Genomic DNA, 144179 nt, shown 5'->3' with positions numbered 1-144179 from the left:
ACAGAGGCAATATCAGGGCTCTGAACAGGACTTACAAAGCCTTGACTTTTCATTTCGACTTCCCACATAACACCGGCAGCAATCAGAAAACCACATCTGCCCAAATCATGTTGTGAAAGACAAATTTCATCATGTTTTTAGATTACCTCTGATGGCTGGCAGTAACTTTAGCTCTCCCCATTTCAGACGACTGGGCTTTTTGAAGGAAATCTGACTCTGGGAACTCTGTTAGGATGCATGAGTGGTGTGATGGGAGAACAGTATGTGCATAAACACTCAGAAGGAGCAGAGGATAAAACAGCCCAGTGATAACAGAGGAAGCTCAGCCGCCGTCTCGCTCACTCACGCTGCATTTCTGTCTTTATTGCTACAAGTAATGGAGACAGGCGGATAAGTTTGCACTGATGGATTCCAAATTAGATGGAGAAAGATTTTTTTAAATGGACGTTAACAGCATATTGGTAACATTAACAGGCCCGTCTGCTTCAATGGAGCCTCCGTCGCCCTTTGACTAATGGCTTTCATATTGAAAGTTTCACAAAACAGTTGGGAGGACACTCTTTGGGTTTGTTTTATCAATCAAGTGAAATATTTATAGTGCGGATGTGATTCTGCTAGAAATGAATCCAGGTTACTGACAAAGAAATATATCACAGAGGACTTGTCAACAGAGCAACCTTGAAAAGTTATAGTAAAATAATGGGAATTGGTTATTTTAAATCCATATAAAATATAGCCTAAAGGACAACTTTTATAAATGTAACAGTCCTTAATGCTATAGTTCACCAAAAAAAAAAAAATAACACTGTCATCATTTACTCACCTTTAAGTCATTTCAAACTTGTCTTTTCTGTGAAAACAAAAGGTAAGATTATTGCTATGAATCTGTACCTTGGATGTATTACTTAATTTGTTGCATATTTTTTTCACACATTTCTTTCACAGACGCTGCAACTGTAGAAGTCGTGATGAATCAAAGGCAGCTAATTGGCGTTTTGCCTCGCCCAGCGCAATTGTCTCATTTCCTGTCAGGCTGATGAATGATTGGATGATTGATTCGCCAGCGTGATGCGGCACACGGACATGCGGCTGATTAGACACAAGAGAGATCACGCTATACGGCAGCAGGGGCCGATCTTTAAGAAACGCGGCACCTGAAGATTGTAATCAGAGACGATGGCTCTCACACAGCGTCCCGCGTGTCGCTGCCACCAATCAGATTCTTGTCAGGGCAGATTTATTAAATCAGAATGTCCTTAAATACTTCTGATTGAAAATGAAGGGGAAGAAAATAAAATCTGATCATCAGTGATATTTTAGGGATTTTTTTACAGTGATGATCATCAAATTTAGAGTTATGTTTTTTTTTTTAAGGCCTCTCTTGCTGCTTGCTGCTTTATTTGATCAAAAATACAGTAAAAAAAAGTAAAATTGTAAAATATTATTACAATTTAAAATATCTTTGAACATATTTTAAAATGTAACTTCTTCTTGTGATGCAAAGCTGAATTTTCAGCATCATTACTCCAGTCTTCAGCGCCATATGATGCTTCAGAAATCATTTTAATCATTCTGATTTCCTCCTCAATTATTATCGGTGCTTATTTATTATTATTATTTAACCATTTTTTATCATCAATTTTTAAAACCGTTCTTACTGCTTAATATTTTTGTGGAAACTTATCTTTTTTTCAGGATTCTTTGATGAACAGAAAGTTCCAAATAACAGCATTTATTTCAATTGGCTTTATATACAGTATATATTATAAATGTGCTTACTGCCACTTTTGATCAATTTAATGCATCCTTGTTGATTAAAAGCATTAATTTCTTAAAAAACTTTTACTCAAAAATACACTGTATTTTTTTACCTTATTTTTTAATCAAATAAATGCAACCTTTGTGAGCATAGGACATATTAAAAGTTTAAAAAACATAAAAAAATAATTCCACATTTTTAATTAATAATATAAGATATTTTGACCGTTAAATCACATTTTACATTGACATAGTTCTCATTAAATTTAAGCACATTTTTACCCCAATTATCATTCTCCTTATATTCACAATGAATGAATAAATAAAATAAATGAACATGTTTTGTCACTTTCACTCTTAGACTTATTTTGTCTGTTTTCTAGCTTCATGCGCTGTCCTTTACAACAGTCTGGCAGGCTGCCATCGTAACTGGATTGTCACAGTATTGTCACAGAGGATGAAGAGGGTTGAAATAACACAAACAAACAAACCAACCGACGCACCAGCAAAATGTACAATGAGCAATCAATGGCTTGAGAATGAGCATGTAATATGAATTAAAACCTCTCTGCTTGGATTAATCCAGCATTCTGCACAAGAGAACAAGGGAAACATAGTACAGTCCCAACTGGAAAAGCAGATTAAACAGACTTTAAACAGAAACTGAAGTGGTTTGCAAAAAACAGCAAAAAAAAAAGCAAGAGAGGGAAAAAAATAGTGGGAAGAATATCCACAAGCGGACAACACAGAAATGCATGATGGGAAAAGTGAGAAATGGTGGTCCGTTGTGATTTCTGACTCACACTTGAACATACAAGACGTGACAGAACGAGAAGCTCGTTGAGTTAATTGAGTGAGGCCTTCTATAACTCCCAACACACACACACACACACACTTAAATCCCGCCAGACTGAGTTTGACATGGAAAGTATAAGCACGTCAAGTCCTGTGAAGCATGACTGACACTAGGAATCACACACACACTTCATGTCTCCATATCTCATCAAGCATTATTAAAAGCAAAACCATCCATTCAGTCTCTTAAATGAATGGACGACTAAAAGAGAAAACAAAAACAACAGTTACATCACAGAGAAACAAATGAGAAGATAAAACACACATGGAAGGGCCTGAGCTTCAACCTCTGCTGGAATTACTGGATATAAAATGTTATGGCCAATATGCATTAGAGGCACAATTCCCAAGTTTTATTTTTTTTTGCTGAGAACAATTAGATTTTAATTTTTTTTTATACTGATATTAACTATTATTTGACATAATATTAGCCTAGCATAAGAAGCTCAATCTGACTGGTCAAACCTCGGAGGTCCTGACCTTCTGGACTGTATAAATTCATACAATATTCAATTATTTTGTCAAAAAAACATTTTTATAGAATTTTTTTATTTATTTATTTAATTATATATAATCTATTCATTTTATAGTTTAATGATTATTGCTTGAAAATTACTAAAATACACAAGGAGAATTACACTTTATTTAAAAGACTGTATTTTAAATGACTGTATTTAAAACAGTATTTATATCCCAAATTATACTGCGTGTTTGTGTCTGTGTCTGTGTGTGTGTGTGTGAGTGTGTGTGTGTGTGTGTGTGTATGTGTGATTTATCAGTGCTGGATGTATTTATTTATTTAATGTTTTTTTTTTTTTTTTTTTTTTTTTTTTTATATCTACATAATTTATATTTAAACCTGTATTTATGTCCCAAATTCTGGTAAGAGGGAACTGCAAACACTGTAAACCCCATTGAATATTAGTATTCAATATAAATTTACCAATACATACATACAAGAAAACCCAACACATACACTATATATGTCATATACTAAACTAAACCCACACCATTAGACCTCCTGAGGTTGAGTGAAGGTTAAGCTTCCTGGAGCAGGACATATTTTGTGTATTTTGTGTGCTTTACCTCCTAATGATAGCCTGGACCAACTACTGACCAGACTAGACATGTTTCGTTTCAAAACACCACTACTAGCAATTTTCCAGCAGGGCTGTATTTATATTTTGAAGCTAGTTTGGATTCCTTTTGTTTAGAACCAGGTATTATTCAGTGTCATGTCAAAATCAAAACACCACAGACACTAGGACACAGAGAGAGAGAGAGACAGAAAAGCAGCATAATCACACCACTTAACACAGTTATGGGAAGAAAGCAAAAAAAATCCATCTTGAGATACGAGTGGTTTAGAAGTCGTTTTGAAATATGTATTCCACCTGCAAAGAAGGCTTTTGAATTAAACAGGGCTGGATTGGAGGAGAAGCAATGCTGGATGCAAACGCTCCTGATGTATATTTCATGAGAGTACAGTGAGTGCTGGTTTGTATATCGGCAGTGTTCAGATAAGATAATGCTCACTGACTCCATGTGCCATAGTACTTCTGTCATCTGCCAAAAGTCTGCGAAATACAAGGCTGCTTTTGTAGGAGAACAGGGCAAGATAAGGGCAAAAGAGTGTTTTTAATTAAATATATTCTAGGTTGGGTGACCTGCTGTGGATGACAAAATGTCAAAAGTCATCTCAAGTGCTCCAACAATCAACAACCTCATTCATAAAAGATTTCTGAGAAATCACTAGCGATAATATTAAAAACACACTACATACATTCAAAAGTTTGTCTTGAAAATTAACTCAAATAAATTGTTCTCTCGAAACCTTTCCCAAAAAAGTTGGTGAACTGAAAGTTACCTTACCACATACAGTAGAAATTTTACAGTAATAATATTTACAGTAAAAGGACATATAGACATATGACATATAATTTAATTTAAATATTGATAAATTAGTGTCAAATACTGACGTCAACTCGATTTTCATTCTCAGCCAAAATGCAACATCTGTCCGACGTCATGTCCAGTGTCAAACTGATGTTACACTGACGTCCTGTGCATGGTGGGAAATGTGGGAAAATCTTCTGCAGTATCAACTTGACCTTCAGCCTCTAAAAAAGTACAGAAAAGTGTGTACCAGTGGTGTTTAAGGTGCCAGCTCGCATTCAGATGTGACTCCATTCTGTTTCACATGGAACATATGTCACGATATTGAAGTGAAAGCGGATTGCGACTGAATTTCATGTTGACTTTAACATCAGGATAGTTTAAAGCACACATTTTAAGGCACATTGCTTTTCTTGATGGGTGATAAAAGAGATGCAGTAAAAATCATGAAGTCGTAGTCCCGTAAAATCACGAGTGTGTTAATGGGATTTCACTTACACACACACACACAGACAGAAATCTACAGTGTTTTACAGCCAGACAGCACTGAAACAAGCACTGGCGGTCTTCCTCTCTTGTTAAAGTCAGGGAGACGTCTTACTGTCTGACCACTAACCACCAGGCCAGTATAAACTAAACACTGATAACCCTCATAAACACTTCCACACGACTCAGTGAATTAACCGCAGTGTTTATAAAGATCAATACTATCACCTCACGTGACCAGGCAAAGCTGCTAAAGTACGCTAACCAGCTACTGTTCAGTTGTGAAGTCTGGCAGAAGTTAGCAAGATGGCTATCATCACTCATAGCAGCTGGAACGGTTGGCTTACATCTTAGCTACATGGGAATTTTTCAAATTCTGGAAAGCATCTTCTTGTTTCTGCTGTTTTGGACCTGACCACTCTGGCGCTAAAGTCTGGAGCAAGACTCCATCACTATCCTGCCAAGACATGATCAAAGCTTCTGCTAGTGACAAAAGCTCTGACTGATTGTCCTTTGTTTCTTTTGCGCTCTGTCATGACCTAACGACGCTCCATCTCGGATACACATGAAAACTCAGTGTCAGAGAGTTACTGGAATTGACAGTCCCTCGCCTCAGGGAGATGCTGGCGATGCTATAACTGCTATAAGTGACGGTCCCGTTGAAGTATTGTGCTGTGTAAGGCCTGTTACTGCCACGACCTCAACCACCATTCGCTGAAAGGTTGCTGCTTCATAAGTGCCAAATTCCCTTAGAGGATCAGAGGGCAAATGAAAGAGGTGAATAGCACATTAAACTGCCTGCTCTAATAAAAAAACTGAAGGAGCAATAGAACATCTCGACTTTATTTGCCCCTCTATCCAACCCTCTCACACAACTTAAAGCCCTCATTTCTGACCGAGTATCTTCTGCAGCTGAACTGAGTATACAAACTTGATAACACATATCAGCTTATATATATATATATATATATATATATATATATATCATTCAGTAAGAAATGTTTCTTCAGTAGCAAATCAGCATATTAGAATGATTTCTGAAGGATCATGTGACACTGAAGACTGGAGTAATGATGCTGAAAAATCAGCTTTCATCACAGGAATAAATTACATTTTAAAATATATGCACACAGAAAACAATCACAATGTTATTGTATTTTTGATCAACCGCAGCAGAGTATAGTGGCAGCATATTGTGCTGATCCAGGCCCACAACAAGCTACCTCTCTCTGAGCTTGTACAAGCAGTCGACCTCCTTCTGAGCTTTTTATAGCTGTATCAAGGGGTGCAGAAGAGGAGCAAAGGTTTGTCATCTTCAACTTTCTGACGGTGCAATTTTTTGACGATGTATATTTCCTGTCTACAGTAGTAACAGACAGCTTTTTTCTTGTGCATCACACATTGGATTTACAGAACCTCTTCTGACACTACTGGGAGCATTTGACTCCCAAAAGTCATCCCTTGTTCTACACCAAATCCTAAAGGAATAGTTCACCCAAAAATGAAAATTCACTGAACATTTACTCACTCTCAGGCCATCCAAGATGTAGATGAGTTTGTTTCTTCATGGGAACAGATTTAGACAAATTCAGCATTCTGTCACTTACTCACCAATGGATCCTCTGCAGTGAATAGGTGCCATCAGAGTGAGAGTCCAAACAGCTGATAATAACATCACAATAATCCACAAGTAATCCACACCAGTCCAGGCCATCAATTGATGCCTTGAGAAACAAAAAGTTGCATGTTTGTAAAAAAACAAATCCATCATTATGATGCTTTTAACTTCAAACGCTTGCTTCCAGCTAAAATACAAGTGTTTTCTCCATAATATTGCTTTCTGTATAGTGAAAAAGTAATTTCACCTGAATCAGGAGAGAAATATGCACAGATCAAGCATTGTTTACAAATATGTGGGCGGATTTTGATGTGAGAGGACAACAGGAGATGGACTTTATTTTGGATTATGAACTTTTGGCAAGAAGTGACAGTCTGAAGTTAAAAACGCCTTCATGATGGATTTGTTTTTTTTACAAACACACAGCTTTTAGATTCATAAAATGTTAACTGATGGACTGGAGTGGCGAGGATTACTTGTGGATTATTGTGATGTTTTTATCAGCTGTTTTGGACTCTGACGGCACCCATTCACTGCAGAGGATCCATTGGAGAGCAAGTGATATAATGCTAAATTTCTCCAAAAATGTTCCAAAAAGAACCAAATTAGTGATATTGTGATTATGTATTACGTCTCAAACCATTTTTGCCATTCATAAAGATATATCATACCAATCATCTATTTAGAGCTGAGATCAATGTAGTGTGTCTACACCATTCATTGAAAGTCATCTGCTTGCCTTTCTAAAAGAATACATGTTTTTCTTAGCATAAATGAAGAATATTATCTTCTTTCTCCTTTTCATCTTAGCTTTTCATCCTAAATCATTTTAAAGACACCATCATCATTTTCCATATACGTGTTCAGGAACAGAGAGACTCATTACCATGTTCTTTTCTTCCTCTGAGTTTGGTTTTGTTCCTCACGGTGTGTTGACATCTCCTGCAACATACTTTGCCTGCAAAACATCAGTAGAGTCTTTGTAAGACCTGGCAACCAATTTAGTTCCCTGTCACTCAAATATTATAAGCATACTTTGGTTTATATGCCTGTAATATGACGTGTAATATGACAGTCACCTGTAGCTCGATTTTCCTGTCACACTATGATCACATGAACATTTCTTCCTCTTTTCCACCTTCTCTTTATGCATTTCTGTTTTATAATCTCACAGGCACCTTGTGCTGCAGCTAAAGCAACCGTGATTGGCACAAAATATCCCTTTTATAATTTATGATCTGTTCAGTCATCGTTTTAAACACTGCGCCATACTGCGCAGAGAAATTTTAAAAAAGCAGACAGGAAAAGAGCAAGGAAGTACAGTACACAACACTGCCAGCATATGGAGAACAAAGAAAACTAGATTTACAAAATGATGCTACATGCTGTGGGTGATGTCAAAAAGACTGATATCCTGCTGAAAAAAAAAAAATCCAGCTTAAAGTGCTCTGCTGGTTTTAGCAGGTTAAAGCAGGTCTAGCTGGTCTCCTGGTCTTGTTAAACTTGTGTTTAGCTGGTTTGCCAATCTGACTGTCCAAAAACACCCTAAAACCAGCAAACAGATCAGTCTAACGTGCTTGACTAGTCTGGGGCAGAAGAGTTTAGACTGGTTTTCAGCATGAAATATTATCATATTAATAATAGTGAAAACCAGTTTAAACCAGTGTGTATATATATATATATATATATATATATATATATATATAGTGGTACAATAAATCAATCATATTCATGTAACAATAAAATAAAATAAAATAAAATAAAATAAAATAAAATAAAATAAAATAAAATAAAATAAAATAAAATAAAATAAAATAAAATACAAATATTGGATGGAAAACCTAAATTTATTTCAGTTTCTGGTAAAAGCTGATGCACTAAAATTAATAAATTGTAACTAATTTAATTAAATAAAATAATTATTTGTTACATATATCACAATTTATAAATAAGAAAATACTAATAATAGTACAGCAACATTATAAAAACTAAAAACAAAATCAGAATGTTATTAACTATAAACTAATTAATAATACTAATAAATAAAAAATAACATTATAATAAATTATATATAAATAATAATATGAATTAAATAATCATATAAAACACTGCTTTACATGCACAAGAGCTGTAGTCTCTTGAATGTCCAGTCTGAAGTTCCTCTACACGCTTCTCATCAACAAATCTTATGGTTTGAGATATCAATCATGTCTGCAGCACAAATTAATTTAATATTTAGTGTTCAGGGTTTGTTCGAATCCCAAACCCTGAGTATGAGCAACAGTGGCGCTCGCTCAGGCAAAAGCAATTTCCCTCAACTATAAGTACTCAGAACAGCCTTTTTCCAGGTTGCTGTTGAGATTGTTTATTAGGCTATATTTATTTCATGAGGGTAAATAGTGATTTCTGTTCAGTGTCACTGCATGTATATGGGAAACGTCGCAGCCATGCAAACAAGATTTCCTCAGGTTTACATGTGTAGCATAGAGATCCACTGGGATCCAGGTCCGTGCTGCAGGGTTTGACGTGTGGAGCGTGTGTTCCTCGTGTCAGGACTCGAGGGTGCACTTCCTCACTGTAATAGGCTCTAGGACTATCTTGGACTATGTCATGCCTACCTTACACTGCGGCCAGTGGCTCCCAGCAGAATATATTATTAGAGGTATCCATCACAGACTGCAGTCATTCTACCGCACTGCCTGTATAAATGAGTGAATCTCCTGAAGAAATGTCCAGGTCAAAATAAGCTATTATATTTCATATTAAAGAACATCTTAAAGGGCCCATAAACTAGTAATTGGAATTTTGTGTCCAGTTTAGTCCATGTCCGTTAGCTTTTAACAACATGTACCATCCAAAATTCTGGTTTCAAAAATAAATGCATATTATTTGTCATAAATTTGTTATTATTACATATCATATTTAATAATAAATATATGATTTATATCATCTACTATAAATATTAATAGTGTTATTTTATTGTCATTGAGATATTTAATGGTATTAATTTTGATTGGTTTTTATTTTTCTGTTTTAATTTTAATTTGTCAAAGTTTTTGTATTTTTTATAGTGTGTTTTTGTCATCTTTTGTTTTGTTTTTATGTTTATATATTTATTTATTTATTTATCATAATTTTTTCTTTTATATATATTTCTTACTTTTATTTCAGTTTTAGTTTTAGTTATTTAGTACATCTGATTAAAGTAATTAAAATGATAAATGTTGCAACCAGCTGTCCTAAATAACTTAAACATATATATATATGTTAACAACCCAATTTAATTTAACAACCCAAATGTTTTTTTTAGTTAACTATAACGCATTATTTATAAAATAAATAATTAATTAATTAAAAATATATTAAGAACATTTAATAACAATAACAAAATAATTATAATTGAAATGCTAAAATTATAATAATAATAATTGAACAATTCATGACATTAGTATACAATTACAATATAATTATAATACAAATTTTATAATTATATTATTAATTATATTATTTTATTATAATGAAATTATATATTGAGCTTATTTTCTTTACTGAGACTCACACAAATGCAAATGGTGAAAAGTCAAAAAACGAAAGTCAAAAGAAGTAGTCAAACTTTTAAACAATGGTAAGCAAAATGACAGAACGCTTGTGTTTTGTGAGATTAATAGATGTCTCGTGTTCTCTTCATTAGTCCCCTTAGCTGTTTTCCACCCTATTCCTCTTTCTTTCAGCATGTCAGCTTTATTATTTGTATCTATTGTTTGCTGCCAGTGTAATTCCTCTTTCTGTCTTTCGGTTTCACTGGCTTCCACCTAGACTAAAATCTTGTGCCTTGTCGCTCAGTAAATTGGGCTAAATAGCTAATATCTCCCATCTATTCTTTGGTGATCCTCCTCTCTTTCACCATCTTTTCCTCCCTCTGTGCACCTGGTGGTTTCGCAGTAGTTGCTGTGGCTTTATCCAGCACCTCTCATTTATCACTTCAGCTCTCCTGCCTCTTTTCTCTCATCCCCTCTGCACACATTTATCTTCCCTTTTTACAGGGCTTCTCCTTTAACACAATCCATCAGCTCTCAGGACGTCTTTTTACGTAACATTCACGACCCCCGTTCCACGACGAGGGGCCGCGTGTACGTCATTAAGCATCTGTGAGCGTGTACATGTCGTGTTTTTCATAATCTCCAGCGGAGCGGCGATAGGTTCAATGCTTAACTATTACGTGCACCTGCAGCTGGGGAAAAAACACCAGTCACTCCTCTAATGCTGTGCTTTTCTCCCCGATTTTATGTATTTCCATGGACAATTAAAGCTAATTCCAGATTAAGTATGTTTCTCTTCTGATTTGGCTATGATTTAAGGAGAATTAAGAGACGTGAAATTAGAAAAACTAGATTTGTATTTGCATTTGCTGAAAGAAAACAGTAGCATTTTAAAGGAAGCAAGAGTGTTAAAGGTTCAAAGTTCAGGTTTAAGAATTTATGCAGCATCAGAGTTCCCCATTTTCCATTGCAGAATTGAACACGTTATATTACATAAGATAACAATTATATCTATAATTATAGAACATTATATAATATTATATATTCTTCATATAATCTGCATAGATAATATTATATAAGTTTATTATATTATATAGTTTTGTATTGTTATGATTTGTGTATTAATTGTGTATCTGTATAACGTCTGCATAATAATTCTAGTAAATAATAATCAAAATAAATATATAATAATACTTTTTTGTTTCAAATTTATTTTATTTTATTTATTTATTTTTTGTGTCTTTTGTATATGGGTGGATCTCTGGCTCTGCTGTAAATAGTTATAAATATAAAATGTTTAATAAATATAAAAATATAATACATAAAATATACTATTAAAATTACATTACATACTGTATGCTCATTGACATGCTCATATACATTACATACTGTATGCTCATGATGCTTGTCATCATCAATGGAAAATGAAAAAAGCGTAAAATAAATAATGAATGAATGAATGAATGGGGGGGGGCAAGGGAGGTAATATTTATAACAATTACACAAACAGATAAAAGAAAAAGAACCAATCACAATTTAGTATGCAAATATCATGATGCCATCATCACTGTTGGTTACGCTGTCATACTATCATACTAACAAATCTTTCTTTCTAAACTTACCTATATGACCATTAAGTCTATACATTAAGTAGTTCAGACTAAATTGCAAAAGTGTAATTGAAATGGTTTAGAATGAACTCAAACCAGACTGTTGAGAAATTAATAAAAATACACTATAAAAATGAACAATGCAAGCTACAAAAGTTTGCTCTTGAACTCTCTCTCTCCTTTCAGAGATCCCAACCTGTGATGGGCTACTCTCCCATGATGCATTGCAGTCAACGGTGCAGACCCCTGGACCACGGTGCAGCACTGACACCTGGAGGAGAGGTACTACGTCAAAAAAACTCTTTCTCCCTCCCTCTCTCTCTCTCCCAAAAGGACAAGTGCACAGTGTGATCCAGGGCACAGTGGGTCGCCTTTCTTCCTAATTAATATGCGCAACAAGGATGAGCTGGCAGAATCCAATCAACACTGAAAGAGAGCAAAGAGTGAGAGGGAATGTAAAAGCACACATGCACACAAATACATACAATCACTTACATGCACAAACCAAATTGATTTTCTCAGGAAGATCTCTGCAAGTCAGCCATTAACTGTGCATATGCATATATGTAAATGTGATTGGAGGCATGATTGTATCTTACTGCACGCTGCATCACTGCGCTTCTCACTAGACTAGAATGTTAATGTTGTCATGGTTACCTCTGTGAGTGACAGATCTCGTAGCCCCTCCCCGGTGAGGTGACACTCTAGGTGTCTTCAAGACCTCTGTAGACCTCTGAAGTCTGTCTGTCTGTCTGTGGCAGACTTATACATTTCATGGCAAGCAAGTATTAGGTGAAGCGTGCAGTTTGTGAAAAGTTAAAGCACTTTCTCTTTCTAAAGTCTGGAAAAAAATGGATTTTCTCTGATTAAAATGTTGGCTGGACAAAAATTATCCAACTATGGTGGCATAATATTTATAATACACTCAATTGCAATTGGTCATTAATTTAATTTAAACATTAAAAAAAAGGACATTTTTTAAAAATAAAAATTTAAACAAAAATAAAACTAATTAGAATTAAAATGAAAAAAAAAATACTACCTGAATCTACAAACCCAATGATCAATGCATTTAAAAAGGAAAAATGCTAAACTGTGAGTTTAGGGGAAGTGTACAGTTTTTTGTTTGTTTTTTACTGTATTTTCTCTTTCTAAAGGCTGGAAAAAATCTAGAAAAATCTCTCCTTAATTAAAATGTTGGCTGGCCAAAATTTAACCAACTGTAGTCACAGCATAATTGCAACTGTGTGTTATTTAATTTAATTTAATGTAAATATAAATATAAATGCAAATGTAAATATAATTTAATTTAACTTAAATAAAATAAATACTTACTAAATCTACTTACCCAATGATAGTTGCATTTAAACAGCAAAGATGCTGCATTGATTGTTGATATGTTTGCAAAGCTGAAACAAAAGAAGTTGCATGCAGAGTTTGAGTGATTACCTTCACGCAAAACCTAAGATTACCTAAAACTCTTTTTCTGCCTTGCAAGTGCTTCTATTTCCCTCAGAAAATGCAAATCTAGCATTGCACTTCCATAGTAAGGAAGCAAATTCAATATTATTATGAACACTGTCATTCTGGTCCTACTGAGTGGGCTGTATGCTGCGTCCTTCACATAAAGGCATTGATCTGCTGCCGCAAGGTTACGGGTGTATAGATTTTACCAGTGGTTTACAGTACAGCTCTGGACAACTGGGACGGCCCAAAAACTGAACTTGTAAACAATTCACATAAAAATCAAGTGGGTTTACAGCACATACACCAGCATTAATTTACACAGCAGGTACCCTGTTTAATTAAGCAATAAATGTATCTTGCATATATCAGTTCAGCATTTTACAAGGCAGTGCAACAGGTTTGGCAAGCATGTAGATTGATCTGTTACACACAGAAAAGGTACACAGCAATGAAAAAGACTCCTTGGGGGATGGAAAATTAACACACTTTGTTCAATAATCGTTTACCGTGGAGCACAGAATGGTCCTGACCTTTGCTTACATGCACTGTCGACTTCTGCTCAGGTGGATGAGCCATATATATAACATTCACAACAGATGCATGCAGGGAGAGTCTGTCAGATGCCTAAATGACTCAAGATGAAAAGAATGATTGCTTCCAAAGCGAGAAACTCATGTAAATCATTCAATACTGAAAATATTACAAGCTCTTTTTAAAAAAATAGTACTGTTTTACCCAATATTTGTATCATGAAAAAACCCTGCAGCTTTAGCATCACAATATGCTTAGCAGCTTTGCTGTATAGACAGAGAAAGAGAGAGGGAGAGGGAAGTGTAGGTGTGGATGTTCTGTAATTGCATGCATAAATCAGGGTGGAGCTCTTTCAGTTGGCTTAATTCAATAATTCAATGTTTAGATCTCTTAATTTCATTCCGTGCCAAAGGATTGAGAACAGCCGGGTGTCAAATGTCCAGTAAAATGCGATGTGTTTGATCGATTGATTACTTTATGAGGAGCCAAGGGATGGGATGGGGGTTGCATAATCCTAGTTGGTGTCTGCATAATGCCAAAAGAAACAGAGAGTTTAGTCAATTGCCACATACAAACTGTTAAGTTTTAGGAATGAAAACCACATTTAAATACGGTAGTGAATCCCCAAAATTATCCTATTGTGTGTGTATGGAATAGAACTCACTCTTAAAATTGCGTTGACTGGCACCATGGTAAACATAACTACGTTCTGGTGACTCATTGGTTTGGAATTTGCTATATTTGCAATCAAATACACATTAGGTTCAGCAATTTTAATTAAACCACTGTCAACAGAACTGTTGTTTCTGGAAGTCTACTTCATAAAGTGTGCTCTTGAAGAGCTGCCATGTCCACTTATTATAAGCAACGCTTTTTAAGCATCTTTAGGCTTATAAACCTATCCAGCTTATGGAGTGCTAATATAGTAGGCAGGTGCATGTCGCTATATTTTGGTATGAGGCTTATTTCTAAGATAAAATGTTTTTGATTATGGGCTTGTGCTTATTTGTTGGTTTTTATAGCAAGATCTGGCAACACAAAAAGATTTACCTCTTTCCCTGTAAATTTTTTTGTTTGCTTTTTTTTTGCACAGCACATGCAGAAGAAAACAATGTACATTTTGACTCATTAGTGTTGCCAGATCTTGCTATAAAAACCAGAAAATAAGAACAAGTCCATAATCAGGTTATATCAAAATGCTATCTTGGAAATAAGCCACATACCAAAATACAGCAACTAGCACCTGCCTACTTTATAAACTGAATCGCTTTATTAGCCGAGCCCAACCCCAAAGATGCTTAACAAATGTCGCTTATAATAAGTGTACATGGCAACATGTCAAGAGTGCTCTCTTCAAAGCAACCTTCCAAATATAAAGAAAACATGACAGCTCTGTCAATGGTGGATTAGTTAAAAGCACCAAACATAATGAGTCTTTGGTCACTGTAATATTACTTCACTCAAAAATAGAAGATGCCAAATGTGCAAAAACATCGCTATGGTTACAACAGTCTCAGTCATTGCAGTTTCTAGAGTGAATTCTGTTCCGTACACACACAAAACTGCAATCTCGGGCATTTGCTCCTGTATTTAAATGCAGTTGTCACTCCTGAACAACCTGATAATTCTGTGAGATCAGGTTGCTCCTGAAACGTTGCAGTGTGTATTTGGCCTGTGTGTATAGAACAGTAAAGCACTAAAAGGTGAAATGACAACCAAATTAAGCTGCAGTGCGTACATGGCCAATACCTAATAGCTTGAAGAAATGTAAACCTGTCACTTATTTGGTGACGTTATTGTCAACCCTCATATTCTGTCGAAATTCAGTGTAATATCTGGGGCGGCCAATACCACAATGCTCTATGTTTAAAAATAATACTAGTAATTTTGAAAACTGACATTCATTTTTCCTTGTTTATATGATATATAATCCCAATCAAAATTGTTGGTATCTAGTATAATAACACTGCTTATGTTCGAGGTCAGTTCGACCCAAGAAAAACATTGAAAACACAATAAAGCAAACTAAATAAGCTAACAACCGAGAGACTGAGCTTTTGAAAATGTCAAATGCTTTTATACCTGAGGCCTCTGAGACCTGAAACTGACATGTTTCACTGAGGAATGTCTAATGCATCTTATCAAGGAATTTAGTTTTTAGGGGAAAAAAAGATCAAGAAAAATCATGAAGCATCATGTTTAAATGTTAAGTATGTTTTCTGAGCTAGCAAAAGGGCCTTGGGGTCTCTCAGTCTCCACCGAGAACTCGAGGTTAAGATGGTTGAGTGGGAATAAAAATGACAATGAATGAAAAACTGAAATAAATGATTAGAAATACAGAGAGACAGCATGTAATAGAAAGTAAATGTTTGTCTCGGTAGAGTTCTCCCAAAACTCATTAAAATTTATCAAGCACCTACAACCCACCAGTTACAGGGTTAGTACTGTAAACTAAAACTACAGTAATTATTTTATCTTCAATATAAAACTAAAACTGAAAACAGTCTATGAAAAATTTAACAAAAAGTCATTCTCACTTTACTTTGATTTGTAAGTGCATTTGAAAAATCTAAAATGTTGCTTGACTTTGATTTAAATCACTAAGCAAATATTCTGTTGATTTTTAACATATTCTTTAATTATAATTAAGGAGACAAAAACTGAAACTATAACACATACAAAATTAAATAAAAGTGTGTCCATGAACTGAAATTGCAACAATTAACATCTATTTCTCATACTGAAACTAAATATTAATATAAGCCTGAAAGATAACACTTAATTAAAATTGCAAAACTGTAATAGCATTGCCTCTTACACGGTGAGATGAGGAGAGGCAATTATTATGGAGGACTGTCATAGATTTGAGGCTATGCAGAGCACAGATTCTCAAGGTCTTTATTCTGCAGTCATCAGCAGTCTTTCACTTGCGCTCTGTGAGCGTAGCATCGTTACCTTTAGGATAGGTCATTCATAATTCTCTCTGCCACAAACCAGAAGCTAGATTAGCATGACCATCACCTCCATAGCACAGTAATGGGGAAATTCATTGATCAAGTCACTGTTGTACGACTGCTGTCAGCCTGTACTGTATGTCTATGAAATCTGTGGCATATACGGTTAGTATGTTACCTGTCTAACGGACTACTAAAGAAATAGTTCACCAAAATGTGGATTATTGTGTTGTTTTTATCAGCTGTTTAGACTCTTATTCTGACGGCACCCATTCACTGCAGAGGATCCACTGGTGAGTGATGGAATGCAAAATAAAGGAACAAGCTCATCTACATCTTGGACAGTCTAAGAGAGAGGAAATTTCAGCAAACGTTCTTTTTTGGGTGAACTATTCCTTTAATCCAATTCATTTTGTTTTTCAAGCTACTGTAAATGTCCACATGTGTTTTACTCTTTTAAATAGATGGGGGTAAAAAAAAAATTAATCTGTAAATGCAGGTGAATAATTAGTCAAATAATTAATATTAAAAACATGGTGAAATTACAATTACATCTATATGTCTGTATGAATAAAATAACAAAAAAAAAAAACATAATGGGAAAAAAGTTCATGAACAAATTCATGAACAAACTGATTATTTTCAACCTGTTAAATCGGTTCGCAAATCTCAACAAAACTCACGAATTGGAATGATTCGATTGCAGCTGTTCCCATTCAGTCGGTTCACTCGGTACAGCACATGACTATGGGATATTGCGCTCTTGCGCCATCTGCTGAAGACACCTCTAATCACGCATGAAAGGCCAATTACGCATGACGATGTGGGCGGGTCTACCTGCCTTATTCCCCTTATTGCTGTAAGGTTAGCAGTTTTGACTTCTGTTTTTATATTGCTTATCAACTGTATACATTTTTATATTGTTTAGACAGATATGCCAGATATGAATGTTTATTCATAACTATACTGAAAATAAGTGAATATTGTTAGCTAATGCCTTGTGGTACCATCACAGAGAGGCTCAAAATCTCTCTCCAGAACATTCTCGTTCACCATTCCTGGCTGGTGGAATAATCTTCCCACCCCTATCCGGAACGCCGGATCCCTGGCAATCTTCAAGCAACAACTGAAAACTCATCTCTTTCACCAGTACTTGACTTCATCCTAAACTCAAAAAAAAAAACTCTTTCCCTCTATCTTTCTCTCCGCTTACTAGCTTGTACTTATTTGAACAATGACTGAGACTTGGTGTTACGAGCACTTCCTCTGTCTGATTGCCTCTTCAAGATTAATCGCTTTTTGTATTCCCCAATTGTAAGTCGCTTTGGATAAAAGCGTCTGCCAAATGACTAAATGTAAATGTAATGCTAACTGTCTAGCTAACAAGCTAGCTGGTGCTAACTCGAGAACATTTTTAGATATAATGTACAAATATTTTTTTCAACCACCTAGATAGATTACATCTGAGGGAAACAGAAAGGTTGTGATGTTCAGAACATGGTAATTATAAAAGTAGGAAGTGATGCCCTCTGAAGGCATTTGGCCAGGGGTGTTTTAACACCACAGACGAGGTTTATGAAGAAAAAAAATCTTTATGAAAATATTATATTTTCCAAATCCTAGGTATTTTGAGCAGTAGCATTATAAAAATATGTGCTAATATAAAATTAAATTAAGTAGTCTATAAAATTGCTAAATACATCTAATAAATGTACTTTTTTACTTAAGTACATAAAAAATCGAGTACTTTTGTATTTTCACTAGAGTAAAATTGAAAAAGCTGTACTTTTACTTTTACTGGAGTAATATTTTATAATACGTATCTTTACTTTTACTCAAGTACTTGATTTGTGTACTTCGTCCAACACTACTAAAATGTCCTTTTGTGCTCAGTTTTGGAGCGAGTAGATGATGACAGAATTTTCATTTCTGGGTGAACTGTCCCTTTAAGGAGGAACATGGCACTTTTTCCAGTTTATAAAACCATTATTGCTGCATTAAGTGCTTTTTCCTTTTCTTAACATGATTTTTCTCCATCTCGCTCTCTTTCTCTCCCTCATTTGCTTACCCTCTTTTTGGCTCACTTTGATGAAGCCTCATCAAGGCTGAAAACGATTCGTCTTTCTAAATTAAATTAAGCACACTTCAGCATGCACACTTCATACGAGACGTGCCCTTTTCCCGACAGCATGCGTCTGAGAAAGAACACAGTTAACAAGAGAGAGTTTTAAGTGCTATGCATCTATGGGGCATAGATCATGTGAACGCTGCCGTTTCCTGTGCTCACACAGGCATGTGTGTATTAATGGGTTGAATTTAGACACCCGGCAGAAAGGGCACACACGTAACCGCATATCTTCTCTGGCCTAAGTGAAAGATCCATCAGATGCACAATGGATTTCTCACCGTCTCTGCCCTTTCTGTGTTCGAGAGGATGGAAGAGGCGAGAGATGGATGGAGGAAGAATAATGATAAAGTAGAGATGAACTTGAGGAGGAAGCTCTTGAAACATGCTGGAGGATAATGTGTCTGGGTGAATCTCACAAAAACACGTCCAGCTCATACTTCACCCCGAAGTCAAAGAAAAGAAAGGTTTGCTTTGAGTTTTGTGACATTATTTTAAAGAATATTAAGCATATCTGATCACCCTAAGTTTGCAAACGGTAATAAAAATAGGCCCTTACTCACAATACTCACAAATGAAAACCATTTACTCACAATTTTTTCATTCTTAACAGATATGATTACAAATAATATCCAGAACTGTCAAGCTCTAAAGATGACAAATAAGTTCCATAAAAAGCTCTTTTTTGGGTGTACGACCAGGTCATGTTTTTGACAGGTTTCCAGAGGGAAAAAAGCATGCGCGCACATACACACACCTTGTCCTTTTTCAGAGCTGTGCGGTCAGAGAGAAGTGTAGGAGCTCTTGGAGAGAGAGACTTTGGGTAAGAAGGTAATACAAAGAGACTGCAACATCCATCATACTCAGGTGAGCAGCTAGTGAGATGGAGATAGAGGGAAGAAGAAGAGACTAGAATAAAGCCACAAAAGCCCAGCAGGACCCTCAGCTCACACGCTTCTCAAATACCCATGCTTTTATCTTTTCAGTTCAGTTACGGAGCTTATCATGTGAGACTCGTTTCCATGGCTCCATTTTTTACTGTCATTCCATCGACAGTCTATGGCTTCCTTCTGCTTCTCTCTGGGGCTCGGAGGACATGTGTTCATCATGTTGTCCTGTGGCACAGAAACCTCCTCTCAAGACCCAGGGGCCTAAAGATGAGAAAACAGATGACAATAACACAAAACCAATTCCTACTTTTTTTTTTTTTTTTTTTTTACTTCTGCTTTGGTGGTCTGGAGAGATTTCTGCCTGTGGACGACATTTAGTTTGATGGGTCTCAGAGCAGATGACTAGAATTTCGGCTTGAATGTGAACCAACCAAGAAAACTCAAACCTCAACAGTCCGCAATGTTGTTCAAGTATAACTTGCTTTTTGAACACAAACAGCTCCAGCTACACTTTACAGCTCCACATTTGCATAATTAATAGCATTTGTAGTTTCCATAAGCTTTCATGATCTTAGACCAGACGGTGTTGGAAGGTCTGCTGAAAAATTGAGAGAAATGAAAAAATATTTGCATACTGAAATTTTGCATAAGCATGTTTTTGGGGGTGTCAAACGTATTAACTTGCATATTTAAACTACTTTGAAATGATAGTTATTGTGAAAGCACATCACAAATAAATTTAAGTTAAAGGCAGGGTAAGCGATTTTTCAAAAACGTTTTAGAAAACTGAGTCAGGGCCGAATACCAAAACAAACTTGTAGCCAATCAGCAGAAAGGGGCGTGTCTACTCATGATATAAAGGAGAGAGCGTTTAGTGAACAGCCGAGCCAAGCAATCGAGCGACAGAAAGATAGAGATGGCGGATAAAAAACAAAAGAGGAAAACATCTGCGGAACGATAAGGCAAGAAGTAGGACCTGTGTAAATATCGGATTGGATCAGCTTTCCAGCGCTGGAGAGAACTCAAGGAGCGGCAGGCCTGCAATCGGACGGCGAGGTTGCTTTGTGTCTTCCCGATAGGTGACTTACACCGTGTTTACACCGGACTCAGCACACCGCAACAGCTAAAGTCTGCCTACACTGGACGCATGTATTTCAGGCGAGAATGTAGTTGTTTAAAACTAAAATCTGTGGTTTATTTATAAAAAATAATTTCCTATTTGAAAATGTGCTTTGTCTATTTCGGAGCCGTGAGCTCCACGCGATCACCGGGCACTCAGTGCTCATGTATCCCGAAGAGAGGAGCATAACCTCGGCTAGTCCTTCTGACATTTTCCGCTGGCTCTGATTTCTCTGTAGAGGTTACACAAAAGATATAATTCGTTTTGGGTAAATCTAACAGGTTTAACAGGTTTGAGTTGGTCTTTATTCTATCGTTCTATTAATATGTTAAAATGAAAATGAAAACGGGCAATGTTTAATATAATATTTCGTTTCATTGTAATGTATGTACGTTCCCTGAACTACATTTCTGAGGCTATTAATATGTTTAAATGAAAACGAAAAGAGGCAGTGGTGTTTGATATATTTAGTCTGTAAATGCAGTGAGGAAGATTGCAGCAGCCGAGGCGAGCTGAAGCTGTTCTTTGCAGAATTGCTGGACTTCCGTCGTTCCGTCCGTGGGAGTTCACACTCCCGAGTCTAACTCGTCCGAACTACCGAGGATGCAAGTCCGAAAATTGCGTACTTGATATTGAGAATCGTGAAAGAAAGTTCCTGGAACATATTTTTCAGGTAATTTCGGTGGAAAAGCAGCTTATGTTTCACAGAACTAATTGTTGCCTGGGTTGCTTCGGCTACGTATATGTGGGGTGAATCTATGAAAATAGGGGCAAGGCACTTTGGGGTAGGGTTTAATGTTAAACTGCTTTAATGTTTCAGGAATGGGGTCCCTTGCAAATATTTCCATGGTAGCAAAAAAAAAGGAAAACAAACAAAAAAAATGATTAAAAAAAAACCACTGGCTTAAAGACAAACAAGTAAAGCAAACAGACAACATTACAAAGGCGCTCAACAACACTGAATCTCTATTTTCGACAGAATCACCGCCTTGAATCCCAACTGTGACATGTGACCTTCCTGTGTGATGTGGCCACAACATGCGAGTCTCTCTCCTCATTGGTAATGACACGCTTGTGCTGATCCTATTAGCTCCAGCAGTAAATCAATTTGAGTGTGAATCCGGGGAGAGAACAGGACCCGAGTGAAGGGGAGGACGCCAGCGTGCATGTTTATGTGGTTGTGGATGCAGATAAGACAGCGGGCAGCGTATCAAACTGTGTGAAGAGGCTGAGAGCTCAATGTGTCTGGAAGGTGAATGCAACTCACCCTCTCTGGCAGAGCGAATTACCTCCGCCACATGTGTCCAATGAGTACGTGAGGTGTGGAGCACTTCTGGCTCGTGGACCCATTGCTCAGAGGTCGCATGTTCATACCTCAGGACATGTAATGGAGTTCTAGCTTATGAAGAACTTATCAGACCTGGAAAAATAAGAATACAAATTAGTTTATGCAAGCAAAAGTCACCTTGATGATGTAAAAATGCTGTGATTGGTTGTCATAGTGCTGCTGAAAAATACACACCTGAACTTAACACAAATTTGTTAATGTTCAACCCCAACTCACGTGGATCAGGTTGCTTATTAGTGATTCTCTAAAAACAGTGATTATTAAAGGAATATTTTACTTCAATCACTGTAATGCTATGTGTCACCTCATTGTTCATAAACGCTTCTTAGTTGGTTGATAATATGTTCTGAATGGTTTTAAACGTTGCTGTGAACTAATTATGGGTATACATATATATATATAAACACTGATTTATATATTATTATAGTATTTATTTTCTTTTAAATTTTAGTTTTAGAAATCACATTGTGCTTGTCATTTTATTAGTTTAATTCATACTTCAACTAAAATTAATTACTGCTAATGTGTGTGTGTCTCACACACACACACACACACACACAGAGGAAATTAAGCATCTGAGAAGTAGAAGGTTCAAGCAAAAGTCTACATTTAATCTCTATTTAATTTCATTACCAGATAAAATATTTACTTGAGCTATTAAATAGATCTTAGTTGTGTTTTTCTTTCTTTGGCTCTCAATGAACTCAAAACACCTTGACGATGCCCATAGAAATACGCATCTATTTCTATCATTCCGTCTTTATTTTCCCCAAAGGAGCAGCACTTTATAACCTTAAACGATCAATGCACTTGTCTTTTAAACATCAAAATAACTCCTCTATTTCTTTCTGTCTCTCTCCTGAAATCTCACTGCTACTTATTTCATAATTTCTTTCTGTTTTACTCCTGTTCTCAGCTGTGGTCCCCTTGTGTCACATAAACATCTTTCCTCTGACGCCACTGGAGCTCATTTCACCCCTGACCGCGAGCAGATACTTTCATATGAGTTTTGCCACTCTTTCCTTCTGTCTGAAGTTCCCCATAACCGCTCACTGTTGTGTCATACACGGGAGGCACATTTAGCCAGCTTGAGCGGGAGTCCACCACAGTACCTGACTGGTTGTTAGGGAATGTAATGAGAAATGCCAGCGTTCACCAGGAAGATGGAGTGCGGCAGCTTGTGTCTGTGAGGTTGGTCTGTTACGACCCAGTTTATGGCTGATGGCAGCTTAGTCACTCCACCACAGAGGGGCTTCCTGGCGCTACCGTACACATTTATTACACTCACACCATTACAAAATAAGAGAAACAGAACACTGCACTATGTCCATGATGCATCACTTCTCTGGTCTTTTAAATACACAGGTCAACATGAAACTGCATTCGCAACCCATTTTATTCTATAATGTGATGTACTTCATAATGAAACATGTACGATTGTTGATTGCATCCACTGATTGGACAATCAATTGGATCTTGAAAAGTAGGTGTTCCAATGTGAGTGAGATGTTTGGATGTGAAAGGGTTGAAAAAAAGACAGATTGGTGTAGTCGGCCAAAGAAGAAAAATTGTTTCAGAGGCATATCAAGTTTTTACATTTTAATGAAAAATTACTAAGACAAACATTTTTCTTTGGAATGTGCTGTTGATTAATTTAAATTTGATGTAAATATGGTCATTTTTAATTCCATGTTGACTTGTCTATATATATACTGTATCTATCTATATATATATATATATATATATATATATATATATATATATATATATATGTGTGTGTGTGTGTGTGTGTGTATGTATATATGTATATGTATATATATGCCACAAATTCCGTTAAAAAAAAAATGGGGGTGTACAAAAGAAAGAAAGAAAAGAAAAGAGTTTAAAACATATGCATCTAAATATATTTGTTGCCTTTGAGATTAATGTTTTGTCAGATCTTCTGTTATTAAAACACAGCCGTATTGAGCTCCATCGCCAATAAGACAGAAAGTAAAATCCATGGAGACAGCATTAAACCTTCAGTTCCAGCAGGCCACGTTCAATTACAGAAAGTCCTTCAAACCAGACAGGGAGTGTACAGAGAACAAGAACAAGGGGATTATGGCAAGACACAATGACATTAAAGGTCAAAAAACCATTGGGTGGGCAAAGAAAGAGAGACACAGAGAGTGAGACCATGTGTGACTTTAAGAGTGAACCATATCTATCTATAAGGAGAAGACCTACAATAACATATACGTCCAGGGGTTTGGGAGTAACTAACTAAAAGTATAGCAACACTAACTTGAAGTCAACATGCGATCGACCCTATTTACCTATACAGTGGTGGACAAAATGATTAGAACACTAGTATTTTCACCAGCTACAGATGTTTAAGTATAAGTTACGTCAGTTTTGCTGTAGTGTGTCTGTAGGAAATATGAGTTTGCATTTCCAAACTTTCATTTTGCCATTAATTGTAATAATCCAGAGAGCTTTTTGTTTGCACAAGGAGTTTGACAACAGCCAGATCTGATCTGATCATCATCCAGTCTGTCTGGAATCACATGAAGAAACAGAACAAACTGAGACAGACGAACTGTGAAGAACTGTGGCAACGTCTCCAAGATACTTCAAGAAGCCCTGCAAAGCTACAGTACTGTTAAAAGTTTAAGGCACTTGTGTAAAAATGCTGTAAATGAGGATGCTGTCAAAAATAATGTCAAATAGATTTTCTTTATCAATTAACGTCTATTAACTAAATTAAATTAACATTTGGCGTGCCCATCCTTTGTGTTTAAAGCAGCTTTTGCCACAGTTTTTAGTAAGTGTTTTGTCTATCTATCTATCTATCTATCTATCTATCTATCTATCTATCTATCTATCTATCTATCTATCTATCTATCTATCTATCTATCTATCTATCATATGAGTTTCATATACCATTTTATGTTATATTTATGCCTGTGTTGGAAACAAATTTGTGTGCTAAAGTTTTGATGCCGTCACCCAAACTGAAATCCTTACTGTTTTGGTGCCACATACACGCTGCTCTGAAGTCATGTATACAGCTGTATTCAATTCAAAGACATTTCACTTCCAAACAGCTTCAATGTGTTTAACTCAGTTTGTAGTCTCAGTTTCAAAGTAGCTTCCTCAATACTGTTCATCTCAGATAACAGGACTTTCTGACACACACACACCCACAGACACACAGAAGTACATGCCATCAATGCTCCATCTGCGTCATTCCCTTGCAGCAAAACCGAGACTCGCTTGTTCTCTCATTCTGTCTTTTTAAAGTCTCTTTTTACCGAGTGGCCTTTGGAGGTGGCAAAAACCCATTTGTTTAGGATCTAATCTATTTTGCCGCTCGCGGAAAACAAAGGAATCATTAGAAGACTTTTCCAAACGCAGAAGCATTTGTTTCCCAAGCATTCTGTAATTCGATTCAACTCCTCAAATAGAGCATGTAATTCATTTAGGGGAAAACATTGTCCAATTGCAATGGTAAGCCGGTGTGGCGGCGCTTTTGCGTAAACAGAGAGGAAACGGCAGCTTCGCCCGGATCACAGTATTCTCTAATCCGCTCTCACTCATCCACGCAGGATAATTACCAGGCTGAAAGGGACTTCTCTTGACGTTATTTTAAATAATGAGCCACACAATGGCTCAGGGAGAAGCTTTTCTTCGGAGAAACAGCCTAGATATGCCTGCTGAGGTTTCATAAGCAGTCTTCCGCCTCCAGATGAGAACACAGCAGCATGTCTGATCACTGAGAGCTATTACATGAGGAATCAGGCTTTACTACTCTTCAGAATGAGCTCGTGTGTGGGAGGATGTGTTACCAGCACCGTAAACACACTCTGGCCCTTTAATACCCTTAAAGGTGTACTATGATTGTAAGTCCAGCATCGCTGCTATTAATGCTCATATTTGGGGTTATGGATTTGAGCAAACACTTAACCTTCAGCGCTTGCTTCATGCATTAGCTCAGTTTACGGTTTAGATGCAATATTAATACTGAGTTCAACTGATGCATGTTTACAGATACACTACCGCTTTCTATTCATTAAAGAATCCAGAAGAATAAAATATGGTTTCAACAAAATGTTAAGCAGCACAACGGTTTTCACCACTGATATTAATCAGAAATGTTTCTTGAGCAGCAAATCAGCACATTACAATGATTTCTGAAGGATCATGTGACACTGAAGACTGGAGTAATGATGCTGAAAATTCAGCTTTGCATCACAGGAATGCATTTTGGAAAACAGTTAAAGTTGTAATAATATTTCACAATACAAACGCAGCCTTCATTGAAAAAAATCAATCAATCTTACTTAGAAATTGCAAGAAAATTTCACAGATAACTACAAGTAACACTGAATTAAACATGAGATTTTGAAGCAGACTGAAATGGTATTTTCTTGTAATTCGTACTCTAATAATATGCTTTATTTTCAAGTTTTTTGAAAAATCTTGATTTTACAGTGATGGTGAGAAACAGTCCTCATAAGCATTAAAAAAAAGAAATACTTAAAATAAAATTAAAAATGGGGCATTATTATGAAATTGGACCAATAGAAATGGGCAGCAATATAAACATATTTTAAACAAACAAACAAATAAATCAATAAATAAATGTTAATGTATGAATCCAGCAGGTAAAATAATGGAATGTAGTACACCTGCACCTTAAATTTTGTTATATTTATTTACTTTTTTCTTTACGCTGTCTTTACCTTAATGTTTCAATCAGGTGCACAACAGCTGTCAGTTTTTTTATTCATTTTCTATTTGTTATTATGATATGTAACCATAACTGTTTTTATTATTATTATTAAAAAATGGTTCAATAAAAAAGGGTTACACTTTATTTCGATAGTCCACTTTAGACATTCTACTAACTATAAGTAACTTTGTAACTGCCTGTCAACTACATGTCAACTAATTCTCGTTAATTTTCAACTACATGTCTACTAACTCTCAGTAGGGTAGGTTTAGGGTTAGTAGAATAAGTTGACATATACTTGCAAAGTTTCTCATAGTCAGTATGTTATGTTGTGGACCCTTCAAAATAAAGTGTTAGAAGATATTAAGCAGACAGTCTAATACTCTAATGACTGCTAGTTGACATGTAGTTGCAAAGTTACTTACTGTTAGTAAAATGTCTAAAGTGGACTATCGAAATGAAGTGTTATCAAAAAAAGTTGTTGTACCAACCCCAAACTTGAACACTAGACTATATATCAGCTATTTTGCATTTTGATTGTGTCTTATCCAATCAGAATTCAGAGTCCGAACTGTCCGTTTCACGTTTTTAATCTTTAAAAGAAGCCTCAAGCAATCAGCGGCAAACTAAGATGCATGTAGCCGAGAAAAGCACCTCGCAAATTAAATCGGCCTAAGAGGGCCGAACTCTGGAGACACAAGGGCCCAGGCAGGGCGGTGCATCTGGTGCCTGGCTACTATCATTCCTGCAATTACAACACATGCAACACGGCCCAGAGCAACTAATCCACCCTTAATCTGCATCTCACCCCTTGGGAAGAGACAGCTGCCGTTATCAGACTGATACTCGTCTCTCCAGACGCTAAAAACAACTTCAAAAGGACACGCACGTAATAAACTTGCTCTTGCTCTAATACTGACTGTCCCAAAGTGTTCATCCTTCAAAGAGATGATTACGGAGGATTCCTGTTCTGTCATGCTTTACTTGAAGCCTGAATGTGCATTAAAAAGGTATTGATGATGCTTTTCAATAAGCATTATATCTTGGACGCATTATATATTACACAGATATTTGCAACCTGACAGATATAATAAATCATGCTGCTTTAGTCAGTTAAATTCAGATAAAAGGGGGGGATGACATCCTGTACACATCATTATTCTACAGTAGATATATTATTATTTTTTATTACATTTTTAAATGCTCATTTTTTATTTTATAGCAAAATACTAATACTAGTTTTTATTTTAAATATTTAATAATAATAATAATAATAATAAGTATTATTATTATTGTTGTTGTTGTTCTTTTACAATACTTAAATGCTTTTTTCATTTTATAGTAAAATTATATATTTTTTTATTTTTTTATTATAACCTTTATTTAACCAAGACATAGATTATTATTTTAATATTTATTTAATAGTAGTAATAATAATAATAACAATTGTTATTATTAAAAGACATTGTTAAATAAAAAGTATTATGGTGTCCACAAAAATATTAGGCAACTGTTTTCAACATTGATCATAAGAAATGTCCCTTCACCAAAACTCAGCTTTGCCATCACATAAATTAATTTTTAAATATATTTAAATAGAAAACAGTTATTTAAAATTGTAATAATATTTCACAATATTACTGTTTTTGCTGTACTTTTGATCAAATAAATAAAGTCGTGGTAGCATATGACAATTCTTCTAATGTTTTTCTTTTTTTTTGTAGCATAATCATAAAATTACCTCAAATAAAAGGAAGTGATGACATCCTGTACATCCTGTACCCATTTCATTTACTTCATGTACAGCTTGTAAAGGTGCATTTAGATGGTCTGCCTCAAAAGAGAGCCGGTTCTGGTCAGAGAGGAACAGTGGAAGTTTCGTTAGACTTTAATCCCTCTGAATCTGAGCACAGCTGCACAGAGCACTCACTCGCAGTCAGAGGAGCTGTAAGCATGACATCCTTCCACGTCTTAACACCATGTTCTGTGTTCCCTTCATTTCTGCTCCTTTGGTTTCTTGTATTACACATGACAATAAAGACGTGGATTTCTGGAGGAAAGAAAAATCACAAAGGAGATCTCAATCTTTTCTCTGAGATAGCAATGGGATTCAACAAAAAGCACATTGAAACTTTCTTTCCCTTATGAAAAGAGCGTGTCTCAAACTGTGCATTTTACCAATATTTGTGATCTCAGTATAAACTCAAACATCCACTCAAATTGTCTCATTTGTGACTGTGTGAGGAAAATAGCATAAGAAACATCCCAAATGAAGTTTGGGCTACAAATATGCCAGCATCTCATAATTAAACATTTGCAATTATTACATAATGACCCTAGCTAGTAAATAGGGCTGCACAATTAATTGATATAAAACAATTGCTCTGTGTTCTTTTACACGTGCATTTTTTGTGTTTCTAGCATCTCAGAGCGACTCTGTTCACAGAAAATGCTACTCCACACAAACTCATCTTCACATTTTCCCAAACTTGTAATGAAACAGCTGTTGAGAAGAGAAGCTTCAAAGCCTCCCTGCAGTTTTCTGCCAGCTGTTTTAATGTTTGAAAATGAAGAAATCAAGACATTTGCGTTGTAATTTCACAGTTGTACTGTAAAACAAAATTATTATTATTATGCAAGCAAAAATGTTATTAAACAATACAGTAAAACATTACAGTAAAATTTTACAACGGAATCTTATTATTATTAAATTTCTTCAATATTTTTATTTGTATTTTACTCTATATAAATACTACAATAGCATTGTTTTAATACTATTTTAAATACTGTAAACTATTTAAATGCTACTTCAAATTCAAATTTTTAATAGTTTTACCACAAATTTGTTTTAAAAAAAATATTTACCAGTAGTAGTCGTACTAGTGCTGCTACTACTACTACTACTAATAATAATAACAATAACATATTTCAATGTAATAATACATTTCTTAAATTATTATTTTTTCCATTTTATAGCAAAATACTATAATAGTATTTTTTATATTTTTAGTAATAATTGTAAATTATATATAAATATAATAAATAGAAAATAACAAATGTTTAAAGCTGTATGTAGGATTTTCACTCCACTAAAGCATAAAAATACCATAATATGTTTGCAGATATTTAAGAAACATGCTAAATTAACATACTTGTTTATCTGAAAAACAATGCTACAGTCAGTTATTCTCCTTTGAAAATGTGCATTCCAGCCCGGAATGTCTGTGTTTGTTATGGTTTGTGAAACCTGCCCACTGGCAGTTTACCCAATTGTATTTCGGCACCCCGGGTTGCCAGTTGGCGGAAAACACAGCGTTTTTAATTTCATTCATTGTCATGTGCTCTCGTTTCTGTTGGTGTCGGTAATCTGGCAACCTGCATGTGTGTCAAGTCTGAGGAGGTGAAAAAACCATACTGCAATACCTAGTTCAACTGCTAGGTGTCAATCCTACATACAGCACCTTTAACAGCTAATTTCTCAAATTATCTGCATAAGTGTCCATCTGCATATACAATAATATTCAGTATGGAGCAGAAGCTGTGAGAAACTGTGAGAATAATTAGTGAGACGAGGTTTGAATTTGACCCCAAAAAAACTTTCACAAAGTGCCTGTTGAACTCAAGCTCGCAGGTGGTCTGAAACCCAGTGTACTTTGTTCTTCTTTCTGTACCGCTACCATGCGAGACTCTCTAATTTGCCTGTAATGCCACAAGACCTCTTTGTGTGTTGCTTCTTTGCAGTATGGATCCCACGGTGAGTCGATTCTAAGAATTCTGGGTAAAACCACGGAGCCTCAGAGATTACAAAGAGCACACACCGAGTGAGGCGAACAGGAGCGAAAGAAAATCAGCAGAACTCTAGTTAACAAGCTTGTTCTCCATTAGGAAATTAGAGGGAATTTATTTTCTTCTCCTCGGATCCCATCGGGGGATCACGGCCCTCGCCGCTCGCGGTCCTGTCTCGCTCATTGTTTTCAAACTCTCTCCATTCTCCTTTCAGCTTCCTCTGTCATTTCCACTCTCTCCGAGGCACTTTATTAATGAATTGGAAGATTGTTATTTCTGATACGCACATCCACCTTGAGACAAAAGGGGGAATAAGAACGAGAGCTCTAGCGAAATAAAGCGGCTTCATTTGCATCAGCAGACCTGAGATACATTCAGTGGGAGCTGAAGTCTAAGTTTGACTGACATGATACCGCAGGCAAAACCGAGGGAAAAAGCCCCCCGTTCCCTGTGCTTAGAAACACTTGTCATGTGTGCTTATACACACAGGTGTGGATTCACAGGTGGGGATTTTTTAAATTAACACTGAAAATAATTTACTATGAGACCCGGGTAAATGAGGTTTTGAGTGCTTTTGGTTTCCTGTTAGAGAACTCAGGTGATGCTGAACTTTTAATTTGAATTTAATTAGAAGAGTGTTAAAGGAATATGTTGCTGGTTACCACGTGAATGAATTTGTGCCTCCTAAAAAAAGCGAGACACTTACACTGGAAGTGCAAAGGGGCCAATTTGTAAACACCAGAAATAGTTAATGCAAAAATGTTAATTCTCTTAACATTTACTCGCATTGATGTTGTTCAAAACCATTCGACTTTCTTTTAAAGAACTCTGGGAACACTGAAGCTATTTGATTTTCATTGCATGTACAACAATAAAATAATGACAACAACATCAACAATATTAATAAAGACATTTTCCACAGAAGAAAGAAATACAGGTTTCGAAGGACATGAGTAAAGTAAATGATCATGATATTTATTTCTGGATGAACTACCCCTTTAAAATACTCTCTTGTTTCACTAGTAGGCTATATCCACAAAATGTAAAAAATATTTGCTTGTTAATGAGATGAGAAATAAAAAATTCAGTTTTACCTTTTCTGAGTAGTTATATCCAATTTAACAAATTTGTTGCCATAACAACGGAAAAATATGAACACTAAAACAACAGTAAAATAATGATCTAAACATCATTACAGCTGTTTAACAGAAGAATTCATTTTTAATAACCCTGATTTTTTTTTTTTCATTTTTCATAAAAACAAGGGGCATTTTTTTGTTAGTTTCTCTCTCTCTCTCCTTTTTTTTTGGTAATTACACGCAATTGCTGCCATATGGTCTTGTATTGAACCCAGAATATTCCTTTAATTGTGGACAATTGCAATGTGTCTGAAATTAATAAACAAATTAAATGAATAATCACCCCAATTTAGTAATTTACTCAGCTTAACATCTGCAAATATATATATATGTGTGTGTGTGTGTGTGTGTGTGTGTGTGTGTGTGTGTGTGTGTGTGTGTGTGTTTATGTATGTATTATATACATACAGTGCCCTGCACTAATATTGGCACCCTTGGTAAATATGAGCAAAGGCAGCTGTGATAAATAAATCTTCTTGATCTTTCATTCAAAATATTCACAAAATTCTAACCTTTCATTAAAGTAAAACAATTGAAAGTGGAGGGAAAATCACTATGAAATAAATGTTTATCTTCAATGCATGTTGGCCACAATTACTGGCACCCCTAGAAATTCTTATGAGTAAAATATCACTGAAGTATATTGCCATTCATATTTACATATTTATCTCTTGTCAGGTTTTCTCCAAACTCATCAGGCGTTATAGGAGAAAACTCAGAGCTGTTATCTTGGCGAAAGGACGTTGCAATAATCGGGTGCCAATACCTGTGGCCAACATGAACTAGAGAAAAACATTTATTTCATAATCAGACTTTCCCCCCATTTTCGTTTTACTTAAATAACCGGTTGTGAATAAACAGATGCAGATTTACTTTCACAGCCACCTCTACTATTTACCAAGGGTGTCAATATTAGAGGGCACTGTATACATATTATACATGCATACAAAACTCAACTGATGTATGATAACCATTGTGTTTTGCACCAGAAGTCATACTGAACAGAAAAAAAAAATCATAATTTCAAATTAAGTAAATCAATCAAATGTGTTATTGCAATCGAAAACATAATATAATTTATCATAAATCCAATCCACCGTATAATTCAATGAATGTATTAGATTAATACATTGATTAATTAATCCTTAACAAAGTGAAAATTAATGGAAAGTGTCAATTGCAGCCTTAAATTAAGATCTGCTCATGTTGCACCATTTGTCTTTAAGCATTTTTAGTATTGCGCATTATAATTTAGTGTTGCGCATTATAATTTAGTATCGCGCATTATAATTATCACACACGATTCTGTTAATCTTAGGAATGCAATGGCCAATCAGAGACATTCAGATGAGTCATCGCTGAACCTCAGTTTTGTTGAGTGCACACACTCCCTGACTGAATTTCAGACCCTCGTGAATTCTCTCATAAACAACAATGTGCATGCACGTACAATGTACGTATGTAAGAGACTCATTTCACAGTGTAGACAGCTTCAGAAATTATAACAATACTTCTGTTTTTTTTAGAGTGCTTAAACTTGTGATGGATCAAATTAAGTAGTTATGCTTCCATCCAAAGATGCAAATTTACTTGTGTGCAAACGTATATCGCATAAAACATTTGCGAATAAAGCACCGTTTCCATCCGATGAGTCACAGAGAACAAAATCGTTACTTCATGATAAACTGGCACTAAATACAAATAAGAAAAACAGAAGAAGCCACTGAATATAATAATTTTCATATCTGATAAATTACTTGAGTCTCAGAGCGAGCAAATGAAACGAGATGATTATACAAAAATACTTTGATGACAGACTTGCATTTGATGCTCGGGCATTTCAGAAAGACCAAAAAAACATTTCAGATGCTGTGCAATGAGATTTTTTTAGAATTTATGCACATCTTGGCATTTCCATCCATTAAAACAGGTGGATGTACACATACCTAGTCATAAAGTATCTCACTTTCTGTTTGAATAACCGTGGAAATGAAATGTTATAATGATCCATTTCTAGGGCTGCCCTCCACTAAGGATTATTCTTGTCAACTAGTAATCGTTCATTAGTCGACTAATCGCATGTTTATTAATAAACCATTTAAATCATTATAATGAGCCTTTAATTGCCTACATACCCTAATAAGCGCTCAAGTAGGCTACAAGCATAAAGCCCCGCCTGTATGCATGTTTCATACGGATTACATAATCTGAGAATTTGTTTTCCATTTGAATTGGTTTATTTGAAAGTAGACATTTCACTCTATATAGATGTATTTTTAATATCTGTAAGGCAAGGTATACACGGAGTTTCGCGCTCAAGTTCACAGAGACCGAGACGGCAGAAAGCGTATCATGTTTGCTTTCATTATTCTACAAAAGCGTGGTTTTGTGAGTGCATGCAAATAAACGTAGAGTCTTTACAGATTCGAAAGATGTATTACTTTTAACTGTATGACCAAAAATTACGGAGTATTTTAAGAGCAAGTGACTGCACCGGCGCCTCCATCTGTCCTGCAGTGCTTCCACTCTCCACACAGATACTCGAACAGCACACATTTCTCTAGGTTAACATTAGATTGAGTGGCCATGTAAAGTTGCTAATACATACATATTTCAGATGATAAGCCATATTTGAGGTCGATGAATGATAGCCGAGCATTTGGATGTCCTGCCTGATGTACTGTACTACCAGACTAGCTGTTAACGATCTGTTAGTCGCCTGTGGATTTTTTATTTTTTCTGTGACTAAGCGACTTATAAAATTTTGGTCGACCAAGCCTCTTCTGGTCGACTATTAGGGGGCAGCCCTATCAATTTCTAATGTTTTTATTAAATTGTTATCACGTTAATTACAAATTCAGTCCAATTAAAAATATTGTATTAGCCTATATGACACCAATATCCGTTTCTTGCCCAAAAAGACGGGTTTATGATGTTTGTAGTTAATAGATTTGACTGCTTTTAGCCTGATCCTGGAGTTGGTCACCCTCCACTTATGGTCGCACATGCGCACCTGTGTACATCTTATGCATACCACCCCTGTCTATAGGTCTTAACTTGCACAAGAGAAAGTACTTCCTGCGGCAATGCACATAATGATCAAATGCACGCCTTAAACAGACAAGTCACTATGAAATAAAAGAATCGGCCAAATGACTAGACGTAAGCTGATGGTCACAGTTCCAGAGTTTCAGCTGAACGGTTGAATAGTCAGTGTGTGGGCACAGCTCACGCCAATGCCACCGCGAGCCTGATATTTGCCATCTGTCTCATCAGCAGCGGCAGCATTCAGCGTGTTCAACAGTGCACCATAATGAGCCTTAATTACACCTAGAGCTGTCCGGCGATAGAGGTCAAAATCAATGTCTTTACCGACGCCTTAACCAAACGACCCCCTTCCATCAGCCGGAGTTTAACTCGCCCTCGGGAACTTTAAGACAAAACGACCTCATTAAGACTGAGAAAACTGGCAAAACGAAAGAACTTTTCAAAAGAATGGTAGAGATTGTCTCTGAGCTCTTTGGATTGATCTCTGATGTCACTTGAGGAGCCTCGATACATTGCTTAAACCATTATCAACAAATCAAAATACTATGTTTTACTGTACGAAATGACTGTTAAATCTCGTAAAATGCTTTTACAGCGTTCGACTGCGAGATGTTCAGCAAGTGCGGTTTTATTTATTTGTGTTTACACATCCAATAACAATCCACATGAGCATTTTCTCTCTCTTCAGTTTCTCATTTCTTTTATTACTGGTGAAACGGTCACAGCATTCTCATTTACCAGTAGTAATGAGTTTTAAATTAAATTCTCATACTGAATGAATAAAAAGGAAACCAAACAGATACATGAGATCATCACATTGTGATTGAAAATATGGCAAAATAACACCGGGGTCTATTTAGGGGGAAAAAAATCACCAGTTTATCTGGCAAAGGCCTAATGCAGCCTGTGTTTGAAACCATCGAAACGTTAAGCATCACTTTAATTAGAATATCAGACAATCGGGTAATGGGGTAATACAATTAAGTTTAAAATAAAATAATGTCAAAAACACCAAAATAGTCATGAAATCAAAAATATCATGTCTATACAGCTTGTATGGAATATTTCTAAAATATATATTTTTTTCAAATAAAAACTATTTTCTGTAATAAGCTTGCACATCTTTGTTTGGATATGCAGAAATGCACATAAGATTTGAGAATTTGAAGATGCATATAAGACGTAGCACATAAGATTTGAGAAGTTGAGTTATGAGAAGTAAGAAGTTTTCTGTTATACTATCCTTTCAAATAATGGGACATTTTTGACACTTTTTTTGGAACAGAGTACTGCGAATATCCTGAAGACAATTCTAAGACAGCAAGCAACTGAGCATGACATTATCAGCCCGATACTGCCTATACATTACAAACCACAGTAATAAAACCACCCAAGCACATTACAGTAATCTCACAGTCAACTGCAACATCCTGTTATTTCTTTGTACACACAACAAAAGCCGGTGTTGTGTAAGTGGGCATGAATGTGTGTTTACGTGTGTGTGTTTATAGGATTCTGACTGTTAACATTGTACAGCTCTGGATGATAATAAGCACCACAAGCGAAGCCATAATGGATTCTTCTGCTCTTATGGCTTTTGGCGGGCTAGAGGTGGGTGGTCCGACAGTTGCCTTTATCTAACAGTCATTTGTACAATTGGGAGGGCAAAAGCTGGTATTGATTCCAGCCATCAGATGAGAGCGCACATCAATGGAAAACATCAAGCAGCTGAAGTGCCTATCAGCTGAAACCTGACCCCGAGCCCAGCGATAATGACAATAATGACTCATCCCGCACATTCACTTCCTCCCGCTCTTTCTTTGAACATTTCCCTTGTTTCTCTCTCCTGTACCAGAGTACATTAGTCAGGCGCAGTCATCACATCGTACTATATTTGAGTTCTGGTTTGATCTATTAATCCATTCATCCATTCACCGTATCTTTTCATCCATCATACCCCTCCATGATACCTATTAATTCATCCATTGTATCTATTCATTCATCCTTCCATCCATCCATTGTAACATCCATCTATCGTACCTATTCACAAATCCATTAAATCTATTCGTCCATCTATGCATCCATACATCATATCTATTCATTCATTGATCGAATCTATTTATCCGTTCATCCATCCATAGTATCTATTTATCCATACATCATATCTATCATCCATTGTACCCATCCATCCATCCATCTTCCATCTATACATTTCTTGTCTCTTTTCATCCATCCAACCATCCATCCATACATCACACCCCTCCATCATATCTATTAATTAATTCATCCATCCATCATATCTATTCATCTATCCATCCATCGTATCTAGTCATACATTCATCATATCATCCATCCATCGTATCTAGTCATTCATCCATCCATTCATCCATCCATCCACCTTCCATCCATCCATTTATTGTCCCTATTCATCCATCCATTCACCCATCATCATCCATCATATATTTTCATCCATCATCGTATCTATTAATCCATCCATTGTATCTATTCATCCATCCACTCATTTACTTTATCTATCCATCCATTGTATCTACTCATCCATCCACTCATTTGCTTTATCTATCCATCCATCGTATCTATTCATCCATCCATCGTACTGTATCTAGTCATCCGGACATTATATCTATTCATTCATCCATCGTAACTACTCAACCATCCATCCGTTTATTGTATCTATCCATCCATTCATTATATCTATTCATCCATCTATCATCCATCCATTGTACTCATCTATCCATTTATTGTATCTATTCATCCTGCCATCATCCATCATATCTAATCATCCATCAATCCACCATAACTATTCATCTATCCATCATCCATCCAACCATTGTATTTATTCATCCATCAATCAATCCATTCACCATCCATAGCCTATAAACCTACCAATGTCAAGGCTTTAAAAAAGCAACAACAATCAAAACCTTCAAACAAGGCATTGACAGGTCAGACATACTGTAGAGTTAAGAATTAGCTCTATTAATGTCAATGTATTTAAATTCTAGATCCTTACAATCAAATTCAAATTGCAATCATACATTCTTTTTGATAGCTCAATTCAAATTCAATTAAAAAAAAACACTCAAAATTTGTTTTCCCCCAGAAGGCTCATATTTCCATAAAGCCAGCCAAAACATGCCATTTTGAGAAAGTTCTTGCCATTTTTGTCAGATGGCAGCATTCAACAATAAGAATGGCTGGAGGCCAGTATGAGAGAGGTTAGAGCCAGTGGACAGAATGCCACTTGACAAATGAGTGAGCAGGAGCACAAACAAGAGAGAGATGTACACACTGAATTGGTTATTGCATTTAAAAACAGCTAGATGAAGTGCAACAAATGGAACGAAATACAGAGGTTGTGAGTCACTTTTCTTTTTACTCAAACTGTTCACAGAGCACAGAAAAAAACAGTGAGACATGACCAAGACATTCATGCATCTGGACGAATTGTTTAACGAATTGTTTCAGCATCTGGATGAATTGTTTCATGCAACGCATATGCATGTACATATACAGTGGTGTGAAAAAGTGTTGGCCCCCTTCCTGATTTTTAGTTTTTTTTTTTGCATGTTTGTCACACTTTAATGTTTCAGATCATTAAACAAATTTAAATATTAATCAAACATAACACAAGTAAACACAACATGCAGTTTTTGAATGAAGTTTTTTATTATGAAGGGAAAACGAAATCCAATCCAGTTCGCTGGAGTCCCAAAGCTTTAGAAATGGCTTTATAACCTTTTCCAGATTGATAGATCTCAATTACTTTCTTTCTCATTTGTTCCTGAATTTCTTTGGATCTCAACATGATGTGTAGCTTTTGAGGATCTTTTGGTCTACTTCACTTTGTCAGGCAGGTCCTATTTAAGTGATTTCTTGATTGCGAACAGGTGTGGGGGGGGTTACTTCTGTTATCATTGATTAATATTTAAATTTGTTTGATGATTTGAAACATTAAAGTGTGACAAACATGCAATAAAATAAAAAATCAGGAAGCGGGCCAACACAAGTACATTCATTGACCTTGAGTAACCGTATTAAATTCATAAAATAAAACTTGTAAAAACACTCATATGTACGCATGCATTCATATGTATATACACTTCCACCATTACCCACTGTGTGATGGCTCAAATAGAGAGCTAGAGAGAGTCTAGCTTAAAGAGTAGACACTGCAAACAGAGAGAGGTTTGACAAGCTCAGGAAGGCGAAGTCATTATTGGATGAAAAAAAACTAAGTCTGCCAATAAGAAAGGATATGTTTATTTAGTTTTATTTTTGAATTTAATAAGGTTACTCAAGGTCCTGCATCAGCTCAATAAATCCTTACCACCAGAGTCATTAGAGAGCGGAAATTGATCCATTATTTCAAAGTCCTTCTTTGGCGAGTGGCCATATCTCCATATCCTGTGCTTCCACATCCTGGATATTCTGCTGAAGAAACATAATCGTGATCCTTCCAGACACTCAACAATGACATCTTTGTGTTGTTCTAATGCTATTATGGCACTCTCAAAAGAAAACTTACCTCCCTAAGCAGTTTAACTTGCTGTACAAACACTGACTCTCCAATTTAGGTAGAAGCAAATGAAAAAAGTTTAGGGATACAGCAAAGCATGCAAGATTTTGCTGAAGTGCCTAAAAAAGAGGTGAATATAAAATAAAAGGCCTGTTTTTAATGTTCACTGTTTTACAGGCATTGGTAAATAAGGTAAAACATAAGGTTATTTCCATGATCTCATCACTTTAACAAGTCTCAAACGACACACTCCAGACCATGCAGTCTGTTCATGAACCATCTGATGCATATTCTATTAAAAAACGGCAAGCATTAATATGATACAAAGTTTGCAACAATGAACATAGATATCCATTAGTTGAACACTGCAAGAAAAATTATTTTCTTACTAAGCATTAGTCTTGTTTTCCAGTACAAACATACTTAAATCAAGATGCATTTACTTGAAAGGCAAAATAGCATAATAGGCCTTATTTATCAAAATTGAGTTATTGGCCAGAATAAATGGATTAGACATTATGCTGATCTGAAACGTCTTATTACACTACACTCCAACTAACTTCCCCATGGGAAATGAAACAATAAGCTTACAAATAATCAATATGCCATTCTAATAATGGCATAACAAACAGCATTAATATGCTGTTATGAACCAGTTCACGAATGCACAAAAACTTACATAATTGAGCATATATTATGTGTTCAGCCACTATTAAGTCTATAAAACCAGAGAGGTATTAAATATGAACTCGAAAAGCTCTAATATGAATAATATGTACACAAACTCTGTTTACACTGTAAATGTAATTCTGGCAGGCTCTTTGACTGACAACACCACTCTGAAGCTATTACCGGATGCTGGTCACACAACATGTAAAACAATATATGGCACACGTCAAATGGACACAAGCTGTCATATGGAGGAGGAGCAAGCAGAACTGAGTGTTTGATTGGCCGTTTCATACTATCAATCAGGCACGAAGGAGTTCCACCCATTTACATTGTACGCATGCAGAAATTATACATCAGGGAATAGTTTTATGGACTGATGCCTTTTGGCTAAAGAAACAGAAATGAACGGGTCGCGGGGGAAGTGATGTATGACGTCGTAACTTATTGGATTGCTCCGCACCATTTCCCTCTTAAACATACATGCAGGAAAGACATGGCGCTGTAAATCTCAAAGCCTTCTGGGCAAACTGGGAGGGCATAAAGCGAAGTGGATTAATGTTGTTTTTCATCATCACGGGTTTGCTGACAGGAATGAGAGAGTTTGCCATTACGTATAAAGTTCTTATATGGTGTGCAGAGGCTTGGGCCAAGAGTTTGATGACCGACTTAGTTTTTATGTTGATCTTTTCTCCACTATAAAGCTATGAAAGGCTCTGCCGATTGGGCAATGGGAACACATACCTGAAGCTGATGGGTACAGCAGTCATGTTTTAATTTGACACGGCCCTCAGGCCAGCCTGCTTTTTAATAGACCATTTCCAGAGTGTAGCTATTTATGAGCAATAAAATGGTGCCAGGCCCCTGCTGAGCCGAGGGCTGCTCTGTTTACTCTAGTTTAACTAGTGTCGTCAACTAATTTAATTTCGTCCCAACCTGACATCCCTCCCAATGGAGCTTCCTATAGAGGTAGATTTTCAGAGCTGCTTGCTACCTTAGTAAAGCATCATCTTATGTTCTATGACTAATTCATGATTAGGCTGTCAAGATAATATTGCTTAAAAGTTTAAGACTGAGACCGCATGTGAAGTAGGCTAAAACCAGCATAGGTCAAATAATACAGACTTGATTTCAACAGTCCACTTTAGACATTTTACTAACTAAGTAACTTTGAAACTACATGTCATTGTCAACTCACTCCCATTAATATGCAACTACATGTCAACTACCAGCCATTAGGGTATCAGTAGACTCTTAGGCCCCGTTTACACTAGTGCATTTTCGTTTTAAAACGCATGACTTTTGCTATGGTTACGCCTATCATTTACACTACTCCGGCGTTTTCGAGGTCGAAAATGGAGACTTTTGAAAATGCCGCAGACCCCGTTTTAGTTTGAAAACTCCGGGGTTGTGTTTCAGTGAAAACGGACCAAAATGGAGACTTTTGAAAATGAAAACGCACTAGTGTAAATGGGGCCTTAGGTTGGTTTTAGGGTTAGGGTTGATAGAATAAACTGGCATGCATTCATAAAGTTACTTATAGTCAGTATAATGTCTCTTAGGTGACCATCAGACTACAGTGATTTCAGATATTAAACAGACAATCTACTAATACACTAAAGACTGGTAGTTGACAAGTAGTTGCAAAAATACTTCGTTACCAGAATGGCTGCAGTGTTACCTATAAACATTCACTACACAACTGCACAAATGTAGATACAAATGCAAACTTGCATGACTGAAGATATTTTAAAGATTTTTGGGTTCTAAACAATACTGGACTCCACTGACTTTAATTGTAAGGCAAAAAAAAAAAGCCTGTTCTTCCTTTTAATGCATTTTCTTATGTTTCTTGTGTGGTAGTATTAGTATTAAAGGGATAGCCTCTCACCCTCGGGCCATCCAAAATGTGGGTTACTTTATTTTTCTGTAGATGAGTAGATCTTTGGTGATTCAAAAATGCATGTCAGCAGCTACCGGCACTTGAGAGTCTAAAAAAGCATATACAGGCAGAAGAAAAATTGATAACAACTCCTCATAATATTTTAAGGTTTTATGAAGTGAAACAACCGGTCTGTGCAAGAAACTGAACATTATTTACAACATTATTGGATGGCCTGAGGGTGAATAAATTAAAAGCAAATTGTCATTTGTGTAAACTATTCGCTTAAGGTGAATAATTATAAATATGCTGATAATTTAACTAACTTTAACTAACCTGCTCAGCAAGATTGCCTTCAAACTGTTGCTCTGGCAAGACCATAAATAATCTGAAAGATACAACTAAAGATATGACATTAATGATCACTTCAGAAGCCCCTAGTGGTAAAACTGAGAACTATTTTTTACTAGATTTTGAATTAGCATTCTGATTTTTGAACAAAATAATGCATGAAATTGACCTTGCACAGCTATAAACATTTTGTGTATTTTTTAGCCTTTCAGGCTGGAAATATAATCTGTATTAAAACTAAAACATTTAAAACAATGCCACAAAACTAAAGTTTACCTACAGGAACAGGTCAACCAAACAAGTATATTTCATGTCAAGTCAATGTTTGTCATTATAGCACATTTAAAAATTACAGAGGTTGAGCCAAATTGCAGAATAGTTGAAAACAAAAAGTTAAGATTCAAATAATACATAATATATGAAGAAATAACAGAAATACTAACAACTAGATTTCATGAATTAACTTCTCCAATTGTCATAACTTTTGCTAGTTTGAGTTATTAGTAGCTAATTTTGTTACAAAGTTTGCTGAACCCTGGTTTCATTTGAAAAACAAAGACATTTGCAACAATAGGTCCCTGTGGCAGCGGTATTGTGAGAAATGAATTACAAATGAGAAAGCTTTGAGCGTGATCTGTGCATTTAAATAGACTGCAAATGTATCTAATTAAAGTATCAAAAGGTAATTGGAATCAAGTTAGTGCAAGAGGACTAAAAAAAAAAAAAACACACACACAAGACACAGGTCTCTGCACTTAATTAACGCTGAAAAATTTGAATAGTGTGTATTCAGCCTTCGGAACATTAATCCATTCGGTCTCCTTTCCCCCATACTCTAATGGTTACACAACTGTCTTATTCATTTACCCTTTAAAATGTGGAAAAAAAAACTGTCTGGCCTGACACAGAGTGGATAAGTTCAATAACGGCAATTCCGTCACCTTTGTTCTCTCACACGAACATCCCACATTAACATTCCGAAAGAGAAGTAAGCCTTTGATTTGTGGAATGTCTGTATTCAAACTGGGAAATGCCTTTTACATATTAATTGGGATCAGTCAACTGGTGAGAAAGGGACCTGTTCCGGTTCTGTTGCGCCCTCTGTCTCTATCCTTCAACCTCTGGCACTCATCCACCCGTTACGCACCGCAATAATAACATGAAAGAAAGACGAAGGATTCTGGAGACAGACATGGAATTACGCTGCTTTAAACAGAAGATTAAAGTCTGGGGGTCGTGAAAGGAAATTTTCCGTCCAGACGGGATGTCTATAGTGGAATTTGCAAATTCAGAATTTATAAAGTAAGTTTACCAGCCCTCATGCGGTCAGCGGTCAGACATCGGTTGCAATGATTTCGAGAGTGGCTGTCTATCGACAGGATATACCTGCCTAGTTATCTGTCTATCAAGAGATGGGAAATATAAAGAATGGCTTCCTTAATGTGTCGATTAATGATTCTTTCAGTAGTTTTGAGAAATAAATATTGGGAAAAAAGAAATGCAATGCCATTGCTAAATTATTTTAAAGACTTTAAACGTAAGATTAATCTTACATTGTATGAAAAAAGTCTGTAATTACACTCATTTTAGGTCTCACACTTAGTATGTGTTTTGATTCACTGCAAAGAATTTGGGTCATTTGTTTTGTTCACTAAAAGGATTTAGTGCTGTAGATTCAGTATGCAAAATAAATATTGCAGGAAACTCTGTTTGATTATTGTAGCTCAGTTGCAAGAATCATTAACAAAAGAATACATTTTCTGGTTTAGAATTTTCCAGTGTAGGATATTTGTATTATTTATGTTATTATAATTTATATTACATGCACTACTGTGCATCTACCAGCCTCAAATTTTTAAACGGGCGTGTATATGATATTCTGTGTGTTTGTGTTTACACATAACTCCATGATGCAATAAAAATCCAGTTCTTACTCTGCAAAAATGAACTCTGCTTTCCCGTGGACAGAGACTCTGCTGAGCTCTGTTGTGGACGGCAGTGATCAAAGCAATAATTTGTAAAATGAGGAGTAAGACTGAGTGGAACGCTTTGAAGGTGACCCCTTAGTGTGGACTTTTATCATGACTCTGCACACTAGGAGCGCCCACCTAAAGAAGGTCCCCCAGGGGCCGCGCCACGGGACAGGCTGACAGATGAGAGTTCAAACAGAGCGGAGTGGTTGTGTAAGAGAGGGATGGAGAGAGAACATGGAGGACAGATGAAGACAGGCGCAGGGATGTCACCCCCGTGGGAGAGGGTGAAAGCGGCCGCGTGCGAGGGTAGCCATCAATAATAAGTGAAAGGCAGTTCTGACAGCTGCACAGAACCTGATAAGAGAGAGAGAGACAAGCTTTCATCTCTGTGGGGGGATTCGCTAAACAGCCTCTTCAACCACCTGCAAACCAGGCGCAATCTGCATTGGTTTAGTGCTGCATCTTTTAATATGAAGTCATTGTCATTCTCAAATAAATAAACAAACAAATGCCCTTTCTATGTAAATTAAGCTTATTATAGATGCATCGTATGCACAGTAGTCTGTGCTGTTTGCCTTGCAGAATTAAAATTGCACTAAAAGGCAAGTGGCAAACATATTCTATTAAAAGAGATATCTGTACATTGATTTACTGTTCAAAAGTTTTAAGATTTGTCAATGTTTTTGAAAGTTTCTTATGCTTATAGGGTGCATTTATTTGATCAAAAATAGTAATATTGTAAAATATTTTGTTCAGTTTTACCCTGTTTTCTACTTAATTTATTCCTGTGATGCAAAACATTTATTTTGATTAATGTTGCAAACAGTTGTGCGGTTTCATATCTTTGTGGAAAACTTTACACATTTTAAAAAAAGAGAAGTATTTATAAATTAATTTACTGTCACTTCTGATCAGTTTAATGCGTTCGTGCTTATTAGAAGTATTAAAAAAAAAAAAAAACACTCACTGACCCCAAACTTTTGACCGTTTACATTGCACTGTATATGTATATATGCATTTCAGCACTTAATGATATCTGCGCTGTTGTTTTCCCTCCAAAATGATGTCACTTCCTGGAGGAGGATGTCATCCGGATCCGGATTTTGTTTCTTAAAGGAATGTTGCAAAATCTTGAGGGCACAGGAACAACTTGTAAACTAATTACCAATTAAAACATTATTCAAGATAATTTCACTGAATTTTGATAAAATAAATGCAAGTTACACATAAATAATCCTGAACAGTAAGAACTAAGAATGAAAAATAAAAACAAGCTGTCAGAAAAGAGAACTACTGTAAAAGGAGAGCAAGAAAAATATGAGTATACTAATAATTATCTCAGGCTCGCATAAATAATTTTCTATGTCTGACGTTTACCTCTTTTTTTCCCCTCAAGACTCTTAAGAAGCCATTTACAGCGCTTTGTCTGCATTACACTGACACAGCGTTTTATCATGATGAAGAGTGATTTCCGTCTCATAAATATGATGACAATAACAACTACAGTATTATTACAGCCACCAGAATGATAGCGCTAATGTGAATATTAAGGAAAGATACAAGCCATTAATCATCTTCGTTTCAGCTCATGTTAATTTAGCGAGCAGAACCTCAGCTAAAATACGTCGGTGTACTAGGTGGATTTAGGATATGCATCTTTGGGAAATCGGGAGGATGGATTTCTCTGAAACTTCAGCAGGGGGAATCCATTCATCTCAGAGAGAATCAAAAGTGTGGAGAAAAAGATTGAGAACAGAAGTGCTACAGACAAGAGGAGGATGAAACACATAATCACTTCAATAAAGGTACCTTTGTGTTCTAGCCTTAAAAAGTGTATTGTGGGTAAACAAGGGTGGGATTCTGGAATCTTTAGCCACCGAATGATTTGATTCAAATGTGATTCAGAGTGACAACCTCAATTCCAATTCCAAAATGATTCTCGGTGCATCACACAGTTCAGATTATGAACGTCTGTGGTTTGATCCAGAATTGTTTGTGAATGAATCACAATAGATTGGTGACTCGTTTCCCCCCCCCCCCCCCACACAACTATAGTTGTTGATGTACATACATGGATACAAACTCTATAGATCGAGCCAAATTTGATAAGAATATATTTGCATTTATACGAGCGAGGCAGAAATGAGATTACTGAGAAATGAAAGCTGCTGCCCTCACTGTGCACCTGATCAAGCGCCGGCAGACTGTCTGTTCTTCTGTGTGATTCACATACATATTCTGTCAGTACAATTGGGCTTTGATGACTAGAGCGTGATCAAACTCCTCAAAAAAATGAATTAAAATCAAATGGACTAAAAAAATTGACTGAAAACACTAAAGTACATAATCTTCTTATATCTACCATGTCAGATGGTAGATGGTCCGCACCCAATTCCGTCCGCCTACTCTCTATACTCCATATAGATTTCTGTTCACATTGAAAGGATTATTTCACCCAAAAATTAACATGCGGCCATCATTTATACTCCTTGATGTCGTCCCAAATCTGTACAACATAAAAACTTCAAATAGGATCCATAAAAGTATCATAAAATTGTCTATTTTCGCTCATGTGCTACATTCCAAGTCTTCCAAAGCAATGTGAAAGATTTGTATGAAGAACACACTGAAATTTAAGATGCTATTCACTGATAATCTTCCACTCCAGTGAGCTGTTAACCTCTAAATCAGATCACTGATTCAGGGAAAACCATATCCATCTGATTCATGAATCAATCATTCGGATATGAACCGGATCATCCGATTCACTGAAAAGATACAACTCAGAGAACTTCAATTTTAGTCTCTTTCTCGCACAAAGCTATCGTTTGGTGTCAGCAGACTTGAAATATGGTGCTTTTGCATCCTTTTTCAAGCTTAAAAGCCCTATTTATTATAATTGCATGAAAAAAATCCCTTTTTGTGTTTTGTGGAAGACAGAAATATAATATATATGTTGGAATAGCATAAGAGTGCAAGTGATGATTTTATGATATTCATTTGTAAGCAAGCACATTTTTTAATTACTCAGTAAAACTGAACAATTTCCTACTGTTTTTTACTAATTTTTACCACTTTGCTGTGGTCACTGTCTAGACTAAATGCAATGAAAAAAAAAAAATGGACCAGATAGCTTTTATAACAATCAAAAATCATTCACGTTTTAGCACAATTTCACCTTACAGACATGTAATTGTCAAAGATTGGTTAGTCTGATTGGTCAGTTATTGGTTAAAATAAACTGTAGGACAGTATTCTAATTGCATCAGCAGAAAAATATATAACCGTCAACAAAACTAAACTTCATGCAAATGATTTGATTCCACTATTCTTTACAAAAAAGAACTTCGAATCCCAACCGTAGTTGGGGTGCAAAGTACAACAGAGTCAGACAATGAGAATGAAAGAACTGCTTTTTCTCTCAAGATTACAGTGTGTGTGTGTGTGTGTGTGTGTGTGTGTGTGTGTGTGTGCGTGTGTGTGTGTGTGTGCGCGCGTGTGTGTGTGTGTGGGGGTGTGGGTGTGTGTGCGTGCGTGCGTGTGTGTGTGTGTGTGGTGCAGGTGAATTCTTCTGATCCTACGGTTGCTGACTCACGGGGTTGTTTCATCAGCGTCTGAGCGCTCCATAATGGTGGAGCTGCAGGAGTGATGGGCTCAGAAACTGAACACACAACAGCGAGAGAGACGAGAGGCAGACAGGCGGAGAGAAATGCACTGCAGGACGGCACAGCGGTGAAGAAACAGACATTTAGGAAAAAATAGGAACTAGGAAATTGAGACAAAGAGAAAAAGTGATAGTGGGGAAAAAAGAAAATGGATGTTAGAACAGCACTGAAAAACAAAGGATGAATTACAGTACCAGCCATTCCATCTAATGTGTCTCTGGAAACAATTATTTTTTTTGTATTGTAATAATTAACATTTAACTGATAGAATTGTCCCCGATTCAGCCAAAAATAGCTAATTTTTACTGTTTTTTTACTGTTTATGGGAATCTCAAAAAATATAAGTCTAAGTGGTTTTTAACTTATTTGACTCAAAGGCCCCAAGTGTCCACAACTACGGTGGCCGAGAGAGCTCAATGCCCTGCAACTTCAGAAAACACATGCAAATAGAAAAAGCACCAGAAAATCAAGAAAACATCTTCATCCATTTACAGCAGGTGCTGCAAATGCTCACAACACAACCAAATAAAGAATTTTATTTGCAGTGTGTTTCTTTATTTGGTTGTGTTGTGAGTATTTGTAGCAAGTGTGTTGTGAAATTGATGAAGTTATTTTCTTAATTTGCAGGTGTTTTTTTTTTTCTATTTGCAGCGCGTTGCGCTGTCTCGGCCACCGTACACAACATTATTTGAAGATCCCTAAACTTTTCAAGTCTTTTACGATTTACTGGATAAGGACTTTTTAAAAAAAAAATTTTACTCACAATTTCTACTCAATAATTTAATAGCTTGGCATGACTAGAAAAAAGTACAATCATTATAAAAATGATCTCAATTGCATTATAAGATTTTATTAATTGCATAACTTTTCCAGGAAAACGCTTTTAAAATTAGACTACCTCATATATTCAGTAAAATATCTAAATTTTTGGTTGATTTGATTGTTATGTCATTAAGCATGTTTTGTCTTTTTTATTATTATTTTAAGTCATTATTTTGGCTTCCTGGTTGAAAAACACTGGTCTAAAACTGGTCACAGCATAAATCTCCAAAACAAAAACTGTTTTATAGCTGAGCTATGTGAATTAAATGTTATGTTCACAATTTTGATTTGACACGTGACTATAAATATGTTTTAACTTTTTTTTACAAGATATTTTGGGTCATTTAAACCAGCTGAAAGTATATTCCTGTCATGAGTTGCTCTGTAAGCAATAAATGTTTCCTCTTACAGTCACTTCTAGTACCAGTCCTTATATAATTAAATCCTATAATTAAAGTCCTTTAATAAATTAAATTGACACATCCAAAAATACTGCAATGTTTATGTTATACCTTCAAAACATATTCTCTCAAAAGGTCAATTTTACATAGTATGCGCATCCTTGTATATAATACGAGTAAAAAAATATAGCATTCACTTTGCTGCTTCTAAATCAAAACTGTATAATGAAAGTGTAACTAATACACTCTAAATGGTGATATTCAGGAGATTTCAAGGGTTTACAGTATAACTTATTTCTATGGATTATTTGACGGAGAGTTTTATGCAGGTATTAAAGAGCAGAAATCAAGTGATGCTCTGGAGTTGTTTATAAGAGCTAGACTTTTTCACACATGCTTGAGATTCAAGGCAGGTCCTATCACCTTACTGAAAAATGGAGATGATATTCCACAGGTTGCACATGTGAAGGATACCTATTAAAGGTGAAGTGTGTGATTTCTGCATCACTGGAGGCACCAAACAGAATTGCTAATATAAATGCATTTTTATATCTTTTTGAAGAAAAAGGCAATGCAACCAGCGCAGAATTGGATTTGATTGTGTATGTCACTAACATTTTGTCAACCCATTGCTAAGGAATTGTTACTAGGATTACTATGGTATTCAGAGTGGTTACTAGAGTATTTTAGGAGCATGCTAGGAGCAGTCTTGGCATTAAAATCTTCCTTTGGCCTCACAAACACCTCGCACCAAACTCACACCATTGGGCTAAAGCCACAGCATTATAGCCTTCAGGAAATCAATCTATAAAATACAAAAAAGTATTTAAACATTGAAAGAATTAATAACATCTTCTTTAAGGTTAAATTCATGGCCAGAAAACAAAGGGTTCATATTCATCCCAATAAACCAGCAGTAAAGACGACATCTTCATGACATGTCATAATTGTGCTATTTATTAGTGCACGGGACTCATTAAAGGTCTCATTAAACGGCAAAAGGGTCTTTCTTGAGCTACAAATGTAACATTTTGAAGAATGGCATTAGAATGGGCAGAGCATAGATTAAAAACGTCAAACGCCTCTTGCTTTTCTCAGCATGAGGCAGTCTGCCATTACTAAATTAGCTCTAAATGAGGGTTTGGTTTCAGAGACGGCAGCCGTTCCGCTGCGTCTTTGCTAATCCCCCATTACGCTGGCTAACTTTTATCATCTACCGTCCCTAATTACTCTCAGATTGTGTAATTACCAGGAGACTGTTAATTAAAACCCAGAATGCCATAATGAAGGACCCCAAGAAGAAATAATTGATTGAATAAGAGGGTCTTGAAAGGAAAGGATGCTGAACCCAACCTAGCAAGACTCCTCACAGGAAGGTCTCTAATCAACACGGACAAAGTCACGGTGGATTTGAATACATTTTAAAACAGCTGCATGTCTATACCTACACATCCACCTGACTTTTATGTGTAGCATATATATGCTGTGTTCACCAAAAATAACCAACCAAGGCTCATTTAAAAATCATTAAAAGGTTAATGCTCTATTAAGTTTGAAAATAATATACGATCTACACTAAACCCTACTCTAAATCTAGCCAATAGTGTTAACAAAAGCAATCATGAGATAAAAACACATTTGCTGATGCATTTTACCATGCTTTTATTTTTCATTGTCACTCATGTCTAACAAATTTTTACTCGAATACTCCGCGTTGCCAGTGCAATGCTGTACCGGGTGTGCTACCGAGCAAGTTTACTACATGAGAAAAACCATGCATATGGAGCTGGTTATGTAATTCAAACATCAAAATGTGTTGGTTTACAAATTAAATTTTGCACTATGATAAAAGTGTTTTGAAGTCATAGTATTGAGGAAGAAACTGTGTGAAAATAAGTCTTTATTAATCAATAATCTGGCCCTGTAATCACAATTTGTGTGAACAGGATTAGAAGTTATTGGTGTTTTACTGCCACTGGCTTTCATTTGAGTTGGAAACTGCAGCCAATTGTATGTATAGTTACGTTTTTCAAAAATGTAGGTAGAGAAATGTATTTCCAATGAGCCTATGTTACAAATATCCCATATTGTTGCTCCATTATTATTACAAACAATGTAATACAACAAACAATTGGTAACAAAAAAAAAATGGTTTAAAGGATCAGGAAGTGTTGTAATCTTGATTCAAAGTCACATAACACAAGCACCACAGCTCAATGTGTCAAGCAAGTTCACTAACTGCTAAGCTAAGGCTCTTACACAACAATAATAGTTGGTGAACAGATTAAAACTGGACTAAACTGACCGGAACTTTTCTTGCCAGGCCACATTAACTGCATAATATGTCACAAGAAGATGCTTATGTCATGCTGTTCCAAAACAGACAGCTTTTGTTTGACCCTCGGCACATCTACAGGAGCTGATTGTGTTGCTAAGGGTGGAAGTACAGTGGGAAAAATAATTATTTGATCCCTTGCTGATTTTGTAAGTTTGCCCACTTAAAAAAAAAAAGGGTTTATCAATTTTATGGTAGGTTTATTTTAACTGATAGAGACAGAATATCAAACAAAGAGCAAGACCGAAGAGCTGTCGAAGGACATCAGGGACAAGATTGTAGATCTGCACAAGGCTGGAATGGGCTACAAGACCATCAGCAAGAAGCTTGGTGAGAAGGAGACAACTGTTGGTGCGATTATTTGGAAATGGAAGAAATACAAAATAACCATCAATCACCCTTGGTCTGGAGCTCCATGCAAGATCTCACCTCATGGGGTAAGGATGATCATGAGAAAGATGAGGGATCAGCCCAGAACTACAAGGTAGAATCTTATCAATGATCTCAAGGCAGTTGGGACCACAGTCACCAAGCAAACCATTGGTAACACACCATGCCACAATGGACCGAAATTCTGCAGCACCCGCAAGGTCCCCCTGTCAAGAAAGCACATGTACAGGCCCTGCCAATGGTCAGATGAGACCAAAATTGAGCTCTTTGGCATCAACTCGACTCGTCGTGTCTGGAGGAGGAGGAATGCTGGCTATCACCCCAAGAACACCATCCCTATAGTCAAGCACAGAGGTGGAAACATCATGCTTTCGAGGCTGTTTCTCTGCTAAGGGTATGGACGGGGCCATATGCCGTGACATATTAGATGAGAACCTCCTTCCCTGAGCCAGAACACTGAAGATGGTTCGTGGATGGGTCTTCCAGTTTTGACAATGACCCAAAACATACCGCCAAGGCAACAAAGGAGTGGCTCAAGAAGAAGATCATTAAGGTCCTGGAGTGCCCTAGCCAGTCTCCAGACCTTAATCCCATAGAAAATCTGTGGAGGGAGCTGAAACTTTGAGTTTCCAAGAGACAGCCAAGAAGCTTTAATGATTTAGAGAGGATCTCTAAAGAGGAGTGGACCAAAATCCCTCCTGAGATGTGTGTAAACCTGGTGACCAACTACAAGAAACTTCTTACCTCTTTGCTTGCCAAAAAGGGTTTCTGCACCAGGTACTAAGTCATGTTTTGCTTGGGGATCAAATACTTATTTGATTTACTAAAATGTAAATCTTTTTTAACATTTGTATGCGGCTTTTTCTGGATTTGTTTGTTTGATATTCTGTCTCTATCAGTTAAAATGATAAACCCTACTTTTTCTTTAAGTGGGCAAACTTACCAAATCAGCAGGGGATCAAATAATTATTTTCCCCACTGTACATGCCTATTCACTGACAGTGCCAGCGGTTCACTTTGATGTAGATCTGTGAACCGATCTGATGCATGTCCAGTTATGAAGCACAATATTCATCTCTTGAATGAAGAACATCAGAGTGGAGAAATCAATGAATGGGATAATTAGCTAAACACTGAGGCCGCACTGTGGAAGTTAACAGACACTCAACATGCAGCCCGTGGGCCGCATCTGGCTCGTCTGCTTTTATTCTCGGCCCCCCCACATGTCCTCATGAATGTATATTTGTTATAATTAGCTCCCAAATGTCACGTTAAAATTAAGCAGTCCACTTTTAATTCTGTGTCTTATGCAATACAGTTGTAACTGTGAATGCTAACTATGTGCTTTGAGAGCTCATCAGTCAAATGTTATCATGTTTTGGATCTTGATTGATGATGCTAGTGACAGAAAGGACTCTGTTAGTCCTTTAATGTCCTAAACTACGCTTTAGTCATGAAAAGGGCCTCGCTTGTAATTTACTAGCACCCTTCGTGGATGACACATTCATGCACAATGCAGCTTTTCTGAGTGATGTAACATGCCAAACAAATTCATTGAATCTGAAAGCTGAAGGCTAAGAAAAGCTTACGCTATGATGCTGAATAATGTGACGGCATTTGAAATGAAACTGGCCCTATTTGCGCAGCAGAAGAAACCAGAAATATGATAAACAGCAGCAATAGCAATATGGTAAAAAGTAGCGATGCTCCAAAATAATTTCACTGAACTAAAACCAAAAATAACTTTTAATAATCAGTTATTTAAATTACATTTATTTAGAAATCAACAATTTAATAAAACCAAAGTTGAATATAAACATTTAAATAATTTTTATATCAACTTTTTAAGGATATAATTGTGTAACTACTCCAATTCATTTTTTAAAAAATAAACATTTAAATGGTGGCTATAATAAAACTTGTCTTCATGACAGATTTATTCAAACAGACACTGAATGAAGATGACAGGTTGAGCAAAAATTAATGAATATGAAACATAGTAGGCCTACACTTACCAAAATGACTATTTGAAAGCTCAGACTTTATATTGCAATTATTGGATGGGAGATGCGCTATAAATAACAGTGACGTTTTCTTCATGCATCAATTGAAAACTGCATAGACTAAAAGATTGTGGTTCATCAATATGAAGATCTATTGAAAACTAGATATTGATATTTTCAATTGAAGCATTAATGGTTTCAGACTTGCAAACTGAAAATTTATTTTTGACAGGGTTATTTCCATGTTGCCGAAATTTCAGTGCATCACAGAAAATTGGAAAATAAAATGGAAAACAGGAAAATATTTCCACAAAAGTTGAACATATAGGACCTCTCTGTTTTCAAATTACATAAGATATCAAATGGACACCTGTTGATTCTTCTGGGGAATAAATGTGGCACTTTTTGGCTTCTAATTAAATAGTCTGACTACAAACATACTTCCTGTGTCACTAAACAGTATTAATTAAAAAAACATGAAATCTGCACTGTCTCCAACGTGTCTCATCTCTCTTTCAAGCTTTAGTAGCTTCAAGCCATGACTTGTTTACAATCTGTTTCCGTACAAATAGCCTATATACAAAATGGTATACGTTTATTTAGCAGAGGCAGATGCTGGATCAAAACGAACACATGTGAATGGGTGTATCCCTGACAATTTACATTTTAGCATGTTTATTAAACTGAGCAAATGTTTAAATCCATGTGTTTGTTCTTCTGTTTGATGAGTCGAGATTGCACACACACTCTGCACACTTCAACAACAGCCAGTGAATGTCCTCCATCAAAGTGACTGTTCTAGATCTACACACACACACACACACACACACACACACACACACACACAACAAAGCTTTGCCCATGAGAATCCCATCAATTATTTAGCAGCACAAGCCGGCAGCACAATAAAAGCGGAATATTCTCCACTTATTGTATCCAGGAAGAGGATACGCTAGAGGGATCTGATTTTTACAAGCTCTCTTGTGTCCACTAGTAGAGCGAACCATCAAAGCGTTGTTAATCAGATCCACACTGCCATCCTCAGGTCAGTATTTATTACAGCACGATACTAACTGCAGTATTAAGGGGGGAAATTGTCTCCAAGGTCTCAAACATGGGGTGCTGCATTGATTTTGAGAACGCATTTGGCTGTAGGAGCACCCTGTTGGCTAGCTGTCACCAAATGCTGATAACAAAGAAAAAGTAAAGGCGTGGAAGCGACAAACATGCCATAAAATTAGTCTGTGATACAAAGCAGTTGTTGACTCAACCTCAAGTATGGCACACTGTAGCTGCATCATTGTCAGCTGAATGAATATTCTGGTCAGTGGTGGAGACAAATACAGCTGCTTTCATACTCTCCTCCTGTGGGAAAATGAAAACCTGGTGAGGAGAAAAATAGACAGACATATTAATAATGAGGATGGGAAATAAAGTCACAGGTTTGCAAGCAAACTAACAAGAGCACAACGTTCACAATGAAAACAAGTTTGAGTGTGCATTCGCTTAATACAATATGTTTATACGAATGTTTAAGGTCAAATTATTAATCAGTCTTATCATGGTTTTCAAAACTTAATTATATATTTTAAAAAATAATTAATTAATTATGATCTCCAGGGCTACATGTATTTGATCAAAAGTGCATCATCATTACTCCAGTCTTCTTTTCTTTTTTTCTTTTTTTTTGGGGAAACAGTAATACATTTTTACAGTATTTGAAACTGAAATCTTTTGCAATATTACACATCTTCACTGTCACTTCTGATCAGTTTTATGTGTCCTTGATGAATTATTTTCTTTAAAAAAAGTGTAATGTTCCCTATCTTTTGAAAAACAGTGTAATTCAACAGCTGTAATGGTTTATATATATATATATATATATATATATATATATATATATATATATATATATATATACACGTCAAAAGACAAAAAGTTGAATAATTGCACTAAAGTCGAACACAATGCCATATTATGTAACCTGTCTAGAAATGTGAACACAAGGCAGAGCGTTCGACTGTTTATTACTGACCTTTGAAGAAACTTAACTTTTTTTTTTTTCATTTAATTTTTTGCAAAAGTTTTGTATGCATTAAGATGCATTACGATTCTTTCAATTTGGCAATGTATCACCAATCACAATGAAGTGACATGACATACAGTGACATACTGCCAAGTATGGTGACCCATACTCGGAATTCGTGCTCTGCATTTAACCCATCCAATGTGCACACACACAGCAGTGAACACACACACACCGTGAACACACACCCGGAGCAGTGGGTAGCCATTTATGCTGCGGCGCCCGGGGAACAGTTGGGGATTCGGTGCCTTGCTCAAGGGCACCTCAGTCGTGGTATTGAGGGTGGAGAGAGCGCTGGACATTCACTCCCCCCACCTACAATCCCTGCCGGCCCGAGACTCGAACCCGCAACCTTCGGATTACAAGTCCGACTCTCTAACCATTAGGCCACGACTTCCCAAGACTTCCAATGCAATCGCAATGAAATAAATCAATAAGTATACCATAATTTGAAAGCAATATGTACAAAAAATATATGATATAATAATATTTTTTAATATACAAAATAACTGCACATTGGTTGTTGTACATATTACGGTAGCTTGGTAATGAATTGTCCAATGAGTGGCGTCAAGAGGTTACTGCTATGTTAAGTTTGAAAATAGCATACCACCTAAACCTACCAATAGTGTTAACAAAAGCAACCATGAGATAAAAACACATTTTCTGAAGCAACTATGCAATTTTACCTTGCTTTTATTTTTCATTGTCACTCATGTCGAACAAACTATTACTCGAAAGCTCCGCGTTGCCAGTGCAATGCTGTACCGGGTGTGCTACCGAGCAAGTTTACTACATCAGAAAAACCATGCATATAGAGCTGGTTATGTTATGCAAACATCAAAATATGTTAGTTTACAAATCTTGCACTATGGTAAAAGTGTTTTGAAGTCATAAAATAGTATTGTGGAAGGAGCTGTGTGAAAATAAGTCTTTATTAAACAATAATCTGGCTCTGTAATCATAATTTGTGTGAACAGGATTAGAAGTTATTGGTGTTTTATTGCCAATGGTGTTCATTTCAGTTGGAAACTGCAGTAAATTGTATGTATAGTTACATTTTTGCAAAAATATAGGTAGAGGAATGTATTTCCAAAGAGCCTATGTTGCAAATATCCCATGTTGTTTCTCAGTTATTATCATAAACATATAACAAACAAATTGTAAAACAAATATTCGTTTTAATATACAAAATAACATAATAATAAAAATGTTTGCATAATAAATATTAATATATAGACATACAACATTAATATAATTTTGTAAGGGAAACTATAATAATAATGCAATAATGAGAGAATCTGCACAACACTGTTTGGCAAGTTCCAGCTGTAATTTAGGTCGCTCCATAATCATCAATGGGTAAAGATGACAAGAACAAAAAGACAATGCGGTCAGCCTGTGAAATTCCCGGCCCCTCGTCACTATCCGTCTGCCCGCTCTCAGACCTGTTTTTGAGGCATCAAACAGGTAAAGCATCTGGCGTTACGCTCAGTGCCTGGAGACTCGACTCTCAAAAATCCTTTGTTTCCCTCCATGTGTCAACACCTGTTCACGGCCTCTCAGGGCCTCCGAGCAGGTGAACCAATGTGTCACAATCAATCCTTCCTCTAGGGCTCCAAACTCCCTTCAAGTACTGAGCTAATAGAGTCGAAGCGTAGATTAGCGTCTCTATAGCTCAACCGGGCTGATATGAACTGAACAGCATGAAGAGAGCGAGCATGTGTCTAGTCTTGGGATGACCAAACAGCAAGTTAACTATTAAGAAAGCCTGCATGGTATAATTAAGATGGTTTATGGTCATGTGCGCCAGATCAGATATGATTCTCACAGGGTGTTCGCATCGACAATTCAATCCAAATTCACTCTAAATATATCCACAAAACTATCAGGCTTCGGATTCTGCATGCTAATGGAATTAAGCTGAAATCCAACAGTACTTTTCTTGAAATGTATGGTAAATTTATTACAAAAGTACAGCTGAAGCCTGTAGCAGTGGTGCTTCAAAATTTACCTTCTTTGAGAGGTTAACTATTATAGTCCCAGCTGAGGAAGTCTATTATACCTGGAGAGAGCTCTCCGTTAGCATTCACATTCATCTCAATGACAGCTGCTTGCTTAGTGCTCGCCATCCCATATTGCCATCTCTGCACTACTACACAGATCAGACGCACTAATAAGAGCGATAAAGAAAGAAAACATAAGGAAGTATTATTCCATACATAGTTTGAAATATTAGACTCCTATAAATATACAATTTAATTTAAAAAAATGCAAGGGAGCTATAATAAAATATTGATTTAGGAAAAATAAATAGTTTCATAGTGTATGCATAGTTTGCATAGTAGTTATGCATAGTAATATTACAGCTTTTCAAATAAATCAAATCAAATAAAAAGATATTAAAATATTGATAAAATAAAGTATTAGTTGCAGACATTGTTTAAAACATTAGAGTCAAATAAAATAAAATAAAATAAAATGTCTGGAAATGTAAAAAATGAATGAATGAATGAATGAATGAATGAATAAATAAATAAATAAAATGCCAGGTGATAATAAAATACTTAATATATAATACTATAATCTATCTGATATTATAAATAATATTATAAATAGTATAATAATATTAGTTCCATAGTCTAAAATATTAGATCCCTTCAAACAAAACATAACTAAACAAAAAATAAACAAAATGAGACAAAAATTAAATAAAATTAAATAAACAGGAGATTTGATCCAGACTTTTAAATATTCGAGCCCTCAAACAAAACAAAAGTAAGCTAAACTAAACTAACCTAAACTAAGGTAAACTAAACTAAACTAAACTAAACCTCAGGGAGATAATAACATATTGATATAAGAATATATTAGTTTCAGACATAGTTTTCCAATTTTAGATTTAGAAGTTAGTTTTAGAATTTTCTCAATTTTAGAGCCCTTCAAATAAATTAAAAAGGCAACTTACTATACATTTTGTTTGCAAAATATATACTAAATTGCTACTTTTGAATGATTGAGAATAAAGAGCCAGCATCTTGGTGAGGTTGCAGCATCTAACTGTTAAAACTAACTAAATCACCTTTTTTTAAAGATACACGTGAATTAGAGCTTTAATAAAATGTATAGATATATAGGCTACTGGCAACTCGACCAGTCAGTTTTTGTCATTGACCTTGATTTAAAAAAAAAAAAAGAGAGATTAACCCAAAGAAACACAATGTCCATTCCTCCAGAGCAACAGCTACAATGTCAAAACATCATGTGTCATCAAAAATCAACCTTTCACGGTGGGTCAATAGGACACTCATCTGATGTGAAAATTACGTTGGGTTGCAGAGACCGCCGGCAGGCATATATATGTTCTCACAGTCAAGAGGGCACACAGTACCACGGTGTCATGGGGTCTCATTACAGACACGCAGAGCAGCGGACCCTTCATCTCTGCAGGATTTCCTATAAAGCTGTGCCATTTCACACTGTAAAGCTCAGGATTGAGAAATACATGCTGAGGCAAGTTTCAATTGTTAGGTTCGGGTGTATATCGCACGTCACTTTGTCCTTTGTATAATTCCTTTCGTTTTCTTTTTGATCTGAAGCACACGGCACGGCTGCGCAGTCGTATCTGACTGAAAGAAATCACTGCAGGACTAAACTGTGCGACTGGGAAAGCTGTACAATACATAAATGCAGGCAAGGTTTCTGAGAAAGAGAAATTCAGAGAATTTCCGGGTCCTTTCTGGGCGATATAGTACAATGTCAGGCTGATAAAGATTGCTTCATTCCCACTGAGGAAGTTCAAACTCAGCAAACAACAGAGAGCCGGTCCACAGGGACTCATTCGCTGGATTCAAAGTGTAAAGTTAGCCTTATACAATGCTTACCTAGTGGAGATACAACAGACAATATCTACGGCCCATCACAAGGGGCTTCGCATTTCTCATTGTCTGCTTGCCTCTGTTTTTTCTCTTTTGTATGTTTTGCCTTTTCCTCCTCTGAAGTGATTTCAGCATATTTTGCCATCTGGCAGGGCTTAATTTATGCAGGAACAAACCAGATCCAGATCAAGATCAGTCAAAAGATGTGTGAAGCCAGACATGTTTTCTTAACCTGATGTATATATTATATAATTTTCAGATAGAATGAATTTTAAGCAAAACATGCTGACAAAAAAATTAAGAAAATTAAGATAAAATAGCAAAATAATAGGATTTAAAAACAAAATAAATAAAAAATAAGCCAAGAGCTCGGACAACCAATAAAACTAGATCAATTTGAGAAGTAAAATTCCAAAAGATGTACAAGTAAAAATAATAATAATGATAAAATAACACTATAAAAAAGAGAACATAATTTTAATTAAAGTTTCCATATTGCTATAACTTTTATTGTTTATTGGAAATATTTAAAAAACATACACCTCACTTAACTGGTTAGATGCATGCTTAATGGAGGTAGAAATATAATTAAAAAGTAATTGAATTCATTAAAGAAATTCATTTAAAAGAATATCAGAAAAAAATCAAGAACAAAATGAATTCAAGATATAATATTTAATTATTATACTTAAATAATTGTATCATTTGCCAAATATGCATAATAGTAAATTAGAACAGTACATATTAAATTACCATGATTATTTCAGCATTATGGAGATACTATTATCATTTTGATTAATATTTAGTTTGTTTTTATTTTTCTGTTTTCATTTTAATTTGAAAGTTTTAGCAATTTTGTTGTGTGTTGGTCATTTTATTATTATTTTTAATTGTCTAACAAACATAAATTAAATTAAATTAAATAAAATTTCTTCAGAAGTCATGATATCTAACTACAATGCTAACAAAACCTTGACCCATTTGTTATATGCAGTCTACACTGCAAGCCATGAGCTGTTATGCAAATAAAGCTAGTTAACCAACCGTGATCTGTCACTAATCATTCATTCGGGACATCATAACTCAAAAATTAAGCAGTGTTGTGTCATCTGGGCTGGAGCTCATGGCTCATGTCTATGGCCTATTTGTTTTAGTGGGCAGTGAGGTTACGGCGGCTCTCCTTCAACACACATCACTTCATGAAGCTGGACTGCAGCCCAGATCACAAGCACACACTGGAGAATTGCTGTGGTGGATTGTGGGAAGGATTGCTGATGGAAGGCCGCAAACAATCAAGTGAAACAGCAGACCTCAATGAAACGAAATGTTGCGTTTCATGGTCCGTAAAGGCTCTAGTTTTTCACGGCACTTTGCATTTGCTAATTTCACAATCCACTGGCACTGTGAAACCGGGTGAATCCCACGAAAACTCTCGAGAAATGTTTGGGAAATACTGCATCTCTAAAAGTCAAAAGAAAGGAATAACAAAATTATATTCCGCATTAAGAAAATGAAGCCTATTTAAAGGACCATTACGATTGTAAGCATTGTGGCATTATTTTCATGACAATTAAGCACAATCTACCAACAGTACTAAAGTAGAAGGAAGATATTTTTAATTAAGACAATGAAAGTATAAATCATGCTAATAATTAAAAATAAATTACATAAAATATTTTTTTTGATAACACGATCCGTCATCATGCTCTTATACTTAAGGCAGTTAAATAGATCCACAAAAGGCATTGCAAAGAAATGGCACATATGTGAAAGCTAATACTTGGCAGTCTGAGAGCAATTCAAGGATATTTCAGTCTTAAACTGTGCTCGGCCGCATCAACGGGAGGCTTGCTTAGCTGCCAGGAACAGTCTAACGATTTCTCTCCTCTCTCTCAATCTATTTTGCTCACTTACTTCCCTCTTCTCACTAGTTCTTTAATATCATCAATCAGGGCATATGTGAGAGAGCAGTCATTTAGAACCGCATCGATAAGATGCTTATACTGCCATTTCGAGATAGGAATTTCAGATGGATTCCTCTTCAAGGGCTTGATTGGAAAATAAAGGAATGATGGGATAGAGCTTGAGAATCTGAGCAGAGCGGCATACGCAATCAGCTAAACGCTGGCACCATGTAGATTTCCCTTACACATGTCCAAAACACAGTCAAACATCAGCCGCACAGCAGCCTTTCCAGATGAATTAACCCAAAAACTGCTCCGATTTTAGCCAAGTGTTACAATACGCATTAAGGCAAACAAAATGCGTTATTTAATTGTTGCTGATGGCCTCTTACAGTCAGCTTTCAGATATTTAGTTATGCAACACAAAAGATGCATAACCTCAGGGGAACGATCTCTAATGAATCACATTAAATTAACACATTCAAGTAAAGATGATGAGCTGTGCGTCATCTAAATGTGGGTTATCGTAATATCAGACAGATCAGATAGTGGATCCAGTGGGTGCCATTTAGGAAAATTGCATTTAGGCACTATTGCCTTACACTGAGGTTGCATGTCGTTCATTGATTCCTGCTTGTAATGGATGCTGCTGTTGCTGTCATGAGCTCAGGTTGTTCATGTAATGAAAGGGATTCTTTTCATTTGCTGTAAAATAAGAGATTTTGGTGTCTAATTGATTCTAAGCATGAAATACCATAACAATACAAAAACAAATCATAAACAATACTTGGCATTTTACTATAAAATAATATGAACAACTATAAAACAAAATAAATCTGAGAATCAAAACGGCAAAAAATATTTTTAGAAAATATAACATGAATAGAACATTTTATTTAAATTTTGCTCATTTTTATTTATTTATATAATAATAATAATTATTATTATTATTACATTTATAATTGTAATTCAAAAATATATATATAAAAATGTGCTAAATTTAAATTAAATTTTAAATAATTCAAATTCAAACGTATCATTATATAATTCAAATTATATTATCTAAAAATGTTTTTAAAGCATAAACTTCACTTAATTGGTCAAATGCATGCTTAATGGAGATAGAAATATATATTTTAAAACACTTCCTTTTTTTAATTTCCTATGCAATTCTGTAAATGCATCTTCTGCTATTGTTTAGCTATTTTACTGGAAAACAAGACCAAATATGTAGATTAAATTAGAATAGTATTATATTACCAGGGTTATTTTAGTACCATTTAGATACTACTATCGTTTTTATTAATATTGTGGATGAATAAAAAAAAAAAAAAAAAAAAAAAATTTATATATATATATATATTGTGTCTATAATTAGCTAAAATAAATTGTTATTTAATTATTATTTATTACATTATTATTTTTTTTTTTTTAGTTAAAGTTGTGCTTAAAGTTAAAGTTAGGCTCGTCAAAGCAATGTTTGATGAAAGTGGGATGAAAATGTTTTGACTGAAATGATTGGTAGGACGGGAGAACATTTAGCGGCAAACGGCCCAAGCAGACGATGATCTACTACAGGCCAAAGAAGATCAGGTCAGAGTTCAGAGATGAACAATCAGCACGTCACACAAGGACACGATGATTCACGGCTCTCTTCGGATGGGAATTGTGTTCATATGTAGGTCTGACGGCTCTTGATATGCTCTGCTACGGTACGTGTCACGGCAAACACATCAATATGAGAACGTCGCTCTGATGTATTACGGTTAAAAATGGATAGCAGAGAAGAAAATTACAGGTTGCCCATACAGCCTTAGCCACAGATAAAACCTCAAACTCATAAAGGACACAGGATTCATTTCATGTCTTAATTTCATGTTTTCCCGTCTCACTCTTCCTCTGTGATTTATTAATTCCCTCTTCTTGACCTTCTCCTCTTCCGTCTCGGTACTCTGGTATTGTCAGCTATAATTAACGGCTTCCTGGATGCATCTGAATCTCTTCCTCAGTCTGATTCTGGTGAAAGGAGACTACTGACTATCAGTTGTGTTCAGACACCCGAGTAACGGTACGCAGCGGATGTGAAGAAATTGACTTATACTCCACCTTATACTGTACGCTCAAGGTCATGCTTTGTTCTGACATGAATAGATGACGAAAGGAAACTCGTTCTACGTTTTCCCTTTGTCTGCTCCGTATTGTTATTGATGACTAGCTTTTATTCTTTAGCCTTCTTTTCTCTGCTCAGCTGGATAACTGCTGATTTTAGCTGGAGAAACAGTATGTTTCAGTCTCTTGAAGGAAAATGTATTTAAACGGAGGTTACTTTGCATGTCTGGTGAAGTATTATGTTTATTTGAGATTTAAATGCAATGAGGCTACTAACTTGACTGCACTTTTCTATGAAAGTTTTAGCATTAGCGTCACATATTTGGGGGGTAAAGCTGTAGGACTGGCTCGAAAACAAGCCGAGGACAGCACTTTGTTCTCTTCAAGGTAAGGTAGGAGCCAGAGCTGGTGAATTAACCTATCACTCTCCTGTTATCGGCTCAATCGCTGCTAATCTCTGTGCCAACAAACCACAGTCATCAAAGTCCAAGTGCCACCGGTCGATATGTCACAAGGAGACGGCCAAAGCATTCGCGATCTGTATATCTGAGTGTGAATTCACACGCCACTTCAGTCAGTATCAGTCAGTAAAATCATGCTTCCTTGAAACACGGCTCATTCTAGCTGAAATATAAAATTTCAAATTAATTTTATATCAATAAAATGAATTGGATTTTTTATATATATATATATATAATTGTACTAATCATATAAATTGTACTAGAGAGAGACAGTGAGATAGAAAATTATTAATATTAATTATTATATCATTTATTAAAATTATTCATTATTAGTAGTAATTATTTTGGTGTATATTTACTGTATATTTGTCAGTATAATTGAATGATTTTTGTGTTTTAACAAAAAATATTTACTTATCTGTTTTTTATTTAATCTTATGATGTTTTATTAATATATACTGTATTTAACAAAAATAATGCATTTAATTATATAATATAATGCTACATATAATTAGTATTTTATAAATGATATTAAAGTATTAATATATAGAATATGAATTTAATAAAAAAATATATAATATATAGGTGTTTGTTAGTATAAGTTAATTATTTTAATGTGTATATTTATGTATGTCAGTATAATTAAATGATGTTAGTATAATTTAAACTTTTTTTTAAATGGTTTTAAAATATGATTTTGTATTTTTTTAAGTTAGGCCCAATCATTGAGAGGAGATAAACATTTTTTAGCTAATATATACTGAACAAAAATAATATTTTCAATTATATAATATATAATAAAATCAGTATCAGTGTGAACAGCTCTGTGAAAAAACGCTGTCTGTAGACAGTGAGCCAGCTAACCAATAGATTTAACATACGTCAGAGCAGTAAACCGGCAGATGACCGCTGGTTAGGAAGCTAATCATCTTGATGGACAGGATTGTAAATTAGCATGATTAATAGCACAAGCATTAACAAATCACATCAGTGCTCTCTAAACAGGTCTGATAAAGACTCTCATGACACTTTCTCAGTCATTTTCGGCTCCCTACGGTCCTAATTAATTGGCAGCAGAACAAAGAATACAGTATCTGATACTTTTTCATTTGCACACACTACCCTGCCGGTCAATCTCAATTTTTGTCACTTCCTTCTTTAGTCAGAGACGAGAAACTTACAGAAACAGAGACAGCCTCTCAGCATGAAAATTGTGCATTAACAGAGACTAAAGCACTAAAAAGGAGGAGGGCATTTATTCTTCCGGGCATCCACTGGAGTCCCACGGGCCGTCGGCGACTGGACTGCAGATGCTCAGACATTAATGAAGCTGGAAAAGATGCTGAATCCTTCATGCGCTGGAGATCATGGGCTGCAGTTCAGTTTTCCAGCTCGAGTCTCAGAACCGTCAAGGACGTGGGCCACTTTTCATGAAAAAGAGAAGAAATTAATAGTTTTTTTGTTCTGTATTTCTTCCCTTACAGCAAAGCCATCGTCTATCTGAGATCTTAATAAAGGAGGATATTCATCCAATAATGGTGAATTGGATTTAACAGTGCTTTAAGTCAGTAATTTAAGTCAGCGTCAAGCTAAATTGCCCGATGACTCAATATTTGTTCAGAAGTCTGCATTGTTAAAGACTCCTGATTCAACTTCAGAATGTAAAGAAACTTTGCTGATCTTTCTATCATATATCAGCATATTCAGTAAAGATGTCATTATAACAGTGTCCCCACATGCACCTGGCTCATGCATTTTCCCTTTTATATTATCTGATGATATAACGTGTAATTTAATAGGAGCCGTATTTTTCTAGTACAAAACCAAGCAAAATCTGAATATTCTCAACATTAAACTGAAAAACAATTATTTTGAAGCAATTTTTACTCACAAATTGCTAATAAATTTCACAAAGAATTACAAAGAACCAAAGAAACATTAAATTAAACGTAAAATTTTGAAATACAAAGGGTATTTTGTTTAGTAAAACAGTTTAATAATCTATATTTACAACTTCAAAAACATGTTTAGAGCGTAAACACTAAATTCAATTAAAAAAAAAAGTTTGCAGTACACCCAAATTTGTACAGCAGCATTTAACTAAATACTTCTGCATAGAATAGAACCAAAATGCCTGAATTCTGGAATCTTTGAGTGATTTGAATCATCCAAATGAATCACTAGAATGAATCAGACAGCTGAATCGCTGCTTTTAGTTAGTTAAGTTTATCTTCACCTTCTCATCTTCCTCTATTAGCCACTTGATCTGCTTTCTGCTCATTTTGAGCTCACACACGCGCAACTCTGGGTTCTGTGCAGCGTTTATCATTTCAGATCTCACCGCTTATACACAGGAGATATATTGCATTCGCGCACAACATTAATAGCTGCACTCTATTTCATGTGCTGAATATTTCATGGCTCGCAATATAAGAAACTGTCCTGGTTAAAAATTAGCACGCACCTGTAAAATGAGAGGTGGGAGCCAGATCTCAACTCATATACTGTAATCTGATTCATAATTCATGGATGTAGTTCCCTCAACGCTCCCGAGATACACCTGTCAAGACTGTGACTTTATGGATATTAAATGCATTTTATGGTTATAATGAAATGTATGTGAAATTATTTATCACTATTTGTATCTGCTAATGCAGGTTTTATGCTAACAGCAAGCTTCATTTAATCAGAAAACTGACCTGGATATTTGTTTTTGTAAAAAATATCATATGTGCTCGCTCATTTGAACTATTCATTTATACTTTAATAAGCTGAAAGAGGTAATTTGTATCTGCATGGAGATGTATTTCACAGCAGTAAATTCAGTCAGCTTTCTTTTATGTCAGTATTTTTTTGCTTATTAGCTAACTAAATTAATGAATAAATTGAAAAAAAATCACTAAATGCTGTTAGATTTATGCTTTAAAAAACATTTTAATTTAAGATGTATTCTCATAAAATAAATATATCATGCAGTTTTGCTTCTCACATAAATTCATCTTGTTTTAAGGATGTCACGGTGCTGGAAAACAATAAATAGTGATTAGGAAAATTATTATCATCGTTATTCTTTTTTGTATTTATTTATTTTTTATTTAAATGTCAAGAATATCTTCTCAGAAAATCCTCAAAAATTGGAAATTGCATTTTTTATGAAGATATCTATTCCTATTTTAAGGCCCACATTTGTTTTATTTAATTTTTTCCCACAACTAAGCAGCCTTATTTACCTTACAACCTGAGGTACAAAATGTAATTATAATTACTGTAATGTAAAAAAATGGCATATTTTAATCGTAAAATACAATTGTGATAAATCCTTCATTAATTTGGACATGTACTCAAGTGTCATGAAAATGATGGAATTTTCTGGTGGAAATACACCCTGGGTATTTCTTTATGAGATTTACCCAGATGCTGTATAGGAAGCCTATTTTAATAATATTGACAGGATGCTCTCTCCATGTAGGTTTAATCCGTAACAGTGCATCCTATTGATGGGAAAACAGCCAGAGCAAATTCTTTTCCCCAGAAATCGAAAGAGTGTGTTGTCGTATTGGAGCGATACACATCTGAGAGGTCAGAAAGTCCTCAAGTTCATTGGACAACAGAGGGAAACCATTACCTGTTAACCGGTGCTCACACAAAAACAGCAGATGATGAGTTAGGTTATCTTCACAGAAGAGCTCAGGTGCTGCTCACAACTGCCTAAAACAAGAGTGGCAAGCAGAATTTATTCAATGAACACTTGACAAGCACAAGCTATGTAAGAAATGAGATGGAGAACAATAAAAGGCGGGAATGTCAAGATGCTTTCCGTAACAGCATTTCAGGGAAATAAAAGAGGTCAGAGGGTGAAATCCCAGACGAAGACAGCTGGAACATTGAGAAACTTTCCGTGAGATGCTTTTCACGATGAGATGGGACAGGAATGTGAGGTGAGGTTAAACAAAATCTGCGAAGGCATATCAAACGGATCCCTACACACCTTTTTTCTGTCTCGCCAAATGACACACTTGATTTTTTTTGGTTGCACTCGCTATCCAAAAGGCCAGCGAAGTGTTTAAGGGACCAGAACTGAAATGTCCGACTATTACCTGCTCTGTTGGACTCAGTGTGGCTTTCAACAGCTCGCCGCTCCTGTAGGGGGTCCCGTTTCTGCCTGTCAGGAACACTGAATAATGGTTATTTTCACTCTCTCACATTCAGTCGGTTTTTCTGTGTATACTTCTAGAAACCCATTTATTCTTTTCATTCATTCGTTAACTAAAAGTCTTAAAATGTGATTCAAATAATGGCTTCTTGCATTAAAATTTGTGAAATTGTTCTCTCAAGAGTGTTGAAAGTCACAAAAGAACACTGTCATTCAAAAACAAGTCAAAATGTATTTCAGCAAATTAATGAGGATTTTGCACACCGATTTGAAATACATGTGAAGTGCTTCCCACATGCATGATTTCTAATGAGCACTAATTATGAAGCCGGACATTAAAATGCTTTATCCTTAGTATGATCATAAAATCAGAGAAACGGCAATATGGCTAAATGAACACCGCAATAAAGTGTTGTCCTTCTTGGAAACAAATTTCTGCAAACTGTCTGAAATTGTGGGAAATGTAAAATGTAATAATTGCGCAATCCTTGGTTTTTTACACGCAAATTAATCATTCCTGAAACAGAATGAATGAGACGGTCAAGATTTAGTTGAATGCAAAAAAAATAAAAAATAAATAAAAGTATTTATAATACATACAGACAAACAGTACAGCTGACTCTAGTAGGCAAAATGCATCAAAGAGTTAATAATTTGTAAAAAAAAATATATATATATAAATAAATAAATAAAAAAGTAAAAGATATCCTAAAAACAAACCTTGAGAAGCAAAATCTATAAGATTAAATATTGTTTTCTGAGAATATATTTTACATTTATTAGTTTTACCCCAACCTTTTTTTCAGTTTTCAGGCATTTTTTCATGTTTAAAACAAGACTAATCAATCTGTCAATGGCAATAAATATTTTATTAAGCGAGATGGACATAAGCAGATATGATATATTAATAAAGTCTTAGTTTTTGAATTGACAATAAAGCTCAACTTTTTTTTTATCCCTCCTTACCACAATAAAAGCTACTTTCTTAGATTATTACTATGGCAGAAAATGTAGATTTGTCAGATTAAATGGCTATCAATTGGATTTTGGATGCATTTGCCTAAACACTGCAGGCAGTCAGTGCTAAAGGTCAAGATTTGGAAAGAAAATCGGACTTAAGTGCAATATGAACAAAAACATTCATGTAATACATATTTATGTGGACAGCTTCTTAGGCTCTATTCTAAACCCTAGTGAGTTGTCTACATTGACAGCTAATTCTAAGGCAGCATCCTGACCAAAATGGAATCTCCTAAGAGGCTGATTTGAAACACACTGGATGTGCAGCAAATCCATTAACAGTCCCTAACGTGAAGCGCACAAGAGACTCCACTAATGCTCACAGATACGCATGTTATTGCTAAGCTAAATTGCATAGCACACAAATATTGGGTGTTAAATACTAAATTTTTAATCAGATGAAGCAATTTGTAATTTTGGCATTTATCTCAATGAATTCTGGGATTGCATTATCGATGAAGGATGCATGTGGGCCAAACACAACTGGGTCAAAATATAGAACGCAACATACCTTCTGTACGATGCCTAAAAATGCTGTTCAAGTAGGGAGCTCACTAGAGTTTTGAACAAGGCCGTAGAGACTTGTTAACATTATCACACAGACATGAACAGCAGACCTTGGAAGGACACGGCGAGAGAGCAAAGGAACCCAGGAGTGTTTTTTGATGCGAAAGCCCTTTGGAATACTTCCAGATAACCAAAGCACTCACATACAAACCAAGAAAGAGATGTGTCTTCATCGTAAAGGGATCATAATCTCTGGCTCACTGCGGTATCAGTGTGTACAAGTGGCTGAGAGTCAGAGATGCACAGCTTTAAGATTACTAGTCTAAAGAAGCCGTAGGAAGTGCTGTATGCTTTAGAGAGAGCATCGGAGATAGCGCTGTATCTGTCAAAGCTTCAACATGTCTACAGTGCACTACAAAAGAGTTTTAAAAATAAAAATAAAAAAAATTGAAAAAAAATAGAGAGCTTGTTTTAGTAAATTAAATAAAATTACATTATAATCAAACAACCAAATTAGTAATTTTGAGTAAAATGTGTATAATAACCCGAATTCCGGAAATGTTGGGACGTTTTTTAAATTTGAATAAAATGAAAACTAAAAGGCTTTCAAATCTCATGAGCCAATATTTTATTCACAATAGAACATAGAGAACATAACAAATGTTTAAACAGAGAAATTTTACACTTTTATCCACTAAATGAGCTAATTTCAAATGTGATGCCTGCTACAGGACTCAAAAAAAAGGGGCAACAAATGGCTGAAAAAGCAAGAAATTTTGAAAAGATCCAGCTGGGAAAACATCTAGTAACTAATTAAGTTAATTGACATCAGGTCTGTAACATAAAAGGGATGTCTTAGAGAACTAGAGTCTCTCAGAAGTAAAGATGGGCAGAGGCTCTCTAATCTATGAAAGAGTGCGTAAAAAGATTGTGGAATACTTTAAAAACAACATCCCTCAATGTCAAATCGCAAAGGCTTTGCAAATATCATCATCTACAGTACAGTGCATAACATCATCAAAAGATTCAGAGAAACTGGAGAAATCTCTGTGCGTAAGGGACAAGGCCGAAGACCTTTGTTAGATGCCTGTGGTCTTCGGGCCCTCAGACGACACTGCATCACTCATCGGCATAATTCTGTCATTGACATTACTAAACGGGCCCAGGAATACTTCCAGAAACCATTGTCGGTAAACACAATCCACCGTGCCATCTGCAGATGCCAACTAAAGCTCTATCATGCAAAAAGCAAACCATATGTGAACATGGTCCAGAAGTGCTGTCGTGTCCTGTGGTCCAAAGCTCATTTAAAATGGACTGTTTCAAAGTAGAAAAGTGTTCAATGGTCAGATGAGTCTAAATTTGAAATTTTTGTTGGAAATCACGGATGCCGTGTCCTCCGGGCTTAAGAGGAGGGAGACCTTCCAGCTTGTCATCAGCGTTCAGTTCAAAAGCCAGCATCTCTGATGGTATGGGGTATTATTATTACTAGTTAAGAAATCATCTTATTTTTTGTTTAGTTGAAGTAAAACAAAATGGGCCTCATTTACGAAATGAACGTACGACCGAAATTTGGGCGTATGGTCATTTCTAAGCAAAACTTGGAATTTATCAATATGGACGTGAGCGGTGGCTACGATCAAATCTCACGTCAGGTCTGAGCTCGTGTACGCAAAGTTTTTGAGTTAGCCTGAACTTGCGTGCAACATAGAGAATTTCGGAGAATTGTATAATGACAGCATTTTGTTCATTTAGATTATTGTTCTAAATCGACAAACAAAGTTTTTTGTTTTTTTTTCTTTCAGGGCTTTAGCTTTATGCGCAAATAGCAGCATAAACAACAGACCGTGAGGAATCACACATCATCGTATCACGCACCTGCAGCGTTTCTGTGAATAGAGAAAAACAGAAATTATAAAATGAATAAAATAAATATGGCTACACTAAATATATTTCTCTTAATTATAAGATTAACAAAAGGAGAAAAAAAAAACAGTGTGATAAGTATAGGCCACTTTCGTTTTTGTGACACTCTAAATGCATTTTATTTGTTTTCTATAACTTTTTAATTTTTTTATTTAACTGATCGGTGATCACGCAGGTGCCTCACATGCACAAACACAACATTTCAGCGTTACTAACTTGACATTTCAGCCATTAATCAAACTAAAATGCAGTCAACCAAACATAAGTTACATTGCACAATTTACAAGGTCCACTGTAAAATCAGCGTTCAGCGCTGAAACAAATATTTATTGTGCATGTGAAGGGTGATATTTTACGTGGATGTTGGAACTCAAGTGAAGTACAAAGCCTTGTTTACATCATAGACAATAGTTTAGCAACCAAATGTTACATGGCAAAAATGGAAACATTTGGATGTCGAATGAGAGAGGCTTGTGAGCCCAGTGCCGTTTAGTTTCACTTTAATGAATTCATTTTAGCTTGACATTGTATTCTGTTTACAATGAATGCCACTATAGCCTAATATATGTTTTATTTCATAGTTTAATATAAAATTTTATAGCTACTCATTTTTTCATTCTTGTTTTGTAATACCGTTAAATTTAAAGGGTTTGTTGTGGATGAAGGAGAACTACATAATCTATGTAGTGTTTATAATGTTTATACATTTTTCATTATATTTACTGGTATTTAATATACATATAAATTAATGCCATTGTTTGGAATTATAAGGTTAACGGGTGTTTTTGGAGTATGATCAATTTCTCTTTCATGAGATTACTTCCTCTTTATGACCGGGTTATGTTTCTCAGTGTCGTAAAATCTAGGGGCGAAGCTTCTAAACCGTGGTGTTTTTAGGGGCGTAATATTCAAATGACGATTGTTTTCAGCCACCACATTTATCAATGTGCGATCTTTCGTACGTTGGGATTGGCGGCATACAAATGTTTCATAAATCACACGTGAGATCTGTCGTAAGTTGATTTGTGCGCACGGATCTGCGCTCGTTTCTACGTTAGATTGATAAATGAGGCCCAAAAAATTAAAAAAGTAACAGATTTTATGTAGACATACTTAACTAATTATAATAACAATCAACATGACAAAGTCACATATGAAAATTACTAAAAAAAAATAATAACATTAATAATAACATTTAAAATAAAAAATACTAAAACATTTAATTAAAAGTTAAACCATAATATGTACAATTTTATTTAATTAAAAAAAAAAACAAAAAAAAAATACAATAGTATATCAATGTTAATATCAACTAAAATAACAATACTTATTTTTAAAAGCTGTCTGTGAGCATTTTTATGCAAAAAAAAATATATATATATATATATATATATATGAATAGGAGGGCGAAAAAATAAATGTCAAAACATAATATGCTATGCTTCTTGTCAAACCAGTGGTGAATATGAATGATTGCTCGTAGCTGCATTTCTTTTTAATGGCGATTGACTTTTGATTAGGCCATTCAAAAAAGCATCTCTCTCTGAGGTGTAACATAGCAGTCTCACAGCATCCAGCATCCAATACTGCTGCCAAGCAACACCAAAACCCTGAAACTCTCCTGTTACGTTCCCAGTTAGTCTAGGGTTAGGGGAACACGTAACAGAATAAAAAGGTGATGTGTGGAGGTAGCAAGGTTCAATTCACAACCCCGGTGCTTTACACATTCTTCCTTTCTCAAACATGCACGTACAGTGAGTCAAGCTCTTACGGACTGTGCCAGCCCATATGGCATGGCCTTTTCCTGGCATCTCACCCAGACTGAATTAGGTCTCTTAATTAAAATCTCTCAGCAGTGGCTCCAAGCGCACTGAGTTCTCAGTTGGAGGGCTATGATCTAAACCAGTGGCTCTCAACTGGTGGGTTGCTGATTTTCTGGTGTTAAACAATGCATAATGCAACTAACCATTTAATCATGTATACTTAGGAGTACAACAAAACAAAAAAAGGCTTATCAACTTTTAACAAGAGGAGAAAAGGATTACGATTTAGTTTGTTCATACCAAAGTCTGCGAATCCAATCAAACATCTATAGCAAATTCATAAAACTAAAGTCTAAAAAATGCTGGGTTGTTTCAACCCAACTTTGGGTCAAATATGGACTAAGGTTAAAAATTTAATTTAAAAATTCAACCCAACAGTTGGGTTAGTGCATATTTTACCATGGGTTGAAACAACCCAGAATATAGACAAACAAAACCAAGCCAATTTTGTGATGTCCTCAAAAATCATCAGCAAAACTACACAAGGTAAAATAATTTAAGGCATATTTGCAAGAAAAACACTGTATATATGGTTTATGCTGGCAAAAATTTAGATTTTTTTTTTGTCAACCAAGAGAATGAAACAAGGGTTCCAGTGGGATTTGAGGGGTTTTAACCAATTTATTAAGGATCGCCACCCATATGACAAAACAAACAATAGGAAGAGGATATTTTGGAACACTTATAAACAGTCTTCCAATAAGAAATCTTCCAATAAACTTTTTTTGTACAACCTAACATTTAGTTCCTCTGTGAAACTTTGTTTGAACGAATTGGTTGAATGAATGATTCAATAATTCTTCACAAAAACAGTTACATGTTTGGTTCCTGGATGATTCAGTGTGTATAAACGAATCTGTTAAATTAATTATTCAAAAAAACAACTCATAAAGGCTTGTTTTAGTTTTGAATAAATCAAGATTCAAGAGTCACTTATCACCATTTTATCGCTATTTTTTTAACCTGCAAAAATAGTCATGGAAAAATTCCAAAAAACAAACTGTTGTATAAAACAATATAAACACATTTTAATGTTTTAATGACATTTTGTTCACTCCAACAAACAAATGCTTGCACTTGATGTTCAATGTGAAATCTGCATCCTGAAGCCAAACCAGATGAGATCCACTGTCATTACTGTGCATCTGAAACAACACTCATACCAAATAAATAAAAGAGTTTTGGTTTTGAGGGTAAACTATCTGTGGTTATTTATAATTGAATGAGAGGTGAAAGTGGTGTGGAGGTGAGAAGGATCAAATGGTTTTGTGCACGATTGCAAGAGATGCACTACGGAGCGTGCGTACTTTGGTCAATAGCACTTTACAAGTGAAAGTGAATCGATGAGCCACAGAGGTAATGCAATGCAAAGCCCATTCCTGAGAAGATGGACAGATGACTGAAAGAGTAAAGCACGCTGCCTTCGTGCGGTAAGAGCTCTGGCGCAGAGGGAAATGTATGTGCATGGGGGTGTATACAATAGAGAAGGTGGTGCAGATGGATGATATTCAAGGTTTGACTTTGAGAGAGCTGTATGGAATCCACTTCATGCGAAAGTATAAGATGACAGGAAAAAAGCTCAAGTTGTATATTTGGTGTGTGTAAGAGCAAGAGGGTATTGAAATCAAGATGCTAAAAAGCTTTCAAGGCATTGCAAATTGATGTTTGCTACCAATTTAAAAAAAAATGTATGTAATGTGATGCATTTTTAAGAGAAAAAAAAAAGTAAGGTGGAACTGAATTTTATCCACAGGGAGTTGATTTGAATTCTGAAATTGGATGTTAAGTACTAGAATTAGACAGACCAGAATGAAAGTTTGCTAAAAAGCAATGGCTAAACAGCTATTTGGCTACTGGTCAAGGCAAAGAATTCAATAAATGAAGGATTTGATTTAAATGATTTTAGGGAAATGAAGAAAAAGAAATAAAAACAAGAATAAGAATTTTCTGTAAAGTAATAATTTTTGCAATGTTCGCAAAGAATTTTTATTAAAAGAGCCACACATTCCATTTTATTTGTATGATTAATATATTGAAATCACAGAAAAATGCTTCTGGTCACATTCAGATTCAATTATTAAACTGGCTACATGAATCAAGAAAATAACCTTCGATTCAAAACAGCAAAATTTGCCAAAAAAAATAAATTTGTACTTGATTAACATTTCTATTGTCGAATATTAAATGTTTAGCTACTTACATGGTACCAAATATTAGAATAATTTTTATTGAGGGTCCCTAAATGTCATGGGTGGTTACAGCTCTGCTATTGGTTAACATTAATGGCCTATGCAATCTAAGGGTTCATTTAAATGACAACAATGAACTAGAAATGGAAATTATTTCCCTTTGTGTTTTTTGAAAGATTTTGCGTAAAAATGACAACGTTGTCAAAGCGATCACTGTTCAACATGGATCTGTGAAAATGACTAAAAACGCTGTATTATTCATGCCAGGCCATTAGTTGGCAATGTCTTTTGTAAAGAAACACTCAGCACCTGCGCAAGTACCTATAGATGTAACATGTGATACGCATGCACATGATGTTTTCACAAATTCATGTTTTTGTAGTTTACATGGCATCGTTTTCAGAAACTTTCCAATCTTTTTTTTAAAAGTTGCATTTTTAGGCCCCAACACCAGCTGTTGTGTAAATGAATGGCCAAAATGCATAAGTTGAAATCACAGTTCATGTAAACGGCCCTAAATAACTTCAGCAGAAAAGTGGGCAGATCAAGTTATAGAATTTTGATTGTAAAGCCAAACAATTTGGTATTCAGAATAGCATTCACAATAAGATGGGTAATTTGCATTAAGAAAGTAAACAAGGTTGATTTTGATTTCATGTTGGCTATAAAGCGAACTCAAAAGTGTGTAATGGTGTATTCACTACAGTTTTTGGTACGATTTCAAGTCCACGTGACATTGCAGTTTGATTCATTTGGCTGGCGTGAAAGTGACATTTCCTGTTTGATTTTAAACATAAACCAGGCATGACAGTTTGTCAAAGTACAGCCGTTCAGTGGGTTTTTTTTTTTTTTTTTTTTGCATCGTCAGGTCTGAAGCCATCACAGCAGGCCACATGGCGGCCCCATAAGTGAAGGTGATTAATGACACCTTTTAATTTTCATTCTTCATGTCGTCCCTAACCAAACATTGGCATTACATGCACTAAAAATGTCAGCGGTGACCCTTTACTAAACAGCTCTGTGTATGTTCCAGAAGGGCACTCAAAAGTGGCCCCTGAACAAAATTGATTTCATCCCTGAGAAGCACTGGAAAGGAAAGGAACGAGTGCAGAAAGAAGGGTCCTTTAGAGCCAACGTCGCAGAACGCCTGAACAGCAAAAAGTGGCGGAAGGCTTGTAGATTCAATTAACTGGACTGAATTAAACTTTGCCTTTTTGTTACCACAGAACCTTCTTCTGATGCCCCTGGAGTTTTTAATTAGATTTCCTCTCTCCTTCAGGCCTCTAATAGTGAACTGCTTTCTGATGGATTTTGGATGGAAGAGGCGGATGGGAGTTCTGTCAAGAGCCCTACACTCGCCAAAACTGCCAATCAAAGCCACACATAACAAGAATGTTCAGAACTGCTACGTGAGCATTAAAAATTGGAGAAGACCATTCAATGTGGGGCACTTTCATGTATTTCAAACTACATTTTTTAAAGAAAATGCGAGTTGTGCTTGCACATGCAAAACTTTTAGCTTACTAGTCCAAGTCAAAAGTGTCCACTTCCAAGTCTCTGTGATATTCTGGTCTGTAGAAATGGCTTGAACATATGAAAAAAGAAAACTAGTTACTAGTGGCACTGCACTCTGCACTCAGCTGACGTAAAATAACATATAAAAGATGCCATCAAAAATATCTAAATGTGTTTAGCACCGTGTTGAAACGTGGGTTCAGGTGTCTGGAGACATAAGGGTCACTGTCTAAAATAACAAGGTTCGCTGGAAACTCATTTAACACACAGTTTTCTGTGGAGGAAGTTGGATCACAGACGTTGTTAAGCATATAAAGACATAAAGCCACATGCAGGAACATCCCGATGAGTCAACAAGATCCGGAAACTCAATGTGGCGATACCACCCACTGCTTCATGACACAAGACAGATTTCACATATGTTTAAACCAAAAGTTTAAAAATCGGGGTTTGAGCAAAAACCTAAAAAAAGGACGTTTTAGATTTTGATCAAAGAAAAGGATGTAAAATAAATCATGGCTTAGTAAATTAGCAAGAAGGAAATATGAAATGGATGTCAATTTTTAAATTAAATTAAATTCACTGAAAAATGTATACAGTAATTTCAATAATATTATATTATTTGTAATGAATACATTTGTATTAAATTAGAACAAAGTTAAATAAAACATATTTTCACCTGTGGTCTTGTCTACATTAAAAACAATGTAACAATTTTCCCTCAGAAATTGCTCGTAAATTTCACAAATAATTACAAGACCAAGTAGCATTGAATAAAACATAAAATTAGGTAGAAAGACTGAAATGGTATTTTCTTGTAAAATATACTACAACAAGCATTGTTGTATTTGCATACTGTATGAAAAGCATTCAAATATGGGGAAAAAATTTAGGCCATTTATAACAAAAAACTAAAAATGTTGTCCATATCAGCATATATGTATATAAAATCAATTATTCTCAATCTGCGTAATACTGTTATCTGTAACATCTAATTCAATAGTAGCTGTAAATAATGTGCAAATATAAATTCACAATAAAATAATCCTTTTTAAAAAATGATCCCTAGGTAAAGTTCAACATTTCTTTTGAATTGTTCCAGTGTTTTCAGAGCTGATTTGAAACCTTTTTCATCAAAAAGCATTTCACATTAGCCACACGTTCACCAACGCTCAGCTCTGAGACGCGTCCGCAGATGCATTAAACACATAACTAGAAGGAATAGAATAGATTATAATAAAGAACATCAAATGTTAGCTAACAGGAGCATTATTTGCCCCCCACATCTGGGACATGTGTGAGAATTTCAGCCATTTTTTTACCATGGTTAATGTCAAAACTGGTTGCCACGTCAATTTTTTTGCAGCCGTGCAAAACACTGTCTAAAGGTGCAAAACCAATTCATTAAGAGGAAACAGCACATGCACAAGGTTAAAACCAGGCATTAATCCAATTATAAAGTTTCACACTTTCCGACAGGAGCTCATGGCTGACGCAAAAGTGCAGCGTTCGCCGCGTAAACGCTTTCAGCTGCTCTCAACAATTATAAAAATAACAGCAGTGTTGTTGACAGCGAGGCAGTATGGATTTCTCCCAACCTTTAGGTGACTCGAGGTAGATGGGCGTCACAGAATCAGTATTTTGCTGAGAGGGCAACTCTATTGATCGACATCAAGAAATACATAGAGATTTATCGATCTGATGTCTGAAGGGTCGGTCTGCATCGGCTCCCTATGTAACCAACTAGAGGCTAAAATTTCGCTTAAAAAGTCCACACAATCGTTGCTATCATTAAACGGCCATTGCCTGCACAGAAAGAGTTATTAACGACCAACTGATTATAAATGATTCCGTCTATGAAAGATAAATGCACTACATCAAGACACAATCCATTATATTCTCTTCAAAAGACTTATTTCATCACTCTTCTTCCAGGTGGAGAGATTCAGAGTCGGCCAAACCAATTTGAGAAGAAATAATAGCGACGTGCTTAAGACAATCATGCAGAAACGCTTTTAATGAGCAGCAAACATTAAAAGTTCACATTATGCTCAGCTCAACTCTGAAAATAGCTCGGCGGTAGTGATAAAGGATAATTGATTTTAACAGGAAGGAAAAAGAAAACCATTTTTAGATGGTAAGGAATTATTTAAAGAACAAAGTGTGATCTGCACTGATTTGAAGAGTAAAGCACAAGGCAGGTAGGCTATAACTCTCTATCAGCTTTCAATTCTCATTTCTTTCAAACCTATTCACTTTTTGTCTTCACATGTTCAGTCCTCGTTGGTCTTTTATATAAAATAAAAGTGCACTCACAAAGTTTTATATAAGTTTGTGGTACAAAGACATGAAATGGAATAAGGTTTTGATGCTCTCTTGTGGTTGAAGTTCAATATTCTAGTGTCTCATTTGAAAAAACACAGTGTGATGTGTATTCGAGAAAAAATGTAAAGTCAAAGGGCAAAGGCTGTAGCTCAAATCATGTCCTCAACTGGGGTTGAAATAATACAGTGGTCCACACTTAACCTGACTCTTCATTCTGCCAGATGATCACTGTTTAGACATAAACAAACACAGCCAAAAATAAAAAATTCTGTCATCATTTGCTCACCCTCCATTGCTCCAAACCTGTATTCATTTATTTAAGCGCTTGAATGCAAAATGAGATATTTTGAAGAATGTTGGTAACCAAACAAGTTCAAGTTCAAGTTTATTTGTATAGCGCTTTTTACGATACAAATCGTTGCAAAGCAGCTCTACAGGAAATTAAGTTTCCACTATATATTTATATATTGCAGAACCTTAATATATTTAACTTAAATATATTAAACAGTTGATGGTAGCAATTGACTTACTAAGTATGGATAAATTTACTATGGAATTTCAATAATATTTAATGTAAATTTTACCATACATGTCAATGAACTTATTTTAATCAACATCGTGATTTAAGTTCATATTTATAGAATGTAAAAAACTTTTTCAAAGTTGTAAATAAAACAGTTATTGGAAAAAAAAATGTTTTAAATGTCTTAAAAGTTATTTCTGTTTATGCACTATTTGAAAAATATTTGTAAATAACATCAGATACTGAACTACACTTTACAATTACAAGACAATATTTCAGTCTTTCGACTTCTAAATTTATTTAGTATGTTTAATTTGTTTAATTAACTTGGGTTTTTGTAATTAACTTGACATTTACCAGCAGTTTCTGGGTAAAAATTGTTTCTGCATTTTTTTTTTTAGTGTACACTGGGTTTTTTTCACTCAATAATGGTTAGAAAATTAATTACAAACAAACACCAATCAACACTGAATTAAACATGAAATTGTTAAATGGAAAGACTGAAGTAGTCCACACACACACACAAATGGTTCTTCAGCGGTTCTTTGGCATGGTTAAGGTGCTATATAGCACCACTGTCACACAAAGAACCAATTAAGCCCCTGTATAGTTCTTTAAAGGTTCTCTAGTCTCTTAGTTTAGTTGGGGAAAGGATTAAAAAACAACATTAAAATGCAGTGTATTTCCTGAATACAATAATTCAGGTGCTTCACAACCTTTTTCCCCCAAGGCCCCCCATAAAGAAATATTCCAGGGCCCCCACACATGATTTTTTGAGCTCAGAAAAGCATTTTTAACAGCTTTTATCATTGTAGTAAATTTCCATTCATAGCAAACATATGAGAGCAGAGTAAATTTAAGGAGGAGAATGGGGTCCCTCTTATGGTTCTACTCAGAACCATTTGACAAAGGTGCTGTATAGTTTTAGATGGAATTTATAATGTTTCAATTCAAAATTTCAATTTAGCCAATGTTTTGTCATTTAATTTCACTGTGAATCAAGAAACCTAATCAAAACAAGCTCTGTCAACCTGCAATCGGTTATTTTGTTGGTAGGTTAACACTGAGGTTCACGCAGTTTCTCTTAGTCATTCTCATCCCCTCCAAACATGCAGAGTGAAAATGTGAATTCTCTCTTGGCCACATCAGCAGGGAATTTCCATCAGAGCTGAAATGAATATCAAAAGCAAAACATGACTTGTTTATTTACAAAAGCCTCTCTATTATTTTAGCTTTACCCCCAGAGTAAACAGATAGAGGGAAACATTAGTGAGAAGCGAGAGAGAGACTGGAACACTGTCGCCTGCATCTTTTGGATGTGGATGCCACGTTAAAACTCAATCAAAATTTCAGTCAGTTTTCCCTGAGCTTAGGAACGTGTTAAGATAAGCTGCCCTCCTGTAACTGCAAGCGAGACTCAATCTAGAAAGAAAAACAGACAGGGAGTTGAGTCACTGTGTTTAACTTTGTATATAAAGTGTATAACTTGAATGGATAAAGTCACTTTGGATATAGTCTGCGTTATGTCTGCTAAATGCATGCATGTACAAAGTGATCAAATGTTTTAAAAAGGCAAAATAAATAAATACATGGGGTCTGCCAATAAACATTCAAATACTCAATTTTAAAAGTATACAAACAGGAATTACGTTAGCAACACAAGTCCATCCATTTATTCATTTTTCCACTTTAAAAAAACACACAACTTTACAGCTTAAATAATAATTTAACTTGTTTGGGGGATGTATTAAATTGGTTAAAAGTGACAGTAAAGACATTTATAATATTTCAAAACATTTTTATTTCACATAAATTCCTGTGAGCGTTCCATTCGCTGAAGAATCCTAAAAAAAATGGTCTCCCCAGAAATATAAAGTAGCACAACTATATTCAACATTAATGAGAAGAAATCTCTCTTGAGCAGCAAATACGCATATTAGAATGATTTCTGAAGGATCATGTGACAATGAATACTGGAGTAATGATGCTGGAAATTCAGCTTTGCATCACAGGAATAAATTAAACGGTAATAGAAAACGGTTATTGCAAATTGTAAAAACATTTCTCGGTATTGAGGTTTTTACTGTATTACTGTAATAAATGCAGCCTGGGTGAGCATAAGAGACTTCTTTCAAAAACTATTATGGCCCCAAACTATTTCAAGCACTTCAGAACAACATACCTTAAAAAAAATTATTTAAGCATTACTTATATGACGCATTACGAATATACTTGGCAAAGAGCGAATATATAAATAAAAAATCATAATAATTGTATAAACCATATATTATCAAAAAGGCTGACAAAAATCTAAATGTAATCTTTTGAGCTATACAGCCCAACCCTAGCCTACAGTATCAAGACTTAAAAAGTTTGTGAAGCTGCTAATTAGCAGCCATGTTTTTGATATGACAGACCCCAGAGACTCAACAACGCAAAGCCGCCACAGCCTCGAAGGCTGCATGGCAGTAAATGAAAAGCTGCTGCAGGCCTTCGCTGCTGTTGTTCCTCACACTCAACTTGCTGGACTGAGGGTAAACACCGAGGTTGTGAGACGAAAAAGCAACAACCCTTTTATTTCATTTTTAAAACACCCCTCTGGAGGTTGGCGTGCTGTAGTTGTCGTGTTTTTTATTTTTATAATGTCAAATGGAAGTTCAGAAGAAGTTCATTTGGAGTTCTTCAGCTTTTAAGAAGAGTGTCTGCTTCTTTTCATTTTTCCTTTATCCAGACCTTTTACCTGGACTCTTTTGTCCACAGAGGTCAAACCAGGAAAGAAAAAAGCAGCGGTCACAAGCAGAGAGTGTCTCTCCAAAGACATCATCCTTACAGTATGTCCCGGATCAAAGCACAGTCCTGCAGTAACAGCTGGAACATTTGCTCTGGAAGGAGAGAAAGTTCTGCAGTGTGCTCGTCTAATCTTCAAAACGTGCTTCTTCTAAACTCTCATGTCACATTAATCGTAGTTAATTGGTTCACTTGTATGGTTCACGTAATTCAAGCTGCTGCAAAGAACTATTTGAGTAAACCGATTCACTAAAATTATTCACAAATTTACTGATTCATTCAAAAAATTCACAAACATTCTAAACTTTCATTGAAGTAAAACACTTGAAAATGGGGAGAAAATTTCATGATGAAATAAATGTTTTTCTCCAATGCATGTTGGCCACAATTATTGGCACCCCTAGAAATTCTTATGAGTAAAATATGTCTGAAGTATATTCCCATTCATATTTTTAGCACACCAGAGTGAGTAGGAGCATGAAATTGTCCAGCCATGACTTCCTGTTCCACAGGATTATAAATATGAGGAAAAACAAAGGCCAAATTCCCTTAATCATCCATCACAAGGAGTAAATTCAAATAATATAGTTCTGATGTGCAGAACAAGATTGTTGAGCTTCATAAAATAGAACGTGGCTGTAAGAAAAGAGCTAAAACATTGAAAATCCCCATTTCCACCATCAGGGCAATAATTAAGATGTTCCAATCAACTAAAGATCTGCCTGGAAGAGGACGTGTGTCTATATCGTCCTAATGCACGCTGAGGAGGAGAGTTTAAGTAGCCAAAGACTCTCCAAGGATCAAGGCTGGAGAATTGCAGCGATTAGTTGAGTTTTTGGGTCAGAAACTCACAATAAAAAATTCAAACAACCCCTACATCACCACATGTTGTTCGGGAGGGTTTCAAGAAATATTCTCCTCAATCATCCAAAAACAAACTCCAGAAGGAATGGTCTCTGATCTCTTATCAGGTGATCTCCAAACTCCTCAGGCATTACAAGAGAAAACTCAGAGCTGTTATCTTGGGAAAAGGCCGTTGCAATAATTGGGTGCCAATAATTGTGGTCAACATGAACTAGAGAAAGCATTTATTTCATTTAAGTTATAGTTTGATTAACTAGTTTGATGATTCAAACTCTTAAATCATTCTTCTACTAAAGAGATGATCCATCATCTGTCTAGACTCTGTTACTCACAAGACAAACAAGGGTCACAAAGCTAATCTAATGTCTTTAGGAAACTTAATGACAAAATAAAAAGTGCCTTTAAATGATCACAATGTTCACAATGTTGCAGGAAATCAGGAATATCTGATATATTGCCCAGCCTAGCCCTGTATATCAGTAGCAGGTCCATATTACAAATCCTTTCACTTTGTTTCTATTAGCACGGAAGAATAAATGATCTTATTCTGTCAATGTGAAGTGCTTTGCCTGCTTCCCCTTCATCTAAAAATTAACATACTCTCTGCCCATTCGTACAGCTCACAAAGAAGCTGAAAACAAATGACAAAGCCAGACAGGAGGAGAAAGAAAGAAAGAAAGAAGATAGCAATCAGAAAAATCGATAGCTGGAGATATTGTTTAGTGGCAGATAATGAGATTTTCATGACATGAGGGGGGAGTTATTGAATTTGGTGAGACAGCAACATGCCTTTGATGACTGTCGATCCATCCAGGATAAATCTGAGGATCAAACACATTGTTGACCATTTAACCTTCTCACCTTCCCAGTCGATGTTTCAAGCATGTCGCGTCAAATTAGCTCGCAGAATTCACCCATTCGTCCATTCATGTGGCTCTGATTGATGCAGCGGACCAGACTGGTCAAGAAGGTGCAGCAACAGTAGATCTTGATTATGCTGCTGGTGGCTGCTTCTACACATGAATATCCTAAGAATGAGAGGTGTTAACTGTCAATTATAAGGTTGTGGCAATGAAAAACAGCAATTCTGTGGCGTTTTGAGGTTTTGAAAATGCTAAAAATCCATTATTTTTCTGAGAATAACAAATCATTTTCCATCTAAATTGTTTCTTACACAGACTGACATACTCTTAACCAAAAAACAATAAAAAGAGTGAAAAGTGGGGGGCAAATTAGCTGCTAATGAGAACACAAAGCCTCTGCTGTCTCCATGCATCTGCTGTCCACTGATCCAATCAGAGACCGAAGGGAGCTCATTAGAGACTCTATGGTATACAAATGTTATTTTACAGATCACAATTAAATTCTCAGGTCCGGCGGGGATTATAGGTGGGGGGAGTGTCCAGCGCTCTCTCCACCCCCAATACCACGACTGAGGTGAGACCCTTGAGCAAGGCACCGAACCCCCAACTGCGGGCGCCGCAGCATAAATGGCTGCCCACTGCTCCAGGTGTGTGTTCACAGTGTGTGTGTGTGTTCACTACTCACTGCTGTGTGTGTGCACTTGGATGGGTTAAATGATGGGTTAAATCGAACTTACAAAAGTAAATAAATTACCTTTATAATACCTAAAAAATCCAGACTGCAACTAAAACGGCAGCAAAAGTAAAATAAATCACAGAAAATAAATAAAATGCAATCAAGAAACTTTTGTGCGCGTCCATGAGTCAGACCTCGCAGCGAATGAGCACAGCAAGTGAAGTGATGTCCGATTCGCGAACAAATGACTCTTATTAACCGGTTCATTTTTAATCAGTCAAAAAGATTCACAGAATTCGTTCTCGCTCGTTAGTGAACGTTCTGAATCAGACTCACTCGGCTCACTCACTCAATCGTTCAAGGCCATTATTGACTCCCTTATCGAACCTCGAGTCATTTTTTTTGTTTGTTTGTTTATGTCCGAAATGTCAAAATGAATCAGCTGTTATGCCGCTTTCCATTTATGGTAGGAAATTCACAAAATATCTTCATGGAACATGATCTTCACTTAATATCCTAATGATTTTTGGCATAAAAGATAAATCAATAGTTTTGACCCATACAATGTATTGTTGGCTATTGCTACAAATATACCCGGGTTGCTTGATTGGTTTTGTGGTCCAGGGTCACAAATGTCAAATTAGCAATAGACGCAAATCGTTGTGACGTTACGAAAGGTAGAAAAGCTGCCGCTGGTCTACCTTGTGTTGGGTTACCACTTCCCTTTTTCCATTCGAGTCACACACTGGGCTAAAGCACATCGACTTCGACTAAACGCAGCATTTTAACTCACTTAATCTCAAAGGCTTGGTGACGAGTGAGGGCACACAGGTCAAAGCGCACACTCGGGCCACTCCATGAGCTTTAAGTGACTGTCACTGGAGACGTTCATGCATTTTCTTCCTAAACTGTGCTTGAGAGGCATCAGCCCACTATATAGAAAACCAGTGTAGTCTTCATACTGACCGTTCAGGACAAATGAGGAAGCTGTTTGAGAAGTCTCTTTACCCATTTCCCACAGTAAGAAACATCTTGATGCTCTAAGCACAAGGATAAAAGACCTCGGTGGCTCTCCACGGCTTCCACAGATGAATCAATACATCACTAAAATGGATGCCTGGCCTAATGTGTTTAACTAGCTAACCCCTCTCCTCCCTCCTGCATTGGCGCATTCCAGGTTACTGCGCTGGCAGCAGCCAACTAAGGGAAATGGGGGAATACAAGGTTAATAAGAAGCCCATCTTCTTGGCACAGGATACGTCCATCAGACTAATTAAAATCAGGTCAAATGAAATGATGGGAGCCTAATGTCATCCTGTGTATCGATGTGCATCATTTCTCTGTTCGCATAAAGAGTGGATTGTTTCTTGCTTCTAACAGCAAAAATTACAGTAATGGTTGGAAAGACAGATTATTATATGACTATCTGGAACACTTGATTCTGATTGGTCAATTATAGCAAATATTTGTATATAATGGCTACACTCAAAATGATGAAACAACAATGGCTTTGAAGGACTTTAGTGGACTAATTATCATCAACACTCAATAAAAATCAACACTGTCAGTATTACTCTCAACAACAGTAAAGCTATTGTGAAATCAGACATAACAGAATAAAAAAGTTACCTTGTAAAATTATATAAATGCATCAAGTGTAATAAATATTAGCTATTTATTTATTCCCTTATTTGTTGGTTGGTTGTGAAATAAGTCTAATGCTCACCAATACTGCATTTATTTTATATACAAATACATATAAACAGCTAAAAACTCATCTGTCCCATCTTTACTTGACCCTCTAACTCTAACTATATATCTTTTTTATAAAAAATAATAGTAATAATAATAATTATCTGTACTGCGTTAGGCTTACCAAGACTTGTAATAGCACTTGCATGTTGTTGCTCTTTTATATATAATATATGATATATGATCGGAAATGTTTTATGAGCAGCAAATCAGCATATTAGATTGATTTCTGAAGGATCACGTGACACTGAAGACTGGCGTAATGATGCTGAAAATTAAGCTTTGATCACAGGAATACATTTGAACTTATATTCACATATAAAACAGGTATTATAAATTGTAATAATACACAGTATTACTTTTTTACTGTATTTTTTGTATTAAATAAATGCAGCCTGGTGAGCAACTCTTACTAACCCAAACTTTTCAACAGTAGTATAAATATATTTTGTAAAACTCTCGCTCCCTTTTAAAGTCAAACTAACGGTCGCTAATGAAACCCGTTCAGTTGTGCTCCCTCATTTGTTTTCCGGTATTCTTGTCTTCAGTAATGAGAAGCACCTGTTATCTGTCCTCAGTGCCCATTACGGTGGTCCGCTTCAGCTCTCCCACCCACTGAGAAAACACCACACACCCCGTTCATTAGCTCATCCTTCCCAGCACACCTGATTGGAGGACAATGAGACACGACAAATAAACAGCCTACGTGACCTTCTGGTACATGAAGGAACGCTCTAATGAAAGCACAGCGAGTGCCTCAATTAGCCCGTAGATTGCTTGTTCATGCGACCAAACTTGTTGTTGATGCATAAATAAATCATTCCTGTTCTAAAGTAAACAAACTCTGATAAAGGCATGTGAGATAAAAAAAAAGTTGGCAGTAAAAAAATGAAAATATTTTATGCATCTGAATACAAAAGTTTTAGCGTACATCACTTACACTGCAACTTTTCCAATTTTCATTTATCTCACAGGTCCTGAAGGACATTGACTCATTCCTTCGCCACCTTATTTTCTTTTTTCCATCAGCTTGTTTCTCTATTTTAAAGAGGGTTTGTTGTTCAGACTACAATTCACATCTCAGACAGACCTGATTAGCCTTTACAAGACGAGCCTAAATAATTAAGGACAGAATGAGTCTGGCTCTTCTACGCTCTGATCTCACACTGTGTGACTTTTGGTTGATGATCTATTGGGAGTAAGACTACATAATTTACATCAAATAATATGTTTAATCAGCTTTACTGAATCACACTGAAGATATTAAAGAGTTCATATATATGGAAGCTTGTATTCCAGAAAATTAAAAAAGGGGAAAATCACAGCTTTATATTTTATGATTGTGACTTTATTTCTCAAAAATGCACATTTTCATATTGCTGTATAACATATTTCACTGTGTTGTTACATTAGATCTCACAAAGTGACTTGGTTTCTTATTTTAAACTTTATCTCACAGTTACTTTTTTTTCCCTTAAACAGGCTTTCATATATATCATATATATAATTTTTTTATTATACATTTTTTGTACAGGTTTTTTCTTTGCCCATGTTTGTCCAAACGTTTTAATCCAATAAAAAAATTACTTTAATCATAAAAAAAAACAATTTTTTATATTATTATAATGTTTGTTATGTTTTATTGTATATATAATGCATTATTTTTTATTATATATAATATTTCATTTTATATATATATATATATTCCACAAAAATATTAAGCAGCATTAATTTATTGTATTTAATTTAATTCTTCCCCTTCTTCTGCACGTTTAATAAACCTCTGTTGCATGTGACTGCTGTGTCTAGTGCTTTGAATGTTTATTATGTGTAATCCATGTCTTTGTTGTCTACATTTCTGTTTATCAATTTCTAACTACACAGCTTGTCCATATTTGACCGTCGCTTATATCAGATTCGGTATTTGTGGATTGGATTACAGAAATAAACACTTCGCTGCACGCTGTTTGTTTACTGCATTGCATTTAGACACTCTCAAATGCGCTCATACGTGCAAACACAAGTGGATGCAGACATAAACATGTAGCTGAGTATAAACATATACATCAACAAACCCCCTGTGACATGTAATGGCATGAGTGGGTTTGTGAGTAATACCTGCTGCTGTTCTCCAGCGGCTGGATTATGCACAAGGTGAAAAAATCTGTGTGGGTCCAACTGGAGACCCGTCATCGGAATGATAGAGCAGCTCTGGAGCGACAAAGCACAGGGAAAATGTATTCACAAACACACAGAGGAACTACACATGCATTTGGATGGCAAATAAGTCATTTCATCTTACCAGTATGCAATAAGTGCACATTTCAGTTGACAAATGCCTCGTTTTTATTCTAGACACGCTGCTCCAGCCATTTCCGTCCAGCCGTCTGTCAAAAATAAACATTTGTTTTCAAACATATGCTTTAATTGATTACAGTGCTATGCATCATATTTGCAGAATGAAATCCAACACTTGTTTCTTACTCCTTTTATGGGATGGTAAATCCAAAAATAATGCATGTTTTGCTCTTGCACGTCACATTTTATCATAAAATATGATGCATTTCATGGCATTTTGGCTTTTAACAACCATTTGTAAGGTGAAAAGGTGTTACATTAATCCTTTATCAATGAAAAAAGAAAAGAAAAGACGTGTCACCTGTCTTCCTCTAATTCAGGTTACAACTATCTGTTCAACTCTCAGCCCATTTTGACATTTGTGAATCAATTTGAATATTTTATTTTATGTCTAATCCGGATTTCAAGGTTAAAATTATGTCAAGTGACGGGAAAAAAAAATGCAATAACCATTTTCTTCTAAATTTGTGGGGTTTGCTACATCCAACTTTTATGAAAACATTTATTTTGCTTCTTTTGTAAAGTTATTTGACATGAAATGGAGTATTTGAACACATATGGCCTACTTTGCAGATTAAATGATATGTTGAATACATATTTTTGACATTTGACTGCTTTTGTTATTTTGATGAGTGCATAAAAACTGATGAACTGTGAAAATGAATCTGCATTGTTAATCCTTTTGATCTTTTATTTAAAATATTCACAAAAATCTACACAATTAACGGGACCCTTTTATTCAATACTTTTTGAAACCTCCATTTGCCAGTTTAACAGCTCTAAATTTTCTCCTATAATGCCTGATGAGGTTAGAGAACATCTGACAAGAGACCAGAGACCATTCCTTCATCCAGAATCACTCCAGATCCTTCAGATGCACAGCTCCATGCTGGTGCGTCTTCTCTTCAGTTCACCTCACTCATTTTCTACAGGGTTCAGGTCAGAGGACTGGAATGGCCAGCAGAAGCTTGGTTTTGTGCTTAGTGACTCATTTTTGTGTTGTTTTTGACAAACATGGCCCATTATAAGATTTCTAACAGTCTAACATTTTTTTTATCTGTTGGTATTTGATTGAATCCATGATGCCATGCGTCTAAACAAGATGTCCAGGACCTCCAGCAGAAATATAGGCCCACAACATCAAAAATACAGCAGTATATTCCATTGTACACATGGGGTACTTTTTATGCCTGTGTTCACCAAACCCTTCGAGTGTTTGCTGGTAAGAAGCTAATTTTTTAGTTTCATCTGACCATAGAAGCCAGTCCCATCTGAAGTTCCAGTCGTGTCTGATAACTGAATATGCTGGAGTTTGTTTTTGGATGAGCTAGGAGAATTTTTCTTGAAACCCTCCCAAACAACATGTGATCGCACGCCTCTGGAGCAACTAGGGGTTAAGTGTCTTGCTCAGGGACACATTGGTGTCTCACAGTGGATTCGAACCCGGGTCTCTCACACCAAAGGCATGTGTCTTATCCACTGCGCCATCACCACCCCCACCCCCACACATGACATGAATTTGACTGTACTGGAGTCCAAAATGTCAGAGTCCATGTCAAGTTCAAGTTCAAGTCCTCTACAGTGCAATTCATAATTGCAGTCCGAGTCCAAGACTCCAACTCTAGCATTTTGAATGAATATATAGCAGGTATAAGGCAGGACAGAAATATGGAGATATATTCCGTGTGGTGTGTGTGTCTTCTGGGCAAAACCTTGTATGAGTGCTAAAACCCCAGCAGCTATTTCCCACAATGCATTGAGAGTGAAAAGTGAGAGTGCAGTAAAAAAGACAACAGTGTGTTTCAAAAATGTAATAGCGTGTATCCGTCACAACGGGCACTTTCATACGCTGCCTCTGCAAGCCGTCTCTGATAGGAATCAATGAAGCGGGTCACGGGCCGCATCTCTTGTGTCTGCTCTAAGAAAACAGACCCAGTGAAGGGTGATGAACTAGAAAAGGCATTATTTTCAGAGAGCACGAGTCCACGGCTGCAGGAACTAGCTGTCCTGGGAGAACGATGACCAAGTTAATTCTCACTTTCGCCGGTTATGAAGGCATCGGGATGGGAGACAAAGAAAGATCTGGTCATTTCGAACCTCTGGATCTGTCATTATTGTGATTGTCGTGTCTTTCTGGTACTTTTATATTATCTTAAGTGCTTCGGAGAACATCAGAAGGGTTCCAAAAGTAAAAATGCCATTCAAAATCACCATAGAGAGATTGATTTGTAATGATAATGTATGAACCTTTCAAGACAGACTCGATAACTTCTAAAGTTGTTAAAAAATGGCAATATTGTGAAACCATACAATTTTAGACATGAACTTCATTTAAAAAATATATATATACAGTAATTGTTGAAATTCACAGTGAAGCGTGATCCACGTTTTTGAGTTTTTGAAGGCTAGCAGAGGCAAGATGGGTATATTTTCATCTAGCAAAATAAATTAAAAACACATCATTCACAATACTTTATTGTAGGGTCTAAAAATAATAATGAATAATAATAATTTGGTTGAGCCTGTATATTATTTTCTCCTTTTTGTCTGATGACATTATTTTATTTTATTTTATTTTCTCTCTTGTTACACATTCAGACTTGCTCCTTTGAAAAAGTTTTATCAAAAGATAAGACATAATGCAAGATACTGCAAAATACAGTTTAAAGTTTTTTTTTCCATTTTTAAATGTTATAATGTTATAATGTTGGTTGCTTTCATGAGCAGTTTAATTATAATCATACTTTTTTTAAATGTGTATGGAGAAGATGAATGGAAAATTGGTCACATGACAGCTGATGACAAAAAATATTTGAGAAGGCCTGGTTTGAATAATACAATAAATAGGCAAAATAATAACAAAATGTTGATTTTAAAAGCATGTTTCATTGAATATAGCCATTGCAAATGCGGCCCAACTGAATTCAAGGCCCATCTAGTACTGACTCTGTTAAGCTCGCCTGATGTCTCTGTCTCTGTGGGTCCGGCGGGAGCACTTATGTCAGTGCTAATGGTTTCCTGTCTGCACTCAGTGACCAGTGGCGGATTCTCTCTCTCTGTAGGGGAAACCCCTCTGCTTTCCATGCCTTCATTTGCACGCTGCTGCTTCATGCTGTTTTCAATGCTTTCATCTTCTCTTCCTCCAGAACCCAGACGAACACTGTCAAGCCATAAGCAGCTAATTAGAAAAATTAAAACGGCAATTGGATTCTTGTCATTTAGCGGAGATATTACCAGTGACCAAAGCAACACTTTCCCAGCGTCCAGCTCCAGAGCGCAGTGGTGAGGGAGGAGGAATCCAGCCTGTGAATCTGTCAAAAGAGTTTCTATGAAAACAAACTGAACATTTTCACAATTTACAAGCAAAACTGTAATGAAATATAAGGTGTATGGTAGCATGCGGGGACTGCAGGGTTTTGACATTGATTGGCTGGATTTCAGGAGGATAGTGATAGTGCTGTAATCAGTCTCAGGTCATCAGACGCCCCATAGCAACAGCATTCCTGATGAAGATCTCCTCCTCTTCATCTGTGTGACCCTGTCAATACTCCTGCCACATCAAAGACAGAGACGAGGCTTTGAGCCGCCGGTGCCTGGAAACAACTAAAAACCTGCACACACACATACATTGGCGAAGAAATGACTACAAAGAAATGCCATATGTCACCTCAAAATCGAAAAAGACAGGAGAAATGTATTTTGCACAGAGAAAATTTTACATTGTTTTATTTTCATGTCAGTAAGTAGGCTACAAATTCTTATAATTCTAAGGTGAAAATAATATAACTAGATACTTATAATTATTATTAAGAATAAGAATAATACAGTAATAAGAATAATATAAATTAAATGCTATGGTGTCGTGCGGTTATTGTTAACCACAACAAAAACGTTCTCTTTTTTTTCTGTAATTTAAAAAAATATATTAAAAAAAATACAAAATATTACGTGGAAAAAATAAAAACTAAGACTTAGAAACTAAAACTATATAAAAATAATTTTTGTTGATTGAAAAAAAAAATTAAATTAAATTAAGTAGATAAAAAATAAACTAAAAAGCATAAAAAAATTGAAATTTTGAAATCAGAAATTGAAATAAAACAATTTTACTAAAAACAAATAAAACTAAATTACTAAAACTAAAAATTAAGCTAAATTGAAATGTAAAAATCTAATAAGTGGCAAAATCATATAAATTCACTAAAACTAAAATTAAAATAAAACTGACAAAATTAAAATACAAGCTAACTCAGAGTATTAATAAATACTATAATAGTATTAAATAATATTAAAACTAAAATCTATAGTTGTTAAATAATTCAAACACCTGAGACAGGTCCAAACACCTGAGACCACATTGAAAATACATTATTCAAAATCCAGTTAAGACCTGAAAATATATAGGCATCTTTAAGATTTAAAAAACAAAACATTAGAAACATTATGTTTCTTCTCTTAATCACATAATTATTGACACTGATCACATGACTCTTTACAGACACTCAGATCGCCTTGCTTCCATAAGCACAAAATCCTCTTTGGATCATCTCAAATCATGCTGGAGAACATGATTATCAGGATTTGTTTGTATCAAAATCTTCCTAATATTTCAGTTCAGCTTAAAACTGTTGTTCATTATGCAAACTGTAATTTCTCATTTGATTTTGGAGTGAAATAACCAGGACATTTCACTACAGTTTTCATGAGATTCACCCACACACACATGCTCTCATTGCCCTGATATGAATGAAACATGAGTCAAAGTGTGACAGATATGAATGTTCTTGTTTGTGAGAAATTTTACAGAAAGTGAGAGAGAACATATAAGAGTAAAGATGTGTTTTGTGTGAGCTCAGCTCTGGGCCAGTCTGAAAGTGTGTTGATGGAAGAAACGTTTTATACTCCTGTACACACACACACATGCACACACGCGCACACACACACACACACACACACACACACATGCACACACACAGCGTGTTCAGTAGGCCTTATAATCCCGTTACAGCTCCATACAGCACACTAGGCTCCAAAAGCAAAGCAGCAGTCAGCCTCCAGCAGAGATTTGTCTGTCTAATCATGCACAAACATGTACACAAAGCACACAAATACACATAAACACAACCGGGGCTCACAGATAACGCCGTTTGCAGGCAACTCTTGAGCCACAGCGGAAATACAAAATGCTTTCCTAAAATATGCCAAAGCCTTTAGACATGCTAATATTCCATTACACGCATAATGTTGTCAGGAAAGGTAAAGCAACACTGCTGGAGGAGAGATGTGTACCATACACCATCATTACAGCAACAAACACACACACACACACACACATATATATAATAAAGCTTACATTATTGCTCAAAGCAAGCTGTCATGGTTAAAGGTTTACAACTAATGCTTTAACAAACGCTTGTAGCAATCTTGAATTTCAAGACCTTGGCTGACGGCAAGCCGTTGGTGAATCTGGCCCTTGGCTTCCTACCTAAACATCATTTTAGAGTATTTTAGTGTAGATTACCATCTAAGATAGCATATTTTGAAGTCTAGGGCAGCATCACATTCATTCTTTACAAATATAAGGCTATATATATATGTATAAATATTATATAAATAGTATATGTTTAAATAATAATATTTTTAGTTATTATAAATTGTAATAACATTTTACAATATTACAAATTTTACTGTAGGTTTTGGTCAAACAAATAAATGCTGCCTTGGTGAACATAAAATACTTTTTTTTTAAACAACAAAAAAATCTTACCAACCCCAAATTTTTAATGGTAGTGTACATTACTTGTATTGATTAATTATCAACCATTAAATTAAATATCAACCATTTTACCATTAAACACTGTTCATGCTTTTAATCTTGCTGCCAATTCTTCAGCTGACACGGCTATAAAAATCCAGTTGATCAAAATCATTTCTGGTTATAAAAGTCTCTTTGAAAACATGTTATGAAAAATATGCAAAGATTCCCACTTCAGGTTTTTTACTTTCCTTATCTCACTAAATTACTGAATCATTTAGGATTAGGGTTAGAAAGTAAATGAGAACCTTAACTCAGAACTATCAGCAGTAATCTTGTAAGAGAAGTTCAGATCTGGCTAGATTTAGCTGGATTTATGTATGTATATGTGTGTGTGTGTGTGTGTGTGTGTGTGTGTGTGTGTGTGTGTGTGTGTGTGTGTGTGTGTGAGAACTGCACTTCTGCGGTGGGTCTCACCAGTTGTATTTGTGTGTAAGTGTCTAAGTGTGTCTGTTCACCTACGGGATGTGAATGAATGCTGAAATAAGCAAATTAATCAAGGCTGAACGTGTGTGCTGGGCTAGAGAGGCTGTTTTAATGAGTGTGCAGACTGAACACTAATGAGCTGACTCTAATAAGGGGATCTAATGAGCGAGTTGCCATGGTAGCAGGTACCTGGCGTGTGGTGTGTGCTGTTTTGCGGGACACGTGCCTCTCTGAACCAGACGGGCGATCAGGAAGCGTGTGCTAGGGAACAATCAGAACCTACTGTTGTACGTAACACTTTATAAGGCCTTTCATTAATCATTCATTATTGTTGTCAAATTTGACATCAATTCTTAATAATGTTATGAAATATTTACTACATACACACATGCATACATATATCAGTGTTTCCACAAAAATATGGAACAACCGTTTTCAACATTGATAATAATCAGAAATGTTCTTGAGCAGCAATCAGTATATTAGAATGATTTCTGATGGATCATGTAACACTGAAGACTGGAGGAATGATGCTGAAAATTCAGTTTTGCATCACAGGAATAAATTACATTTGAAAAAATTGAAAAATAGAAACAATTATTTGATTTTTGCACGTTAAAAAATAAATACGACCTCACGTTGTGTCAATCACGTTTGCACATTGCCTCCAAAACGTTCGTCCGTCAAAAAAATAAAAATTCAGATCAGGTTCGATTTTCTGTTTTCGCATCCGTAGCATGCATTTTGATAGGAAAGGATGGGGAATATATTTCTGATGTGTAAGCCTTGTACACATGCTGATTATGTATCTAGTCAGAAAGCTCATGAGCAGCATCTTTTTATTTTGGGTATGTCATTTATGTCTCCATGCCAAAATTGTGGGTGCTTGAGAAGGGGTTAAAATAGAATTTCATTGCAGTTCATATGATATGGACATGAGTACATTTAAAAACAAAAAATCTGGTTCTCATTCAATAAGAAACAAAATGTAATGAATATTTCATGTATATTTTTATTTTTGCATAATGCACCATTAAGCCCTTTATAATTAGCAAATTATTCCAATATAATGTAAAAAAGAAAGTAAAATAAATAGTCAAATTAAAAGCAATTTTATAGATAGACAGATAAATGGATTAAGCACAACTACAGATCTAACTTTTATATCTTCTGGTCCTCTATTTATATTACACATTTTTAATAAAATCAATTATTATTACTACTTCTAAAAAAATCTATCAAAATCCTTCATTTGTGTAATTGCAGTCCAGACAAATCTAGTCCTCACTCTCATCTAATGGTGTAGTGCTCATATGTCTGAACTCTTCCTCAAGACAGGCCAGAGCCAGGCAATCCTCCTCATCCTCATCAGAGTCCTGGAGATCGAGCTGCTCCACGGTCTGGACCTCCATGATCTCCTGAGCGGCACGAGACAGTGGCCGACGAGTCCCGGCACTCAGGGGCCGAGAAGAGATGGGAGAACATCTGCTTATGGTGCCTAAAAAAAGAATAAAAGAGAAACAAGAAAAAACGGCTGCTAAATAACACACCCTGTGACTTGAGGAATCCTTCATGTCAGCATGAGTTACACAATAATTATGGTTAGTGGTTTGTACGGATCTCTAACGCCAAGTATGAGCAACAGTAATAGTGATGGTTGCCTACAGTAACACTAATAACTGTGACTAAGGAGAAATATAGAGGGAAAAAAAAGAGATGTTAAAGCGACTGACGGAAATGCACACAGAAAGACAGTGCTGGGATTGGTGGCTTAAGTTAGTGGGGTCAGTATTATTTACTGTCACACGCTGGCCTAATCAGCTTCAATCAAACAGAGCTTTAAATGCTCTCTGATCCAGCAAATCACAATAACACACTCACACACTTCTCTCTTCTACGTGACTTTTTTTCATTATATTCCCTAGTTTCTTCTTGTCTTGTGTGATCTTTCTCTTGCTGATAGTGAAGTGAACTCAATTAGACTACTCTATGTTCACCGAGCAGCGCTCAGCTAACATTACAGTAGTGTCGAGGAAACTGATTCACACTTTTGAATCTTTTGAATCAGTGTAGTGTCATTACACCAGTGAGTTTTAATGCATAAATTGGGGAGTCAAAGCATTTACTCATCAGATTCCTTCAAATACAGTGTTTAAGTATCATAAGATTCAGAAGATCTACTATTTTGTCAACTTGTGGGAGTTATCAAGCAATAAAAAATACATTTATAGGTGAAATAAATGGATTACTAGTCATTTATTAAGTTGATATAACTAAAAAATTCAGTCAGAAGTCTGGGTTGTGTAAGATTTTTGAAACTTTATTTATTTGATTAAAATACAGTAAAAACAATAATATTGTGAAATATTTTTACAATTTAAAATAACTGGTTTCTATTGTAATATATTTAAAAATATAATTTATTCCTGTCATGCAAAGCTGAATTTTCAGCATGCTGATTTGCTGCTCAAGAAACATTTCTTATTATTATCATTGTTGAAAATGGCTTAGTAATGTTGTGTGGCTTAATATTCTAGTATTTCTTTCAGGATTCTTTGATGAACAGCGTAGAAACATTTTGTAACATTATACAACTCTTTACTGTCACTTTTGATCAATTTAATGCATCCTTGCACAAAACTATTATTTCAAACATTTGAACAGTACTGTAGAAGCTAATGATTCATTGACTGAAAAGACATATTTAGTAGTGAAATGCCCAGGTGACATAGCAGGAGTGATCATGTATTAGCTGATATCGCTTCCCACGATTTGGACTCGGGAGGCCGACGGCTTTGAGTATCCTCTGATGCAAAAGGCTCAATCTAGCGTGTCGAACCTGACACAAGTATATGAGATATACAGAGAATGAACGGGAGAGAAAGAGAAAAGCAGGCAAGAGAGGATGGACGGATATCTGACGCTTTGATTTGCACCAGCCGAAATCACAGCTGTCATGCTGTTAAACAGATTATTTTTCCCTCCTCTGCAGACCTGCAAGTGATGAGCCGAGAGACAGCGAGGAAGACGTGTCGAGAGGTAGAGAAAGCACGAGCTAGCTAGCTGAGCTGAGCCGAGAGATTGAGGAGCGCGCCGTTGGCCGGGTTCCCTGCACTCCCGCACGCAGCAACACAGTAATCTCTTTATGAAACCTCAGCCGTGTGTGCTGGCGCAGAAAGCTCAGGAATCAGCTCGGCTTTAATTACACGCGCGAGCCAATAAATCACGCCACGGCCGAGCGCCGGCACCACTCTTCTACAGCCATGTTATTGATGTCCCATTGGCCGTAACGCCATGTCCGAAGGGTTGGCCGAGGCTCTCTATAAATGATCGTTTAGTCACGCCAAAGATGCGACATCAGACCGGCTCAACATTTTAAACACAGATTTAGCCGTACAAGTCTGGATTAAGTCTGAACACAGAAGGGAAATTAAGAAGAGTGATGAAGGTTTTATTTTACTCAGACTGTTTTCTAAGGGCCCTGATTTGGAAAATGCGATTGATAGCTTCAATTAAAGAGACAGTTCACCTCAAACGATTCAAATTCTGTCATTGTTTAGCCTAGTCATTGTCATTGTCACTCACTGCCAAACCAGTTCGAATTTCTTTTTACCTTGGAACATTTAAGATAAAAAAAATATATATATATAGTTTCTTGTCCATTCAAAATAAGCAGACAGCGACCAATGCCTTTCAAACTCAAAACAGGATTAAAAAAGTACCATAAAAGTAGTTCATATGACTTGTGCATTCTATTATTAGATATATAGATATATATATAATTCTTGCTCTTAAATCTTACTTGGGATTCTACTTTTTCAAACTTTGGGGTCAATCATTTTTTTGTTTTTTTTCTTTTGAAAGAAATGAATTTATTCAGCAAGGATGAATGCATTGATCAAAAGTGACAGTTTATAATGTTCCAATAGATTTCTATTTTTCAAATGCTTTTCAAATCAACACTATTAATCAGCACAACTATTTTGAACACTGATAATAATAATAAATGTTTCTTGAGCAGCAAATCAGGATATTAGAGGGTAATGATGCTGAAAATTCAGCTTCATAAATTCACAGAAATAAATTACATTTTAAATTATATTAAGATAGAAAACAGCTATTTTGAATTTTAATAATATTTCAGAATATTACTGCATTTTGTTCAAATAAATGCAGCCTTGAGCATAAGAGACTTCTTTCAAAAAGATTAGAAACAAATCGCATTCCATGTTTTACAGAATTTCTCTGAGCATTTTGTTTTCAAAAGTTTATTTTTGGCCTTTTTTGATAGACAGCCTGAGAGGAGGCTTAAAATGATGAGAAAGAAGATTTGACACAACATGTCAACAGGAAAGATATTTTCAATGTTTTCTTTTCTGAAAGATTGATACACCAGTATGACATACGCAACAGAATGAAGTTATATTTTTCACAGCCTCTTTTTCATTCACATCAAATTAAATCTGGTGTCTACACCCATGTCTGGTGTTGTACCAGAAATGAAAGCAAATTACCTGAGAAACACAGCCTGTGTGATGACACTCTGCTACGGCCTGGTGTAAGGGGACGAGGGGTGCTACTGACGGGCCGAGCGTTCATCAGCGCAGCGACCAGCTCTTCCTCTGCGTGATGCTGAAGGCTGCTGCTGGATCTCCAGGACTCCTGCCCTACAACTACAAATAAAACAAACAATGAGAACTCCACACAGCAACACAACCATCAAGATTTGGTCTTGTAGATAATCCACTATCAAAGCTAACATACAGTTTACTGAAGAAAGTCCATGAATTATTATACATCACAGCTCTACATATCAACACTAAACATGTAAACTGTCTAAAAGCATCCCAGTAGATGCAGACTTAGATTAAAGGTACTCAAAGGGACCACATTCAAACAAACACAAAAGTTGCAAAAGTTTTTTGTGCCAGTAAAAGTAAGTTGGTCCTTCTTTTCAAAAACCTACAAACAGCATTCGTGTGAACAGCTATCTGACCTCTGCGTGCACTTCTCTTCATCACCATCAAGAAAGGCTAAGGTAAGAATTACGGTGGTAATATTATTTCATGATAAAAATTTCCACAATACCAGCTGATTTTGCACTGCATGAAACATTAAAATATTTTGCCTCATTTTCATGCAACTTTTGGATGCTAAAAGAAAAAATAAGGAAATATATCATGTTAGAAATATATTATATATTATTTCTATTTTTTATTTTCATTTTAATTTAAGTAAAACATTTTGTAATTTTGTTGTTATATTTATTAATACATAAAAATATATAAAAAAATTACAAAACACAAGAAAATTATTAAAGCTTTAATATATGCACACACGTTTACACAGTTTTACATTAATTTTTATTATATATATATATATATATATATATATATATATATATATATATATATTTTTTTTTTTTTTTTTTTTTTTTTTTATTACATGTTAAACTAATAATTAAACTAATTTATTTCTTTGATGAATTAATTTCAGTTTCAGTTTTAGTTTTTTGTTAACTATAATAACCCTGATTACAGTAATAAGAATTTTATGGGACAATGTACTTAAGTTTCATTAAAAATTGTGACAGTGCAAATGATCTTAATGTTAATGCAAATAGGCTTTGTTTTCTTTAGGCAAAATATAATTTCTTATTTATTTCTTTTGATTTTGGTGTGAAATGTGACCTAGTTATGTTCTTGACAGGTTTTAGATATTCACTATTATCGTAAGTGACTTGCAGTACACTCTTTACAGGGACTGATCTAACCTGGGGTTAAAGTGACTTTCTCAAGGACACAATAGCATTTCATGGCTCACTCATTTTGGGCTTCAAACCAGCAACCGGTAACAAACTCCAAACTTTAGCTGGAAAACCCCATGCGTCTGCGACAGCCTGACTTGTCATGCAGACAGTGAGCGGTTGAAGGTTAAACGTGTGCCTTCCATCGCCATCTTAAACGCCTGCTGTAATTAAGCCTTTTTCCAGTCGACTGGCCGCTTCTCCTGTCAGTGCACGTCAGGGATTGCAAATGCACAGACAGGCCGATAAAAACGGCTCGTCTGTGACAGAGACAAAAAAGATGGGAAAAGGAAAAGACTGCAGGAAATTGATGGAGAGACTCGCCAGCCAATAAACACAGAGATGACAGAGACGGAACTGAAACCGGGACTTATTTGTCCTGTTTTCATTAACCTTGAAGCTCAACGAACCAAACAGGTGCTTCTTTTTTTACGGTATATTAGATAAAAAATGCCTTTTGCATATTTAGTTTCTGCATACTCAAATAACGGCTTTAAATAGAGCTGTTTAAAAAGAAATATTAGTGTTTACAGTCAAGCTAATGGCCTCGCCAAGGTAGCACATTAACACTGAGGAGCTAAAGGATAATGCCAGGAAATGAATGAATGTATAAGAGAGGCATAATTTACTCTCATCTGTAAGCTAGCAGCTCTCTTCAATGGCCAATCTATCTAAGTATGCAATAATTAGGTATCTAAATAACCCGAGCGGCGCAAAATGCACTGTTAAGAGAGATGTCTGTGGTTTTCATTAAAGCACGGTCATATATTAGTGCTGGAACCACATACGCACTGCATTCTAAATGTCTTATCTCTATTATTAAAGCATAAAGGATGTATTTGTTTTGGGAAAGATGTAAATAGCGCACAGCGGATGTGTTAACTAACAACTCGTATTGCATTTGCGGTAAGGTTTTAGAGGCATGACTTTTGAGGAGCGTGTACACTACTGTTCAAAAGTTGTTTTTTGAAATAAATGATTTTATTTAGCACTGAGGCATTACAATGATCAGGCATTTATAAATGTTACAAAATATTTATATTTTTTTGTTTTCTGTTCATCAAAGAATCTTGAACAAAACTGCATTCAATAGCGATAATAACATTTAATGTTTCTTGAGCAGCAAATCAGCATATTATAAATATTTTTTGAAGGAACATGTGACATTGAAGACTGGAGTAATGCTGCTGAAATTCAGCTTTGCATGACAGGAATAAATTACTAGTATTGTTTAGTTATATTAAATTGTAAAAATATTTCACAACATTGCTGTTTTTACTGTATTTTTTTATACAGTAAATACAGGCTTCAGAGACCGTATAAGAGACTCCTTTTATAAACATTGAAAAGTCTTGCCGACCCCAAACTTTTGAAACAGTAGTGCATATGTTCTTAAAATGGCATCTGATCCATTATGAGGGTTCAGACTTTGTTGATTTCGAGAGTTTCCACAGCAGAATTCATTGTGAAATTGTTAACCTCTGTCAGATCTTAACTCAACAGAGCTCTGTCATTTCTAATAAAACTCATATTAAGCATACTTGTGCTTGTATGTGTCCCTGATCGTAGGCAGAGGCCAAACACCTGGATGAACGCCAGAGACAGATCCCCATTGAGGACCCCGCCACTTAGACAGCCATCGGAAAAGACCACTGGAACCAGCTGAGCCCATTCAACCTGACTTGCTGCAGTTTGGAACTGAACTGCTGGTTTGTTTGGCCAGAGGAGAATTGGCCCCACGACTGAGCCTGGTTTCTCCCAAGGTTTTTTTCTCTATTCTGTCACCTATGGAGTTTTGGTTCCTTGCCGCTGTCGCCTCTGGCTTGCTTAGTTGGGGACGCTTCATTTCCAGCGATATCGCCGACATTATTGCAAAGACACTATTCAAACTTATTGACACTTTATTTTCCTTTTTTTTTTATATTGTGCAGTGCTTTGACACAATTTGCATCGTAAAAAGCGCTATATAAGTAAGGTGACTTGACTTGACTTGTGTGTAAAGGAGATAATCTGCTTGCTGAGAATTTCTGCTTGTTTTAATACCTGTATCTTGCCCTCTAATCCTCAGCAATATATGGCTTTGTTTTGCCAGAACTTTATCTTGTTTCTCTATATACCTAGTGAACTCCCTGTGTGGTTCTGCTCTTCTCTAGAGGTTTGCGCTGGAGCTGAGCTGGGCTGGAGGACTCCGGGGTCCAGACCCAAAGTCAGGATCCCCTCTAGGTCTTGGTATTGCCCCGGCTGGATGTCCTGTCGCTGGGCTACAGAATGGACGGCCTGTGGGGAGAAGAAAAATAATTAGAAACAACATCAGTCATTAGTGGGTCCATGACATGACAAAAATAATGTCTTCAAAATTACATAAAAATGCAATGTATACAAACAATGACTTGAATACTTCTCTTATATGTTGAATTAGTTTTCAATTTCTGTCAGGCTTAAAGTACAAAAATGTCTGGATGGTAATTGTCATGAGACCGTGATAAATAATAAATAACTAAGAAAAACTGTAATCAAAAGGCTAATATGTGTAATGATCTGTTATCTTTCACATTTATCTCGGTGCCATATATGCTAACCTTTAAAAGTTTAAGGTCAGAAAGACCTTTTAATGTTTTAGTCTTTTATTTTCTGCAGTTGTAGTATTTGTAGTATTATGCAAGACTGAAATTTGAGTATTTATTTTTCCTTTCTTTTTACATTATATTGATAAGTTTTACTAATTATTAAGGGCTAATGTTGCATTATGCAAAATATATATTAAAATATATAATAAAAGAGTGAATTCTGAAACTGCTGTTTGTTTTTGAATAAGAACCAGATTAATTGTAAATATATATATATATATATATATATATATATATACACACACATACACTCATATTATATATCCATGTCATATGGTGTCATGCAATGAAAATCTATTTTAATACAGTAACACTTGCCAAGGCTACAGTAAAAGTAAAATCAGTAATACTGTAAAACATTATTCCACTTTAAAACAATTGCTTTCTATTTGAATATGAATTTATGTGATAAAAAGCTGAATTTTCAGCATCATTACTCCATCATAGATGCAAACTCCTCACCTTTTTGAGATAAAAATAGGTCACCTACGATATTTGTGTCGATCCAATGAGAAAGTGTTTTTTTTTGGAGTCTTTTTACAGTACCATTAGTACCAATTCATATCTGTACCCTTGTAGTCAACCACTTTTAAATGCTCCAGTGTGTTTTTGCGTGCACGCTCTGGTTTTGAATTACAAAACCACAAGTTTATTTACATGTTGTTGAAGAGTTGAGTATTGTAGCCAATCACTGGCATCTCTGTTGAAAGCAATGGCCCGTCAGAGGTGTTTTCTGTAGATTAATCAGAAGAATCCCCTCTGAACTAAGTTTTTGTTTTCATAAGTTTACAGAGTTTTAGACGCTTGCAGATTTACCTTATATAATTAGAGAGAGACAAAACGTATACAGACGGTGTAAATAAGATTCATATAAATAAGAAAGTCATTGATTTATCAGGAGTTTTCATGCGAGTAAGCTCGGTCAGTTGCACTATAAGTGCATTGCTCTGTTTTTCTAGAATCTCTACATAATCCATTGACAATTTGAAGAAGAGTTTTGTTTGTCTAAGAGGACCAAACGTCCACGTATACTGTTTCAAGAGTGACAAACGCGAGTGTAAAAAATTCCATGAGTGAATCTACTAACTTGTTCCGTCAGTCATTGCTATGATTGACAGTGATAACTGGGCGGAACGATCTATCTGACAAACCGATGTCAAAAAGACCTGTGTATTTAGTGATGCAGAGTAAATTTAGAGTAACTAAACTACAACAGCAACAAGTCTGTGTTGGCTGAATATATTTAGCAGCTTCTACAGTTAAAACATTCTTTTTGATGTGTCCTTTTTAAGGCAATGTTTAAAAAATGTAGTTTTTAAAATAAATCTAAAAATACTTCAAAATATTTAAAATGCATTATTATTTAATTATACTTGCTATACTACTTCTGTACAGTACACTACTAAGATTTGTTATAATCACCATTTTATAATAAATTCAAAATCAAGACCTGAAAACTAGGGAGTGGAAATAGCAACTGAGTTATTGAGTGATCCTCTGCTGCCATCTACTGCATATGATGGTAATTCCATGCAATTGTCATCTCAAAAGTTTTTGTTTTCCACAAGGTTTTTAAGCACTTTTTTTGTCATCTCCATGGATGAAAAGTGCATTTTTAAAGTGAATTTTACTGCACAGCTGTAAAGTTAAAAATAATAAGGCTTTTAAATATTGTATACGTTTTTGAAAAAAATTTGCTTTTTGTTGGGGGGGGGGGGGGGTTGCGTGTCTTTGTCATCTTTTTCACCCATGATGCATTTGCATCCCTGTCCATTCTTCAGTGTTACATGATTCTTCAGAAATCATTCTAATATGCTTAATATACCAGGATATATATATTTTCAGCATTCTTTAATGAATAGAATGTTCAAAAGAACAGCATTTATTTGAAATTTTGTTACAACGTAAATATTTTTACTGTCACCTTTGATCAGTTTAATGCATCCTGGCTAAATAAAAGTATTTATTTCATTTAAAGGAATATAACTAGTGTACTCTACCTGTTTATGGTCATCTTTTGCTCACTTTTGGGCATTTAAGCACGTTTCTTTTTCTCTCTCTCTCTCTCTTACGGAGGTTAAATTAGGCCAAATTTAATTTGTCAATTTCAGATGGAGCACATAGACAGACAGAAATCTTTTTAAAAGAACAAAAATCATATTTTTAAACTGAAAGGAAATGAGAAACAATTATGTTTTGATTGAGTCCCAGACCGTGTCCTTTAAATGGAAAATGAGGTAAGGGAAAAAGAATCGGCGGGTGGTAATTAAGGACACAAATTTTCTGATCGCCAGACAAAAGAGCAGAGATAAGGCCACTTTCTGATCAGACATTTAATTTCAGGTGTTCAATATAATTCATTTTCTTTTCTCTTTTTCTGTTACGCTATTAAACCCTGATAGTCCATTTGCAGCCGACTTGATGGCTCTGTTTCCTCTTGCCCCTCATCAGCTGAGTAAATGTGAGAGTAGTGGGTGCCTTTTCCTGCCATTACCTCTAACACAGCATGAAATCTGCCATTAAATCACATAGGAGTAATATCTAATTGATCAAGTCCTTAATATATGAGAGTTTCCAGCAAGGCCATTCAGTATGAACTAAAGAATTCATTTCATAGTTCTCATACTCTGTTTTTCATTTAATATTTCCAGCAGAGTCGGTGAAAGTGCATGTATATCATTGTGGCTGCATTTCCATCTTCATAAAATCTATAGACTAACAAAAGTTTGGGAACAGAATTTTTTTTTTTTAAAGAAATTAATACTCAGCAAGGATGCATTAAATGACTATAAAGACATTTATAATGTTAAATAAGATTTATATTTCAAATAAACATAGTTCTTTTGAACTTTCTATTCATCAAATAATCCTGAAAAAAAAGTATCATGGTTTCCACAACAAAAAAATATATATATATATTATGGATATTTCAACATTGATAATAATAAGGAATATTTTTGACAAGCAAATCACACTGTAAAACTGAACAGTGAAATGAATTAAATGAAATTAGTTACTTTCACTCAAATAATAATGAAAGTTCATTGGACTTAAGTTGAAATAATTGAAATAAGTTCTGTAAACTCAAAATGTCGTTGTAGTAAGGTGGACTTAAAATGATTGTGTTTTCTAGTTCCCAGCATGCTTTGCATCAAACAACAAGGAAAATAAATGTAGAATTTATGTGTTCATTTTGTGTATTTTTCTACAAGATTAACAGAGACATAAGTTAGTACATAAATACTGTGTTATGTTAGGATTTACATAGGTTTCAGTTATGTTGGTTTTGTAATGTTACTGTTGTGGTGAACAGTAGAGCCTGTGGTTAGGTTGAGAATGGACAGCAAAACTAAAAGACCCCAAATACAGCATGTTGTTTGACTATTTACATGCAAGCACCGTGAGTCTTTTAGATAACTATATTGGCACGTGACAGTGTGCTGCTAACTAGCACTTAACTTTAAAGATCTGAAAGAATGTGCTGTTTATGGAAGCAAGTTATATATAATTATCTTTGTGATGAGTGGGGTGGGCTCATGGAAGCGAGGCTTGGCTCCCATTGCTCTCAGCCCCGCCCCACTTGCCATAAAAATTTTAAGCTCTACTAACTTAAAAAAAAGGAAGTTAGTTTACGCAAATGTTTTGAAGCAATAACTTTCCTCAAATGTTTTGAGTATTCTTAACTTATCAGGTTTTACAGTGCAGCATTTATATAATATTTCAGTTTTTACTGTTTTCTTGATTAAATTAATGTGAACTTGGTGAGTATAAGAGACTGGTCTAATATGGGTAACCTGTTACAAGTAACTGAGGCTGAGAAATCTAAAGGTATCTGATCACCTGACAAGATCCTGTAAAAAGGTCTGGTTCTGTGCTGTCATTTTCTGACTTTGAAAACATTGTGAAAGTGAAATGAAGGTCTGCCGGAGGGGTTGTGGTGGGGCATGGATAGGGAAAGCCATTCTTTTGTTCTTCTGCATCTGTGATTCGTCTCAGTTCTTCATCAGATGAGTCTTCCTCACTGGGCATCCGGCAAGCATCTTCACCTGTCATTTCCTCTTCTGAATCTGAGCAATGACAAATAGTGAGAGAGGAGAAACCATGAGGACAGGAGGAGAGAAAACATAGAGGCAGAGAGGAGATGTTCCGGCAGGAGGCCAGCAGTGAGGATGCAAACGCGCGCCCTTATCTAACGCTCGCAGCGAGCCGCCTGGACATGGTCTTGCAGAGCTTGTGTGTTTCTTTTCCCTGCTTCCCGTCTGCTGCCTCCTGCATTAATAATGCTTATCCTACACAGCTTGAAGTTTCCATCACTCTGCTAGTCAGCAAATACAGCAGAAACAACCACTGTGTGAATGAAGGCTGATGCCTACACTGGTGTTTTCTCATCATCTTTACTCTCTGATGCAGATGTGCTGGACCCCAAGGGATGGTGGAAATCAGGTTTTTGTCATTTAGGAGGTGTTTTTAATGTTTATCAGACAGCTCTTTGGAATACTTGATTTGGATTGGTCAATCATTCGACTGTCAAATATTTTTGTACAAAGATGATAAACTGAATAATTGTCCTACACATCTTATATCCTCATAGCTATTGTTTCATGTCTCTGTTGTCACTCCTTGTCTTCTTTATTCTCAAATAATAAAAATATTTAAGCTCAAATTTATAATTCATACCTGTCTCATATATTACACTACAACTTTACTTATCATATATATATATATATATATATATATATCCTAGCAACAACATACCTTTAGTAACCTGCAAATATTCTAGCAAATATTATTCTATGTATGTTACAGCGTTTTTCCCTTGGTTAAATGTTAAAGGCTTTAACTTTGCTGAAAAATACCCCTTAAACATGGAAAAAACACTGTAATGCACAGCTTTGAGTCGTATGTTGGTTTTAAAAATATTTAAACTGCTATTAATTACATAGGAAACGGTCTTAATCACTCACAAACACTTTCGAAAGGATAATTATGAACACAGTGGCTCAAGCACATCATGGAAGACAAACAAAATTGCAGTTAGATACAGCTGACTATCATTTTCAATGTTAAGACATCTTCAATTAAAATTTACCAATAGAAGTTATACTAACCTGACATGCTCAGCTGTAAGGAGAGCATTGTGGATTTGGGTGACTTCCGTGAGCCTTTTAACCATTTGGAGGCTGGAGGTGAATGATGATCCTCAGTATGAGAAGATTTGACCCTCGGCGTAGAGGACCTGATGGAGTCATAAATAGGCGTAGTAGGTATACTTCTATCTGAGACTAATCCAGACTGTGATGATTCTCTAAGTGACAGCTTTAATGAAGGAACTGCAGCACTTGGGGAAGCGATGGCACGTTCTGGAGACAGCTGAGCTAATTTCGGTTCAGAAACAGGTGTTGAATGAGCAGGTCTGGATTGGATTGGGTTTACTGGAGAAGAAACTGATCTAGACCTTGGGGACGGAGAATCTGGAGGTTTTGGACTTTGTTTAGAGATGAGAAAAGCAGGAGAATGACATTGAGAAGACCTAACAGATGGTATTCCACCAGGAGAGAGGCTGACAGTGGAAATATGGTCCTCAAAGCCTGCGAGAGTTTGATTTAATTTGGTTTTTGGGAGTGAAGGAGATGATGTTGGCAGAAGCTCTGAGGATTTGTCCTTTTGTGCTGCAGAAGATCTTGTCCATGGGATTGGTTTTGGAGAGTCACAGAGTTCCACTTTCTGGCCTCCTGTTCGTGAATTTGACAGAAATGAGTCTGAGGTAGTCGACAGGTGCTGTGATCTCTGAAGCCTCGTCTGAAGTGGAAAAAAGCTTTCTGATCTCGGCAATGATGACGAAGATTGTACAGCCTCTTGAGACAGCGGCCACATCTCAGGAGAAGAGTTGATCTTTACATCAGAATTATATTCACCGACGGATCCTTTGGTCATCTCAGAGAAGCACGGTGTGGAAGGTAAAACCGAATATCCAAAATCTCCTCCATTTCCAACAGCTGCAAACCTTAAGGAAGAAAACAGACATGCATATATAACATCTAACAACTTGCTCCCACAGTTCAGACTAGTTGTGGTTGATATAAATGTAAATGTCAAGATGACACTGTATTTGTGTCAGTTCTGAGTTGAGAAAAACACAGCTACTTCAATTATATTGTTGTTTCAAGATGACACTCCAACTGTGAACTTTTATGTCGCTTCCTTTCAAAAAGTCTCGGTTTTTCGCCTTGATCTTGTCTTTCTTACATTTTGCTCTCATTTCCCTGTTTGACTCCAAAGGATCTGTATATTGTAGCGTCTTCAACCATCTGGAAAAATTTAAGTGACAAAAAAAACGAAACTAAATAAACAATGACAGAAGAAATTGGAAAAGACAGAATGATAAGTGTAAGGAAACATCACTGAGGAGTCATTTGCTGGCTATTGCCCAGCAGTCCATTACGGAAACTAGGGTGGAGGGGTTCAGAATTACCTCATCTAACTCTATGATGCTTAAACAGGATTCTGCAGGGCTGTCCGCTTTCCCAGCATCCTCAGCGGGAGCGATCATGAAGAGAGAGGTAAAGTATTTATGCAACTCCATCCGCTCTGCTGCAAATCAGAGACGCAGTAAAACAGATTTATATTAAGAGTTAAACACTGAAATTAAATCAGCTCAATGATCAGTATGAACGTATTTATTCATAATACAGAGTGACAGATCTCTAAATTTATATTTCAGTCCATGCCCTGTGAAAATGTATTTTTTGAAGACATTAAATCAAATTGTTTTGCCTATTTATTTTCTGAATAAATACCCCATAATTAATTCATGCATATTACTTCTACTTACTACTATACAAAATCTTAATATTTCAAAATACACTACTGTTTAAAGATTTAGTGCCAGTAAGATTTGAATACTTTTAACAAAAGTAAAGAGATAATGTTACAGTTTTTTTTTTAAATATATGTTTTTTTTAAATAATTTATTCCATAAAAAAAAAATCTTTTGAACTTTCTACTGTTTTTACTATATTTTTGATCAAATAAAAGCAACCTTGGTGAGCTTAAGACTTTTGAATGGTGGAGTATAACAAATTTTCCACCTTTGAAATACCAGAAACAATTATTTAATGATCTTACTAAATTTTTGCCGCATATTCTTTTCAGCATAAAAAATTATTACAGCTTAAAAACGTTTAGTTCATTTGCTGCCTTAAATTTTAAAGTATAATCAACTTGGTTGTACAAGTCATTTCAACTTAAATTACATTAAACCAACTAAAAAAGATCAAGTTGAATTTCATATAACTTAAAAAACATGCAATTGACCTATAGGTAAGCCCCTCCCCTCGAACGCAGACTATCCAGTGGCAGTCGAGTATCAGTTGCATGGGGAGAGGAACTCTCGGACATCTTTAGGATTCAGTGCCATAGAGAAACATAGGAAGATCCGAAGGTTGCATCGGTTTTATGGGGTTTATGCTTCAAAAATGGAAAAACGATGTGCCTGTGGTACTTGTAACACTGATTCCAGGTATCCTGAGAGGATGTGCAATATAATTTATTTTATTACATTTCCTGAATCCAAACAAAACAGAGCAAAATATCCCTAAGTATTCAACCCCAATACAAATAAAGACAAAAACAGTGAGCAACTCAAGGTCAATTGCTTATTTTGATGAGTTAATGTAAAAACATAAGTTGCAATAACTTACTGATCGTATAATTTTTACAGCGTTGCAGTCAGAAAAATGTCACATTACAAAAGTGAAATGCTTTGTGAATGTCATGTTTTTAAATGCAGGAAGAATCAAGACAAGCTGTCGACCAAACAGCAGAATCCAAATCAGACGAACCATCAGAAAGACAGCTTTGCATTCGAAAAAGTGACTGAAAAGTGTTTTGGCCGTGAGCATCATGGAAATGGGCTTTAGAAAAGACGCAACAGGCTCGGGCTGGTGCCAATGAAGAGAGACGGTGCTCATCATGGGGCTGTTTGGGAAAAGCTAAAGGTGGTCAGTTCTTTGACAGCTGTGATCAACCAGCCTCCCAGCAGCACCTAGAAACTTCTCTCAATCAGCTGTCGGAGTGCTCTGTCAGACCATCGCCCTCCCTCCAGTGTAATAAGAGCTCTGTGATTACCCTTCAGGAACGCAGTGATGGATCCGAGCTGCCGGCTGAGAGAGGAAAACTGCCCTCTGCAGTGACTCTTACAGATCATTTCTCCAACTTTTTGGAGAGAGTGCACTTGTACGGGACTATGTGAATCGCAGCATGTACATGACCGGTCACCCACTATTCCTTATCATCCCTTGTCCAAACCAGGTGCGATATGACAAGTTTCCAGTGACAAAAATATATATAAAAATGTTTTGCACAATCAATCCTATCTTGAGGGATAGTTCACATTTGCAAACTGGTGGCAGTAGCCATTGACTTCCATTGTATTTTTTCCATGCTATGGAAGTCAAATGTTTGCCAACTAAAATTCTTCAAAATATCTTCTTTTGTGCTCAACAAAAGAGATAATCTCATACAGGTTTGCAACAACTTGAGGCTGAGTAAATGATAACAGAATTTTCATGTTTGGGTGGACTATCCCTTTAAATGCTAGCAAGAAAAAAAATGGGTAAATGGTAAATATGAGTGGAAAATAAAATTGCATTGTTTATCCCTGTGATATTTCATTAAAAAAAATCTATAAAAATCTAACCTTTCATTGAAGTAAAACAATTGAAAGTGGGAATAATTATCATTTAATTATTTTCTCTAATAAAATGTGGCCACAGTTATTAGCACCCCTAAACATTTGTATGAATATAATATCTCTGAAGTATATTCCCATTCATATTTACATTTTCTAGGACTTTTATTTACTAAGGGGATAATGATTCTGACCACAACTGTATTTATAGGTATCATTTCATCTAAATTTCATATAGTCAATTGGGATTTTATGTTTAAAGGGGTCATCGGATGCCCTTTTTCCACAAGTTGATATGATTCTTTAGGGACTTAATGAAAAGTCTATAACATACTTTGTTTAAAATTTCTCAATGGTAGAGTAAAAAAACCTACCCTGTCAAAATCAGCTCTGTTTTCAGCAAGCTGTTTTTAGTCCATGTAGCTTTAAATGCTAATGAGCTCTGCTGCCCCCGCCCCTCTCTTCCGTGGGGAGACGAGCAGACTGTAAACTTTAGCTGTGAAACTGTCTAACTAGCACATATTAGGAAAGGCGATTTACAAAGATTCATAAAAAAACCCTTATACTCACTTCTTCTGTAGATGAAGCTGGATCACGAATGATGCGCGCGAACGGGATCGGCGCATTCCATTCAAAAACGAAAGTAACTTAAATCCTCTGCCTCTTCAGGGGTTCAGATGTCAGGAGTAAATGACGACTACTATATTCATAATTACATCGAACAACAAAACACCTCAATCACTTAATCGGAGACATCTTGTCTTCGCCTGCACTGGAGCTGACACAATGGCGGGCAGCTCTCAGCTCACTCAGGGCGGGTCTAAGGTAAGAGGCCCTTGTCAATCAACTATCGTGGGAGCGGCCTGTACAGAACTACGTCATTCTGACAGCGTGGATTTTTATCATTATAGGATGGATGTGTACACACACTTCCAACACACATTTATGTTATGTTTTGCATCCGATGACCCCTTTTGTGTGACATGTGAATGTCTATTATCAGTTTACGGTTTAATTGCATATGTGTGTGATGAAACGGGTCGCACCTGCCAGTTTTCGGCTCAGTTCATCCATCTCTGCAGGTGGAGGTGTGGGTGGCTCCGGCCGGCGTTGGACAACAGACCAGGGCTGAAATTCTTCAATTTGTCCTCTGAGGGAGAGAAAATAACGCTGTTCCCAGTAAATCACACTCAGAAATTTGAGGATAATTAATCAGGCTCCTTTTCCTCAACGGTGCAACTATAAATAAACAACATTTCAGCACAGCACAGCACTTTAGTAATAGCTTTATCCTCCTCTGAAAAATATTTCCCCAGTAGGAAAAAATAACATTAACCAATAATGTAATAGCCTGACATGTTTCACTTCTTTTCAGCTTTTTTTCTAATCGATTCCTGATGTATAAAATCAAATCCTGCCCTACATTATTTTAGGGGTGTGTACAACTACACAAACAAACGGCTAGTTGGTCTGAGTGAGTAGTCTAGTCAATGTTAATGAACATCTGTAAAATTAGGCCACTTTTTTGATCAAGTTCTCCAAATACAACTGAGTTTCTTAGCGATATATTGACGTTAAGAATAGGGTATCTGAGTGACATACCATGATTTATGAATGTGACAAATATGTAATAATTTTCTTAATATTGTTCTTGTTTTCTAATATAAACATCCTTGAAACAAAACAAATTCACTCTAAGAAGCAAAATGAGATCTTAAGGTCTAAAAGTTTATGCTGAAAGCAAGAAAAACCTATTTGCCATAGTTTGTTTATATATGAATACTTAAATATTTATAGCAACTAAAAAGATGTTCTTGCGGCATACATAATTGTGATAACAGTAAAACTAATATTTTTAAAGAAGTCTCTTTAAAAATATTTTATTGCATTTTAAAATGTAATTTATTCCTGTCATGCAAAGCTTTTCAGCATCATTACTCCAGTCTTCAGTGTCACATGATCATTCAGAAATCATTCTAATATGCTGATTGACTTCTCAAGAAACTTTCTTATAATCATTAATGTTAAAAACAGTTGTTCTGCTTAATATTTTTGTGGAACTCATGACACATTTTTTTTCTGGATTATTTATAAAGAACAGCATTTGTTTGAACCAGAAATCTTTTATAACATTATATATGTATTTACTGTCACTTCTAACCCTCTGAGGTCTGAGGTGATTTTGGGGCCCTTGAGATGTGTTGACATGCCCTGATATTTGTGCTTATTTCAGCTACTTATAACATACTATTGACCAGCATGTATTTTTTTTGTATTCAGCACAAACTGTGCTACAATAATATGTGACCAAGATAGATGTACATGTTTGCATTGTTTAGAAAAATATATATTATGCGTGGTTAGTAAGTTATGGGAGAAGAAATGTAGTTGAAATAAGGCCATAAAACCCACACTAAATAGTCCCGAATAAGTCTTTTGAGTAATCAATCATGTAGAATATTTACTAAACTATTATGTGAAAATCATTCTGCTTACTCATTCACAGAAAACAGTATATTGATTTAAATTTTTAAAGACATGTTTTGTGATTGAAAGCCTTCATGCGAAGGAGTGGCAATGGCCTTGAATATTAAGTGATTAAAAATATTTATTTCTTTAAAAATACTGACCCCAAACTTATGTCAAATTATTAAAGTTAAATGTAAATACTGTATCAAAAGAGCATACAAAGAGTGTACTATTCTCTCTTCAGTGCATACGAGGAAAGCGACATAATTTCAGTCCAATAACAAATTAAACAGGCTGAATGAAGTTGATGAGCCAGACTTCCCATTTGAGAGTAAATCTCAGCTCAGCTAGATTCCCCTGACCCACAGGTTTAGCCTTTTAAACCTTTTCCTGGTGATTTACCATACAAACGTATTATCAGAAAAGCCATCAACTCTCTGTCTTTTCCTGAACACAAGTCTCTTTCTCTTTTATTCGTTGTGCTGTCGTCTCTCTTCCTGAAGCCAACTCTTGCTGCCTCAGCAGGACAACCTGCTTTCCTCGTTGTGTGTGCATGTGTGTGTTTGTGAGCGTATGAAGGGATTAGACACCCCTATCACACACTCCATTCCTCCAGAGTGTGAGCTACAGCCCTGGGCCACGCGTCTGCCCTCCTCCCACAGAAGCCAAACACACACACGCACACGCAGGAAAAATCCAGCTTCCTGTTCCGTGATTCTTCACACACACGGCCTCAAAAGAAGGCAATTTGACGGATTCACAATTAGACCCTTCTTGAATAGCCGACCTAAATACCATCGCTGCCACAGATACCATAATGCTCAAGAAGCATGAGATGCGGTTCAAAGCGCTTAGGAGGGTTTACAGATACTGTGTTTGTGTGTTTTGCTTGCTTTTGTCAGGCTTTCTCATTTCGTAGGCGAGCATCGCAATCTTTTGGGGAGCAGAACAACCGTTTCAATGGCTCTGTTTCAAAACTTAGTGTGCTGCCTACATAGGTGGCTGTCTTCAAAGGCACTAACTAACACACTAACTAGAACGGAACTGTCTTAATGACTGATCTAGAATGTACTGCACGGTGTTATTTTAGCATTATTTATTTACTACTACAGTCTTTATTAATGCTTCAGCTTTTATTTTTATATTTTCAGGTTTCATTTTAAATTTGGTTATTTTGTTATGTGCTTTTGTTATTTATTTCTTTTTGTTTCTTAGCTTTAATTTATTCTCATTTAAGTTTCAGTTTTAATAATTTTATTATTTTAACATCAAATTATTTATTTCAGTTAGTGGTCAAGGCAACGTTTCTATTTTTTAGGTTTGTATTTATCATCTAATATTTGTATTTTATTTTATTTCCGCATAATTTAAATATTTTCAATTATGTTTCTCTCACTTCATCGATTTTGGATCATTTTTTAATTGAGGTTCTCGCAATGCATTGTGGGATTGTATTCTCTAAAAGAGTCCATTAGTGTCCGGTCCGCCCACTTTTTCACTATTTCCATTAATTTCTCTCATAGGTATTTAAAATTGTCTTCATTAAAGCGTTATAAGCCATGAACCAAAACAACCAGCTACAAGGTGAATCACAACATTACAAACTTTGATTGAAGCAAAAAAGTATTTGAAAATTCGACAAAAAAAGTTTCAAAGGTACAAAAACTACAATCCCATGAAACATTGTGAATTAAAAACAATGGTGAAATCTAAAAATATTAATTTAAAGTTGTTGATTATATCTGAAGAAACAATATATTTGAAATTTATTGCAAAATATGCATACATTTATATATATATATATATATACAAATACTTAAGTATTCTGAGAGTGTAGGCAGACTGACTCAATCACATTTGCAATGCTTCATGGGAGTGGGTGGAGCGAAACAGTATTTTGCTGCAATTAACTGGTTGCAACTACTGCCTACAACTCTCTCTGATTGGTGGAATTTTCTGTACAGCATCGTGGGTAATGTAGTTTTTTTTTTTACCACAAATTCCACTGTTAAACAAGATTATTTTAAACAATTTGTTAAACAGATGGCTTCAATAAAAGCACATATCATCAATTATCAACCTCAGCTTTGTCTTTAAAGGTTTATAAGTTATCATAAAGTTATAATTTCCCTATGAAGAAAATAAATGGAGTTTTTACTTCTGGAACCCGGCCATTGCACTCTATGCTACCTTAGAATACCGAAATAAGGCATCTTGGAGGGCAGTATGTTGCTGCCTAAAATTTGGAACAGGCTTAATGTTAGAAGTGTGCTTATGATGCCTTAAAATGGTCCCTAACTAGGCAGCCCACAAGGTTTGAGTACCACTGTTTGTTTAAAGAAGATTTCACAAAGTTAAAGCAATACCACAAGACTGCTTTGGGGCTGATTAGCTCAATAAATTCAAGTGACTCTGCGGTGGCACAACTTAAAGGTGAGGCTGTGTAATTAGCAGCCATAAGTCATTAATTGATCTTAAATGGAGCTTAATTTGGGCCTGGGAAGGTAAATGAAGCTTGTAATGCTCTTATTCAATGTGTTCGGTTATAAAGTGCGAGGTGTCAAGCGCTAACCTGTGGTGTTTTTTCAGGAGGAGTTTCTCCATGTAGCTCAAAGTGTCCTCCTTGAACTCCACATGAATTAACTGCTGGGATCCTTTCTCTGTTTGTGTTTCCATCACAGACACTACAGAGAAAGAGAAACAAATCAAGTCTTCAGCGCAGAACAAGAAAGTAGCCCTATTTACCTACAGTGTGTATGCGGCCTAGCAGTCGATCAGACACTTATTACCCGATTTCTTATTAGCTTCAAGCAAACCATTAAAGAATTTATATTAAACACAGACTCATGACTAAATGAGAGAAATAAGCTGTCTGGTGCAGAATTCAAGTAGTACTATAGACATAATTCCATCTTTGTTTTGAGAGTTATTTTGCTGTATTGTGAGAATATAAAGGGCGGTTAGACTTCAGTGAATTCGAAACCCCCTTAACACAGCAGTCATTATCACAGTGAGCACAAGCCAAGCAGCACTGCAGCGGGCGAGACTCCTGCTAGCCAAGTACAGAAAGGGAAGTGAGAGAGAGAGGAACAAACACAAGGAGTCTGACACATGATAAGGACTAACTTTAGTTTGCCGCAGTGTGATCTGACCATTCCATTGTAAGAACAGCTGCCCTATTCAGCTTTAAACCCCAACAATACATAAAAGATATGTTTGGAACAACAGGCTAGCATACTACTATTACTATAGCTGCAGTATATAATTTGTAGAATGTGAATGGTATGTATCTACGTAAATAAGTAATGACTGTATATGAGGTACCTTATATGAGTTTGTACATTTGGCACATTTAACTTTATATATATGCATGCACACACACACACATATATAGTAGGTGTAACGGTAAACAAATATGACAAAAACTTAACTTTTTTTTTTTTAAATAAACAGTGGTTTACTGAACAAGTTGCTCTTTCTTTAAATACATTCAGTTATAGTTTAAATGTTCTTAGTGATAAAAATCTACCTAAGCTTATGCTTAAAACTATAGGGAACCCTTTTACATTATAAGGTTACAATTAGGCCTAACAACTTAAAAAAAAAAAATGTGCAAACATGCAAATTGCACCTAATGCAGTTTTTAAATTAACTTATAAATAATAAAACATTCTAGGCTATTTGTTAAAATATAACACACTGGCTGTCATAGCATGTTTCATAACAGATTAATTTAAACATACAGTACATTAAATAATTAAGACTAACAGGTTTAGTCAAATATAATGAGTATATGGTGTAATATTTCTCGAAATGCTCCTCTCTAGACTTCACTTCTCTAGTGAACTGTGGACACTGATGTCACTTGCCGTGACATTTTATTTCCACGCTGTTTTGTTGATGTCTTTCCGCGGTTGAAACACTGATTGAGCAATTAAAATTAGGCATGAGTTGTTCAGTCATGTTTATTTGGGTTAAAACTAGTAGTACAGAAGAAGGAATGATTGCGTTCACTTGCACTCCGCTCTGCACAAGTCTGTGGCGCATTACAGCTCAGACGTGGGAACCGGAGCTGATCGTGGCCGCTCGAGTCAATGCTTGTGTTGGGTTTATACCAGCAAGTTTTTGAACCGCCCTGCGGCTCTCCAAGGCGTTTATACAGCAATTTGTCATGCCACATCAAAGACTGTGAAAACACCATTTATTATTTGAATTTCCTGGAAAAAGAAAAAAAATAGTTAAATACTGTATTCGTTCAGTACACATGTGTACCGAACCGAAAAACCCTGTGTACCCTTACACCCCTAATATATATAAAAATTATTAATAATTAAGTTAATAAAAAATAAGAAATAAATAAATCATAAACTTTCACTTAACACCCTGTCTACACTGGACATGAGATGTGCGTCATAATGCATCAAAATAAATTGCTCCAATTGACATGCTGCAGAGACACTCAAGTCACTTTATTGCAAGTCCCTATGAAATAAAATGATTTTGATTACAAATATCATGTGGGAGAATTGATAGCTATGAATTTTATTAATTCTGACCGTTACATCAAAGCCAGGCTCATGACATTTCTTGTCTCTGGTTTACTAATTTGCTTCTGATCATAAGTGTAGCAATACTATATACTACAAATAATAATAAAATCAATGCATTTGCTTTAAAATAAAGTAGAAAATTAAGTTACTCACCCATTTGACCTTTTATGAAGTCTAGCATCAAGCTCACATCTGATTAATCTAAGAGCTTTATAGTGAATCTGCCACTAATTAACTGCAAGTTCCCCTGATGTGGTGAGGTTGTGAAATTTATCACTGCATAAAGTACACTAAATGATATGCTATTCCTTTAGAATTAACTGTATGCACTAAGCTAGTATTTGATTTCAAACAGAGATTACCGTGATTCTCTTAAAGGAGATCCTGAAGTCAAGAGCATGGAAACTTCAAGTCTGCTCTCATTTAGCAAACAAATATACTGCTGTTCTTGACTAATATCCCTAACAGATTGAATTTCTTGTGACCTGGCATCATCTTTCAAGTTTCTGAGAACAGTTTCTCAAACTCATTGAGTCATATGTTGTCAAATCACAAAGGCATTTCTGCAAACCGCACGCTGCGGCTGGAAACACACACACATGCACGGCGTCAACGAGCACATGTTTGTCATGCATATATGTAGTTACCTGGCAACCAATCAGCGGCCCTGTCACACTCGCAGCGTGCGTTATTTCAGTCAATGCCACACATGAGTGTGCTTTATGAGAGACATAATTCTTTGTGTGTCTTCTGACAGCCTGCCAGAGAATATACGTGGCAGCTCACACGAACCTGACAGCATGTCACTTTATTACCGCGGTTTGACTGTAGCACATCCACACACACTCAGGTGCGTGTGCGTATATGTGTGTGTGTGTTACCTGGTCTCTGTCCTCTCTCTCTCCACTCTTTCAGAGCCTCCTGGAAGGACCTGGCTGACTCCTCTTCATCAAAGCCTCCTCTCAGCAGAGAGCTGTCCTCTTCCTCAGCAGCCTCCTCATCCACGTCAACACCGTCATTCACGAACAACACCTGAGGCGAGACACGGAGAACACAATGAGAGTGACAGAGAGAGTGAGAAGAGGAGATTAAATTAAATGGAGCACATGGCCATGTTTCCACACTCTACAGAAAGTTGCAAGCAGTTCCGTGTTCAAGTCTTTCGACTTACAAATAAAACTGAATCTACCCAGAAACAGTATAAGAAAGAGACGGGCCACTGGCTGTGAGATATCAATCAGCGATACAGCTAGCTAGAAATGTTTATTTAGCAGGTTTATGAGGTGACAGATGTGTGGAATAAAACTACATTTCCCATCATTCTCCATGGAAGTACAAGAATGATAAAATACATTGATAAAACATCAGTCAGGCACTTAATGCACATTCTTTGCTCCTCATTTTGTTCAGTAAGTTTTTTTTTTTTTTTTCTGAAATAATGTAATCCTTTTATTCATAAAGGACGCATTAAATTGATCAAAAGTGGCAGTAAATACATTTATAATGTTGCAAAGATTTATAATTTTTTTTTAAATGCTCTTCTTTTGAAAAATCCTGAAAAGAATCCTGAAACAAATGTATCACGGTTTCCACAAAAATAAGAAACAGCACAAAAACATTGTTTTTTTTAACACTGATTATAATTGGAACTGACTTCTGAAGGATCATGCTGAAAATTCAGCTTTGCATCACAAGAATAAACTATATTTTAAAACACATAAAAAAACGGTAACACTTTATTTTAAGGTGTCATAATATACAGTTATTACCTAATTAAGTGCTTAGTAGTAGCCGTTGTACTTACATAAAACAAAATGCACTTTCCAAGTGAAGTTATGGAACAGCCTGTAATTACAGTTTGTAACTATGTAGATGTAATAGGCAGCTGTACGATCTTGATACACTTTATTTTAAGTAGCTTATGCTTGTGTAATATTCTGTAATTTTAATGTAATTAGAAGGTTATTAAATGTATTTAAGCTGTGTACTGGTGGGTTAAATCAAACTAAGGAGCAACTGATAAGGTGTACAGCATATATACACATGAAGTACACTTAAGTACAATATTGATTGTGTACTAGTTGTGTACAGACTCGGTCTATTACATGTGTGTAACAGTAGCTGCCTATTACATCTACATAATTACAGGCTGTTCCATAACTTAGTTACATGGTAAGTACATTTTGTTTCATGTAAGTACAATATCTACTACTAAGTACTTAATTAGGTAATTACTATGGACATGTATTATGGACACCTTAAAATTAACTGTTACCAAAAAAAAAACTTTTTATTTTAAATTTGAATTTTTACTTATGAACTCTTCATATATAAATCTGGATTTATTATTAATACTTGTATCATCATAAAAGTATTCTGAATGCATTAATTTCTTGTAATGCACCTTATAATGCATTGAATGACCTCATCTATCTATTCATTGTTACACAAAAAACGTAATGCATTAAAACACATCACAAACAATCAATTTCAGATGTACCAAATCTGCAAATATAATGTTTTAACTTTGGCTACAATTATTTATGAAAACGTACTGTATGTCACAAATCAGGCCTCTGTGGCTCTCTGCGATCACCACCAGAGGGCACCCTCACCCGAATATTAGCTTTCCGCATACCTAGGACTGATTACGCTAGGTGTTTCTCATTACCCCAGCTACTTAAGCCACACTCTCACTCCACCTCATTGCAAAGTCTTGTTTAGCCCCTTCTGACATTTCTGAGCGTTTACTTTGATTGTTCTATTCTGTGTATGGTCTTGGATTTGCAAACGTCTATCGACGCTTCATCAGGAACTTCAGTGTGGTCGCGGCCCCCCTCACATCTCTACTTCAAGGAGGTAAACCACATCTAAACTGGACACATGCCAGTGAACAATCCTTCCAACAGTTAAAGGAGCGGTTTACTTCAGCCCCCGTCTTACATCATCCCAATCCGGACCTGGAATTCACAGCAGAGGTGGATGCTTCAAACACTGGAATCGGGGCAGTTCTTTCTCAGCATCATCAATGATCCAGCTCCAGCCGAATGCCCGCCTGATCAAACTTATGTTCCCCCCGCACTACGTCTAAGGGTCATGCAGTGGGTCCACGAACTCCGCAATGCCAGTCATCCAGGTATCAGTGCCACCATTCAACTCGTCTCTAATCGATTCTGGTGGGCAACCCTCCAATCAGACGTAACCCGGTTCGTGCAGAATTGTGACACTTGCAACATCTCCAAGTCATCCCATCATCGACCGGCAGGTCTCCTCCAGCCTCTTCCCATTCCCCAACGACCTTAGTCCCATATCGCCATCGACTTCGTAACCAATCTACCTGACTCCAATCACCTCACCATCATACTCACGGTGATCGACCGCTTCTCCAAGGCCTGCCGTCTTATTCCCTTCACGAAATTACCCACAGCATTTGAGACGGCTGAAGCCCTAATACAACAGGTATTCAGGTTTTATGGCCTCCCAGAGGACATCGTCTCCGATCGGGGACCACAGTTTACATCACGAGTCTGGAAAGCTTTCTGTCAACAGCTAAACATCAATGTCAGTCTCAGTTCAGGATACCACCCCGAATCCAATGGCCAGGTTGAGAGATTGAACCAAGAACTCACCCGCTTCCTCCGCTCTTACTGTCACAACAACCAGAATGATTGAAGCCGGTATCTGATCTGGGCAGAGAATGCACAGAACTCTCTCAGGAAGGCAGCAACCGGACTTACCCCCTTTCAATGCATTCTAGGATTCCAACCTCCAATGTTCCCCTGGTCAGGTGAACCCTCAGAGCTTCCAGCTGTCAACGACTGGCTAAGAAGGAGTGAGGAGGCATGGAACACAGCCCACGTACACCTACAACGGGCAGTTCGGAGAGTAAAGGAACAGGCTGATCGTCGCCGCAGAGCAGGACCAAGTTTTACCCCTGGTCAGTGGGTATGGCTCTCAACCAGAGACCTTCAGCTCCACCGTCCCTGCAAGAAATTCAACCCTAGGTACGTGGGGCCATTCAAAATCCTTAGACAAATCACCCCAGTTTCATATCGTTTAGCACTACCTGCAAATTACTGTATCTCACCCACTTTTCATGTTTCTCTGCTCAAGCCCGCCGGTGGTTTGAGAGGAGAGAGGGACCAGGAGGAGGCCGCCGCAGAGAGTACCCCTCCCATTGTCGTGGACGGCGAGGAGGCCTATCAGGTGCGAGAGATCCTAGATTCACGACGCTGAGGCAGGGTCCTCCAGTACCTCATAGACTGGGAAGGGTATGGTCCCAACAAACGTTCCAGGGTAAACTCCCAGGACATCTTGGATCCCAACCTCACCACAGAGTTTCATCAAAACCACCCTAATAAAGCGTCCAGATCGTTCTCGCTTCGGGAGAACAAATTCCCCCCTATTTTACTCTATTTTTGATCAAATAAATTCAACTTTAGACAGCAAAAGAAACTTCTGTCAAAAACACTAAACTCATACTCATATTGTCTGTTGGTGTTATTGTTTTTTGTCACATATACTATTTGTGTTGTTCTAATGCTCTTTATCGCGCAATATATCATCTTGTTTGCATTGTATTCTTAATTTATTGAACTATGTGAAGTGCTGGAAGTGAAAGAAACCTATTGCTAGAGGCAACATTTAGGTACTAGTAACACTTTAAATATAATGCATTATAAAAGTATTTTAATGCATCAATTATGTCTTGTAATGCACCTAGGATAATAAGGACTTTGATGTACCACCCAAAACAATCAGTGACTCACCTGTGTGTGGTGCATTTGGTTATCAGACATGGGCTGAAGGCTCCTAGGAGCTGATCTTTTCTCTGTGGCTTCACTTTCATCAGTGGCTTTGTGGGATGCACCTCGTGTATGTTGATTCTCCTCGCTGCTTACCTGCTGCTGGAGGTGGCCCAAAACATCTCGAGTGCTGACAGGGGTCTGGAGCTCTGCCTGGAGGACGAAGCATAGATTTCAATCAGACCTTTAATTCAAAGTGCACAAATGCATCCTGTTAATGATTCAGCTAATGTACTGATAGAATCGAATGAATGAACACTCTTTATAGGTAAAGCATTCATCCAAAACATTAAATGGATGTCCTGTGTTCAAAACAAGCTTTACAGAGAGCATCTGTGGCATGCTGTTGGTTCCAATGAAATTTGCATCTGTCAGTTCGTAGAAACAAGAAACAATCATGTAAATGGTAATGCATTGAAAATGGAGCAAGTCTATGGGGCAGAAGTGTTAAAACTCAAACTCTCTCTTCCTTCGGCTTGCTCCCTTTATCAGGGGTCGCCACAGTAGAGTGATCCGCACAACCGATTTAGCACATGTTTTACGCCGGATGCCCTTCCTGCCGCAACCCAGCCGTGAGAGTGCAAGCCCAGTGCTGAGTTAAAACTAAAACTAAAACCATAAAAAATTGTTACTTGAAATAAAATAAACTTTAATACAAATAAAATTTAAATTAAAAATGTAATACTATTTTATTTCTGCACATTTTTGTTTAGTTTAACTTTTTAACTGTTAACTAGTTTAACAACTGAATCTAAAACTGAAATATAATAAAAACTAGACTTTTTTTTTTTTTTTTAAGACAAAAACAACAAAATTACTAAAACTAACAAAAATTTCAATGAAAGCATGTAATACAGAAATAAAAACTAATTAAAAAAATTAATAAAAAAAAAACATTTAAACGCTAAAATAACACTGTTGGGCAGGACATTGTACACACTGGGGAAAAAAATGGTGTAGAAGCAATTTTTACTCCGAAATTGCTAACAATTTCACAAACAATTGCAAAGAAATGTCAAGTAACACATTAAATTAAACATGCATCCTTGCTCGGAAATAGTATTTTCTTGTATGACATACAATAATATTTGCTTTATTTACAACTTAAAAAAACAAAAAAAAAATACAGTGCACTTTTCGTTTAAAAGTAGCGACCATGAAATATGTCATACTACAAAAGCACAATACATTGCGAAACCTAAAATCCAGAAAACCTTACATATAGCTTGGCAGGGTTTCTTTAATTTTATCATATTCACACCAGGTTATTGCTCTTTTTATTACTGATTACTGCAAACATTATCAACTCGCTCCATAAAAAGTGCAAATGAATAACAGCCATTAAGAAAAGCTTAATTAAATCACATAATTCACCCAATAACTGGTAGCCAGTCGACTGATTCCTCTTTATAACATTATGTCCTTAAGATAACATTGTTAGTGGCCATTATGGGGGTCAGGGCTGCTGAATGACGCTTTCTCTTACCTCACCAGATAAGACCTTGACTGTCTGGTGAATACATTTTTATTATGCACCCAAACTACAGTAAACATTAGCAAATTAATTAGTTTATCTCCGCATATCGATTTGCAGACAATAGAAAGCAATAGGAAACTATTAAAGGGAGAATACATTTGTGCAATTTGAAAACAGAGATAAAAGAGAATGAATCGAAAGCAAATGGGGAAATGCTTCTTTGTCAAAGACAGACGAAGACAAACCAAGATTGTAAAGAACAAACCCGAGGACAAAAATATTAATATTTGTTCCCTTTTCCCCCCATGGAAGTAAATTAAACAGGATTAGGATGCATAAAGCTGCATCAGAGCAGAGCGTAGTAAAATACAATTCTCAGTTGCTTGCCAAGACTGCGCACTCCCTTCAAGCAGAGCGCAAAGTTGTGACTGCTCTCTCTTTCTCTGATTTTCTCTCTCTTTCACTCGGTGCATCTTCTTAGGGAGCATTGTTATCATGGTATCATGATCAAGATACCTTGTTTTTGGCCACACATTGCGATGCATTGCATTGTGAAGTGAAAAAATAAAAGGAATATGGTGAGAAGTAAAAGAAACTATTATTATAGTTAATATTATAGTATTTATAGTAATATTGTGATGTTATAGCATATTATATATAGTATAGCATCAATAAAAAAAAACATTTTACCTCACTGTGACCTAAACAGGCATGACACAAGTTTCTAGCAACAAGCTATTTTTCTGTCCGCACTGAAAGCAAAAATGGTTAGAAGTTGGTTTATGGATGTCGTTAGTTTAACCAACATCAAATTCTATTGGAATCAATTGTAAGATGCAGCTGACGTAAAATGTTCTAAATAAGTGACTACTTTGGGTTTTTTCAGTTTCATTTAGGTTTAGATACTTAGAAGACAGATGTCTATGCAAACAATGTTGTAATTGTTAACTATTTAAAATCATTTTCGGTCACTTAAATAGAGCTGAAAATAAATGAAAAACTTTAAATTAAATTAAAAACCTCAACCTAGTTAAACAAGCTGAACTAATGCTAAAAAAAAAAATTATAAACTTATTAATAAAAATAAAACAATAAATGTTAATGTAAAATGTTAAGGGGATAGTTTACCCAAAAATGAATTTTTTTCATCACTTGCTCACCATTGTGTTGTTCCAAACCTGCATGAGTTTCTTTCTTCTGTTAAACACAAAGGAAGATATTTTGAAGAATGCTGGTAATCAAACAGTTCCATAGGGAAGAAAATAGTATGGCCAAGTCAATGGCTACCCTCAACTGTTTAGTTACCAACATTCTTCAAATTATCTTTTCAACAGAAGAAAGAAACTGTTACAGGTTTTGAATAACTTGGTGAGTAGTGAGTAAACAATGACAGAATTTTTTTTTTTTTTCGAAACTATACCTTTAGACAGCAAGAAAGCTCACTGGGTTTATGAATAGAGCTTATGGGTTCTTCTGTTTCCCCTCCATCTGGACTTGTTTGCTTGTGTTTGTGTAACTATTTTAACGGCTTTCTGCATGCGGCAGTGCAGGGTGAGCGTCACACAGGGCAGAAGGAAGTTTGGTGGTGCACATGTGCTGCCTAATGCTACATGATGAGATGTAAACACGAGCACAGATGTAAAAGGTTTATGTGGGTCACCCAAGGTCTCGTTCTCAGAAGAAGAGCCTCAGCATACTTGTAGTATGCAATAATTGGAGCACCTCAAACACTACGATCAACACTGACACACACATGATGATGCCTAAACATATTTGTATGCCAATACGGAGTGCTTTTGGTCATGGTGTCATGGAGAGGTATGCTCCCTGTATGCCCTGGGGTTAGCGCTAAGCTTGCGATGGACACCATAATGAGCTGATTTCTCCCAGTTAACTCAAGGCAGTCTGAATGATCCTGAGGGTCAAGTTATAATGTGGCTTTAACAATTAAAAATGCATCTTACTATATAAATGCACAAGTTAATAGAAACCCACAATCTTAAGTTTGTAATAATTTTTTAATGTATTTGGAAGAAGTCTCTTTTGCTCACCAAAGCTGCATTTATTTGATCAAAAATACAGTAAAATCAGGAACAATGTGAAATATAATTAGAATTCAAAATAACTGTTTTCTATTGTGATATGTTTTAAAATGTAATTTATTCCTGTGATGCAAAGCTGAATTTTCAGCATCATTAATTCAGTCTTCAAGTCATGTCACCTTTATTTATATAGCGCTTTTAACTATACAGATTGTGTCAAAGCACTTAACAGTTTCAAATTGGAGGATAGAGTGTCAGTAATGTATAATAATAAGATTAAACACTCAATTTTCAGTTAAAGGCATTTCATTATTGAATTCAGTGATGTCATTGTCTAGCTCAGTTTAGTTTAAATAGTATCTGTGCAATCAAATTGACGATAATCGCTAGAAATCAAGTGTCCCCAACTGAGCAAGCCAGTGGCAAGGAACCAAAACTCCCTCTGTGACAGAATGGAGAAAAAAACCTTGGGAGAAACCAGGCTCGGTTGGAGAGCCAGTTCTCCTCTGGCCAGGATATTATTGTTTATTTATTGTTTAATTATTGATTTAATTAAAATTTTAAATGTATAAATGTTTTATATTTCTATTTTTATAATGTTGCAATTTCTAACAATAATAGTATTATGTCGTTAGGTATTTTATTATATTTTTTGTTATTTTGTTTTATTTTTAGTTATATTGTATTTTTAGTCGAGGTCTTCACTGGGGTTACTGACACTGAGGTCTTCAGTGTCGCATGATCCTTCAAAAATCATTCTAATATGTTGATTTGAAAAGTTTAGGGTAAGAACACTTTTATTCAGTAATGGTGCACTGAATTGATCAAAAGTGATGGTAAAAACATTTATTATTTGCAAAAAATTTTAAAAAATTACTGTTTTTATTGTAATTGCAGCCTTGATGAGCTTAAGAGAGAGTTCAAAAACACTAAAAATCTTAATGATTCCAAACTTTTGAACAGTACTGTATATGGTTTTCTTTTCTAGGGAGAAATATACTAATTACAGTTGTACATAGTTAGGTACACAGAAGGTAGAGTAATTAGTGTCAACCTTCATTTCGTTACCAATTAAGTGACTGTAGTTCAGAGTGATACTATAATAGTAAAATCACATGAAGTTAAAAGGTAATTTAATGAGCAGTTATTATTCCATACACAGTTAATTTAATGGGAATAAAGAGAAATAAAGTTTTCTCTTTATTCCCAAATAAGCAGCATAAATATTATGCTGCTTATTTGTAGTAATTGTAGTAGTTGGCTAAGGCAAGCATGTATTACTCATATTGAAAATCCCAGTAAACCATCCTGAACGTGAATGAAACCTCAAATCATGTGGCTATTTAAGAAGAGGAGTGTAACGGTCCCTACAGAACCCCCTCCTCAGTCACTGATGGTCCGATCCGGTGCGATGACGGATGTATTGACCGTCTGATAAAGGCTTCAATCAAACACCTCACCACGGGGCCACTCGAGTCTCTAAAACAAACTCCAGCTGACGGGAACGAGTGTGTGTGTGAACACTGTTTGTGTGGCTGCTCTCTAACCTGGGAACAGGTGTGTGTAATCAGAGCTGGGTTAGTGTGAGCAGATTGTCCACTAATGGTGACCAGGGCTCTGCGTTTCTGAGAAACGGCATGGAGGAGGAAGACTGAATCTGGAGGTTTGTGCCTGGCGCTGCTGCTGGTGTGTGTAGGTGTGTGTGTGTGTGTTTGTGTGGGATGGACGGAGGTTGTCAGAACACCTCCTCACCTGTATGGGAATCGTACGATGGCGCTTTAGTGCCCCCTTCTGGTGGAATCTGACGAAGCAGCCCACACAATAATCCTCTCCGCATTCCTCACACATCTGAAACAGATCAAAAACAATTAAATAAACTCAGCATGCGTACAGCAAGGCATATTCACCCCAAAAACTTTAATATCAGCAATATATATTTAAATATCTTGCACTTTTTGCTCAACACAATACATATTAAAATGGAGAGAAGGGAGTTGCAAGTATCTTAAGGGAGCTCGTTATTTTGTTACCGATTGTAAATGAGTGCGGAGGGCGATAGGAGAGCCCGTTTGACAGACAGACGGGTAGAAAGACAGACGGCACAGCAGCACAGGAATTTAAAGGAAGGTCTATCAAAGCCGCAGCTGAAGAGCCACTTGTAAATGAATCCAGCCTGCTGTCTTGATTAATTCGGTCTGAACGTCTGCCTGTCTTCTCTGTATGATGATGCAGCAGCACTTCAGCTTGAGAGATGCATGATGCTTTCAAGAGTTTGTATTTCTAAGAAAACTTTGGATAGGTTTGGAATAATATTTCTGCAGTCTATATGAGCATTTTTACACAGTAGATGTATGTTTGCAATGAATATCCATTTAGCCTCTGACATTTGGCAAAAGGTGGATGCAAAGCACTGAACTTTGGGGTGTAAGAAAATATCGATACACGTGAGAATCGCGATATTTTGTTTGGCGATACTGTATCGATTCTCCAAAACGGAATATCGATATTAAAAAAAAAAAAAAAAAATCATACAAGATTCATGGCAGTTGTTTTGTTTTGAGTTCATATCCCGACCGCTAGTCTTCATCTCTGAACTTAAACAGTGACAGGAAATACTAGCATCAGGGCACTCCACTAATGTTAGCGTTAATATAGTTCGCTGCCAGTAATGGAGGATGAAATAATTGTTCCAGTTCTCGTTTCGATGTACAAAGCTGAAGTGTGGCACCATTTGGGCTTTCGTGGTAATGTCCGCCCCGGGACCGCGGCGCGAGCGCAACATCGGTTCTGCCGCGTCCCGTGTCCCGTGTTGAAGAGCCAATGCGCGGGGCGCGGAGGGCGGGCGCCGCGCAGCTGCAGCTTTCTCTTGTAATTCGGGAGCGTTTTGTGCTGTTGGGGCGGTGCTGGCGTCGCGGTCTCGGCGATTCCACGCGGAACATAAATACAAACTGAAAAACCTGTGAAATCCAAGTTGAAAAGTTCTGAGAATGTTGTTTTTATCAACATCTGTATTTATTTGATTGTTTTACAATTGTTTTGTTTTCTTTAGGAATCCTGCAAGCACTTTATTTTTCATTGATATTAAGCAGATGTCATTTTTTGTTCAGATCAAATGTAAACTTAAACTGTGAACCTTTAAAGTGGAGTCTATAAATATATATTTTTATCTTTTTATAAAATACTAATACATTTAACTAAAGAATCATGCAAGCACTTGAATTTTTCCCCCTTTACTCGTACTGCACAACAAATGGTTGAATAATGTTGAATGTTACAGGGACTGATTATTGCAAATGCAGATCCCAGTGTGTTCTGGTTAAACTATTTTTATTTATTTTTTTGCTAAGGTTTGCATATGGTAGCAGTAAAGCACTCATCCCACTATATGCACAAGACACTTTCTATGAACACTCCCTGCTACAAAGACTCAATAAAAATAATGTTTACTTGAGCATTGCACTACAAATCTTTTTGCACTATGCGCTGCTTCCCACAAAATCTCTCTTTAATCTGCACAACAATTTAATGTACGAAATATATATACAATTTTTATTTCTATCCTTTTGCACAATTTCATGTACAGTATATGTAAAGTTCTTGTACAGTCTCAGTTTGTGTATGTCTAGGCAACTAGGTATAGTAGTTATAGTATTTATAGTCAGATGTTTTGTTTTTATTTTTCTCTTATACTTGCATTGCTGTATGTTTATCTTATGTTTAACTAGTATGTAGCACCGTGGTCCTGCGAGACACAACATTTCGTTCCACTATATGTCCACACATGTAGCAGAAATATCCCAATATATCGCCTTGCTTACAGTATCGCAATATATCGTATCGCAACCCCTGTATCGTGATACGTATCGTATCGCCAGATTCTTGCCAATGCACAGCCCTAACTGCACTTATCCTTTTTTTTTACCAGCATGAAAAATGAACCAGAAGCTTCCTTTTTCCTTATTAGACTTTTTCAATTAAGACGTATTTTCCACAAAATTAAACATTAAACAACAGTAACAATCCTGAATGCCATAGTCAGTGCTGTTATTGTTAACAAAAACTCAAATTAAAACATTCATTGAATTGAAAAAGGGCTGAAATAAAATAAAACATTAGATAAAAATCTTAAATGTAAAAAAAACTTGGTAGCTTGGCAACTAACCCAAATAAAATAAGTATAAGTACTAAAATTACTAAAACTTAAATAAAAAAAAATAAATGGAAACTAAATAGAAATATATAATTAATACAAATGACCAAAGCACACAAAATTATAACTAAATATTAGAGGAAAAACTTTAACAAAAATACTAAAATGACTAAAACTTAAATAAAAATAAATTAAGATAAAAAGATGACTATGCAGATGAAAAATTAATTCTAAAATGAAAATGAAAATATAAAAATGAAAGCTCATCCAAAATATTACTACTAAAACAATACTGACTATAGTCAAGTCACCTTTATTTATATAGCGCTTTTAACAATACAGATTGTCAAAGCACTTAACAGTGTCAAATTGGAGGATAGAGTGTCAGTAATGTATAATAATAAGATTAAACACTCAATTTTCAGTTAAAGGCATTTCATTATTGAATTCAGAGATATCATTATCTGAAATATAGTAAGAAATAGTTCTGCAACTTAAAATAGATGGAAAAACTCTAGCATACAACTCATAATATTTACTACATAAAGGTTGTATGCTCTTCTGAGTTCAGTCATAGTTTTGCACTTCGACTTCATTAGGCTATATGTCAAGTGACCAGTCACAATTTGGTTTGTTTTACTTGCCATGTAAGGAAGAGTTTATCTAAAGTAGTAAACCACACCAACTCATTCAAATGAGATCTGTCCAAATGTTTACTATTCTTCATACATAGCAGACATTCACAGATAATTTCACAAAGCAGAATATACAGTTCTGCTAGTGGATGTCTAGTTTCTAGTTTACTTTCAACTAACTACTGGAAGTGACGTACAAGTCAGTCAATGATGAGAAATGAGATATCAGCGATTTCTGTGTACAATATGCATCTGATTTAAAAGCATGATGTCTGAACGTACTGTATATTTCACACACTATTAAAAAATAAGCAGGCAGGCAGCATCCAGTGTATACTAGGCATTTTGCAGTAAACAGTACAGTACATTCTATCCTGAACAAAACAACAGCTTTCAGCTCAACTTCCTCTAGGGTTATGTGAGTGAGCACGGAGGAAACCCTTAGGAAGCCTTGGCTCTACACACCCATAAATACATCGAGACAGACACACACACACTGAACATTCGCTTTAACACACTTGCCGTCTTTGACAGCCAAATGCCGATGTGCAAATTCCACAGGTACATTTCCCCTCGAGACTGTCTGTCTCAAAGCACTCAAGTCCCCTCTCACACACACACACTCAAGCAGCACATGAAAATCCCAAATCTCCCAAGGGTGAAAGGGTCCCCTTTAATACAGCCACACAAACACGCACACACACACACACACACACTCACAGTGAATAAAGAAAAGGGTAAATACAGTGCTGCTCTGTGAATCTACAGCTGTGCCCATTACCAGCTCCTTTAATGGCCACATAAAAAAAGGTCTCATTTCAGCACGACACCGCTGAAATAAATCACAGCAGCGGCATTCTTCCCAAACTGATTTTTAAGAGGGATTCCGGACTACAGAATCTGCAGTTCATGTCTTCTTTGCTGTCAGATGAGTAGGAATATATTTGCAGCACTGTATTTAGCAGCAGTTCAATCTACTGATGCCAGTCATAGCTCAAAGTAAAAAGTGGGATCTTACCGTCAGGAGCAAAGGAAGCTCTTTTATTCAAACTGATGGAGGATAACAAACCCTTGTGTCATGCACTTTAGTCTTGAAGAGCCAGACTTTGACTATCGCTATGAAGTCTGGTTCACACTGCAGCTTTGTCTAGTTGAGAAAACTGCTTGAACGATATGTCTGACTAGGGATGGGTTTATATGAAGTTCATTGTACCACTATAATAGAGCAGTGTGGGAAAAAAATAATAAATGAAGTGCCATGCCAGTCTTGTGCAGAAAGATCTGTATGAATGGTTGTATATGTGCAGAAATGATACGTTCACAGAAAAAAAATGGAATATACTGTTTCTCAAGGATATCTTGTTTACTTGCTACAAAGTTGCTCAAAGAAAACTACTGCATGTCTTTTAAAGCTGAACCACCCTGAACTTTGCAAACTTCTGCAAAATAATCGGATTAGCTTCCACAGAAACACACATACCAAAAATGTTTAAAAGTTAGGGTTCAGTAACATGTTTATGGAAAGTAATTCATGCTTTTATTAAGCAAGAATGCATAAATTGATCACAAAAGTGACAGTAAAGACAAATTCTGTCATGAAAGTCTAGATGGCGCAAGCTGATGGGTTCTTAACATAACTGATGATATTCACAGCGTTAAACAACTTGGCACAAGCTGATTGGTTCATGTTTACATTTAAATGCCTGATTAGGATTCACTTGAGCAGTTTGCAGTGCACTTTCAGAGTTCCTCCTGAAACCCTCCACCTTCCCCAGTTCCACCTGTATAGATCTGCTATGGGTTATTTTATATGCCATTTGTGCAGCAGCAGTATGTCTTAAATACTCACAGAACCATATCACCATATGCATTGTCAGTACTTGCTTGCAGCAGCAATAATCTACAACTACAGCAATAACCAGCAGCAGCGTAAGAGATCTCTTCCGCAAAACCCAAATCCATTAACATTGTCATATCCATTACCATGCTAAAATCTTCTGAGAATTAATAGAAATGCTATTCTTTTGAACTTCCTGTTCAAAAATGTTTCAGTTTCCACAAAAATATTAAGCAGCACAAATGTTTTCAACATTGATAATAAGAATTGTTTCTTGAGCAGTAAATCAGCATATAAGAATGATTTCTGAAGGATCATGTGACACTGAAGACTGAAGTAATGATTCTGAAAATTATGCTTTGTGTCACAGGAATACATTTCATTTTAAAATGCATACAAAAAAAAACACTGTTATTTTAAATTACTGCTTTTACTGTATTTTTGATCAAATAAATGCAACCTTGATGAGCAATAGAGAGTTTCAAACACACTGAAAAATTATACCAACCTCAACATTTTTAGGGGTAGTGTATACCTGAGACCTGATGCATGATGAATAAAAGGGATGGACAGTTTGGAATTAAGAATAGTTCTGTTCACATAACAGAACGGATGAAGACTCACCAGTCCAGCCAGCTGAACTTCACATTGTCCACAGACTTTTCCCCTCAGGTTGAGCTTCCTGTTAGTGCCATGAACCTTGGCGGCTGGTTCCACTATTACCTGCTTCTGTACAGCTGCAGTTATACAAACACACACACAATTCAGAACCCTACACATGATTTCTGTTACACAATATAGTGAGCTACCTCATTATCAACTGCCTACATAGGACAGTACCTATATGTTCAGACAGAATGTTCCCCAATGGCAGCGACTTTTTTAACTGTTCATTATGTTCATCACACAAATAGATCTCAACCTGTGAGACTCAACTAACAGTCACAGTAGATTCCAACAGAGCTGGTCTGCATTAGAAGATATCTAGACTACTGTTCAATAGTTTAATTCTGGGAACACAGGATCCTTTGCCATGTGTTTATTATGTGGCATATAAATCTGGGGAACACAAAACCGTGCATGAATGTTCTTAATAAACAAATCTTTGGTAAAATAGCCAGTTTTAAACTTTGCAGTACTGAATAAAATAATTTATATTTCACTTGTAGTACCTTTTCACCTTGCAAAAGATCATTATTGTTATCTTTATTTCTTTATCTTGTTATAAGGATGTTTACTGGAAAATTAGTAAAAATTAATGATCAAGAAAATTACATTATCTGTGACAGATACAGTTCATGTGATGCCTTAATTATGCTATCTAACAAGTTTCAAGTCAAGAAAAAGATACTAAATACTAGATACTTTAGCTTACTAAAGTTTGGAACAGAGTTAAAGACAATTTTGACTTGCACCATTGTGAAATTCTAACAGGAAAAGAGGGGTTATAAAGCTAAGACTTTACTATACTAGTGTCGAATTTGAGGGGGAAAAGGAGTTCAAAACAAGCCAGGCAAAACACATCTCAGATTCCAGTCCACCCACCTGGCACAGGCTCGTCCTTCAGCACTCTAATCTTCATCTTGCCCGGAGAGAGCTGCCCAATACAACATATTTCAAACACCACATTATAACCAAAACCACCGGTGAACCGTTCATGCAGTTAATTCTAGAAAGTGTGTCCAAGGTTTTGGACCATCCCTGGCATGAATGAAGGTGAAGTCGGCCTGATTGAGACTGGATATTTTAAACAGATAGACAGGCTGACTATATTTGTGTTTCAGCATGAAATGATGATGTCTGGTGAGAAAACTCTTACTGTGTGAGGTGCAGTCTCCTTGTTCGTCTTGACGCTCTGATTCCCTGACTGTGCTGAACGCCAGTGAGAAGCTCCCATCTTCCTGCATGGAAATATCACAGAAAGTTGCTCAGTTCAGCACAGAAATGCAACTAGTTGTAATGGCCAATGGTGTGAATCATTTGGAGAACGTACTATTACTTTTTTTGAAAAACCAAACCCTAAGTATTAAAATCTAGTGCATAACTCATGGTTAACTTTTAATTAAACACATCTCAAATAGTGGAAAACAAACATAAACAGTACATGAAAGCTTTTGCCCTACATAATTCATATAGATACACTTCATTTGTTTTCTGATTTGTTGTTTTGGTTGCCACATCAAATCAACAGTCTAAATAATTCACGGCGTGATTGTGGGGGAAGCCGTTTGTTTAGAGTAGGCTGTCATGTTGGCATAGAGCCGCAAGCCTGAGTGTGTTCAAAGGATGGAAATGTATGTTATGTGTGTCTGCCTGAACTATATAATTTCACAAGAAGTAAAGAGGTAACCGTGCTCTTGAAATGTCTCTTTCTCTTATGCCGGTAGTAAAACTGTTTGGATGGCCGCCTGAAAAATCAGGCCATGATTTGGTTTTCATACCAAAATCCCAGAGGAATGTGTAGTTGGTGACAGGTCATGTGACTTTACCGCTGAAATGCTTCTGCTCACATCATATAAAAACAGGTTCACATGCTCAGAGGAAGCAGGGTATGCACTCATATTTGAGTTTTTACTAATTACTAATTTACTAATTTGTCAAAGCAACTTACCGTATACTAATTAGACACAGCCCCTTTGGAACCATCTTAAGGTTAAGTGTCTTGCTGTGGGGCACGACAGTGAAAGTTATTTAAATGCTAGAGTAAATCAAGCCAAAATTATAAAGTGGCCCCAAAAGTATCTAGACATTTAAGCCACACTTAAAATTGAAAATGATTCTAGAATTAGAGTGCTATAGCAAAATTATTTAATACTTTGTTCAAATGTTCACTGTTGGTAGGAGTTTTTAATGTTTTTAAAGTCTTTTATACTCACAAAAGCTGCATTTATTTGATTAAATATACACTAAAACACTAATATTGTTAAATATTGAAATTGTAAATAATTATTTTCTCATTGAATATATATGCCATTTATTCCTGTGATACAAAGCTGAATTTTCAGCATCATTACTCCAGTCTTCAGTGTCCTTCAGTGTTCCTTCAGAAATCATTCTAATATGCTGATATGCTGCTCAAGAAAAAAAATTCTTAAAATGTCTTTAATATTTTTGTGGAAACATTATTTCAGGATGTCGATTAATAGAAAGTTCAAAAGAACAGCATTTATTCGAAATTATTTTTCTGTACCAATAATAGGTTTACTGTCAATTTTGATCAATTTAATCCATTTGTTGCTGATTAAAATGATTATTTATTTTAAAAAACATCAATCCTAATATAAACATTTTTTTTTTTTTTAATCATACCAAAACCAAAATACATACATATATATTTAATAGAATGTTATCTTCTGCCAGGCAAAAATTATACATCTAATCACTCAGAAAAGTAATACTTTAATACTTAGGGTTAGGGAATTTGTTTAAATATCTAACCATAAGTATAAGCAATAGGAAAAGTCATGAATAGATCAAACTAAAAATACACAGCTCAGCAGCTCCACTAAAATCTCACATTATAAAAGAGTGAGAAAGTCAGAGACTTTGGAAGGGGCCAGCACGGAGAGAGGACACTTCCTCTGCATGCTGTCCACTCTCATTAAGGGCTGTTTATGTGCTGGCCTTTATCAGTCTGATGGAGACGGGCGTTTGGGATGGGGATTAACCGCGCTCAAGCCTGCCTGTCAGCATTATGGGGAAACGCACAGGCAACGTGGCAGTTGTGCTAACAACTGGCGGATTACCATCGCGCACACACTGAGTGCCAACCAACAAGACAAACACTTATCTCCTGTCAGGGTCACAGACATCAGACTCTTCTGCTACTCGAGTTCATCGTGTGGCAGCAGTGGGACAGGTGAGAGGTTACACTACTGCACATTTAACCTTAGGACTGTTAAATCAGATTGCAGAATGATAAAAACGGCCTTTGGAAGTTCAAGTCTTCTCAATAAATGAACTTGGAGAAATTATAATTTAATAAGTTAACCATTTAAACATCATTTAATATAACAACATAATATAATAAGCATAAAATACACAAAATGTTGGCAAAAGTGACCAATTTTAATAAACTATTTATGGATATTTTTACAATTTAAAATAAATCTTTTTTCGGCCACATACAAATATGAAAGAAAACGTTATTTGCAACTTTTTAGCTCATAATGCTGTAACCTTTTTGTTCATCAAAAAAAAATTCATCCAGAATTCCAAGATATAAACTCAGAACTGCAATACATAAGTTATAAACTCACAATTCTGAGGGAAAAAAGCAACAGATTTGTGAGATGTAAATTTATAATTCAGAGAAAAAGTCAGAATTGCGAGATGTAAACTAAATATTTTTTTCTCAGAATTGCAAGTTTATATCTCAATATTCCGAGATTATGTTTCTGAGAAAAAGAAGTGTGAATTGTGATATAAAAACTCAGAATTTCAAGAAAAAGTGTGAATTGTGAGATAAAAAGTTACAATTACCTTTTTAATTAATTCTGTGGCAGAAATGGGCTTCCATAGTTTTCTGTTTTAATATATTTTAAAATGTAAATTGCAAGATGCAAAGATGAATTTGCAGCATCATTACTCCAGTCTTCAGTGTCACATGATCCTACAGAAATCATTCTAATATACTGATTTGCTGATTTCTTCTTATTATGAATATTGAAAATGGCTGTTCTGCTTAATATTTTTGTAGAAACTGTGATTCATTCTTTTCAGGACTCCTTGAAAATCAGTTCAAAAGAACAGCATTTATTCAAAATATTTTTGAATTCTTATGAATTCACCTGTGGCCCTTTAAACCTCTGCCTTCGCTACAATAAACAGCGAGCAGGTTGAGCATGAAGGAAGATAACATCAACCATTCCCAGCACGGCACCCGCAACAGAAGTTCTGCTTTGATTAATGGTCGCTGATAAGAGCTAATCTAAAACAGTTTTATTTAAAAACGTCCGTATGGAGGCAATCGTAATTTAGATACGGTACCGCTTACATCCCTTAATATGACAGTTCCGGTATGCGGCCCAGATCTCACAGACATCTTGTCTAGAGCTGCATTCTCCCTGCATTCATTCATCTGATTATCACAAAGTGCTGCCTTATGTTATTGATACAGGTGCAATTGGTGCCGTCCATCCCCATGAAGAAATCACAGGAATAGCTTCAAGCTATTGTCTCCGATTGGCTTTCCGCCTCACTGATATATCCGCTTTCCAGGGACAAATATGTTAAATTATGGATAAATCCATTCTTCATGCTATCTCAACATAATTCATCCTCACCCACTGCATGTATATGTTTGCAATTGTTCGGAAGTATATATGGGAATATGATGCATTTGCTGCATCTACCCCATTACCGTAGTGTTTCCCTCCCTTGTTGAGTTATGTGCTTATATGTAAGCCTAAAACGGCCGCCACTATAAATTCATGAGGTGGACCTACACAGGTCACATTTGAGTGTTATTAATGAAGAGCTGAAGGAAAGGGGCCGGGCCGGGAAGAGAAAGAGAGAGAGAGACATCAAATTAATAACTACTGATGTTATTTTTTCCTATTCTTTTATTTTGACAGAAAACTAATTTCCTGCCTTCCTCGTTTTGGCATAGGGTCCCACTTAATCTTAATTTGTTTGGGAGAAATGGGAAGACAAGCATGGCGGTGCAGTGAGAGCGGAGCTGCTGGAGCCGAGATGACTCAATTTCCTTCCACTCGATGGCTATGCTGATTCCATCACACCAGATCGCTCTGAAGTCAAACCATCACCCGAGATTACCTGCAGGAGCTGGTATAGTAGTAGCTGGTAGATTTTAAAGCTAATGGCACCTCTGTCACTCCATTTCTAATTCTTCTCTACCTTGGCTACATATACTCGCATGCCTTTTCCTCTCACGTTATCCGAAGTGTCAAAGGGTACGTTCACACCACAAGTCGGCTGTTGTTCACACAAAGTTTTAAATGTAACCATATCAGAGACTGGTCTTAAAAGAATTATTCACCCAAAAATGGCAGTCTGCTGAAAACGAATTCACCCCCAGGCCATCCAAGAAGTGAGGTTGTTTCTTCAACAGATTTGGAGAAATGTAGCATTACATCACTTGCTCACCGTATACCTTCTTCAGTGAATGGGTGCCGTCACAATGAGAGTCCAAACAGCTGATAAAAAACATCACAATAATTCACAAGTAATCCACACCACTCCAGTTCATCATTTAATGTCTTGGGAAGTAAAAAGCTGCAAGCATGTAAGAAACAAATCCATCATTAAGTCATTTCTCGGCTGATTCAGATGTGATTAATTTATTTACTGGAAAAAGCAATATCATGGATAAAGGACTTGTATTTTAGCTGGAAGTAATGGTTTGAAGGTAAAAATGTCTTAATGGTGAATTTGTTTCTTAAAAACATGCAGCTTTTCACAAGATGTTAATAGATGGCCTGGAGTCATGTGAATTACTTGTGGATTATTGTGATGTTTTTATCAGCTGCATGGACTCGCACACAGCACCCATTCACTGCAGTGGACCCATTGTGAACACAGTGATGGAATAATACATTTCTTCAGATCAGTTCCCATGAAGAAACAAACTCTTCTACAGTATATCTTCATCTGGCCTGAGGGTGAGTACATTTTTCAGCAAATTTTAATTTTTGAGTGAACTATTCCTTTACTAACCCACACGTTTTCATCATACAAAAGCGAAATTCTAAGGAACAGAACAGAACTGTATGGATGTGTAGTAGCTGGAAACTTAATGCAGATGGTGTCTTTGAGAACTTTAGGTTGTCTTTGGTGACCTTTAACTATATGTCAGTGTGTTTCTGCAAGGCACTGCACTTAGGTGACCCACACCCTTGAGAAGCACATATGCGCTGGGTTTGATTGACACTGGCATTTCTATGAAGAATGTCAAGTTAGATTAATGTATATTTAGAAAGTCACATGTTTACAAAGCAGTAAAAGTGATTCAAATAGGAAATGAAAATATCAGATCCAATGTGATTTTTGCTGTTCAAGTTCATATTTAAAAATAAATGTATAACTTTAAAATGACATCTTATTTTGAGTTACAACTTAGAAAGGAGGGCCTTCAATGCAACGTTAGTCACTTTGGAGAAAAGTCTGCCAAAAAAATGAATGTAAATGTATGGCTTTGGAGGACTTGTGTGATATGGACTACTTTTATGGAGATTTTTTTTGTTGTTGTTTTTTGGAGTTTGACAGCCATAGCCACTGTAAACTGTCATAGTATGGGGAAAAAATACAGGTTGCATGCAGGTTTTGGAAGGGTGAAAAAACACAGACAGAATATTAATTTTGGATGAATTATTTGCTGAAGTTCTTCTGTCTTTGCCTCCACACCTACCCTCACAGTCTGTCATTCTCTCTCTTTCACTTGCTATCTCTTCCTCCGTTTTTCATTTTATTCATTGCCGTTTCATTGTTTACATTTCCTCTTTTATCTCAACACTCTCTGTCACAGTCATTGTTTGGCTCGTTAATTTATTCATCTACTCACTCATTCATTAATTCAACAAGCTGTCCCTCCCTTCCCTATTTTACTCACTCCCTCTCCTCTTTCTCCCGGTTCATACGCTGTCTGAGCTCCTCCAGTCTGCTCTCCATCTCCTTGGCATGTTGATCCAGCTGCACTGTTTCCATGCGCAGTTCCCTGAGATTCCTAGGGTAAAAAATACACATAAATATACCTTTTACATGCTACATATTTACTTGTACAAACCAATGAGACTCTGACTTTTTCCTGTTTTATTAGTGTCACTCTGCTTATAACATTCATTCAACACAATACATAAAATCATGTTATTCTGCTAAAAGGAATAGACTACTCTAACCATTTGGCGTGCCACCATTTGAAAACGCAACGTGTAACATGCTAATAATGTGAAAAATCTGAAGCGTGAAAAGAAACTCAAGGGAACAGACTGTTCAAACCTGACATTTAACTTCATTGACTTGGGCTTGCTGGGAAGTACCACAAAGTTGTTTAAATTCATGGTGCTCTCCGATCAGACTGCAAGCTTCACAGGCTGTAATTTCCACTGAAGTGTCCTGAGAAAACAGAGTTGTGAGTGAGAAACGCACAGCACACAAATTTCACTGAATTAACCTACAAAGAGGCCAATGAAATTAATAACAGCAGCAAAGTTGTACAAAAAAAAGACACGGTGCAGCGATGTTATAAGATGTTTGGCATATTTAGGTATATGCCATTGTATTTTCATGGTACTCCAATGCACTTACAAGGTTACCACCATAATAGTGCCATTTTGTTATTGCACACATTTGACATAAAATACCATGGTATTTGCATGATACTCAAATATATGTCAAAGAATACGACGGTACTACCATGGTACAAATCTAAAATATGGTATTATCATAATTCCTCACTATTTACGTACTAAAATGAAAGAAAAGACAGATAAACGCCAGAAACCTGCCAAAGATATTCTCATTAGTCTTGCTTCCTGCACATTTAGGCGTTAAGTTAGAATAGTTGTATGAAACAAAGGCGAGGGCTGTCAAAAGGAACTAATTGTATTTATTTTCCAGATCTAAAACGTACTTTATCAACAATATTTTATCAAAATGTTTCAGGTTTTTAAAAGTAGGCTACTTACATCAACACCGGTCTCCCGAACTACCGCTTGTGGAAGCTGTGTACATCTGTCGTTATAGCAACGTCTCTCGCGATAGTTTGTTAGTAAGCGGGCATGTCTCGCGATAGTTTGTCAGTAGAGGGCATGCGCACGTTGTTGCAGTCTATGACAAAGAACAACAGAAACAGCGACGATAATAATAATAATTATTATTATTATTAGTAGCAGTAGTAGTAGTAGTAGTAATAGTAGTATATAATAATATTATTATTATAATCATCATTATTATTATTAATGTACTCGTAAATTACCTTTGGTGGGATAAAATTGGGAAAAATGAATAAGCATACAGTATGTGACCCTGGACTAACGTTACACAAACAAACCCCCCAGTGACAAGGCTACAACAGGGAAATTAGCCTACTGGCCGGAGCTCAAGAGAGTGTGAACTTACGTGTGAGGGGTTGTTAAAAAGTTTCTTGAGGGAAAATAAATAGCAGAGTTTTACTGTTTTCTTTGTGTTTGGCAACTCATGTCTGTGCTAATGAAGTCCTGACGTACATCAAGCGTCCTGTGGCTTTCTGACACGGAGG

At 36.0% G+C, this 144179-nt stretch overlaps 1 protein-coding gene across 1 annotated transcript; it reads right to left on the bottom strand.

Moving 5' to 3' along the window:
• Positions 1-96865: 96865 nt before the first annotated feature.
• Positions 96866-143661, bottom strand: zbbx (zinc finger, B-box domain containing). Its single transcript, XM_079373500.1, has 18 exons — positions 143608-143661; positions 142919-143035; positions 142533-142646; positions 136782-136863; positions 136508-136559; positions 135587-135699; positions 130093-130188; positions 124786-124974; positions 120898-121048; positions 118039-118150; positions 114044-114147; positions 110781-110899; positions 110555-110616; positions 109417-110312; positions 108149-108375; positions 103799-103958; positions 100390-100548; positions 96866-97373 (listed from the first exon to the last, which is right to left on the bottom strand). Exons 2-18 carry the CDS (start codon positions 142978-142980, stop codon positions 97153-97155), a joined length of 2919 nt encoding a protein of 972 aa, XP_079229626.1. The 5' UTR covers positions 142981-143035; positions 143608-143661; the 3' UTR covers positions 96866-97152.
• Between the last annotated feature and the right edge of the window lie 518 nt (positions 143662-144179).

The sequence above is a fragment of the Barbus barbus genome (assembly GCF_936440315.1).
Source record: "Barbus barbus genome assembly, chromosome: 23".
Classification (NCBI taxonomy): domain Eukaryota; kingdom Metazoa; phylum Chordata; class Actinopteri; order Cypriniformes; family Cyprinidae; genus Barbus; species Barbus barbus.
The sequence above is the reverse complement of the archived record's forward strand: the minus strand, read 5'-3'. Positions and strand labels throughout refer to the sequence as shown.

Bases quoted from the DNA above. Each gene is read 5' to 3' on its own strand.
- zbbx (XM_079373500.1), bottom strand. From the start codon at position 142,980: ATGAATTTAAACAACTTTGTGGTACTTCCCAGCAAGCCCAAGTCAATG. The intron at 121,049-124,785 runs GTGAGTCACTGA...GTCTCGCCTCAG, and splicing joins ACCAAATGCACCACACACAG to GTGTTGTTCGTGAATGACGG. The intron at 100,549-103,798 runs GTATATAGAGAA...TTTTATTTGTAG, and splicing joins CCACACAGGGAGTTCACTAG to TTGTAGGGCAGGAGTCCTGG.